General features: G+C 45.6%; 4 protein-coding genes and 2 long non-coding RNA genes across 8 annotated transcripts in view; 3 read left to right on the top strand and 3 right to left on the bottom strand.

Moving 5' to 3' along the window:
* The first annotated feature begins 2,876 nt into the window (after window positions 1–2,876).
* On the top strand, window positions 2,877–17,274 carry LOC309523671 (patatin-like phospholipase domain-containing protein 7). 2 transcript variants are annotated; one of them, XM_082207652.1, is made up of 9 exons: window positions 2,877–3,027; window positions 6,506–6,575; window positions 6,901–7,017; window positions 8,903–9,051; window positions 9,830–9,982; window positions 10,562–10,672; window positions 14,258–14,342; window positions 14,887–14,990; window positions 16,288–17,274. In XM_082207652.1, the coding sequence occupies exons 1-9, from the start codon at window positions 2,914–2,916 to the stop codon at window positions 16,369–16,371; spliced, it is 987 nt and encodes a 328-aa protein (XP_082063778.1). In that variant the 5' UTR covers window positions 2,877–2,913; the 3' UTR covers window positions 16,372–17,274. The 2 variants fall into 2 exon arrangements, with proteins under 2 accessions (XP_082063778.1, XP_082063779.1); XM_082207653.1 differs by having other exon boundaries at window positions 16,291–17,274.
* Window positions 17,275–17,739: 465 nt separating this feature from the next.
* LOC309523712 lies at window positions 17,740–30,548 on the bottom strand. The gene is made up of 3 exons (XR_014215554.1): window positions 30,277–30,548; window positions 19,943–20,107; window positions 17,740–17,836 (listed from the first exon to the last, which is right to left on the bottom strand). It is a non-coding gene; the product is annotated as an uncharacterized lncRNA (long non-coding RNA).
* On the top strand, window positions 29,126–84,346 carry NSMF (NMDA receptor synaptonuclear signaling and neuronal migration factor). 2 transcript variants are annotated; one of them, XM_082207712.1, is made up of 14 exons: window positions 29,127–29,372; window positions 49,432–49,493; window positions 50,310–50,843; window positions 52,169–52,244; window positions 62,971–63,023; window positions 63,478–63,567; window positions 66,544–66,665; window positions 67,121–67,204; window positions 68,533–68,566; window positions 70,330–70,400; window positions 72,402–72,481; window positions 74,762–74,864; window positions 75,670–75,745; window positions 76,080–84,346. In XM_082207712.1, the coding sequence occupies exons 1-14, from the start codon at window positions 29,302–29,304 to the stop codon at window positions 76,175–76,177; spliced, it is 1,554 nt and encodes a 517-aa protein (XP_082063838.1). In that variant the 5' UTR covers window positions 29,127–29,301; the 3' UTR covers window positions 76,178–84,346. The 2 variants fall into 2 exon arrangements, with proteins under 2 accessions (XP_082063839.1, XP_082063838.1); XM_082207713.1 differs by lacking the exon at window positions 63,478–63,567 and having other exon boundaries at window positions 29,126–29,372.
* On the bottom strand, window positions 83,059–89,470 carry LOC309523714. The gene is made up of 2 exons (XR_014215556.1): window positions 88,425–89,470; window positions 83,059–85,894 (listed from the first exon to the last, which is right to left on the bottom strand). It is a non-coding gene; the product is annotated as an uncharacterized lncRNA (long non-coding RNA).
* A 9,149-nt stretch (window positions 89,471–98,619) lies between these two features.
* ENTPD8 (ectonucleoside triphosphate diphosphohydrolase 8) lies at window positions 98,620–130,198 on the top strand. The gene is made up of 10 exons (XM_082207717.1): window positions 98,620–98,744; window positions 115,382–115,509; window positions 116,016–116,133; window positions 117,016–117,166; window positions 119,520–119,679; window positions 121,245–121,475; window positions 123,293–123,562; window positions 124,477–124,587; window positions 127,504–127,641; window positions 128,587–130,198. The coding sequence occupies exons 2-10, from the start codon at window positions 115,384–115,386 to the stop codon at window positions 128,767–128,769; spliced, it is 1,488 nt and encodes a 495-aa protein (XP_082063843.1). The 5' UTR covers window positions 98,620–98,744; window positions 115,382–115,383; the 3' UTR covers window positions 128,770–130,198.
* A 1,525-nt stretch (window positions 130,199–131,723) lies between these two features.
* Window positions 131,724–142,363, bottom strand: part of LOC309523708 (discoidin domain-containing receptor 2-like) — a 47,675-nt gene continuing 37,035 nt past the window's right edge. The window contains exons 17-27 of the mRNA XM_082207786.1: window positions 140,858–140,940; window positions 139,793–139,901; window positions 138,707–138,841; window positions 138,111–138,218; window positions 136,278–136,337; window positions 135,698–135,779; window positions 134,983–135,047; window positions 133,810–133,979; window positions 133,168–133,273; window positions 132,627–132,750; window positions 131,724–132,467 (exon numbers count right to left, since the gene is read on the bottom strand). Of these exons, the coding sequence (XP_082063912.1) occupies window positions 132,385–132,467; window positions 132,627–132,750; window positions 133,168–133,273; window positions 133,810–133,979; window positions 134,983–135,047; window positions 135,698–135,779; window positions 136,278–136,337; window positions 138,111–138,218; window positions 138,707–138,841; window positions 139,793–139,901; window positions 140,858–140,940 (1,125 nt within the window). The 3' untranslated portion in view covers window positions 131,724–132,384. The remainder of the gene's footprint in view (window positions 132,468–132,626; window positions 132,751–133,167; window positions 133,274–133,809; window positions 133,980–134,982; window positions 135,048–135,697; window positions 135,780–136,277; window positions 136,338–138,110; window positions 138,219–138,706; window positions 138,842–139,792; window positions 139,902–140,857; window positions 140,941–142,363) is intronic.

Here is a 142,363-nt window from a genome sequence, read left to right on the forward strand (position 1 = left end):
ATGGAAGGGCCATTTCTGACGCTTTTCCAGGCAACGTCTGTCATCTGGGTTTCATTTGTCAAGCCTTGAGTGCTCAGGGCTCAGGAACAAAAAAAAAAATGGTTGGATAAGCTGAGCTGAAGCACTCACTAAGCCCCCAGGGGACAGAAGCTCTGTACATGTGGATTTGTTCCAGTTGCAGAACTGGACTTAAAACTCAGCTGGTCCAGAGGAAAGAGGGCCCTCCTTTTCTGCCTCAGTGGGTTCACTCCAGGGAGTGACAACTCCAGTTTTCTTGAGGGGGTGCTGTGTTTTCCCAGCTACTAGTTAGAGGGCCAGAAAAGATCCAGTCCACCCCCTTGTGAATGACCCAGCATTATATAGTAAAGCTGGCATCCCCTGTCAGCATGGTATGAAACATAAGTGCTTAGGAGGAGCATTCTTCCCAAAAGATGCCCCTCAAGAGTTGCATCAGTAATAAGATTTTTTCCTTTCTAACTTGAAGCAGCAATGCGCGCGCGCGCACACACACACACACACACACACACACACACACACACAAAAACACACGTATGTGAAATGCACAGAGGGTTTTTTCCCTTACAAGTGAAACTGACTGTATGGGGAAGGGTTTTGTAATTCAGAGACTGAGCATCTGCTTTGCATGCAGGAATGCCTCAGCTTTTCCAGGTAGGGCTGCAAATGTCCCCTGCCATGAAACCCTGGAGAACTGCTACTGGTGGTCTGAAAATACTGATCTAGATGTACCCAATGGTCTGACTCGCTATAAGGCAGCTTCCTATGCAGCGGCGGAGCAAGCCGGTTGGGTGCCTGGGGTGGCGCGTGTGCCCTGTGCCCAGGGGTGGGGCCAGTTGACCACAGGGTGGGGCAAGCTGGGGCAGGATGCTCCATGGGGCCTCTGAGGAGTCTGCCTGCCTCCTCCCTGTCAGATGCCCTACAGCTGAGGGGGAGGCAGCGGGTGGACCGTTTGGGGCAGCGTAGAGCCTGCGGGCGCCCAAGCCACCGTGTCACTCCCAGGAGAGAGGCATGGCTCGGGCATGCTGCAGGCCCAGCATTTTTCACCCCCCTCAGTGGTGACACCCAGGGCGGACCACCCCCACCGCACCCCCTTCATCCGCTCCTAAATCTGCCATGCTAGCTGGGAGCCAGATTCCATGATCCTGGGGAACAAGGCCAGGATCTACCCTGCAAGCCATCATTTGTTGGAAGATTCAGGACAGATAAAATAAATTTCCTATTTCTTCATGCAACATATAGTTAAACTATAGAACTTGCTTTAAAAGAGGATTGGACAAATTCATGGAGGAAAAGGCTATCAATGGCTACTAGCATGATGGCATGTCTGGCCTCCCATCAGAAGCGTTACGTTGTTGAGAATCATAAGTGGGGAAAATTGCGGTTGTGCTCAGGTGCTGCTTGTGGGCTTCCCATTAAAGCATCTAGACCAGGGGTCAGCAACCTTTTTCAGCAGGGGCTGGACCACTGTCCCTCAGACCTTGTGGGGGGGGCGACTATATTTTTTTGGGGGGGATGAACAAATTTCTATGACCCACAAATAACCCAGAGATGCATTTTAAATAAAATCAGACATTCTACTCATGTGAAAACACCAGGCAGGCCCCACAAATAACTCAGAGATGCATTTTAAATAAAAGGATACATTCTACTCATGTAAAAACACGCTGATTCCCGGACCATCCGTGGGCCGGATTTAGAAGGCGACTGGGCCAAATCCGGTCCCCGTGCCTTAGTTTGCCTACCCCTGATCTAGACATCTATGGTTGGCCACTGTGAGAACAGGATGCTGAACTAGATGGGTTATTGGCCTGATCCACCAGGGCTCTTATGTTCTTATGTCCAGTGGCTCTCCAGAGTGGGGTCTCTCCCATCCTCTTAACTGCATGCATCACATATGCTCTCTACCTAGGAACTCTATATTAAATGTGTTTGGGAGTGGAGAGAGGGATTATTGGTTTGCTCTTGTTTTTATTATGTATTTTGTGTTTCCCTATTGTATTTTTTTTGCTATGAACCACCTTGAGATCTATAGATGAAGAGCAGAATACAAATAATAAAAAGTAAACAAACTATAACCCTTCCCTTAATATATCTGATGTGAGGAGATAGTGTTCCCCAAAGGGGTGTGTGGCTGTAGATGCTTCAATTTCACCTCTCAACTGCTCATACTATCCTTCTTGTAACAAACCTGAGATGAACCACTTAGCAAGCCCCTTTCCTCTTTCTCATATATCTGAGGGAAGGGCCATAGCTCAGTGGTAGAGCATCTGTCTTGCATGCAGAAAGTCCCAGGTTCAATCCCTGTTGGCATCGCCAGATATAGGGTAAACAGAGATGCATGCCTGAAATCCTGGAAAACCGCTGCCAGTCAGTGCAGACAGTAGTGAGCTAGATGGACCGTTAGGGTAACTCAGTATAATAGAGCTTCCTATGTTCCTTTCTCTCCCTTGACTACTACATTTGTTTTGTTTCATAGATTGCTTTTAATATTGCTTAAGACCTGGAGTTCTAAAACAGTCTGCCAGAGAAGCTGGGTTCTTTGGGGAAACTTTCACAGTGTCTCCGATGAAAAATATCTGTAACAGAGAGCAAATTTATCCAGATTGTATCAGCTTGCCAGGCATGCAAGGGATGATGGTGGTTGAGTGCATTCTGGGTGCACTAGGTTCACACACGGGGGTATTCAGATGTCATAGGCTGCCCCTCTAACAGCATGGATGCTCTGAAATATGTCCCAGAATCCTCTGTAGACTCATCAGTGCCTCGTGATTCTGTTAGGGTAGAAAGTTTCAAACTCTTTGCACCTCATTAGTTTAGGTGGAGGGGATTTTATCTCAGCTGGGTTTTTGGTGTTCTTTCTCAATATAAAAGGTAGCCTTGACTTCTCTTTAGAATATGAATTCAATGTTCCGGACAATCCTGGACTTGACATATCCAATCACCTCCATGTTCTCCGGAGCCTCCTTCAATAATGGCGTCTGTAACATCTTCAAAGACAAGCAGATCGAAGTAAGTGATGTGTGCTGCAAGCATGGCAAAGCGTGACACTCTGGTGGTGGCCAACCAGAGTGCGAACAGAAGACTACAACAGGCTTACGAGGTTGGGCTGGCATCTCCCAGTAAGCTATTGTACAAGGGAAGGAGCCAACGCTCGGTGGTAGTGCATCAGCTTTGCATCCAGCAGGTAGTGCATCAGCTTTGCATTCCAGGTTTAATCCCCGATGGCATCTCCAGGTAGGACTGAAAGAGACCCCCTCTCTGAAACCTCAGAGAGCTGCTGCTAGTCAGGGTAAATGAAACTGAGCTAGATGAACGAATAGACTGACTGATTAATCCAACTCACTTTCCAACCAGTCTTGGGAGTTGGGTTCTGTTCTGAACCCGCCTGTGTGGGTGGTGTGATGCAGGGATACCAAAGAAGGATGCCAAAATAGCCAGTTCTGGTGCTTTATTAAAGAAGGGTGGAAACTTACAAAGCAGCCTGTAAAGCCCCACTGCTGTTTCATACGCAGGTCGGTCACTGCAGCAGTGAAATGCCATCTTGACTTGTCTGCAAAGTGCTAATATGTTAAGCGTTACTTATACAAAAGACAGAATATGTCAGTTTAGCCAGAATCTTCCATCAGTCCACCTGCTGATGAAGGCAAAGGTGGCAAGCATCCAAGTCTCACAGCTAGCTCCCCTCCCTAGGCCACGAACCAAGCTTCCAAAGCCCACAGATAAGCATGGCATCAAAGCAAGCCAATTAGTGTTTATCAAAGCAAGTAATGTGAGCTAATCCTTGCAACAACTACCAGTTATTTTCAGGATTATCCTGACTACCAATATGGTGTTTGCAGGGCTTCTGGAACATTTTCACCTTTGATTCTACACAGATGACACTAGTGAAAAAGCCCACCACTGTGGCAATAACAATCCCGCCTGTGATGGAAGTTGTAGACCCAACAGCATCTATGGACCTGATGTTGGACAAGTTTGTTTTAGAACCACAGAACCAAGTGGCTGCTTTAGCCTCTTTCAACACCACAATATGATACCAACACATCTTTCAGCTGATCCCCTCTCTGAGCTACTCCCCCCCCCCCCAATATTTTATCATTTATTTGTTTGTTTGTTATTGCATTTATATCCCATCTTCTCCAAAGAGCTCAAGATGGCACACGTGTTTCTTCCCCTCCTCATTTAATCCCCAGAACAACCCTGAGGAGTGGGTTAGACTGAGAGGGAGTGACTGGGCCAAGGTCACTCAGTGTACTTCATGGCTGAGTGGGAATTTGGACCCTGGTTTCCCAGGCCCTGGTCCAGCACTCTAGCCAATATGCCACACTTGTCATCATCATCACCACCATCATCATCCATTCCCTCTTTTACTTTTTACCCAAGAAAGCCCTGTTTCACCCCTGCCTTTAGAAGCTTTCCCTACCAAACAAGCAACACTCATCAGTGTGTTACAGACCAGTCATTGTTTCCATGGGGGTGGGGGGTGGGGGGAAGAAATGAAACTTGAGCCCTTGTTAAACTTATGGGTTTAACCCACTTTATGTTGGAGTTGTTGCCTTTGCAGCAAGCTGGGTAGTAAGTAAACTACACTTTGTGTGGTTATCAGTGTAAGCACATGCAACTCAGATGTGTGTGCAGGGATGGGGAGGAGACACACCACTTCTGCCTTACGGTTGTTGTTACAGATGTGCCCTGCAGAAGCATCTCTGGTGTTTGAAACATGCCCACAGATAGTATCCTCCATTTCCGACTTTTTTTTTTTTTGCTGCTACAGATTATGTAGCCACTGCCAGTGCTTAATCAGCCCAGCTTTGAATTTCTTGATCCTCTCTATAGCTGTAAGGAAGAATCCTTATAATATATTGGTGTGTGGTCTTGGAAGGGGGCTAAAGTTCATCATGCAGGGATGGATTTAAGTTGTTCCAACCCAGATTGTGCCTCTGTGCGCGCACTAATCCAGCTCTGTACTGATGTTCCTTTATATATGTCCTCCCCCTCCCCCTGCCCCAATTGGCTCTTGCTTAAGGAGATTTTGAGCAGTCAGCATGCGCATTCCCAATGCTTCTCCATCCAAGTTTATTTCAGGATCACATTTTAAGTCCATCTCCTCTTGTCAAGGATGCTTTCCTGTGGCTTCCAGTTCTCAGTTGTTTATCTCTTGCAAAGATAAATGTTGCTTCTCCCATTCAGAAATGCCAGGAAATGTCAAGAGGATTGCTTTAATAATCCTCCCTCTATTTCTATTTCTATTGTTTATGTGTGAGTACCAAAGTGAACATAGCCGGAACTGCTCCACCCATGTGCAAGAGGGGAAGGCTCAGCAAGGGCTCAAGATTCACAGATACAACAAAATCTGGTGGGTGGGTTGGGGACAAAAAAACAACAACCCAATGAGGCCTAAGTGTGCTCAGCGGCTACAGAATGCTGACTGACAGAAGGGTGGTGGAAAACACGGGGGATGAAATAGTGTCAGCGGCGTAGCGTGAGTTGTCAGCACCCGGGGCAACGCAAGTAATTTGCGCCCCCTAACCCGGGGCAAGGCACGTAATTTGCGCCCCCCCTACTCCCTAACCTGCGAGTTGCCGCTGGCGCTGCTGCCCAAACGACGCCGCTTGCCCGGAGGAGGAGGGGAGCAGAGAGGCGAGGAAAATGCAACGGCCCAGCAGCTGCAGCAGCAGCGGAGGAGGCGGGGCTGTGAGGAGGGGCTGCCTGGCGCGTCCTCCGCTGCGAGCGCTGAGAGCCGCTGCCTGCCGGGCGCCTTCAGCCAGGCGCCGCGAGACATGCGGCTCTGCTACAGCCTGCGCCCGAGGCTCTTCGGCGACTCCGGAGGCAGCGAGCGCCCCCCCCAGATGTTGCGCCCGGTGCGGCCTGCCCCCCTTGCACCCCCCACGCTACGCCACTGAATAGAGTATCCTAGAGGAGATCATAATTGGCTGCTGGAGCCCTCGGCAAGAACGCTCCACACTGTTTTTTGGTAGACACACATTTCCCCAATAGAATTAAAACTGGAGGTGTGCTTTTTATACTTGGAAATAGTTTACAAGTGTAGAAGAAGCAACTACCAACACTCAAAGGGCATGCTATTTTTCTGCATGACTCTCTAACCTAGGTGTGCCTCCAGATTGGAAGGCATACACAGGCATTCTGAAGAGACCATGTCATGCTTGTCACTTTCATTAATGATGTTGATGCTTGGGGGGAATGATGAAATGAGTTTATTTGCTGGATCTCCCCACTGGAAGTGTTTAGTCAGTTGTACCCAGTCCCAAAAATATGTAGAAGCAATTTGACTTTGGCAAAAGCTGATTGGCCTGCCCTGCTTCCTGCGACTCATGCAGAGGTCTAACCAACAGATTCCTGTTTGGTTGGGTCTATCTGCCGCTTTGGGTTTTTAAATATTTTTTAATACTAATTTATTTCTCAGGGTGCGCTCACACACACAGTTTGGGAATTGGCGTTTTAAAACAAGTTGTTTTCTGTGCTGTAGGATCTTTGGATTCCTTACTTCATCATCACAACAGATATCACTGCCTCAGCAATGAGAGTCCACACAGATGGTAAGTATATCTGTGAAGGGCTCACAGTGCTTGTCTCATTTAAAGCAGCTGAAGCCTTTGGACCACTTTCCCACTGTACTTACAACATAGGTTTGAAGTTCCCACAGATGCATTCGAGGGCTGGGTCTCAGGCTATGTTGGCTATGTTCTCTCCCCACTATCAGAGGCAGTGCGTCTCTGAATGTCAGTTGCCAGGAATCACAAGTGGGGAAAGCTGCTGTTGCACTCAAGAAGTGGGGCTGGTTGGGTTAGAGAGGAGCAGTTTGGCTGCTGCTGCTTTTCCTTCAGAGAAGATGGATCCTTTCTCTGACTTCCCCCCTGGCAGGCTGCCTGTGGCGGTACATCCGGGCCAGCATGTCACTTTCCGGCTACTTGCCCCCCCTCTGCGATCCAAAAGACGGGCATCTCCTGATGGACGGAGGCTACATCAACAACCTCCCAGGTACTGATGTAACTGCAACCTATTTTCTGCTTATTTGCAGCCGGATCCTACTTCTAGCCCCAACCCCTGAATTTATTGGGGGGGGGGGTTGCAACTCGTGGAGACATAAATTCAAATTTTGAGACTTACATATGGTGGGAAGAGAAGATCAAACTGTACAGAGGCTCTAATTGCTTCCTTTTTTAAAGCTGCCTGGTTCAATGTGTGGGCTTTGTGTCCCTGCTGATCCCCAACACCCCAAATATTTGTGATAGGTGTCCCCTTTAACTTTCACCCACCCAGTCTTTTCAGAAACAAGTTTGCAGCCAGGGAAATGAGAGCAGGTTCCTGAATAAGATTGAAGACTCTGAGTAAGGAGCGCAGCTGCACACAAAACACACACACACACAAGTTGAGTGTGGTACCTGTTCCCCTCCAGCCCAGGGATGCTTCCTTGCCCAGTTCTCTGACTCAGAGGACTCCCATCACAGAAGCCTCAGTACAACCAGAGTTTCCCATGGGCACCAGCTTGGCCACTGTGAGAACAGGATGCTGGACTGAATGGGCCATTGGCTTGATCCAGGAGGGCTCTTTTTGTGTTCAGAGTCTTCCCCATGCCATCTTACTGGAGGAGGATAGGCCCCCTTTACCATCAAAAGGCACCTTTCAACGAAGGCAGGGTTTGCAGCTGGGACCGAACTGCTGCTCCTTTATAAGGCTCAGCCTAAAGTCGGCTATTGTTGATGTATTCAAAACCCTATGAAAGAAGGTTAGCCAAAGGAAAAACTGTGTGTTTATGTGAGAGATTGGCTCTAGATCATTTAGTGAACTTTATGATTGAGTGGGGATTCAAATGCAGGGTCCCCTTGTTCCTATTCCAACACTCTAACCCAGCCATCACCAACACACCAGTCATTGTTGGTCTGCAACTCCCTCCAATGCCCACTAGTACAGCCAATGGTCAGGGGTTGATGGGAGTTGTAGTCCAGTAACATATGGAGGGCTACTGAAGTTCCCAATCTCTCCCTATGGGCTCCCTCTCTTTCCCTGTTTTATCGTCACAACAAACCTTGTGGGGTGGATTAGGCAGAGTGATTGTCCCAATGGTTCATGCTATGAGCTTCATGTGTCCAAGTGATTATTTGAACCCAGGTCTCTGCATTACCAGTCTGACACTTTCATCACACCAGCCCTCAACTTTGTTGTGGTTAAGAGGAATAAATAGCAATGCTGAGTGCTCTTGAAACATGCCAGTATGGAAGCATCTAAAATTAATACTTTTTAAAGTGTTTCCTCCTTTTTATATAAAACTCAATTCCCACCCCACTCTGAAAAATGGAGCAGGGAAAGGGAGGGTACAAGTAGGCTTATCCAAATGTCTCCTGACCGCTCACAGTGATGTTCCAGGTACAACATACCCTGGTAGCCTTTAAACCCTGCTGAGCATCTTCTCCACCAAGTGGAATCGAAAATGACATACCTGTCACAATTTTGTGGGCCTCTTTCACTTCGCTGTTCCTCTTGTCTTCTCACCCTCGCCTCCCTGAGGGATACTGAGTCACTGTTCTCTGCAAAGGGCCTTTTCTTTCTCCCGTCAGGAGGAGAAATGCTTTTTCATGTTTGGGTTTAGAAGTGAATTACTGGAACAAAGAAGACCTATAAATTACCCTAATTCTGCTGAGAGGGAAAGAATCTTCTGAGAGCATTTTGGAAGGTAAAATTGCCCTCCTTGGAGCAGCGCCCACAAATGTCCAGCATGGATGATGTGTGGCAAAGACCCTGCCAGAAATAATGAACTCATGCCAAGCAGTAGGCTGCCCAGAAAGCAGAGTAGAAGGTGTTCTAGGAAGGGGGCAGGGTATGGTAGAGAGCAGGGGATGATTCTTTGTTTTTGTCACCTTGACAGCGGATGTTGCTAGGTCTATGGGGGCAAAGGTGGTCATTGCCATTGATGTGGGGAGCAGGGATGAGACAAACCTCACCAATTATGGCGATGCACTCTCTGGCTGGTGGCTGCTGTGGAAGCGGTGGAACCCCTTGGTGGAGAAAGTGAAGGTATGCCTAGGATAGAATTGCCCCTAAATAGCTGCTAGCCCAATCATCTGTGGCAACTTGTGGTTGATTCCAGGGGATCAGGTAAAGGTTTGGTGGTTTGGTGGGGGCTTTTTTAGTGTTATACCTGGAAAGGTTTTTAACAGCCTGAAAGAGAACTATGCCTTTTAATTTTCCCAACACAGATTTGGGCTGGTTGTTATAATTTCTTTCTGAGCTAGTGACCATTTGTGATAATATATTTGCAAGGCTGCATTAGAGTTCACAATGACCCTTCAAAGCTTTGATTGCACAGATGGAAAATAAGGCCATACATGCTGCTTTCCTCCACACCGTGCCATGATGAGGCCAGACAGACATGGTTGTAGCCTGTGTATGTTGTGCCATGGCACTAAATATCTGACAGAGTAGCCATGTCTTCACTACCCACCCACACAAGCCAGTTTCAAACCTGCTTTAAATGTCATGGCTCCATGCCTAGAGTTGCAGTCCTCTGAGAATTACTTTCATTAAAGGGATTAAGGCTCTACCATGACAATTCCTGTGTAGATAAACTGCAACACCCATCATCCACAGCAGGTATAGCCAGGAATGACTGGTTGTTGTTAGGCAACATCTGGAGGGCTGATGTTCTCTATGCCTGATTTATAGCACACTCACTAAACAAATTCCCAGGGTTTGGGGGGTGGGAGGTTATAGAAGTTAGAATTTTGGTCAGCCAAGATGGGTGGTGCTGCCCATTCTTTTGTGGGAGCTTAATGATACTTGACGATTTTGGCAGGTGCTGAACATGGCCGAGATCCAGACCCGGCTTGCCTACGTGTGCTGTGTCCGGCAGCTGGAGATGGTCAAGAGCAGCGAATACTGCGAATACATCCGGCCACCCATCGATCGCTATGGCACCTTGGACTTCGGGAAGTTTGATGAAATCTGTGTGCGTTGGGGTCAGAGGAAGCTAAGGCAGTGGGGGAGAGGGGTGCCTTCTTGGCTGGGGGGCCTCAAATTACTTACTTGTCACAAGATTCCCCCCCCCCGTATGTCATGCCTTTTTAGTTTATTAGCCTGATGAGAGGGAATGCCCCCGCTTTTTATTTTATCTTTAAAGTAACCCCAAGGATCAGGATTAAAATTCTTTAAATAGATTAATCCAATAAAACCAGTCTTAATAGCTGAAAAACATTCCAGTGAGAAACTTGCCAGCAACCAGTTATAAAAAATAGAGCTATTTTGAATTCATCAAAGAGCCATCAGCAAGCATTGGAGCCACCCCACATGTCCCAGTCCCATGCAAAAGGGGCTTATAGCAACAGGCTTGTGAGCAAGAGTCTTTGCAACAGAGACCTTTTTCTTCTTAACATAGTTCAGCAACACATTTCAGAAGAGCCATGAGGCAAATGGACTCCATTTCTGTCTTCTGGGGCTGCCACAGGAAACCAGCTTAGCTACAGTGGCTGATGGTTTCCTTCCTTCCTTCCTTCCTTCCTTCCTTCCTTCCTTCCTTCCTTCCTTCCAGGAGGTGGGCTATCAACACGGGAGAACAGTATTTAATGTCTGGTGCAGGAGTGGTGTCCTGGACAAGATGCTGAAGGACAGACAGGAACTCTGCAAATCCAAGCTTCCAGGAGTGAGTATCCCAGTGGCTCTTCCTAGCGTCCTTTTTCAAATTATTGCTCTCCTAACATGATTGCTTCACAAAGCTCATAGTGGTTTTATGGCAGAGGGTTTGTTTGTTTTTAAATATGCCTCTTGGGTCCTCTGGAGAGAAGATCCTGGATTGCAATGGCGACTGGCATCCCTTGAGAAGGCAGGGAGACCAACAGTAGGTGGAGCCAGCCACTGATTGGCTGTAAGTAAGAAGGCAGGCAGGTGAGGGCTGATTGTGGTTGGTGGGGCAATGCCCCATTCACTTTAACAGACCAGTTTCACCTGCTGGACCATGTCACTGATTGCCTTAAGAGCCTGTGTTGAACCAACGCACTAACACATCCCCGACTTACAAAGCCAGTGTGGTGCAGTAGTGTTAGAGTGTGAGGCTAGGACCTGGGAGACCCGGGTTCAAATCCCCACTCGTCCATAAAGGTCACTGTGTGACCTTGGGACTGTCATTGCCTCCCAGCCTAAGCCACCTCCCAGGGTTGTTGTGGGAATTAAATGAGGAAGGGGAGAACTCCTTGGAGAAAAAAGGTGGGATATAAAAGGAGTAAGTATGTATGTAAATAAATAAATATTATCACAGACATCTAATTGCAAGCTACCTTCTGACATGGTCTTGTTTTGAAAAGCAGGCAGAGATTCAGAGTAAACAAACAAATAAATTCTTCTTTGTGTATTCTGCACTATCTCTGGAGGCTTACAGCAAGTAGCAATAGATTGTGTTTAGAATGATGGGTGGGGTGGGGTGGAGATCTCATTTTAAAACTGAGTTTTTAAAATACAAAAGATAAACACCTCACCCTTCTCTTGATTTAGCTACAGGTCTTCCCTGCAGAACTCAGGGCTCTGAATCTCCATAGGGAGCTGCACGCTTGAGAGGCTGCTGTTGAGAGCATCTGGCTTTACGCACCTCCGTTAATTGAACATGGTGCACAGGAGGTGCTGTGAAGAGAGAGCTTTCATTCAATCTCTTTCAGTCATGGTAGGATAAAGTAGACAGGGAAAGAGGCTGATGCCCCAAGTGATCTAATTTTCTCTGTGGGTTAAAGTAGCCTAACCCATTGAAAGCACATGGCTTCCCCCCGAAGAATCATGAGCTGTAGTTTACTCCCCAGAGAACTACAGTTCCCAACACCCTTAACCTACAGTTTGCAGGATTCTTTGGGAAAAGCAATGTGCTTTCAATGTATGGTGCATATTTGCACCATATCTCAAAGAGGCTTGAATGTCTTGTGGATTCTCCACTCTTCCACCCCGTCTCTCCATAACTGCTTCTGGGTTTAGGGAACATAATTATTTAAGTGATTGCAGCATCTCCTGTGTGCTTCCCTCTTTGCCGGTTGTGACTCATCCGGTTGCCAGGGGTCTCCTGCAGGCTCAGCCTCCTGCCACCCCTTTGACTGTTAAGAGCAGGCCCCAGACAGAGTACCATGGAAATGAAATGGAGACCTGGAAAGTCACCCAATATACAACTAGCTAGACACACCAGCAGGGAAATGGGGGCTGCCTTGCACCGGAGCTGATCCAGTGGCAGCTGGTTCCACTGGCTGTGTGTTGTAGGGCATGGCATAATTAATGCTAAAAATAAGTTCCATGCCCAATCAGATTTTTATGCCAAGAAATGCTTAATTTTATAACACATTGTTCACATTGAGCAACTTTGTAAAATTTATCTTACCTTGCATCATTTATCCTGAATAGTTAAGGGAGGGAGGGGCAAAGCCTTAGAGCCCTAGTTGCTAGGGATCTCTTTGAGCTACCCTTTGGCTTCTGAAATGGCTTATCTTCACAGCCATGAGATCTAGAAAGTTGCTCCTTTTTTATAAAGGAGATGTTAGAACCTGCTGCGCTGGGTTCTCAGGAAGATGAGAATCTGCTTTCAATCTCCCATGTCTTCTACATCAAAGAAGTAAAAATGTCGTGACTTCTTCAGAATTGCTGAATAACACAGCCCTGTATGCAGTGCATGAATATTGACAATCCAATATAAATTTAGTGGCAACTCAAACCTAGATATGTAAAATATATTCTCCTCCCCCGCACCCTTCATGCTTGTTTTCAATTTTTTTATATGTGCAAGCGAATGCCGTTGACTGTCAGCATTCTCCGGCATCCCTCTGACAGTGAACAATGTGCCCTGGATTGGAGCGTTGAGTCACCACATTTTGAATGTCCGCTGTAATACGGAGATAACATATCTCATTAAAGGACCTGCCCTTTGTGGCAGGGGATTGATCTCACTGCCTCGTGGCTCAGTTCAATAGCTCTCAGCCAGCCAGCGGAGTGGCCTCTGTAACTATTTTTAAGATTTAGTGACTCTTGGGCTGGCAGCCTTTAATTAATGCTCCTACAACCAGATGTTCCCTTCCTCCGCTGCAGGGCATCTGACCCTGGCCCTCTGGCATTGCCATGGCTCTGTGTGGCTTGGCTCAAGCGCTCCCTCTTCCAGTCTCCTAGATAGGGGCAGAGGAGCAGCTGGGTCAGGAGTACAGCCTTCACCCAACCTGGTGCCCTCCAGATGTTTCAGCTCGCAACTCCTATCCCTTGTGCCATGCACCCGAAGCATCCTAGTGAGCTCGTAGCAGATGACATTTTTCACGTATCACTTTCAGTCTCCTAGTCCCTGCACTGCCCCAGCCCTCCCTGTTAGGCTTCATTTTCCAGCATGAGGTTGAGCATGCTATTATAATTGCTGGGGGGCGGGGAATATATTCATAAGAGGCCTTCCCCCAGGTGCCTCCTCTGAGGGAGGTTCAGAGGGTTTATCATCTTATTTTCATTTCTTGCCTTTATATCAAACCTTATTCTCCAAGGCACTCAAGGTGTCATCCAGCGTTCTCCGCTCTCTTCATTTAATCCCCACAACAACCCTGTGAGGTGGGTGCAGCTGAGAGGCGGTGACTGCCTCAAGGTCATAGTCGGTGAGCTTCATGACAGAGTGGGAACCCTGGTCTCCCAAGTCCTAGTCCAGCTGCACCATCACTGGCTCTCACACTGGGGTGCAACAAGGGGAAGGGCCTTTTCAGTTGTGGCTCCCCTGCCTGTAGAACACTCTCTCCAGGGAGGTCAGTGTGGCGCTATCACAAACACCTTTTTGGCTCCAGGTGAAACCTCTTGTCTCACAAGCACTTGACACATCATAATACTTTGCTGCCTGTTGATGCTGTTGTTTTTGCTGCTGCTTTATCAGCTTCAGGCTTTCTTTGGGATTTTTTTTTTGTTATTTCATTGTAATGCAGTGCTCTTTCCTTGCAATCTTATGTCATGCTTTCTGCTTTTAAAATTCTGAAAGCCGCTTGGAGGCTCTTCACGTGTGTCAAGCAACTAATAAATTGAATTAATAACAATAAAGAACGTAATGGATGAAGACACCCTTGGCGGTGGCAGCATGAACAAGTGTCAGCGGGCAGAGGGCAGCTGCACTCAGGTGCACTTTGGGAGCTTCCTCTTTGGGGCATCTGGTTGGCCACTGTGCGAACAGGATGCTTGATGAGACGGGCCACTGGCCTGACCCAGAAGCCAGGCTCTTCTTAAGCATCCATCTCTTCTTTTCCAGGTAGTGACCTGTCCCACAACTTCTTTCACAGACCTGGCGGAAATTGTCTCCCGAATTGAGCCAGTCAAGGCTGTCATTGTGGATGGTGAGTTGCGGGTGGGAATCATGGCTGCACCAAAAACCAAAACTTCAGTTCCTTTCTTTGTTGTGTTTGTTGCTCAAGGATCCCCAGGAAATCTGTTCATGTTTTTAGGGGGAGGGTTGAGGCAGGTGGGCGATGCCCATCCACGTAGCCCTTGGGTTCCTGCTTTTCCTGCTGTCCCCTCCCCCACAGGTGACCCAGCCATCTTGCCGCTTGAGATGAAACAGGAATTGCCACCTCCCAGCCCACTAAACTGCACCTGACTTCCACCACCAGCCCTTGCCAAGCTCAGTGGGAGCCAGGGTGCACCTCAAAGTGTTGCCATTCATTTGGCGGGGAAGACACACACTGGAACACCTTCCTCTTGGCACACACTGGAACACCTTCCTCTTGGTGGCAGTGGAAGCAGTTGGGCAGGCAGAGGGCTGCCTCTTGTGCTTCCTTCACCTGAGGCAGGTGCTTCACCCCACATCATGGGGAAACCATCTGTGCCTTCCCCCACCTCTGGGCTGAATGAGTCTCTCCCCCTTACCTGCCTTCTGTTCAGATGAGTCCGACTATCAGACGGAGTATGAGGAGGAAGTTCTCGGCAGCCACAAGGACGACTATGTCAATTTCCTGAGCAACCACACTGAAGACGACTCCGACTCCGTAAGAGCTCCCCTGGGCCCTACTGGTTTGGCCACTGTCTTCCCATAATGCAGTGGAGCCAATACAAAGGGAGGTGGAGCTTATCTTGCCAAAAGGGGTCTTAGACATCATTACTTGACTAGAAGGCTTCCACTGGCTCCTCAGTTGCAAGGGAAAAAATACTCTGTAAACATTCAGGGGTAATCTTTATTTTATATCTTATAACATGTTCTAGGAGTGGGATTCAGAGATGGAAAGGGTAGAATTCTGTTCCTGTTATGCTGCTTTGTGACCTTTAGAGCTGTGAAGACACACTTGCTACTGTGTGAGCTATATCTAGTGAAAAACTACACACACACACACACCGCTCTAAACCTATAAGGAGTAGAGGCAACAGTAGGGTAGCTCAGATGTGGCTGCATTTACCTTTGCAATTATGAGGACTAGAAACTAATGTGTACCTATGAGAGGTGTTATTTTTTTACAAAAATGAAATCTGCAATTGTGGGCTGCTTGAAGTACCTTCCCAGTGACTAGAGGCTGAAGCAAGTTTTTTGAACTTGGGAAAAGATATCTGACAGAGAAACATGATAGAGATGGTAGGTGTTATGTGTAGTACGTGGCGAGAGACAGAAGTTTTTTCCCCTTCTCCCTCTCTCCAAACAATTCTACCCTGCATCACCCACTGAACACAGGTTGATATAACAGCTAGAAAAATCAGGATGCTGACCTAGATTGGGGCCAGGGAGCTGCCTTGCGTTGAGAAATTTATTCTGTCAGGGGCAACATACCTGGGATGCTCATGGGCAGAGGCAAAAGTAGGCCACCTTTGTACCACCACCCTGCGCTTTCTCTTTCTCTCTCCCTCTCCCCGCCCCTCTCTGTGCTCTGCTCCCCTGTGCTGTGCTAGGAGAAAGAGGCTTCTCTTTCTCCCCACTCAGCAAAGAAACTCTCCCCCTTCTCCTCCTCTGGCAAGTTGCTTGGCTCTGGCAGGGTAAGACCAAGCAACAGGGCTTTGGCAGGGAGACCACTTCCCAGGTGAGAATGTCAAATGAGCCAGGTTCAGCAGCTCCTCACTCTTGGTGGGGGGGTGTGTGATCCAGCAGGGTTCTGCTTTTTACAGTCTTAACGATGCCAAATTGCACACAGCACACTCCCAAGAAGCTCAAGAGGCATGCAGCTCATGCTTCCTCCCCCCCCCCCTTACATCTGAGCTTTTGGCCCTGGACGGCAGAGCCCAGAGGGGAACCCATTGTCTGTGACCTCTGGGGCCTAACAGTGTGAGTGAAAACCTTTTGTCTTCTTTTCTTGCTCCTAGCAGGACCAAGAAGTCCGGCGCAGAAAACGTATCAGCATCATCAGCCAGGACAGCCAAGGAAGCAGTGGTACCGAGCTGAGCTGAGCTGCTTTGGGGGGCTCCCAAGTGGCTCAGGAAATCCTTTCCCATTCATTACAAAGCCTCCTCTCTTTGCCATTACAACGCTTCCTTCTTCTGAGATGAAAGTGGTGCCTTTTTTTTTTCTTTCTTTCTTGCCTAAACCCAGCATGGGTAGCAAGAGTGAAAGGGCTCCTGACCATGGCTAAACTCTCCCCTTCCACCATTTCCCAAATGCAGCTCTCCAGAAACCTTTCACCAGCAGCTTGGCCCAAACAGATCCCAGGGCAGCACTGAATTCCTGCAGGCTGGGCGTGTGGAGTGAACAGTGCATTTTGTATGCCTGTTTGTCCTGTGAACAAGATGGCGACAGCAGAGAGAAAGCGAGTGTGCATGTCTGTATTTTTAAAGGGTGGGTGGAGAAGTGGGTTTCAGCACTCTTAAATTATTGTTCACCCCCCCCCCATTTAGTTATTGAACCAGCATCTGCAATAGGAGGGAGGGCATGTGTGAAAGGTTTTGCCAGCAATTAGTAAGAAGCCTGAATGTTAGCATGCAGAATGAGTCTGGATGTTCCTTGCTTGACTCCGACACGGTGTGAAAACAAAACCATCTGTTGGGAGCTGTGTTGCCCAGCAGTGGTTGTGGCAAGCAGTCTCGCTAAGAAGACGCCACCGATTGAGACGCCTTAGCTGGTCCTGCTCTCCACAGCAGAGCAGGGAGAAAGACTTTTCTTGCCCTTCTGCCTTTCTCTGAAGCTCCGTCTGGGAGTCCTTGGCTCACTTGACACTTGCGGCATTTCCACACAGAGGGGGACACTCCTGCCTCTGGCCATCTGGACAACCTTGTTCCATCTTAGCAATGTTGGGCTGTCTTGTCGCTCTGTGTGTTCAGATGTTTTTTTAAAAAATAAAAATCCAACAACTTGAACCTCTTTTGTGCTGTTGGCCAAATTCACTCTCTGCCCTGAGCCTCGGCTGGCAAGGCATGTTGGTGGAGAGGGGGTGTCTCTGTGGGTTAAGGTGGTATAATATATTATGGGGGTTGCTGTTAAGGGCTCTTGCACAGCTCCTGTTCATTGGGCTTCCGCAATCTTAAAGGAAATGAAGAGGAGAAGGACTTATTCCCTCTTGCCTCAGGCACCAACTTACTCTGAGCCAGCCCCTTTGTGGGTAGATATAGCTTGCCTCATTTATTCACTCCCCCACCCCACCCCGGTTCACTCCGCATCCCTATCACTATTCTGTGAGGTTGGCCAGTTCTGAGCAAGGGTGACCAGCCCCAAACTTAAACAGCAAGCATTGTAGCCAAGCAGAAATTTGAATTCTCATCTTCTCAATTTAATTCCTGTATTCATGCTTCCACATCACACTGGCCCTCATTGCTTTTGGAGACTGTGGAGCAGGGGTGGGGGTGGGGAGTTCTTGGAGCATCAGAGGGAGAAACTGTGGTCACCTGCTCTTCCAAGAGACACTGAATGCTGCTCTACCTGCTGGTTATAAGAGTCTACCTGCCAGCAGGCTATCTTGCCAGAGTGGTGCATGCTCTGGTTATCTCCCGCTTGGACTACTGCAATGCGCTCTATGTGGGGCTACCTTTGAAGGTGACCCGGAAACTACAACTAATCCAGAATGCGGCAGCTAGACTGGTGACTGGGAGCGGCCGCCGAGACCATATAACACCGGTCTTGAAAGACATACATTGGCTCCCAGTACGTTTCTGAGCACAATTCAAAGTGTTGGTGCTGACCTTTAAAGCCCTAAACGGCCTCGGTCCAGTATACCTGAAGGAGCATCTCTACCCCCATCGTTCTGTCCGGACACTGAGGTCCAGCACCAAGGGCCTTCTGGTGGTTCCCTCACTGCAAGAAGCTAAGCTACGGGGAACCAGGCAGAGGGCCTTCTCGGTAGCGACACCAGCCCTGTGGAACGCCCTCCCATCAGATGTCAAAGAGATAAACAACTACCTGACATTTAGAAGACAAATGAAGGCAGCCCTGGTCAGGGAAGTTTTTAATGTGTAACATTTTTATGTATTTTTAATCTTTGTTGGAAGCCACCCAGAATGGCTGGGGAAACCCAGCCAGATGGGCGGGGTACAATTAATAAATTACTATTACTATTAAAGGTACAAATAGAAGCATGTAATATGGGCGTAGCCAGGGGGTGCAGTTGCCCCTACCTATATCAAGTAAATAAATAAAAATACTTAACTAACTGACCAATTGCATTGTAGATAACTGAGTTCCACACACCCCAACATAAAAACTGCCCGCTCCCAATAAATCCTGGCTATGCCCATGGCATGTAAAGAGGAACTGCAAAAGCAACTTAAGGCAAATTAATCCTGGAGAATAAAAATTCCTCTTTTCCCAAAGCATGCAGTTGTCATGCTGCCCAGTGGGAAAGGGTGCTCTCTCTTTGTAGCTGACAACCTGCCTCACCTGAGAAAGAAGCTCCAGAGGGTGGGGAGAGAACCAAATTATGCAGTGGTGGAAATAATATCCCAGCTTCTACCTTTCTTTTCCCCTCTCCAGTTTGCTACACGGATGGCACAATCTGCCTCCACCTTTAGGTGCGCTAAACACATTAGTAAAATGCTATTTCCATACACTGCTTTGTTGGGGGCCTTCAGCATGAGAAGCTGTGTCAGGCTGCAAAGTCATCTGTCTGTCACCTTTTCAAGACTGCAACACCCTGCCCTCAACACAGAAAAAGGTAACTGAAATGATCAAGGCGATGGAGCGACTCCCCGTCTCCCATGAGAAAACGTTGCAGTGTTTTGAGGCAACATGATATAAGTTTATAAAATGATGTGTGGTGTAGAAAGAGTGGAGAGAGAAAAGTTTAGGTTCCTCTCCCTTAACACTGGAACTTGTGAGCACCCAGTGAAGCTGGATGTTGGAAGATTCAGAACAGATAAAAGAAAACACCTGCCTTACTTCTCCATGCAACGTATAGTTAAAACTATGGAACGTGTTCCAGCAGGAGGCCGTGATGCCCACCAACTTTGGAGGGCTTTAAAACAAATCGGGACACCTCCATGGAGGGTAATAAGATTGTCAGTTGCTACTAGCCATAATGGTTATGCTCTGACTCTTGGGAAGCGGTAATACTTCAGAAGATCAGTTGCTGGAAGCCACAGGAGGAGATAGTTGCTCTTCTTTGCATGTCCATTGTGGGCTTCCCATTGTTGCATCTCGCTGGCTCCTGTGAGAACAGGATGCTGCACTAGATGGACCACTGGCCTGATCCAGCAGAGCTCTTCTTATGTTCTTGTCATTGGCTTTGACTCCTGCTCTTCAGGCTCCCTTCCTTCTGTGCTACCAGACTCAAGGTGCACCGGTCACTACTGCAGCCATCCCTACGTGGCACCAGCCAGCTTGACTTAGGGGAAGGTTATGTTCTGCCCTCTGATGCATTTAATCAGGACGTGAGTGAAATCTATCCATATTCAGAGACTGTGCCAGTGTCCCAACTCATCCATCTGTTTCTTTATGGTGGGAAGAAATGTCACATTTGAATTCCATCTCCCCATTGCCTACACACTGATAATCTCTGAAGTACCATATTCTTTGTGAAAACACACACATACTCACATACACAATGTTCCCCTGCTGTTCAGCATTTGAAGACTTCCGGTTTCGTCAAGCTGCACCATAGAAGCGTTTCATCCCACGCAAGACACCACACAACCTTGCTATGCTGCCTATGAGCATGTAACATGATGCACCTGTAAGCATATCTTCATGAGGACCAGAAACCTGTTTAAATTTAAATACACATGCACATAAACACATTTCAGAAAACTGATCTCTTCCTCCATCCACCATTGCCTTATATAGTCTAAAGCCGGGGTAGACCAAGGTGGTGCCCTCTATATGTTGCTGGACTGTAGTTCTCATCATCCTTCATGCCAGCTGGGACTGTTGAGATCTGTAGTCCAGCAACACCTGGGGGGCACCCCTCCCCTAAACTAATAAATTCACTGCAGGTGTGGGGAGCCTGTGGCCTTCCAGATGTTGCTGAACTACAATGCCCATCATCGTGGGCCATTGGCCATGCTTGCTAGGGCTTATGGGAGTTGTGGTTCAGCAACATCTGGAGGCACCTCTTCATTTTAACATATTTGGCTTTCCTCTTCTACTATTTCTAATAATCAAAGATGTCAACATGAGAGATTCCTGGTGGTTGTTTTTTTTTTAAAAAAACAAACACACATTCCAGTTTGTTGGTATCTTTTTGTTGCCTCCAGCACTCTGCAATTAATAATTTTGCTGCAGTCATTACATTTTAAAATGATTCCCATGTCCTCTTGTCTTAATATATCCTCAAGGAGATCCATCAAAACAATGTTGACATCCAGTGCCCATTATCCTTTTAATTTCATTGGGAGGTTTATTAATGTTGCTGGCAATGAAAAGCCAGCTATGTCAGGGCTCAGTGACCTCTTTCCTTGTCTTTCAAGCTGATTGAACCCAATATGAGCAGCCAAAGCAGGGGTGGGGAACCTTATCCATCCCGAGGGGCCACATTCCCTTCTGGGGGCCGCATGCCAGGGGTGGGTGGGACTAGAGGCAAAAGTGGGCAGAGCAACAAATACAGATTTTACTTCGTACAATAGGCTGCTTTAACAAACACACACACACACACACACACACACACACAAAAGACCTCTGTCCTGGCAAATGAAGGACAAGTCCCAGCCAGGCCGGAAACACTAAACGAAAGTGCGAAGCAAGACTGGTGAGAGGTGTGGTCTGGGGAGGGGCCTGAGAACCAGACAGAGAGACCCGAAGGGCTGCATTTGGCTTCTAGGCCTGAGGTATTCCCCATCCCTGTGACCACAGCAGGACGCCTCTTTAAATTTTTAAGAAAATAAAATGGAATTTGCTAATCCTGAGCTGATCACTTTCTATGCAGAGGCTTCTATTAGGGAAGAAAGGGGCAATACCATCTACATTGCAAATCAATTTGTTGTTGTTCTGTTGTTAGGCAGAAGCAGGTGGAACAAAGAATGCGAAGTTTCCCTTTTGTACAGTAGGCTAGTTTCTACAGACACGCACATGTCTCTGTCCTTTGTCCAGGCAGCGAGAAGCATTATCAGAGCTCAGGGACAAACTCCAGCTATGCGAAACCTCTCAGTGCATGGCAAGGCTTATATAAAACCACTGTGATATGGCGACAATTTTGACGAAAACATAACTTTGCTTGTCTGTCACGACCACCGTTTGCAAACGGTTTCTCTTACCCTCCTCCTCCTCTTCCTCCTCCCCTCCACCCTCTCATCCTCTGAAGGACTGAGATCAAGTTAATTGCTCCGTTGGCCGTTCTCCCCTGGAGAGCCGAAGCGGAGCTTGGAAACCGTAAAAGAGGGTAAGTGAAAAGAAATATAAGGAACGCCAGACAGGAGGAGGGGCTGGTACTCTTCCAGGCCATCCTGCCAATTTTAGAGGGCGAGAGATGTTTACGTTCTTGTCCAGAAGAGGCATAAAACAGTAGGGTTGCCAACTGACCAGAAAAACCATGTGGTTCGAGGTGCTCTGCCTTCGACACCAGCTCAATGGGCAAAAAAGTCAGTGCCCGGAGCCTGGAGCTCCAACATTTGGTTTGAGGTTCAAGCTCTATCACGTAGGACTTGTGTGGGCACATTACTGTCTGCCAGACGTTGGTCCCCAATCTGCAAAATGGGTGTATAATGGAGTCCTGTTTCGTGTGGGCTGAGAACAACAGAGACTCCCGCGTGCGATAAATTGGGTGAGCAAGGTTCCTTTGGTTTTTAAAAACAGAGACTTCAAAGCTTGTGCAAAGGGCAGAAATTCATTAGGGAAAGCTTTTGCAGATAGAAGCCTTTGCCCTTTGAATTTCTGCCGAACATGCCATGGTAAAGTTTAAGGCACAGGGGCCTTTGTGAAAATGATGGCAGCAATTAGAGCTTACCTTTCATTATCATAGCATAGAAGATCAAAATGGCTTTGAGTGGAGAACGGGATGTCCAGGTGGCAGAATTCACAAGGTGAATTCACCCACCCGATTTTTGAAATCGGCAACCCGAGCTTGTGAGACCACTCGCTCCCCTTGACCCATCTCTCTGTATCATCGCTGTTCTCTTTCCCCAACGCCGAAACAACCCAGAAAATCACAACATGCAGAGTAAACAGACGCACATTTCCCTGATTGGCATAATTCCCTCCCAATTATGATATTTGGGTGTCTGCTAATGAGCGGGTTTGGAGCACAGCCGCGTCTCAGCCCTTGATTGATCGATCGTGCCGCCTCGCTGGGAACGAGAGGGGGGGTCGTCTTGGGGGAACATCTGCTCAGGGGGCGTGAAGCCTGATCAGCGGGCGGGGATCTATTTGTCTGAAAACTTCGGCTGTGACTGGCAGGTAGCAATGCGGATGCTCTGGTGCTTGTCGTCGTCCCGAATAAGCGATTCAAAGAAACAAAAGTCCCTCTTGCAGCCACTTTGCTGAAGTTTAATTGGGCCGAATCTGGTCCATAGGAACCAACTCCTAGGGGCCGAAGGGGTCTCGCCGGGACCCCCCCAAAGTTGATGAGCATTGCCGTTCAAATTACCTCCCCTCCCCTCCCCCTTTATTCAAGGCACCCCTGATCTGGTCAGTGCTGAAGACAGCCTGAAAAGGTCTATGCAATGCCATATCGTATTATCAGGTTGGCACAGGTTTCCTCAGGCAGCTCCCTTCTTCTGTTGGTGGGGTCCTGGCTAGGCCAGGTGCCAGCGGTCAGCTAGGTCAGACACTGGCTGAGAGTCCAAGGGCTTGGAAGTCCCACGACCACCAGCCCAGGCTAGCCACACCACCGTTCACTGACCTCTGTGCCACCATAGATCAGACCAGCAGCCTGTTTAGCACAGTCTAATTTATTTGTTGTTGGAAGATTCAGGACAGATAAAATGAAGTAGTAGTAATAGTAGTAGTAGTAGTAGTAGTAGTAGTAGTAGTAGTAATAATAATAATAATAAATTATTTATACCCTGCCCATGTGGCTGAGTTTCCCCAGCCACTCTGGGCAGCTTCCAATCAAGTGCTAAAAACAATACAGCATTAAATATTAAAAACTTCCCTAAACAGGGCTGCCTTCTGATGTCTCTTAAAGAGAAGATAGCTGCTTACTTCCTTCACATCTGAAGGGAGGGCGTTCCACAGGGTGGGTGCCACTACCAAGAAGGCCCTCTGCCTGGTTCCCTGTAACCTCACTTCTCGCAATGAGGGAACCGCCAGAAGGCCCTTGGCACTGAATCTCACACAGTGCATAGTGAAACCGCATTGGTGGCGGTAATGGACCACCAACGTGGATGGCTTTAAAAGAGGATTACTGTAGACCAGTTTTTGGAGAAGAGGGCTGTTGATGGCTACTAGCCATGATGGCGAAGCTCTCCCTCCACAGTCCTGGGCAGCAGTGCTTCCGAATGCCAGCTGCTGGAGACTGCAAGAGAGGAGGCTGCTCTTGTGCTCAGGTCCTGCTTGCTGGTTTCCCGTAAGGAGCATCTGGCTGGCCACTGTGAGAACAGGATGCTAGATGGGCCATTGGCCTCACCCAGCAGGCTCTCCTTATGTTATTATTTTCTATTCTGACCGGTACTCTGTCACCAAGACTAGGCTTGCCATACAGAAACAGCAAGAGAGAGAGAGAGAGAGAGAGAGAGAGAGCAAATACTTTTGTAAACCAAGAAAATCTTTAATAAAAATACATTTTTTTAAAAAAAGCTAGCTTTGGCATTTGTTACAAGACTAGAAGCTTTATTGCTAGGCATTGCACATTGCAGGTCAAAAAAAGTGGGAAAAAACTATTTATGCTAGAACAGCGGCTTTCCAAAAATGGAAAGATGACAAGATACCAACAAAAGAAGAATGGCAAGTAAAACTAATGGAATATGCTGAAATGGCAAAGCTCACTGGAAAACTTAAAGACAAGGACAACAGAGACTATAAAAAAAGACTGGGAACCATTTATGATGTACTTACAGAAACTGTGACAGCGCGGGTGGCGCTGTGGGTAAAACCTCAGCGCCTAGGACTTGCCAATTGCATGGTTGGCGGTTCGAATCCCTGCGGCGGGGTGCGCTCCCGTCGTTCGGTCCCAGCGCCTGCCAACCTAGCAGTTTGAAAGCACCCCCGGGTGCAAGTAGATAAATAGGGACCGCTTACCAGTGGGAAGGTAAACGGCATTCCGTGTGCTGCGCTGGCTCGCCAGATGCAGCTTGTCACGCTGGCCACGTGACCCGGAAGTATCTGTGGACAGCGCTGGCTCCCGGCCTATAGAGTGAGATGAGCGCACAACCCTAGAGTCTGTCAAGACTGGCCCATACGGGCAGGGGTACCTTTACCTTTACCTACAGAAACTGTAAAGAAGTGAACTCACTAGCAGGGTTTGACTAAGCACTTACAATTCAGAAAACAAGCATAAAAACTAAGAGGCAATAAGTGGGAAAATAATCAAACGTAAGATGTAATTCTGGAAAATATGGTATAAAAATGACAATAATGCAATAACATTTAGCTAAAAGAATACAAAATTAAGGCAGAACAAAAAAAGCAGGAGAAACTGATATTTAAAGAACCAGAAGAGGAAGTTGAGGGAAGTCAGGGGAGGAGTGGGGGGGGGGGAGAGAGAGATTGGGACTTGTATATGTTTCCCCCCCCCTGTGATAATGATGATTGTGTTGAAGTCAAAATGTAAAACTTAATAAAAATTATATAATAATTTATAATTATATTATAATTATCTAATAAAAATAAAAAACCAGCTTTGGGTTAGGTCCCTCCCCCCCAAAAAAAATTTGGGGTTCTTTCCCCCCAAAAGCTATGGGTTCACCATGTTTAAACAATAATTTATTTAAAGTTTATATATAGGGACACGGGTGGTGCTGTGGACTTGCTAGGCAAGAGCCTAGGACTTGCTGATCAGAAGATTGGCGGTTCGAATCCCTGTGATGGGGTGAGCTCCCGTTGCTTGCCAACCTAGGTCCCTGCTCCTGCCAACCTAGCAGTTCGAAAGCATGTCAAAGTGCAAGTAGATAAATAGGTACTGCTCTGGCGGGAAGGCAAACAGCGTTTCTGTGTGCTGCTCTGGTTTGCCAGAAGTGGCTTAGTCATGCTGGCCACATGACCCGGAAGCTGTACGCCAGCCCCCTCCGCCAATAAAGCGAGATGAGCGCCGCAACCCCAGAGTCAGCCACGACTGGAACTAATGGTCAGGGGTCCCTTTACCTTTATATATATGTGTGTGTGTGTGTGTGTGTGTGTGTGTGTGTGTGTAGTCTGAATGAACGTCAAAAGATTAATTAAAAATGTGGTATCAGACTGGGAAATTTTTATAGAAATATATTCTTATTTTTTCATTTTATGTGCAATTGCTGAACCAGATATAATTTGTAATATGAGGACAATACTGCATCAAGGTTGCTGACAGGACTGAGTCCATCAGCACGTAACACCTCAGCTCAGAGGCCTGTACTGGTTGCTGATTTGCTACTGGGCCAAGTTCAAGGTGTTGCTATTAGAATATAAAGCCCTTAACAACCTGGGACTAGTTAGCTGGAGAGGTTGCCTTTCCCCACATGTGCCCACTCAACTGCTTTGACCTGCAGAATTGGCCCTACTACGGGTGCCGCCACATAATACCTGTTCCACATTTGTAAGAAATCGATAGGTGGCAGCACCTATTGACAATCAGGCAGGTGCCTCACTGTTACTCGTTTTGGAGCCTGCATAAAACGTTATTGCTTAGACAAGCCTACCCAGATATGTAGAATGTTTTAATTTTTGTTTAGCTTATCACTGATTTTAATTATTATTTGACTGTTTTAAACTGCTTTTAAAAAAAATGTTTTTACAGATAGTCTCTCTTTTCATAAACTGCTTTAACGGTTTGTTTTTTATTTACAATCAAGCAGTATGAAATAAATAATATGATTAGTAAATAACATGAATTAACTTTAAAAATATTTTATCTATTTCTGCATCTATCTATATACAGTATTAGCAAATGCCCTTCCTGTTAGAACCTAAAAATAAAATAATTTTTTGATCCATTAATGGAGCTCTTAGTTTTTCTGTGCAACAACTCAGAAACCAATTGTTTTATGTTTGTTTGTTGGGAAACTAAAATATCCTGCACTGATCATTCTGTATGAAAGCAAAGGCAGGTGTGTTTGGTTTTCTTTGGGGCTCTCCCTCTTTGCACAAAGGGGAGGATCCAAATCACATCTCCTCTGGCTGTCTTGGACACTTCCCATGGGATCTTTTGTTTAGCTCTGATGTGCACCCAAGATGTTTTAGCTGGGAAAATGTGAAGACTGTGAAAATGTGGCATGCAAAAGGGACAACTGTGTGTGCTGCACACAATTGATTGGGTGATGTGCTGCTGCTCCCTTGATTCATCAACCTATTGGCCTGCTTAGAGATATGTTGATTTCTATTTATGACAGTGATCATAGAATTGTAGAGTTGGAAGGGATATCAAGGGTTCTCTAGTCCAACCCCCTGTAATGCAGGAATCTCAAGTAAAGCATCTAGAACAGATGGCCATCCAACCTCTGCTTAAAAACTTCCAAGGTCCATTCCACTGCTAAACAACTCTTACTGCCAGAAAGTTCTTCCTGATGTTTAGTCGAAATCTTATTTGTTGAAACTTAAAGCCATTGGTTTGAGTCCTACTCTCCCGAGCAGGAGAAGACAAGCTTGCTCCATCTTCCATGGGACAGCTCTTGAGGTATATTCGAAGATGGCTATCACATCTCTTTCCCAGGCTAAACATACCGAACTCCCCCAACCTTTCTTCTCAAGGTGTGGTTTCCAGACCCTTGGGCATCTTGGCTGTTCTCCTCTGCACATGTTCCAGCTTATCTAGTTGCAAGTTTGGGGAAGGAGTGGACAGGAACCAAAAGTTCATGGGGTCAAAGTTACCGTGGAAGAAGAGTCTGTCATGGTGGGCACAGGGAGATTACAGATAAACAGCCCACAATGAGTGAAACAGGGAGCCCTTATCCCTCCAGACTGTGCCCCTTGGGACTAGTTGGGTGGAAGGCAGATAAAGTGGTGACACTGAGACTGAGGAGGAAGAAGAAGGAGACAGCCAGGGCTATCTACCTGGACCAGTTTAACGTAAGAAGGCAGGTGGGTGGGAGCTGGCTGAGAACATTCTGAGGTTGGTGGGGCAGTGCCCCACTTGCCCAGATGGACCACCCTCCACTGTGTCTAACCTCATCAGCTTTGAGCAAATCAGGACAAGTGCTCCACAGTGCCAAATTACCTGCAACTGGGGTGTGGTGGTGGATATGGGTGAGCATATGGCTTTGAGACAAATAAGACTCTCTGGAGGAGAAGTGTGTGTGTTTGAATAAGAGAGCAGGCTGCTTCGTTCCGTGAGGAAACGTAGCACATGAGAAGCTGATCAGAGGGTGAATAATTTATTTTTGCGTGAGAATACAGTGGAGAGACCTGACCCTCACACCCTTCTATTTCTATCCAGTGGTTTAATCCTTTTACGGAGGTCATGAAACTGTACTGGGGCTGCTGCACTTCAGGCTGTGAATGGGGGCTCTCTTGAGGGATACATCCACTTCTCCAAATACAAACGCTCCCTGCACATAGAAAAGCAGCAGAATGCAGTACTGTACAGTTAAAGAGACTTGCTAATCTGCACTAACAGCCATACTTCACATTTTCATATAATGTTTTGAGAGTATTCAAACCACATACTTGGTGATGCAACCAATAAGATTATAAGCAAGTCTTTGTATGTGCAATCCATTGAGGGGGGGTTGTCTATGTTACTGTGGTAAGAGAATTCTTTGTCCCCCATAAATCCTACAAATTGGATGACTTTGCAGAATGTCAATGCTTTCTCTTAATTGCATAACTTAGACTGGTTTTGCTAGCATAATTGGGAAGGGAGAAGGAGCCAGGAGTCTTATTCAGCCATATTGCTTTCAGATATATATTTGCAGCCTTAAGGACTGGAACTTTGTCCCTGGTTTTGAAAAAAGCTGAGATTTTTCAGGCGGAAGAAGTAGTCCCATATCCTGTGACTTTTTTCTCCCGCAGCGGTGAAGAACCAAGGCTTTATCCCACCCCCGTGTGTATGATTTGTGGTAGCCCACAGTTTAATGAAGTGGAGCAGATAGTGTTAAAGCCAGTTTCTGTTGCTGGCAGTGCTGAAGAAAGAACTGAAAGAATGACCCTTTGCATGTTCACAGGGGTGCTCTTCCCTGTATAAAGACTTTTCGTGCAGCCTAGGGTGATGAGCCTAGGACCTTCTGCATGCAAAGCAGATGTTCCACCACAGAGCTACGATGCTAGTTCAGTGCTTGGATGTAGTCAGTGAGGGCGCCTATCTAAGAGACGGCATTGTCCTTTGCACAGGACCAGAGTCGGTCTAGCTTTATTTAATTCAAGCATGCATCTCCTCAGGGGCACCGCGACTGCCTTGCCGCCAACGCACCCAGCCGGCTCGGAACTTCCGCGTTGAGCCAGGATCCTCGGATTCCAAGATCACTCGGCCGTCTCCTGTCAAGGTGGTGCCAGGGCACTCTGCACAACCTCAGAAACACTCCACCGATCCCACTGCCGGCGCTTTCCCTCCCTGCTCCAGAGCCTCCCCAAATATAGGCATGACAGAGCCTGGGCTTCCTGCACCCCGCCCCGTCAGGTCTCTCCTGTAGCGCCCGAGCCGCAGTCAATGAGCAGCCGCGATGCGCGCCGAGGGGCGGCTAGTCGTGGCGGCGGCTCCTCCTCCGGCTCCTCCTCCTCCAGCGACACTCGCAGGGGTCTGCCTGGGAGGAGGCGGACTCCGCTCGGCCCGCCAAGGCAGCAGCAGCAGCCGAGATCGCAGCCTATCCCCAGAGTTGGGGGTGGGGGTCGGCATGGGCGGTGGTGGCAGCGGCAGTGGCGGATCCGCGCGGCGGTGGCGGCGATGAGCTTCGAGGAGGACGATGGGCACGGCCGTCTCCAAACGCCGCTCGCTCCGCAACGAGGCCGTGGCGTCGGTGGCGGCCAAAGTCAGGTGAATCCGAGCTCGGGTTCTTATTTGGGGAAAGGAGGGGGCGAGATCGGGATGCAAAGCGAAGGAGCAAGCTAGCCCTAAAGAAAGAAACCTAGCGGGGCGCTCTGAGGCCGTGCGTAAAAAGGAGGCGCGTAAAAAGGAGAGCTGCGGGCGCAATGATGGTGATGGTCGAGGGATGGGGGGGGGACGAGGGGGTCATCTCTTTCTCTCCGACCCTCGTTACTCTAGCGAGAGATTGAATCCTGCACAGGGTGGAGTTGGGGTCGTGGGTGCAAAAAGCAAGGAGTGTGCAAAAGAGTGAGCGTGGAGGAATTTGATATAGTCTCCGCGTCGTGCATGGATGAACATTTATGGCAAGGGAGGTTTGGGGTGAGGGGGCAAAAAGAAACACACCGGGCGCGTGTCTGTGCAAGTACCAAGAGACCAGGTTGGAAGGGGCGCGCGCATGGGATCGTGCAAGGGCTGGGAAAGAAGAGCGAGCGTGCAAGGGAGACGTGCGTGTTTCCAGAGGAGCACGTCGGTGTCTTGTTCCGCGCTCGGAGGAGCTCGCCCGCCTCTGCTTGACGTCAGAGGCTGGGGAGGGGGAGGGTGCACAGTGGGAAGGGGTCTGCCACAAACCCGGATTCTGTATTTCCTTTCTGACTGCTGGATCGTATCGGGGCTTTGGAGTATGCTGGATCGGAACGATGCGCTCCTTCGATGCTCCTACCCATCGCTGTACGGATTTTGTCAGAAAGCGGCAGGCCTGGTGTTCTGTGCCCTGCTACACCTAGGGGAGAGGGGTCTGGAACATTTCAGCTGTTCTCTCCAACAAAACTCCCCACCACCACCAAATTGTGTGGTCTGAGATGAAGTAAAAACATCACCATGTGCCAAGTTTTTACACAGAGAGAAACACACATACCTCTAGCACTTTTCCTTCCGGCAGTGCAGACAGCCTATCCCTGGTGTGCTGCATCTTCTCAGCCTGCCAAAAGTGTCTGCTGTTGAGCGTGGAGGGTAGGAGGACAGCGCTGCTGCTGCTGCTGCTGAACCCCCGCCTTTAGTCTCCCACCATGCCAGTGAGCCAGAAGTGCTAACTCTGTATTTTTAGTCCGGCTGGCGCTGGGTTGAAATAGCAGATGACGTGAGGTGCGAAGTGTTTTGGCATGCTGCCCAGCCGTGGACCACTTTTTCTTTTTATTTTGGCAAAGGCTCAAAGAGCCCACGGCTGCCCTGGTGAACTTCCAAGCTCTGGGAATGCAGCAATTATGTTGTGGGGGGACGGGGGGGGGGACGGGACCGGCAAGCTGCCTGCCTGCGCAGTGGTGACTTTGCCTCCGCAGCTGTTTAACTTCTTAGCCTTGGAAGATGCTCTCTGCTTGTCTTGGACGATCCCTCTCTGGTAGCCGCGTGCTGACCAAGAAAAGTGAGCCTTTGGGGAGGGGCCTCGTCACTGTGTTGTGTTTTGCACCTAACGTGCTCCTGTTCCTTAGCGCCAGATGAAGGAGCATATGCGGCTTTTGTTTTCTACTGGCGACACAAAACCAAGGAGAATTGCAAGCATCACAGAGGATGTTTAAAATGTAGTGACGCCTTCAGACTGCCGGTATTTGTGGGAGGGATCCCAGCACGTATACCGGAAGTTTAGGTTTGTGCCTTTAAAATGAAAATAAGCGGTCTTCTACCCTAGTGCAACAAATCCACTTAAAAGAAATCGCAGACTTTGGTTGTTTGGAAAGTGAATGGGAAGTGCATTGAAAAGTGTGAAGTGAACAAATGATTGATGGGAAGACATCCCGTGTGCAAAGTGGGACAAATGCCCAATAAACAGGTTCCCCGGAGATGCCAAAACTCCCTACTGTTAATTTAACCTTACTGAAAAATTGAAATTATTTTCCCTTTAAACAAAAAACCCAAACCACACACTTTTGCAAGAGACATTTAGTGTGGTTAATTTTGATTGGTGTCATTTTACAGAGTGAGGTGACAGTGAAAGGATAAGCAGCAGGTTCTGATTGTGGGGAAAGGACCTCTTTGGGAACAGAAGGAAGAGCCCGTGAGACAGACTTTCCAGAAGAACGGGCAGAACTCTTGTTCATGAGCAGGGTTCGCAAACAGGGGTGCATGGACCACTGGTGATCTACAATCACTGTGTCCCCGTTAAATATTCATGTTGATTTCTTAATGTATTTGTATTGCTTCATTTATTTCTTAGATTGTAGGACAAGAGAATACAATTTGAATTCTGTAGAATGTGAATTGTATTTTGCCAATAATAATAATAATGAATTTATACACTGCCCTTCAACTGAAGATCACAAATGAAACAAAATATACGAAAGAAAAGGAGCAATAATTTTAAAAAGAAATCATGCAGCATCTAGCACCAGCAAGCACGACAGAAATTGTAGTAAGTGGTCTTCGGATTTTCAAGTTGTCCATGGGGGAAAAGAAGATTGGGAACCACTGGTCCAGAGGGTGGGTTGGATCCTGTGGGAGCCTTTTTCCGATAGACTCCAGGGTGCTGATCAAGGTGACCCTTGAGTTTCTGCCCATCTTCAAAATTCTAGGCTATGCTTTCTACATTAAGCTGTGAGATATGATGCTGGTCATGAACAGGAATAACCTGACTCCAACCCACCAAGAGCAGGGATACTTTATTCATTTTACTTTGAGCACAGGATTTGGTACAGGGGTGTAAAATTTTCAAACTACATAGAACCTTTGTTTGTATTCAGACCCAGTTCCCAGCCTTTGTTATTTTGGCAACAGTCTTTCAAATATCTTAGGAGTGTTTACTTGAAATCTCAGGAGCTGAGGCAAAGGGATAGTGTGTGTGTGTATGTGGATCTCAGAGGTTTCCCCTCTTCTCTTTTAACAAGCAGAAGAAATGGTTCCAAATTAGCAAATGTGCTAGATATTACAGATTCTCCCATTTCTGAATGACTCCTTTTTCTCAGTGCGGATTTGACCCGACCCTGCTCCTGAGACAGTGGCGTAGCGTGGGGGGTGCAGGGGGGGCCGGCCGCACCGGGCGCAACATCTGGGGGTTAGGGGGCGCAAATCCACGGGTTAGGGGGTGCAAATCCACGGGTTAGGGGGCGCAAATCCACGGGTTAGGGGGCACAAATTACTTGCCTTGCCCCGGGTGCTGACAACCCACGCTACGCCACTGTCCTGAGATTAAGTGCTGCAAGCCTGCCCTCAGAACAATGAGGACTAGAATGCTTGTTTGCTTAAGCATTGACACTTTGCACTGTGTTTCCAAAAAGCACTGGTCCAGATTGCATAGCTGCAGACACAACTGCAAAGCATTTTACTGAATCACTAAAATAAGGTAATTTTAAAGAACAACTGTGGGAGGCTTAGTTTGACTCAGGGAGAGAATGCACAGTTGCTGTTATTACCAGTATTAAGCATTCATTAGGAATAAAGTTAAGACAAGACTATTTCGTAAAACAAACATGCCAAAATGATTTTTTTCCCTGTGCCTTGGGAGGTGTCACAAATCCATGTGGTCTAGACCCATAGGTGATCAGGGGGTGCATGTATTAACAAGTGGATCTTTGTATTTGGCTCCCCTGCATGCTCTTATTAGATTCCGTAAGTCTTTCAGCCAGCTCTATGTCCCAGAGCTCTGTGGGAGATTTGCTGGCTTTATGAAGCACTGCCTAATCTATAGATCTCAGCAGAGCTTTCCTGCTGACAAATGGACAATAATTTTCTCACTTAGAGGCTGGTGATGCTGAAATTGTGAGAGGTGTGTGTGTGTGAAGCTTTTGGGCTGCTGGAATAGCTCAATTGGTAGAGCACGAGACTCTTAATCTCAGGGTTGTGGGTTTACTAAAGACTCTGTTTTGTGTTGATGTCAAATAAGCCCCACCAACTTAGTGGACAACAGCAGTCCTTCAGCGATGGAGCTGGGACATAAGGGTTTGGGTAGTCCCTGGGACCTTCCAAACCAGGACCAAGGGCAGCTCCACATAGAGCCCATTGCAGTAATCCAGCCTCAAGGTTACCAACTCATGGACTGTAGTGGTCAGGTTATTCCTGTCTGGGAATGGCCACAGCTTCACTTCTCTACCATTTCCTCAGCAGTTTGCAATTAAGCACACACACACACACACACACACTGTGAAGACATGGCAGCCGATTTTTCCTGACAGACCTGTTTGCATCCCATTTTGCCTTATGCGCATTTTTGCAAAGCAATTTCCTCTAATATAATGTAGTATTGTACATGTTATTTTGACTATTTTTTGCTGTTTCATGTGCATATTATTCTGGCATCTGTGTTTTTGTACACATGACTTGGCCAGAGAATTGCATTGCAAAATTCGGATAAGGGGTGAATTCTGAAGGGTGGCGTCTGTTTCAGTTTGCAAGCTGTTTCAGAAAGTGTTAATTAGGTAGGTTTGTCTTTGAAGGCAAACTGAATCAAATCTTTCTTATCTGATATACAGGGTTCTGGACCAGATGGGCCGCTGGCCTGATCCAGCAGGCTCTTATTAATACCCCCCCCATCCCTACCAGAGATAAATACATCTCTGTAGGCTGCTGGTATCTGAGATGCTCAAAACCACAGCTCAAAGTCTCTGGGTTTCTTCCGAGAAGCTCTTAATTTCAGTCCCAGAGCACCTGACCCAGCTCTTCCCAAGATGGTTAATTAAGCTCTCTGCAACTTTCATTCTTGGCCTGGATCCTTGTAAACAACTGCAACACCCGTTTCAACAGGGGATGTCTCTGAACGCCACCCGTTAGTATAGCTTTCCTGCTGTTCTGTTTTGGCTGGAACGGTTTAACATTCGCAACTGTTCTATCTGTCTTTAGAACTGCGATATACCAGTAACTGTGTGACCTGTCCTGGAACCTTAATGGGTGAAGGATGGTGGGAGGAAATCTTACAAATACAACAAATGAAATAAATACCCAATTGGTACAATGTGCTGTGCTGAACATAGTGGTGGTGGAGATACTTCTCCGATTTATTTCCTGCAGACCTAAAATGAGGAGAGTCCAATGGGGCAAGACCATAGCTCATTGGTAGAGCATCTGCTTTGCATGCAGAAGGTCCCAGGTTCAATCCCTAGCATCTCCAGGTAGGGCTGGAAAAATACACCCTGAATGAAAGAAACCCTGGAGCTGCCAGTCAGTGTAGACAATACAGAGCTGGATGGACCAAGGGTCTGACTCAGCATGAGGCAGCTTCCGATGTCTGTCTCTTCCTAGATTTACAAACTGCATATCTGAAGCATGTGAATAGGTGTAAGTAAACCTTGGCTCTGATTTGAATGGATCAAATCAGGGAGGGATGAAAGTATTTGGATCATTTTCAGACATGTCTCCTGCCCCTCATTGAAGGAATAGGTATGTAAGGTGGCAGAGAGAGCAGAGGATGGAAATATTTGGGAGTTGCTGCTTTGGTCAGCTTTTCAAAGTTCTCAGATTTTTATTGAGGACAACAAAGAAAATTGATGTTTGGAGCTTTCTGCTCCAAGACAGATTTATCTCTTCTCTCCCCAGCTCCCACTCGAATCTGGAGCTACTGGAATTTTGAAAGTGTCTTCTAAAAAGTTCAATTTCCTTTCTATGAGCCACCAAAGACTGTGGCAACTAGTTAAGTGTTCGTGGTGATTGGTGTAAGTGCATGAGTTGTGACCGACTCTGGGGTTGTGGTGCTCATCTCGCTTTACTGGCCATGGGAGCCAGCGTACAGCTTCCAGGTCCTGTGGCCAGCGTGACTAAGCTGCTTCTGGCGAACCAGAGCAGCGCACGGAAATGCTGTTCACCTTCCTGCTAGAGCGGTACCTATTTATCTACTTGCACTTTGACGTGCTTTCGGACTGCTAGGTTGGCAGGAGCAAGGACCGAGCAACGGGAGCTCACCCCGTCGCGGGGATTCGAATCGCCGACCTTCTGATCAGTAAGCCCAAGAGGCTCAGTGGTTTAACCCATAGCGCCACCCGCGTCCCCATGTATGTAGTATGTATGTATTAAAAAAATAAAAAATAGATAAATATTATATGATAAATATTATACTTTGTTTGTGGGGTTGAACTGGATGACTTTTAGGGTTTCCTTCCAACTCTTTCTAAACGTGCATACACAGAAGTGATGTCATCAGTGTGGCATGGGAAAAATGAGTGCTAAGGCTGCATAGATACTATACACCTAAAGCACACCAGTTCCCCCAAAGAATCCTGGGAGCTGGGATGGTAGGGGTAAACAGCTGTTCCGAGGATCCTATTTCCAGCGGGGCTTATGAATCATCTAGAAGTCTTCCTTGAGAACCAGGGTCCCTCTGGAGGTATTTGCTGGCTCTCTTCCAAAGACGGTGTGGGTGGAATCTTGGTCATCTTTATATTAAGTGCAGTGCATATTTCATTCCATATTAATTAACATAGTAATTTGATTTCACCCGATTTGGGTGATGGGTGAGAAGAGATGGTCCAAAGCTCTGATATATTCTGGCTGCGTCGAATAGGGTTTTGTGTGTGTATGTCCACAGATACCTTTGGGGTTTCAAATTGCTCCTGCATAGGTTTGGGTGACTTCCACGTCAAAAGAATAGAAAAGGAATGTATAAGATGCTGTAATTGGGCAGAGTACTGATTTTAATGTCAAAATGCAGTACTTGTCAACCTGACGCCCTCCTGATGCTTTGGGCAACGATTCCCATCAGCCCCAGGCAGCACACCTGGCACTCTTCAGATGTTATGAACTACAGTTCCCAGGCTGGAGATTGATGGGGTAGAGGTTGACAAAGTCTGTTCTAATATTACTGCTGCTGCTTAATTATTTTTATTATTTTAAATTGTGATAGTTTTATTTAGTTTTTAACTGTGGTATTTGTATGTTGTTACAAATGTGTTTAATTTATAATTGTTGCAGCATTGCAATAAAGTATTTCCCTTCCCTGAAATGTGTTTAAACAAATGGTAAATACGCCCACAAAAATAAGTTGCCTGCAATGTATTTATTAACCACTTGCCTGCTGTGAGCTGGAGCACGAACGGATGGAGAGATGCATTTGAATATTGGGTACCAAGGAAGGGGTGATGTGACTCATCCTTCCTCTGCCAGTGTCTTCACTCACTTGCATGTACCTTTCTGGCAGCGGATGGCTACCAGGCCAGTGCTTAAATGCAAGGCTGCTGTTATAGAAAAATAGGCTCCTATGTTCTTGGCATTCAGGGTGCAGCAGGAGAAAGGACAGGTGTGTTTAAGCAGGAGAAGAGATGGAGGATAAGGCTATGTTCCACCTTCACTGTCAGAGGCAGTATGCTGCTGACTGCCAGTTGCTGGGAATTATGTTTGGGGAGAGTTGCAGTTGTCCTCAGGTGTTGCTTGTGGACTTCCTTTTGGGGCATTGGGTTGGTCATTGTGAGTACAGGATGCAAGGCTAGGTGGGCCTCTTGCCGGATCCAGCAGGCCCTTCTTATATTCTTCTTCTTATATTCTGATTCCTCTGTCCTTCATCTATCCATCCAGATGCAGGGATGAGCACTAACTTTAAAAGGGGATTTGATAAATTCATGAAGAGTAAGGCTATCAGTTGTTAGCAACCCTGATGGCTGTGCTCTCCCTTGGAGGCAGTGACGCTTCTGAATACCAGCTGCTGGAAACTGCAGGAGGGGAGAGGGCTCTTGCACTCATCACCTGCTCGAGAACTTTCTGGAGAAACCCAGCTGGCCACAGTGAGAGCAGGCTGATGGGTGATGCTGGGCCTTCGGCCTGATTCAGCAGGGCTCTTCCTGTATTCCTGGGAGAGCTTTGAGGGTGGCAGAGTTGGAGGAGTAAAGGTCACCAACCAAAGAGTTGGAAGAGATCATGGTGGAGAATTCCCCCTTCCCTCCAGTTAGGTTGAATTGGCAGGTAACCCCCTCCCCGCAATGCCCACCCTGTGCATTTGCTTTCCTTGCTCTTCTAGCATGCAGCATGGCTCACTTGCTTGAGCCATTGAGAAGGATTTTCTCTCCATGAACTTGCTTCTGAGATGAGCCTGGGGTGTGTTTTATATCCCACCTTGCTTTCAAATTGCTTGTGGTGCTTCCAGAGTGGCTTCTGTGGCCCTCCCTCTCCTTCTCCCATCCCCACAACAAAACTGTGAAGTAGCTTAGGGTCTGGGATGTGGGTTAAACCACTGAGCCTAGGACTTGCAGATCAGAAGGTCGACGATTTGAATCCCCGCGATGGGGTGAGCTGCCGTTGCTCAGTCCCTGCTCCTGCCAACCTAGCAGTTCGAAAGCACGTCAAAGTGCAAGTAGATAAATAGGTACCACTCTGGCAGGAAGGTAAACGGTGTTTCCGTGCGCTGCTCTGGTTCGCCAGAGGAGGCTTAGTCATGCTGGCCACATGACCCGGAAGCTGTACGCCAGCTCCCTTGGCCAATAAAGTGAGATGAGCGCCGCAACCCCAGAGCCGTCCACGACTGGACCTAATGGTCAGGGGTCCCTTTACCTTTACCTAGCTTAGGGTCAGAGAGACCACGACTGGCCCAAAGGTCGTCTTTCATGACCAAGTGGGGATTTGAATCCTGGTCCTCTATCCCAACAACTCCGCTCTGACTCTCTCCCTGGGCAGTGAGTGCCTTGTGTGAGGATTTCTCAGATGCAGAAGCTTACGTTTTCCTATTTGTTTGCCGCGGTAGTAGCAAACAATTCCTTCTCACGGCTTATTCGCTGGTCTACGGGCAGCATCAGACTCTCACACCCATTTTCAGGTTCCTATATGTTTGGGGTTTTTACTTGCTTGTAACAGGGAATGCCACATGCAGGCAAACTCTGGATTCCAGAAGGTTAACCGCATGTCTGAAATCCACCCCACCCGCGTAATTACATGCCCTCTGTGGCTTCTGGTCTTTGCTTTGAGCTGCTGTGCTTTCAGGCGTGCAGCGCCAGCGCTCAGTAACGAACCTGCCTCCCGCTTGCTGCGTTATAACTGCATCGGTTGCATCGGAATCTCGGCGCTTTGGGTGCCTCTTTGGTCGCCTTTTGCACACCTGCTCCATCCAAATGGTTCTTTCCTTAACTTCACTGCCTTAGCTGCTTCCTTCAAGTGCGGCAGTGAGGAACCTCGGAGCTGAGGGGCGGGCGTCGCTGGAGTGTTCCCCCCTCTGCTGCAGAGACGGGGCTGCTGTGTAGTCTTTTTGGAAGTCTGGATAGAGAGATGCTCCGCAAAGCAGAAGCCACTTTTGCCCAAGTCACGGCTCTGGCGTAATAAAGAGCTGGGAAGGAAGCCCTGTCTTCTGCATGATTTCCACCCACATTGCTTTAGAGACGCAACCGCGGTCGGTACTGACACCACCAGCAGCCCCGGAGGTCAATGGGACAAATTGCAGAGGGCGAATAAAGAACACAAGAGGTCGAACGGGTGTCAAAAAGGGCTGGGGGCGGGAGAAAAGTGCACAAAATTTAATCAGGCTAATTAATTTAATTGAATTAGCCACCTTTGTCACTATTGTTAATTTCTGTGAACAGAAGTTGGATTACCACGGTTGCATCATTGCCTTACTTACCTGCATTGGAGATGAGTGGCTTACCTGTACACAGCATATGGAAAATAAATAAAAAAGCTGAAAGGAAGCTAAGTGCATGAGCATGTACAGAGTGCACATCCCTTGTCCAATACAGCAGTGTTCTCATATCCTGCTGCTTTCTTGCTTTAAAAAAAGTGTGTAGCTGCAGAGTTGTTTTGCTTCCTTATTTTTATTTTTAAATTAATGCATCCTAGTAATGTGGTTGACAATTAATAAATGCATTTATTTATGTATTGATATATCTGGACTTTATTTCATTTGCATTCCTGAGTTTGGGGTTGATACACAATTTTATAAGCTCTTTAAGAGATCAGTTAAAATCAGATGTCATCAAAGTCCTGCTTTAGAATACTTCAGTCTATCTACCAAGCTCTAATAAGTTTCTGACTATTCTTAATGTTTATGGCTATTTATTTATTTATTATTTTTATTGCATTTATATCCCACCTTTTCCTCCAAGATGTTCAAGGTGGTGTACATGATTCTCCCCCTCCGAATTCCCACAACTACCCTGTGAGGTAGGTTAGGAAATTCCCAGCCTCCCTGCCATGTGACTTTCAGCTTATTCATGTTTTACTGTATTTGATTTATCCTGCTCTCAGAATGGGTTCCAGCACTGGATTTGTGTGTTCTTGTGTTAAAATGTCACACGGGCAACAGTCACTCTCTACATATCCTAGAAACTTTGATGACATATCAAAAATGATCTGGATGGCACTTTTAATTTTTTTATCTGTTTTTTTAAAAAATTGCATTTATATTACACTTTCCCCCCAAGGAAAGGCAGTGCATGTGGTTCTCCCCATCCTTTTTATCTTCATGACAATACTGTTAGGCTGAGAGAGACAGTAACAGTCCCAAGTTCATCCATTGATTTGAAACCCTGGGCTGGGTCTAGACACATCATAGAAGCGTTTCAGTTACGCATTGTACCGTATTTTTCGCTCTATAACACGCAGATTTTTTCTCCTAAAAAGGAAGGGGAAATGTCTGTGCGTGTTATGCAGCGAATGTGTGGTCTCTGGAGCCGAAAAATAAGGCAAAAATCAAACCGCGCTTCAGGGAGAAGGGAGCTCCGTGAGATAGGAAGCTGTTGCTTTCCTGCATTCTGCCTCAAGGTCTTACTGCCCGCCCTCTCTGTTTCGTTGCTGTGTTTGCTCAAACGGAACAAAGAGCAGGGAAAGCCCCTCCCCTCCAGGCAAGTAGAGGGGAAAAGCAGAGCGTCGCTCTATCCTCTCCCTGCTCCGGAGGAACAATGTTTGTGAAGGGAAGAGAGATTACAGGTTCGGCTTAAAATTCTGATTTGACTTCCTGCTTTTTGTTTTTGGAGACACACAGCATTCAAATATGCTTTCTTCCATTTAAAAGGATGAAATCCTTAAACAGTGGCTGGCTTGTGTGGGTGGGTGGGGGGAAACTTTTGCCTTCCTTTCCTCACGTTATAGCCCTCTCCTGCATTCTTAGCCTTCTGTGTTTTTCCTTCCCTCCCCACTTAAAATGTGGTTACAAAGCATGGATCCACATGGATCCTCAGGATCTTTGCATTGGGTCACCCCAAATTCACCATCAGAGCACACAGCATGTCCATGGCTACAGCCTGCCCCCCCAAAATCACACACCCATTGTTGCCTGGGGCTGCAATGGTGCAAAAACGTGGTTACAAAGCATGGATCCACATGGATCCTCAGGATCTTTGCATTGGGTCAGCCAAAATTCACCATCTGAGCACATAGCATGTCCATGGCTACAGCCTGTCCCCCCCCCCAAAAAAAAATCACGCACCCACTGTTGCCTGGGGCTGCAATGGTGCAAAAACGTGGTTACAAAGCATGGATCCACAGGGATTCTCAGGATTTTTGCATTGGGTCACCCCAAATTCACCATCAGAGCACACAGCATGTCCATGGCTACAGCCTGCCCCCCCAAAATCACACACCCATTGTTGCCTGGGGCTGCAATGGTGCAAAAACGTGGTTACAAAGCATGGATCCACATGGATCCTCAGGATCTTTGCATTGGGTCAGCCAAAATTCACCATCTGAGCACATAGCATGTCCATGGCTACAGCCTTTCCCCCCCCAAAAAAATCACGCACCCACTGTTGCCTGGGGCTGCAATGGTGCAAAAACGTGGTTACAAAGCATGGATCCACAGGGATTCTCAGGATTTTTGCATTGGGTCACCCCAAATTCACCATCAGAGCACATGTCTGTAGCCACAGCATGAAGCACAAAAATGATACGTCCACTGTTTCATTCAGAATATTTTTTCCCTTGTTTTCCTCCTCTAAAAACGATGTGCGTGTTATGGTCAGGTGCGTGTTATAGAGCGAAAAATACGGTAAATTTAAACAGGGAAAAACGAGACTCCACAGCGCCACCTGGTGTCACAGTGTTATATCGCATATACTGTACAACACATATAAATTGCTTTTTCTTTCCCAATTTAGCAGAGTCCCTGGTTTCCTGGGTTCTAGTCCCTGTGTGCTATCACTGTATAAAAAGGGTTTGTGCAGAGAGCATGTGCCAGTACTTCCAGGTAGAAGTTGAGTGAATCACTGCTGGCTACGTCACAAGTTTTTGTTTTTATTTTGCAACATGTACGTGATGTTGCCATCCTGCACTTCTAAAAATGTTTTCATCCAGATTTCTCCTTGCTGCAGAAAATCCAATATGCAAAAATAACCGATTATCATGACCACAGCTGCTGCGGGTGTGGAAGCACATTAGTGCATTTTTGCAAGCTGGAAGGGAGTGTTGTCACATGCGTGGTGACATTTCAGTGGTGGTCACGATTGCTATCATGGTTGCCAGAGAATTCCAACAAAAACAGAAAAGGAAGTGGGAATCACTATAAGTCTACTGGTTCATCTATGGTTAGGAACAGAAATCAGTTAAAAAATGCAATCAGTAGACACAGATCTCACTATCCGAACACAATGCATGATCACGAAAACGTTTGTTAAGGGAGCATTCGCATAGCAAGTCAACAATTCTCATTGATTCCTATGGCAAAATTCCTAATGTGTTTTGGGCCATGTTGGCTGGCAACTAACAATTCCTTTATTTCTACATTGTTTTTCCAGTCAGAGCAGTCAGCATTGATCTAGATGGGCTCTAGTGAACTGAGTCTGCATAAGCAGCTTCACACATTTAAGTCTAGGACCTGCTGATCAGAAGGTCAGTGGTTCGAATCCTCATGATGGGGTGAGCTCCCGTTGCTTGGTCTTAGCTCCTGCCAGCCTAGCAGTTCGAAAGCACGTCAAAGTGCAAGTAGATAAATAGGTACCGCTCTGGCGGGAAGGTAAACGGCATTTCCGTGCGCTGCTCTGGTTCGCCACATGACCCGGAAGCTGTATGCCAGCTCCCTTGGCCAATAAAGCGAGATGAGCGCCGCAACCCCAGAGTCAGCCACGACTGGACCTAATGGTCAGGGGTCCCTTTACCTAATGCTCTTCCCAGTGCAGTCTGCCAGGGGTCTTCCCTGACATCTTTTCAGCACCAGTTGACCTCCCCACCCCTGGCTTTCGATTAGACTGAAAAGATGTTGCTTTTGTCATTAGTGTGCTGCGAAAGGTTTCTGTGGCTGTTATAGGGGGTTGCTTTGGTTTGTGTGTGGCTGTACAAGCACACATTGACAGTACATTTAACCCCCCCCCAAAAAAAAGAATACCAGGAACTGTATTCCACAGTTAGTAAAGGTAAAGGTAAAGGTAAAGGAACCCCTGACTACTAGGTCCAGTTGTGGCCGACTCTGGGGTTGCGGTGCTCATCTCGCTTTATTGGCTGAGGGAGCCGGCGTACAGCTTCCAGGTCATGTGGCTAGCATGACACAGTTAAAGGTAAAGGTACCCCTGCCCGAACGGGCCAGTCTTGACAGACTCTGGGGTTTGTGCGCCCATCTCACATCTATTGGCCGGGGGCCAGCGCTGTCCGAAGACACTTCCGGGTCACGTGGCCAGCGTGACAACGCACACGGAACGCCGTTTACCTTCCCGCTGGTAAGCGGTACCTATTTATCTACTTGCCCCCGGGGGTGCTTTCGAACTGCTAGGTTGGCAGGCGCTGGGACCGAGCAGCGGGAGCGCACCCCGCCGCCGCGGGGATTCGAACCGCCGACCTCTCGATCGGCAAGCCCTAGGCGCTGAGGCTTTAGCCCACAGCGCCACCCGCGTCCCCAACAGCATGACACAGTTACAGGGCTACAATTCCCAGAGCCCATAAACTACACTTCCCAATATTCTTCTTTTGAGGAAGGGATAATATGCTTTAAACGTGATTTAAATGTACACAGCCTTGGTTTTCTATTGTGTTGTCAGTCACTTGTAGACCTTCGGGGAACTCACCACTAACAAGCCTAATAAGTAAGAAGAAGGACATAAGAAGAGCCTGCAGGATCAGGCCAGTGCCCCATTTAGTCCAGCATCCTGTTCTCACTTGCAGTATGTGTGTTCGTGTGTGCTAGGTTCCATCCCTTAGCCCTGGCTGAGCCAGTTGTTGTTTAATGTTGCTAGAGAGAGGCATTATCGCTTATGTATGAAAGGTCAGGATGCAACCCTGTGACATGGACAAAGGAGGACCATTTGCATTTTTTAATTTTTATTTTTGCAAAGCTCTGGGTTTGCAAATTGCCAGTTAATGTTTTGAAATCGTTGTATTTCCAAAGAACGTCATCCAGACAAAAGCCTCGTCTCTGAGCACAGCCTGGTTGATGATGGTGAAGGACTTTGTTGGGCTGGACGCCAAGTTCTCAGGCTGTCTCTGTTTTTCTCCCTCTCTTGCTTTACTTTGTCTGTTAATGGAGCTGCTGGCCAGTGTGCCTACCTGCAGGGACCAAGCACGTTTAGCAAGGGAGTCAAAACAAATCTGAGTGAGAGCTCGAGAGGTCAGGCATATGACCAGAAAGCCGTTTCATCAGTTAGGGTGGACGAACCATCAATTTCACTTTCCGTTTCTCACTTTCCTAATTGTTAGCATCACATTTCAGTATCAACTAGCAATTAATTTTTGTTTTTAATTCTCATGGGACTCTTTCTCTCCCCAGCAACATTATTTGGAGCAAAATTCTAACACGGTGGTACCTTGGTTTTAGAACAGCTTAGTTTATGAACAACTTGTATTAAGAACGCTGCAAACCCAGAAGTAGGTGTTCTGGTTTGTGAACTTTGCCTTGGAATAAGAACATGTTTCGCTTACTGTTGAGTGTGTTCCATTTGTAAATTGAGTCCTCCACTGCTCCCTGTTGAGTCTGTCGGCTGCTGATTCCTGAGCACCCACACAACACAGAGGTGATATTTGGAGCTTTTGTTTTTGCTATTTTTTTGCATTTTTGTTTGTGTGTCTTTTTTCAGTTTTTTGACTGTGACTTGTTCTTCGTTTTGTGGGACCGACTTGTGACTGTGGCTTTTGACTTTGTTTTCGTGACTGTGTGGAACCCAGTTCAGCTACTGATTGATTGATTGTGTGACTGCAGAAATGGAACCCAGCTCTGAAAAACAAATAACGTGCACATAAGAAAAATAATAATTTTATTTTTTATCATCTACAATACTGTCTTATTTATTTTATAGTACAGTTCACTGATTATTGCTTTCATTTTATGGATCAATGATCTCGTTAGATAGTAAAATTCATGTTAAATTGCTGTTTTAGGGTTTTTTAAAGTCTGGACTTGATCAATCCATTTTGCAATACTTTCTAAGGGGAATGCACGCCTTGCTTTTGGAACGATTTGGTCTTGGAATAGATTTCCGGAACGGTTTAAGTTTGGGAACCAAGGTACCACTATAGATCTGTACAAAACTGGACCAACAAATGCAAAACTCTTACCATCAAATATGTAATGGTCACTGATGTCTTTAATGATGCTGTCTCCATAGTTTACAAAAAAATGTACTAAGAATAAGGAGTCAAAATTCTCACTATTTTATTATTCTGTGATATCTGATTATGGCCTTCCAGGTTATTATTTTTAATTTATCAGTTGATAAGTTGTGGAAGGCATATACCCATTTCTATATGCAGTTTTGCCTAATATACCCATTTTTTGCACGCATTTCACTAATACAATGCATTTTGGGGTATATTATTTTTGCATACAGAATCCATTTTTATCCATATTCTCACCTAACGTGCCTTTTTGTACCCCAATATGGCTGGAGAACTGTATTCCTAAATTCAGAGAAGTGTTGGTTTGCATATTGTTTTGAGCAGTACAGTCTTAGAACAGTTTGCAAATGCAAACCAGCTTTCTTTCACCATGCTTGCCTTCTGGCTACCTTAGGCCGAAACCCATTTTGCTGCAACATTTTGGAGCAAGCCCATACTTTCGTTGCAAAGGTCCTCAAACCTTCTTGGTTTAAGAAAAACAACAACTGAGGAGCCCAGTTCTGAAAAACAAGGGTAGCAGAACTGGGTGTTCTCACACTATTTGCAAAAGAAAACCTGCCAAGAAAACCACACTCCGGAAAGCTAAGTAGAGCAACCAAGCAAATAGGAAGGAGGAGTTAAGTGACCCAGTCAGTCCTCCTTTCATCTCCATGGCAGTTGAAATTGACCATTCTCTAGTTAATGTCAACTGCTTAACCGCTTGGCTGCAAAATGTCCCAGGTTCAGTTCCTGGAATCTCCAGATATGGCTGAGGACATGGGTGTAGCCAGGATTTTTGTTAAGGGGGGTAGGCCTTTTGTTTAGGGGGACAGAACCTCAGTTTGCTATGTATTTTTATGTATCTTATGATTTTAATCATTGGTTTTAAAATATTGATTTATTCAAATCATCAATTTCAAAAACCATCATTCAAATCATCGATTTCAAAAAATCATAATCCTCAAATTCAAAATATAGTGGGACCTCGGGCTACCTACGCTTCAGTTTACAGATGCTTCAGGTTACAGACTCCGCTAACCCAGAAATAGTACCTCGGGTTAAGAACTTTGCTTCAGGATGAAAACAGAAATTGGGCGGCAGCGGTGTGGTGGCAGTGGGAGGCCCCATTAGCTAAAGTGGTACCTCAGGTTAAGAACAGTTTCAGGTTAAGAACGGACCTCCAGAACGAATTAAGTTCTGAACCCGAGGTACCTCTGTAATCATGATGAAAACCACTGATTTCAAAACAATCATGATTCAAAAACATTGATTCTAGAATCAGCATGATTTAGATCACTGATTTAAAAAATAACAGTGATTAAAATCATTTATTTCAAAATAACGATGATTTAAAATGATTGATTTTTTTAAAAATATTGATTTAAAAATCCCCTTGGCTATGCTCATGACTAGGAGAGATACCCTAGGGAGCTGCTACCAAGGCATATGGGTCAGTTGTCTTACACAGTAAAAGGCATCCACCTAGGGGCCCTTGAGCCTTCGGCAAATAGCTGTATTGCCGTCCTCCCCACCTTACCCCCCCCAAATCTGCGACACAGTCGAGGTTGCTTGTACAGGAAGATGCCTCCTCATGGCTGGGCAGGATGCCTGCACTGGTCTCTGCCTGGAAGCTGCTCCAAGGACCACTTTGTTCCCACTCTTGCAGCAGGTCTCAGCAGAGTCCTTCCAAGGGCAAAGCAGCTGGGGGATGACGATGCTCCAGGTGTTGTGGGAGGGTACCAATGCCTGATAGGTGAATTTTGCATGCCTGGCGAACTCCTAGGTACACCTCTGCAGCCACCTGTGTTCATAAAAAGCATCTATAGCTCAGTGGTTAGAATATCTGCCTCACATGTGGAAGGCCCAGGTGCGTTGGACGAGTGGTCTGACTCTGTACAGGGAAGCTTCCTGTAGTCCTGTCTAATCCATCCCATTATTCAGAACAATGAGGACTAGAATCTTTCTTCATTTTCATAGCTTCCTGGTAGAGCACATGCTTTACATACAAAAAGTCCTCAGCGTGACTGGGAAAGACTCCTGGGGAGCTGCTGCCAGCCAGTGTAGGCAGTAATGAGCTGGGTGGACGAATTTTCTGTATGCTGCTTCCTAATGCAACTGCAGAAGGTCCGAGATAAAAATGCATCACTAGTTTAAAATGTTGTGGGCAGGAAAGAGTGTGAAAAATCAGCTGCTAGTCAGAGGAGACACTACAGGGCTACCTGAAAGAATGGCCTGACCTGGTGCAAGACATGTTTCCTATTCTTTATCACCAGTGGTGGACCAGTCCATCTGATTCATCTACATGTTGTCTGTAGAGACTGTGGAAGCATTTTGAAATCCTAAGTGCTGACATTCACATTGTTTTGCGCACATTACTTGCCTGGAGACCCACAGTGCAAAATGAAGAGAAGGACAAAATTCCGAAGCATGGTTTTGCTTCAGTATGCTTATGGTTTTGGAAAGCGTACTTTAAGTAAGTTCTCCTTCAAATGCAAACTGAATCAGATTTCTCCTTTAAATCTTAGTTCAGCAAGAGCCCTAAATCCGCTTTATTTGCAGCACTTGGGTTTTCCAGTATGTGATTGAATCCCACCTGCAAAATAGTGACACCCTGGATGTGCCCTCCAACTGCCTCAGCTGGATTTCCATCTCTGTCACCGTCCTTTGGGTTATGACTGGAAAAGGTGCAAGCTTTTAGCTGGTGGAATTTTCCAGTGGGAAACGACTCTCTTTTTCTTCCCCTGGGCTGTGAAAGAGCCTCTACATAGTCCTTCGAGAGATGGCGCAGCACACTCCTGCAGTCAAGCATGCTTGAAAAGGACAGAACAAAAGGTGCCCTTGAGCATAGATGGTTCAGCGCAGTGCTGTGGCAAAGAGGTAGCATCTTCTCCTTGATGCATTCAGTGATGGTGGCAGGGAAGGATCGAGTTGGTTCTCTGGATTGCCCTTACCAGATCTATCTGTTTTGGTTTGAAGCCTGGAAGTGACATCCCTCTGATCCACATCCACACCCTGCACCTAACCTAACTCACAGGGTTGTTGCAGCGGCGTAGCGTGAGTTGTCAGCACCCGGGGCAACGCAAGTAATTTGCGCCCCCTTACCCGGGGCAAGGCAAATAATTTGCGCCCCCCGCTAACTGCTAACCTGCGAGTTGCCACTGGCGCTGCCACCCAAACGACGCCGCTTGCCCAGAGGAGGAGGGGGGCAGAGAGGCGAGGAAAATGCAACATGGCCCAGCAGCTGCAGCAGCGGCGGCGGAGGCGGGGCTGTGAGGAGGGGCTGCCTGGCGTGTCCTCCGCGGCGAGCGCTGAGAGCCGCTGCCTGCTGGGCGCCTTCAGCCCGGATGCGCGCACAGCTCGTCGGTTCTGCGAGACATGCGGCTCTGCTACAGCCTGCGCCCGAGGCTCTTCGGCGACTCCGGAGGCAGTGAGCGCCCCCCCAGATGTTGCGCCCGGTGCGGCCGGCACCCCTGGCACCCCCCACGCTACGCCACTGGGTTGTTGTGAGGATAAAATCAGGAGGAGGAGAACTATGTAGCCAACTTCAGCTCCTTGAGGTGGGATGTAAATATAATAAATAGCATTTTTGTACCACGCTAAGAGTCATGGAGAATCCTGAAAACTGTACTGGTGACCTCTACAGTTGCAAGCCCAACTTAACAAACCACAGTTCCCAGGACTCTCTGTATGTTAAAGTGATATAAGAATGCTTGATCTCTGTATATCACTGGACTACAACTCCCATCATTCCTGACCATGGACCATTCTGGCTGGGGCCAATAGTATTCATAGCCCAGCAATTTCCAGAGGGCACTCTGTTGCCTTCCCCTCCTTATGATTTTCTTGTTACAGGTTTTGGGGTACTGTCCTGGATGACAGAATTGTGATTGTGCGGCAGAGTGGATGACTCATTTTTCTAAGAGGCTGCAGTTTTGGAATAGCTAGGGACTAGTCTCTCAGTTTCTCTGTCATTTCCCACCACCCCTCTCTCTTACACTTTGGGTGATCCGCAGCCAATTGACAGAAGTGCTTTGCCCATCACATCAATGAACCTCATCTTGCACTTAACCCCCCCCCCATTAATACAGAATGCAAGAGTCCCCCAATGTTGGACTACAACTCCCACAATCCCTAGCTAGCAGGACCAGTGGGTCAGGGATGATGGGATGTTGTAGTCCAACAACATCTAGAGACCCAAGGTTGAGAAAGGCATTCTTGGATCCAAATGAAAGCAGGCAAGTCTGATTTCCTGACATTGCTGTTTGTTCTTTTTTATCTAAAAGCAGCTGTGAGTTGTGACAGAGAGAGCAGTCTCTCACTGGAACATAGGTACTGGGAGGAGAATAACTTAACCTTTCTGCCTGTGTGGTTTCCACAGTCTGCCTTCTAAGTTGCTTTTTTGCCACCCAACATACAGGTATATTCCTCCACTATTAGGATAATGGCAGCTTTGAGGTGTGTGAGTCAAAGAGTGAGTGGCTTCTCTTTGTGGGTTATGGGTGGGGATTTCCCTCATTTTTATGAGGGTGACAAAACACTTTGGAGCTGGATTTTGCTAGTTTGCTTTGCTAACTCTCTCTCTCTCTCTCTCTCTCTCTCTCTCTCTCTCTCTCCCCCTTTTTTCCTCTTTCTCTCCACCATTTTGTGCTTCTGCACACCTGACAATTTGAAGAGCGGCGAGGGCTTTTGGAGATTATCTCTCTCAGAACCATCCGGAAGGCCAGAATGGTTCAGGTAGGAGGATGTGTTGATTTTTATGTTATACTCATGTTTAAAATTATTTATAGGCTACGTGAGGCACATTTTCCAAAAGAGCCCTGTCAAGGTTGTTTGTGTGGGTGTGGTATTGTTCAAAATATTTAATTTAATTTATTTATTTCATGCAATTTATAAGCTGCTTGATTGTAAACAAAAACAAAACCTCAAAGCAATTTACAAAAAGGATAAAACAATAAAATGATCAGTAAATAAAAGGTGGTTTTTGTTTTTTGCATGACTTGCTGCAAAACTTTGTGGTGTCCGGTTATAGAAGGATATGCAAAAAGAAACCTGCATTTTTAAAATTTATACAATGTGATATACAGTGCTGGTGTGTGTGTGCTGCCATTATGCAGGAGTGTAGAAAGGGTTGGTGTGGTGTTGGATTAAGAATTCAGCTGCCTGAGAATCTTGGCTTTAATTTCATTTATTAAAGGTTTTAGTCCTCGTGAGTTTCTGCACTGCATTTATGAAAATGTAAATTCCCAAACTAGAGGGAAAATTCCCAAACTAAATTTAATAATGGTGATAATGATCATATGTTTGAAAGTGGGCAGGTAATATGATCTGAAATTTCAGAAGGAAGATTCAGAAGGCTGAATATGTTTCCATTGTCAGGACATGGGGCTTTACTATCTTATGAACATCAGAAATGCCCTGCTGGAAATGTCTGAACTCAAAGTCAGAACAGCTGTCCATCTTCAGATCCTGGACTCCAAATTTCTTTTCACACTGGAGAAAAATAAAGCTGGCATCTTTAACTCAGGTTCTCATATGCTCCTTTCCTTCCAGATCACCTGCTTGCTGAATCCTACGTTGGGCAGGAGGACTCCCCAGATATGCACCAGGGAGCCCAGAACAAGCGCCGCCTTTCCCTCATTTCTGACGGCAAATTCGAACGCAGCTTCTCAGAGGAGCGTGGCGAGAAGCTGGCAGGCGAGGGGCCCAAACCACGGGTCTACACTATCTCCGGAGAGAGGCCTATGCTCTCCCAGCACCAGAGTGAGAGCATGGAGCTGGTGGTCATCAAAGGGGCTGAGGCTGAGGAGGAAGAGGAGGAAGACTGCTCCCAGGGCCAGCCTCTCCAGAATGCGGTCAGCTCCCACAACATTGGGAGGCACTGCAAAGGGAGCTGGGCAAGCAGCCGCCAGATCTCCAAGGAGTGCCCCGGTTGCACCCACCTGGCTGCTCCTTCCCAGCACGCCTTCGACATAGAGCATCCTCACCCCCACCACCCCCATCACCACCACCACCACCACCAGGCCGGCGAGACTGGCTGGCGCCGGAAAAAGCTGGAGAGAATGTATAGCATTGACCGTGTGTCAGGTTAGTAACGGAATAAAAGAAACCAATATAGCTTGATTGAAAGGCCTGTGCTCTTGTCTTCAACAGTGGGTAGTCTGATTTCCCTGGAAAAAATGTGGGTGGGGTGACACCCAGCTCCTGTAGCCAGTGTGGTGTAGTGGTTAAGAGCAGTGGACTCGTAATCTGGTGAACCGGGTTCGCTTCCCCGCTCCTCCACATGCAGCTGTGGGGTGACCTTGGGCTAGTCACACTTCTCTGAAGTCTCTCAGCCCCACTCACCTCACAGAGTGTTTGTTGTGGGGGAGGAAGGGAAAGGAGAATGTTAGCCACTTTGAGACTCCTTAGGGTAGTGATAAAGCAGGATATCAAATCCAAACTCTTCTTATTCCTTGCAGCTAGCAATTGGAGGGTGAGACAGTTTCTGAAAGTGGAGGTTCCACTTATCATTTACACTGCTGCTCCACTTACTTTTGGCTCTTGCTCCACCCACCGCAGGCATGTGCCCCCCAGAAGGTTTGCTAGGAAAGGAAATGTGGCCCTCGATCTGAAAAAGGTTCCCCAGCCCTGCCATCTAGGATTTAGCTCCACGCCCAGTTAGATGTTGTGATCTGCATTATGGTTGGATGGCTGACAACTCTCTGGTTTTGTTTATTGAATGATAAAGTAATGTACAAGTCATGAAAATTCTGTGGCGGGTAACTTAGTAAAGGAAGGGTACTGGTGGAACAAATAGCAAAGTGCCCGTTACAGAGTTTTAATTAATTTTGGATTTTGAAGCTCTGTAGTCAAAGGATAAGAACATAAGGAAAGACTGCCTGCTAGAATAGGTTAGTGGGGCATCTAACATCCTGTTCTCACAGTAGCCAGATGCCCATTATGGATAGCCCCAAACAGGAGCTGAGTCCAATAGCACTCTCCCACTTGCGAACCCAAGGAACTGGTATTCAGAGGAATACCGGCTCCCTTGGTGTAAGGAGAACAAAGCCATTGTGGCTAGTATCAGGTTCTTTCAGGTATCCCGGGCTCAAGCTACAGAGCCAGCATTGCTAATAACCATTGATAGATCTGTCTTTCTCCATGAAGCTCTCTAATCAGCTTTGAAAGCTTAATGAGGCTGAAGTCCATCACCATCTTTTCGTTCTCCTGCTGTCTGAAGTGTTTTCTTTTGTCTGTCCTACTTAATTTCATCAGATGATCTGCTCTTCCTTTCATTCCATGATAACTCTGGTGAGGGGAAAACATATCTCTTTATGCTTTGTCCACACCATGCGTAGTGAACTTCAATCGTGTTCCCTCTTTTCCCAGGACTGAATGCTCATTGCTGTGACTGCTTTCCTCTCTTGCAGATGATGTCCCCATCAGAACTTGGTTTCCCAAAGAGAACCTCTTCACTTTTCAAACAGCTACAACAACTATGCAAGCGTAAGTTAGAAAACTGGTTGGCTGGGCATGGAGGAGAGCATGTAAAATGTCTGCATGCTCATTCACTTAACCAGCCATTCTTCTGGGTTCACCTAGCATTGTTATAACAGAGACATCAAGCTGCCTTATCTGAGCCAAGCCACTGATCCATCACATTCAGTATTGTCTACAATAACCCACAGCGGCTCCCTAGGCTTTCGGAAGCAGAGCCTCTCTCCTAGCCTTACCAGGGGATTGAACCTGGGAATCTTCTGCATGCAAAGTATATGCTCTGCTGCTGCAATTCATTTAAGAGAAAGAGCAAGGTTCTAGTCCTCATGGTTCTGAATGCAGGGCTGAATTAAACAGGAACACTGGAAGCCTTCCCTTCATGCTTGCTCAACACAGCTTCTTTTGCATGAAATATATTGCCCTTCTTTCTCTCAGTGGCTTCATCTCCACATACATGTTTATATGTGTACATTTTCGCACTCTTTGGAAATGGCCACAGCTACAGCTTTAGTAGAGTCCCATGAGCATGACTTTGTGCTAAATTCACACTTTTAAACTGCCTCATCTTACTAACTTATGAAGGCATGGTAGGGACCTGAGCCTTTGCCTCAGTGTTGGTGGAGCCACAGCTTTGGAAGGTCACACTTCGAAAATGTTTTGTTTTATTTATTTATAATCATTTGGTGTCAGGTTAAAAACACATGCACACACATGGAGCTGCCGTCTATCTGCAGACACTACATTACATTTTTATGTATATAGGAATATATGTATACACCCACCCACCAACCAACCAACCCCACCTTGCTATTGCAGAAAAGTTCAGCTTGTATTTCTTCACTAATATATATTTTCTCTCACTCTTTCTCTCTGCCTCCCCTCTGCTTTTCGTGGGACCATCAGCATCTCGTAAGTACAGCTGCTACCACCCCACAAATTTGTAGCCCCATTTTGACCCATGTTTGTTGGCATCTTTGGGTAAAATCCCCACATTTCCCCGGTATCTTGTCCATATTTGGATGCACAAAAAGGTGACAAGGGCCTTCCAGCCTTCCACCTATTTTTCTTTGAATATGATGTCGTTCCCAGGGTCTCAGCAGTGGAAGACTCAATCATCAAAGATTTAAACCCAGCCAGCAAGCATCTAGCAGCTTGCGTATTCATCCAACCCTCCTCTCTGTTTTCTCCTTTGTTCTTTTTATGATTTTGTTTTTATACCTGTGATCCGTTCTAGGAGACTGGGGGTGGAGAGAATCCCTGACCATGCATCCTTGTAACCTCTTGGTTAGGGAGATGGGGAACCTTTGGCCCAGCTCCCATCAAGCCACACCTGGAGGGTCACAGGTTCCTCTTCCCTGTTCTAGGTTATTTGAAATGCAGATGGGAAGAATGGGCAGCGGGCGTGCAGGGTGTTGAGGCATGGCAAATGACAAGAGAGAAGTCGCCTTACTTAAAATACTCAGCAAACTGAATTTTTGTGGGCCCCCCTCCCCAAGAAAGGCCTCTGCCTCAGACATTTCATTGTTAAGGTCCAATTTTCCAGTGTCATTTCTGAAGCTTTCTTCTCTTTTATCCTCTAGGGGTTAGGAGGTAACCATTAAATTATTGCTCGTTCCTTCTCTGAATGCTGTTCTCACAGTAGGCAGTGCAAAACCTTCCTTTACTGATATTGTGAGTTCCATGGTAGGGGGAACATAACTAGAGGGAGTTAGCCCATGATAGGGGAGTGCAGAATGTAAGGCTGCTGCCAATTTATCCGTTCTGGACATAGTCCTTTTTCTCCAGGCTCTTACGATATGCCACCTCCTGATCTATTCTCCTCCCCCTCCCCAAAAAAACTCAGTGTGTGACATACACTCAACATTCCTCCTGATCTATTTTGCCCCTCCCAAAAAAACACCAGTGCATGGTATACACTCAACATCTCTTCCTAATCTATCTCCCAGTGCAAAACAGGGTATGATACATTCAACATCCCTATTTGCTCCTTCAGCCTCTCTCCCAACTTGTTTGTAGTTCATTTTGTGGCTTGCGTCTCCTTCCTCTTCCTCAAGAGGTTTGCCTCTTGATTGGGAGTCTGCGCTCTCCCTTGTCCTGTGTTGCTGTCCCCCCTCAATGTCGTCTCCCAGTTTCGAAGCTGTTGTAGTTTGGTTTTAATGCCTTAAAACTGGTTTCCCAGGGCATTCAGGGGCTACGCGGAGAGGAAGAGGCGGAAGCGGGAGAATGATTCTGCGGCTCTGATCCAGAGGTACGAGGGCGACTCCTCCTCGCACGAGTTCAATCCTTGCCTTGTTGCATGGGCCACCTGCAAGGGGCATCGGCATTGCTTTTGAAAAAAATAAATGCTGGCAGCGAGATGTTTCAGATGCTGGTACAGAGAACCGAAGAAGCTGATGGCAGTCAATTGGGCAGGTTCTTTGTTCTTAACAGGGCACAGTCCCTCTGAAAGCAAACTTGGCAAGAGCTTGAAGGCCAAATATTTACTAATGTGGTTCGGTTCCATCGTGCAGGACTCGTCACTGATTTTCTGTCCTCCCAGCAAATTGAGATAACTAAACACGGGGTGGGGACCTTTTTCAGCCCAAGGGCCACATTACCTTTGGGGAAAACCTCCTAAGGATCACATTCCACTGGTGAGCAGGTCCAAGGCAAAAGTAGGCAAGACAACAAATGCAAATTTTACTTTGTACAAGAGCCTAGTTTCTACTCACACCACCTCTCTATCATCCATCCAGGCAAGCAAGAAGCAAGATCAGAATTCAAGGCAGGGTCAGCCCACCCACGAAGCAAGATGAGATGACTGCCTCTTGTGGCAGGTTCCACAGGAGCAGCAGAACTGGCCCCCAAGGAATCATTGCCTGTTGCCACAATGGTGGCAACAATAGCTGTAGTGCACTCCTTTGAGGCCAGGTCAGCCTCCTCTTTGGCAATCTCCCTCACACACACCCCATAGCAGCCTCTTGGCAAATTGGAGGCCTTGCTAGTCTCCTTCCACCCTTGTTCCTGATGTAGATCTTCACCCACCTCTTCTTCACTGGCTGTGGGGAGGCACCATGTTGTAGTTCGCATCAGGTGCCAAAGTGTCTTGGTCCAGCCCTGATTCAAGGACACATTCCATCCACACATAAACACACAAGGAGGGCACAGAGCAGGGTCAGTGAGGGGTGTTGTCTAGGGAGAGTCCCAAGGCTTGGAAGGCCACGTTTCGCTCTTAGTCCTGAGGTTAGAATCAGAACTTTGCACTGAAAGAGGGAAGGCAACCCCTCCTAAATAGGCCCACACAAAGAGGGCTAAATGTTTTGTGTTAGGGTAGTGTTCAAAGTCCTTTGCATACATTAACTCCACAATTGTTACAATAATCTACTAAGGCAGATAGTTATTTTACCTCCCAGTCCTGCAGACTGGAAGACTGAGGCTGAGTGAGCATGAGACTTACTGTGGCTGAGGTAAGATTTGGAGAGGGGGATGTTCCAGTTCACACTTGTGATCTCCAGCCCTTTTCTAAAAGGAGGGGAACCACATATACTCCTAGGCTTTGCCAAGTTTGCTTTTGCTGGGTGAAGTGGGGAAATGGTGAAGAAGAAGGAAAAGTTGGAGGGAGTCAACCTTTGCAAGAGATGTCCTGTTAAGAAGGCTGTTGTGTTTTACAGTTCCATCTTGGAAAAGTTGGGACGCCTCCCAGCGAAGTGGTTGTACTCTGGACTTGAGCCAACCCGAGATGCGAATCTCCCTGCTTTGTTTTTCTGGTTGCGGGAGAAGGTGGCTGAGTGCATGTTGCTGCAAGGGGCTTTTTTCCAGCAGGTTCGTCTGCCGTCTGGCACCCTCTCCTGGAGCTTCGCAAGGGCAGACCTTGCAGGCGGTTGAATGTGGTTCCCATCTTGGGTTGATGCCGCCAGTTTCCCAGGCTGGCCTGGTCTTTCCTGCTGCCTCGTCTTGGCAAGATCCTGCGCTGCAGTCCTAAGCAACCCCCCTCTCCTCCATCCCTGATCCTTTTGCTTAGAAATTGTTGCATGTTCGAGGGGAATAAATGCTTTTCTCCCACCCCCTTTGGTGCTAGGCTGGCCTGCTCACTCTCCTTGGCTCAGAAGGAGAAGCTTGGTGCCAGCAAATTTTGGTCTCTTGATGTGGTGCCCAGTCTGGCAGGGCGAGGGACTCATTTCAAGCTGCTTTCTTTGGTAATCAAACAGTGGCTTTTTGCTGCAGCAAGATTAGGGGGGGCCTTGCTTGAGGCTGGCTGAGGAACTGGGTGTGGTGGTGGCTTATTCTCTTGAGAACTTGTGGGGCAGGGGAGGAAAGCTCTTCATGCTACTACTCCACATGAGGACAGGATCCTATGCCAAAAGACACCATTGTCACAGGAAGGGAAACAAGCTACTAGTGAAGTGGGGGGGGGTGTAGCTTTCATTTTTTCATTCTTTGGGGCATTTTGAGAGGCCAAGGGTAGTGCTTTGATTGCAGTGATGCCCCGTTGCCCAGTTTCTGTAGTCTCTGTGGCAGAAATGGCTTCCCGTATGGCTGCCTTACACTACAGTGTTAAAGAACACTGGGGGTGGGGGTGGGGAGAGAGATTAAATGTTTGTGGCTCTGTCAATGGAGGGGAGATTTTTAGGGGGAAGGTGCAACACCCTCCTCTCTATGGAGGGTGGATGAGTGGAGAGGAAAAGAGACATAGAAAGCCTCCCCCCGCACCATGTTCTCTAGGTCCTTGCGTCGTGCCCTGTTTTTGTCCATGGCGGGACATTGCCTTGCCTTGAGGGCTTTGGTGGCAGCTCATAGCTCCCCATTGGTCTGAGGGCCTCACCCCTGGCCTAACGTGTGTGTGTTCCGTGCCTCCTGCTGGGTCCAGCAATGGGCCTGTGAGTGTCTCCATGGCAACCAGGCCTAGTGTGGATGGAGTCAGTGGTTGGGCTTTGTGTGATCTTGGAAGATGAGGTTCTGTTCTCTTTCATACAAACGCACATGGAATCCTTTCTGTGACTGAAATCCGTTCTTTGTGCTTGGGTTGCTAAATACTCCCACCCACTCACCCCTTGTATATAGTGAAAGAATTTCTGCACTATTATAGAGTGATTAATTGACTGGAGGAACTTTTATCCAACTTCATGGGAGGGCAGAATGGAGCCTGGGCTGTGTTTGTGGCTGGCTGGCTGGTTGACTGGTCAGCTGGGGTGAATTCAATGCCACCCCTACCCCCCTCCTTACTCACTCTGTTCAGTTTGTTTTAGAGCCAAAATGCAGCTTTTTCACATAGCTGCACCATTCAATGATTTGCTTTGCCATTTGGCGTTGTACATACAGTCTCTTTTTAAATCTAAATTCGTTTTAAAAACTCCTGTCTCACCCATCTGCCTTAAAGGCCAGGGTGTGGGTTACAGCAATAAATACATTTTAAAAAATAATAATAATAAAGATTATCAAAGAGCAGAATTTGCCAAGGCCAAAGAAGTGCTAGACTAGGTTTCTTTTTACGCTCTTGGTTTTAAAATAAAATTTGTGGGGGAATGGAAAAAGAAATAAAAATATTTAAAATCAACAATACATCAAAATAGGGCCATCTGTAAGTCTACCACAATCCATTTTGAAAAACCTGATGGAAAAGGCAGGTTTTCAGCTGGTGCCTAAAAACAACACTGGTCTAAATCAGATGTTACACAATAAATCAGATGTTACACAATTACATTTAATTATCCTTAACTAATAATTCTTTTCGTAGTATTTCTTGTAATATTTCAAGTAAACCACCTAGTGTAATCTGTTCATCACAATTACTTTTCAAATATTTCATATATTTACTCCATCCCCAGAATTCTTTTAGGGGAAGTCATGACTATTTAAATTGGTATCATACCGGTATAAAATATATGTTGTGAATGTAGATTTTCATGGCTGCAATTTACATTAGCTACAATTTCTGGACTGTTGCTCTTCCATCTTCCTCATTCAGCTCTATGTACTTTTGAAGGAAGAAAATGCTAACCAGCCCCACTACCACATCACCAAGAGTCCAATTAATATGTGTGTACGACACTCAGAGACTTAGTGGGTGTCAAGAGAAGACATCCAGGGTGCTATGGGCACCGTATTGTTGGCCCCCTGCATTTTAGATTCTGGTTTGAGCAATGGATTTGTATTTGGATTACGTGGCCTTCAAGATGTCCTTCCGAGTTCTATGAAAATGAAAGAAATTCTAAGCATGGTTTGTCCAAGAATATTTGCCCACTTTAATTTTAGCTCTAAGCTGTTGGGCCCGTTCTGAGTTTGGAGATCTGTGGTTGTTTGCTAACAAGCAAAGGCAAAATTATTGTTTCTCCTTCCAGAAGGAAAACCAGCTCTTAATTATACATGCCTTGCTGGATCAAACAGAAGGTCCACCTGTTTGCAATGGTGGGGTGTGAAAGCACCAGTTGGCCCCCTGTTGGAGCCCCTGGATCTGGGGCTCGAAGATATGGATCTGCCTCTACTACCTTTGGAGAAATGCCTGTTAATTCTGTTCAGCATTCCGTAGAAAATAACTTCATAGATGTTTCCTATTTTGGTTTTTCAGAAGCTCTTTGAAAATAAACTGGCCATGAATAGATTTTTGCCCTACATTTATACAGATTTACTTGGTAGCAGTGGAGGCTGGTTCATTTGGGCAAAGGGGACACTGCACCACCAACGTCAGTCTATCTCCAACCAACTCCCTCCTGCCTGCCTTCTTACTTCCAACCAGTCCTGGTTGTAAGCTCTGCCTCTCAGTGTCCTCCTCTGTAGTCCCGGTGTTGACCTTGTAGGGAGTAAAATGTGGGAGGATTGGGGGGACATCAGAAGTAATGGCTCGGCCTGCCATTGGTCTGGCGCCATCTACTGTTAGACTTCCTGCCTTCCACCCTTCTGGTCCCAGTGGGCACTAGCCTCCTCTGTCTGGTAGAGTTCCACATTTCTAATGCCTGATAACAGGTAACTTTTGTGCCTGATTTGTTTTGCTTTTGTTTATTTCATGAACAATTTATATTTATGTGTCTTGTTTTCTGAGGATTCTGGGATGCCATGCCCACTGTAGCAATGTGCTATTGGGTACAGTCCAAGGCACTATGGGCGTAGCCAAGGGGAAGTTGGGGGAAGTTGCTCCCACGAAATCAAGTAAATCAATAAAAATACTTAACTGAGGTTCAGCACACACCCCGCCTCAACATAAATCCTGGCTACACCCATGCAAACTACTTTGATGACCAAAGTAGAAAATTCAAAATAGTGCTTTACCCTTAGTGTTTTTAAAAATGTTGTTGGGGGCAAGTGCCTGGCAGTGCGTGACAAACAGGGCTAACTCTGATTGGGGTGCCAAAAATATATTCTTTCTCCCCCTACCCACAATCCATAGTGTGTTCATTTCAGTCTCAATTACAGTGCAGGCTATGAAAATTCTTCCTTCTCTCCCTGGACTTTGAAGAAGACCCTGCATTTTTGAAGCTGTGGTAAATGGCACAGGAGATGTACTCCCATGACGGACTTCAAATTTCTTTTTCTAGGTCATATCCCTTATGGGCATTTTAGTCCCTGAGAGAGTAAATCCAAATCCTCTTCTCTTTCTTCCCAAGGTGGTAACAACCTAATAATTACTCCCTGTAATAGCAAACTTTGTGGTAAGGGCCGGCAGAAATTTGAATCGGGGCCCACTGAGAAACAAGGAGTTACGTATCAGCATTCTCGAGAGAATGCGTTTACCCCTCCGCAATTACAAGAAACTTTTTTTAAAAACCCAAGAGGGTAAAAAAAGAGGGGGTTCTCTTGGGAGGAAGGATGAGATATAAATCTAAAAAATAAATCGACAAACAAAACACATGATTGGCATCCGTTGAAAGTTGTGTGTTGGGAGTGAGGTGGGTGTGCATAAAATGGGGATGGGGTGGGGGGAGAACGACCTTCTTCAGCTGCTTATAGCTGTGTTCCCAAACTTTTCCCCTCACAGACCACTTGAAGATTGCTTAGGGTTTCAGGAAATCCATTAGGTTGCATACACACCGTACATTTAAAGCATATGCCTTTCCCCCAAAGAATTCTGGGACCTGGAGTTTGTTAAGGGTGCTGGGGGGCTTGTCGCTCTGTGAGGGTTGAACTACAGCACCCAGGATTCTTTGGGAGAAGCCATGTGCTTTAAGTGCATGGCATGTATGCTATATGATTTTTAAAATTTTATTTTTACAGACGTGCCGCTGACCACCTGAATGAAGCTCATGGACCACTCTTGGTCCATAAATCACAGTTTGGAAACTCTGGTTTATAGTATTGGAGAAGGGTATGTCTGACTGGCTGGAACCTAAACAAGAGCACACCTCTGTTTGGCTGTAAGGGCAAACTGCAAGCTTTTTTGCTGCAGACCCGACTTGTACATTCAAATAATTTACAGTTGGCTGCCCTTCAGTGGTACTCCCAAATCTCCTGCCTGAGGTGAGCATCCTCTCCCTGCAAGCTAAAATTGCTTCTCTGGGCTTCTTTATGCCATTACTGAGCCAGAATCACAACACTCATTTAAAGTAGTATTGTCATAACACTCATGGCTTCCCCAAATAACCTTAAGAACTGTCATTTGTGAAAAGCTGCTGAGACTTGTTAGGAGAGGACTACAATACCCAGAGTCGCCTGGGAAGAGGGATTGAATCATAGATCATAGAACTGTAGTTGGAAGGGACCCCGAGAGTCATCGTCCAACCCACTGCATTGCAGGAATCTCAGCTAAAGCATTCATGACAGATGGCCATCCAATGTCTGCTTAGAAACCTCCAAGGAAGGAGAGTCCATACCACTTTCCAAGGGAGTCTGTTTCACTGTTAAAGTGCATTCAGTTTTGTGGAAAACGATCCAAAGAGTAACCATGATGGTTTTGGGAGGGCATTTCAGAGCCACATGAAAGGCCATGCACTCTACTTTCTTTGGACAAGAGCTCCAAATCCTTCCGCCAGTAAGGCATAAAGCATATTACAGGGAATAATTTTCAGTAGAAAAGCCCCACTTGGGTTAAGGGCTCAGAAACCCTTCTCTCCTTCATTATTGTTATTCCTTTTCAAATTTCAACATTGGCATTTGCATGGAATAAGCATTAAGAATCATCCCAAAAATTATAATTGTGGAACAGTGTTCTGCCAGCAATGGAATTCAGAGCAGGTTTTCCCTTACTTAGCAAACACTTCTGCACTGGATTCCTAAAGACAGATGTAGCAATGGCAACCCCCAAGTGGCAACTGTGAATGTAAGCATGCTGGAGCAAGTTGTGGCCAAATGGTGCACTTTCAACTTACCACCACTTGACATCCCTGGAAGATACATGCAGATTTTGCTCCCAAGATGTTAGCTCACATGTTCTCATGAACAGTTGCTGCTCCAGATGTTATTTGTTTGTGTTTCGATGAGCATTTGTTCAGGATCCTGAGCAGCTCCAAAAGTGGTGTAGACATACTTTTATTTTATTTTTAAAATAATGGTTCTGTTTTGCAAATTGCGGCCCCCTAAAAAACAGCAATAACAAAATGGCTACCAATTCCTTCTGTGTCATTGCTACAGTATATACTTGGAAAGAAGGTGATAAATGTTGAAATCAGATAAACAATGAGTAAAACAGCTATTTGATATCACCCCTTCCAAACTCTGCATGGGTCACTGAGAACATGAATTCTCAAGAGAAGTATTTACAAAAGTTAGGAACAGAAACTGTATTGTGTCAAATTGATTAGGGCCACATTCACACCACACATTTAAAAGCTACTATGACTTCTCCCGGGATGCGGGTGGCGCTGTGGGTTAAACCACAGAGCCTAGGACTTGCTGATCAGAAGGTCGGCGGTTCGAATCCCTGCGACGGGGTGAGCTCCCATTGCTCGGTCCCTGCTCCTGCCAACCTAGCAGTTCGAAAGCGCGTCAAAGTGCAAGTAGATAAATAGGTACTGCTCCAGCAGGAAGGTAAACGGAGTTTCTGTGCGCTGCTCTGGTTTCTCCAGAAGCGGCTTAGTCATGCTGGCCACATGAACCGGAAGCTGTACTCCGGCTCCCTTAGCCAATAAAGCGGGATGAGCGCCGCAACCCCAGAGTCGGTCATGACTGGACCTAATGGTCAGGGGTCCCTTATGACTTCTCTCAATGAATTCTGGGAGCTGTAGTTTGCTATGGGTGCTGAGAGTTGTTAGGAAATCTCTCTTCCCCCCTCATGGAGCTCACTAGAAAGAGGGATTGACTGTTAAACCACTGTGGGAATTGTAGCTCTGGAAGGGAAACTGGGATCTTCTAACAACTCTCAGCACCCTTAACAAAGTACAGCTGCCAGAATTGTTTCGAGGGAAACCATGACTGTTTAAAGTGGTATCTTAGTACTTAAGATGTGTGGTGTGAACATGGCCTCGATGTAGTTTGCTCTCTTGCATTCCGTTTATCATGCATCAATCTTTCCATGAGCGCATAACACCAAACATGCTTCTGCCAATATGCAATTAAAACACTAGAAGATGTATTCCAGCCTCCAGCTATGGTTGATCTAGCTACGTCAATAGGAAGTTAATAAGATATTCATGGAGCTGTTTGGTGCAAAGATTCCTTGCTTTTTTTCTGTGGCTGATCTCCACTCCACACAAAAAAACACACCTCCAAATCTCTTTCTATATACAGCTTGATGTATTTACCACCATGGTACCTTCTGGGAAATGCCCCACATCACAGTCTTCTTGGCTCCTCAGTATTGACCACCTTCTCTTTGTTCTGCTTCTTCCAGAAACTTCAGGAAGCATCTGCGGATGGTGGGGAGCCGCCGCATGAAGGCGCAGAGTGAGTGAGGGGATGGAGGTGGTTCAGGGTATGCTGTGTTGAATCACGTCCTGGAACCCTAGATCTCCTAGACTGGGGAAGCAGAGGGGAATCTGTGGCCTTCCAAATGCTGTTGGACTCACAACTCCCTGCAAGGCAGCAGGGCTCAACAGTCAAGGGTGTTGGGAGTTGCTAGCTTAGCAAAACCTGGAGGGCCATAGAAGTTCCCTGCCCCTGCCCCAGAGAGCTGCTCTTGCCTTGCTTCACTTCCCCCCCCTGTGCCTCGCTTTCTCATCCAGACCGATCCATGAATGTAGCCTTCCTTTTTTTCTCGTTCACCTGCACTAGCTGTTACAGAGTGTGCCTAAAGAGCATGAGATTGTGAGCCAGGGCGGTGTGGTGGTTTTTCTTTTGGCTGGTCGTATAGAAAGCTGTGATAATTTAGTCCCTTATTGCCATTATTTAATTTTTTTAGCCTTTGCCGAGCGCCGAGAGAGGAGCTTCAGCCGGTCCTGGAGCGACCCCACTCCCATTAAGCCCGAAAACCTCAATGATTCCCGAGAAAGTACGTTCCTTTGTTGTGTCCTCGATGAACCTCCCCTCTACCTTCCAAAACCCAAAGTCAAACTGGTTTGGCATGGGCTTAGTCACTGGGCCATCCATGTGAACAATTCCAACTAACCCTTAGGTTTCCCCAGAATCCTGTTCTGTCTGATTTGCTGTGGGGATTAAGCTGTGATGCTGCTGTCTTAGGGTGTTTAAATTTGCTGGTCTGTGTGTGAGTTGCAGAGGGCGGCCTCTCACAACAGCTAGAATGGAGGTGAGAGAGTGTCTGTCTCTCTGAGCTTCCTTGTAAGCGGGTTCTGCTTGGGGACAGGTCAAGGGTCCCAGGTTCAGGCCCCAGCTCCTCCTATTCAGAATCATGAGAACTGAAGAATAATGATTCAGTGACAGTGTGTCTACTTTGCATTCAGAAGGTCCAAAGGCCCTCAGCAACTCTAGGTTGGGTTGATACACACATTCTTCCTCTAATCCTGGATAGCCACTGCCAATCAGTGTAGAGAATATTGAGCTACGTAGGCAGACCAATGGTCTGATGTGTTGTAAGGCAGGCAGCTATGCTCTTATTTGGTAAGGGCTGTAGCTCAGGGGCTGAGGTACCTGGTTCAATCTCTGGCATCTCCAGGTAGGGAACCCGGCAGATGGCCTTCTCAGTAGTGGCGCCCGCCCTGTGGAATGCCCTCCCATTAGATGTCAAGGAAATAAACACCTATCTGACTTTTAGAAGACATCTGAAGGCAGCCCTGTTTAGGGAAGTTTTTTAATAGTTGATGTTTTGTTGTGCTTTTAATATTCTGTTGGGAACTGCCCAGAGTGGCTGGGGAAACGCAGCCAGATGGGCAAGGTATAAATAATAAAATTATTATGATTGTTGTTGTTATTGTTACTGTTATTATTAGGACTTGTAGTGTCCCCTGAAAGGAAATTCTGGAAAGCAGCTGCCAGTTGGTGTAAACAGTAATGAGCTAGACGGCCCAATGGAACAGACTGTTTCTATGAGGCCAAGGTTACCTGCACAGCCTGCTTGCATTTTCTTCCCACCTGAGAGCTGAAAAGAGGCTGGAGCTAGATAGGACGCCAAAAACATGCAGCCTTGCCTCTTGTTATTTGTTCTTTATTTATTAACCCATCCTCCATCTGGGGAACCTTTGATTGTACAGTTGTACAGACAATCCTCATTTTGCGCTGGGGCTACAGAGCGCACATCAACCCATTCTGACTCCACTCCACCCCTTTTCATGACATCTTTATGGTGCTTTGGGGCTACTTCCAGGTTTGGTGCCATGATGTGCAATCACACATCATTCAGATGCGCCTAAGCCGGGAATTGGTAGTTCATCAACAACTCCCATCATCCTCACATTCAGTGTTGGCCATAATGACGGGAGCTGATGGCACGCAGAGGTTGTTGGGCTTTGCGTGCCATCAGCTCCCATCATCATGGCCAACATGGTCCTCCAAAGGCTCCCCAGCCCTGGTATATAGAGATAGCAAGAGGTATCACACATAATATAAGCAAACCACACAATAAAATTATAATACCGCAAAACTTTGCATCAGAGTAAATAGAGACAGCTAAGTACAGTATCAATGGCAGTAGAGTAAAACCTTTTTAGATGCTCAAGTGGTTCTTCCACTCCTCAATTAATTTCCACAAGTACCCTACAAGGTAGGTGAGCTGGCCCAGGGTCACCTAGTGAGCTTCATACTTGAGTGTGGGATTTGAACCCTGGTCTCCCAGGTCTTAGTCTGAAACTCTAACCACTACATCACACTACCTATCATTGTGATGATAGCAGTGCCAGTCAGAGTGACAAGGGGAGACCATTCCACCAATGAACCTCTGTGGTATCACCACTTTATTCATTTATAAGATTTCTTACCTGCCTTTCATCCTATGCTCCTAGAGTGGCTTGCAATTTTAATATATAGGTATAAAAACAGATCAAAAGAGTTAAAGATTTTAAAGAACTTTGAAACATTCCAACTGGAACAGAACAGTATGAATTCAACTCAAGATTATGGGTTCCTCAAAGCAAAGGAATCTTAGTTGTCAAAGACCAGAACAAAGAGTTTCATCTTCAGCAAATGGTGAAAGCTCTGTGACAAAGGTTATAATACTTTTATTACTTAATAAATTTATATCCTGCCCAGAAGCCCAGGGCAGCAAACAGATTTAAAGATGCAAACAAAGCAAAACAAAACACATTCTGATTAAAGCATTCTAAAGACAATTACACCTAAAACATTCTAGAAGCAAATAGAATTAAAAACATACTTCCATCCAGTGATCTTGAAGATACCAGAAACAGTATTCTTCAGCCACCAAACACCTGTGTAGACAGGAATGTTTCAAATCATTCCTAGAAGTTAATAATGCTGGAGAGAGATGCCCCTCTCTAAGGGAGGACATTCCACAAAGGGGAAACCACCACTGAAAAGGTCTATTCATGTGTCGGTGTCAACCGGTCAAGTCCAAGATGATGGACACCTCTGTATGGGGAGGGAGTTCCACCACAAGGGAGCTTCCACAGAGAAAGCTCTCACCCATGCAGTCATTCCACATGCTTCTGAGGAGTCCTCTCTAAAGATTAACCCTGCTGTAAGCCCCCTAGGAAGTCCTTGGTATTAGGCAATGTGGCAAAGACGCAAACTAAGTAAGACAGGAAGATAAGCATCCTTGAATTGGGTTCAAAGGGGAATGCTCAGCCAACATAACTCTTTCAGAATCTGCATCCTAAAGGCAGCAACCAGCCTCTGATGTTTTGGTTTCCCCTTTTTACAGTTTCGACGGCAGGCATCTTCCGGGCTTCATCTCTGATCATCTGTTGGGGCCTCTTAATTGCTGGTCTGATCATGTGAGGAAGGAGGCCAATGTGCATGTGGGCCCCTTCTTAACCAGGACACTTTAGAACATTGTATGTGTGTGTTCATGTGCATAAGGACCCCTCTGCAATGCTTCTCCCTCTGTATCTCACAGGCCATGAGCTCCAGGATTCTTGCTGTGCACTTGACAAGGGCGTTGACTTGAACTGGGAGGCAGAGAAAGAGCTTGAGGCTGCAGCCTGCAGCGGGGAAGACTTCATCCCACCCAAGATCATGGTGAGCAATACCCAAAAAGCAGTACGGGCAGCTGCCAAGGGCAGAAGTAGGGAACGCTTATCAGTACAAGGGCCACATCCCATCACAGGAAAACTTTGGGGGTACGCATGCCAGCACTCCAAGAGGCAAAAGTGGGCAGAGCAATGGAGAAAAAAAATCATTTTTGCTAGACACACTCAGAGATGCTCACCCCTCTGTGTCTTCCAGGCAGGCAGGAGGCATGATCTCAGCTAGGCAAAAGCCTTATTCAAGGAAACAGTGAAGCAGGGCCAATGAGGGGTATGAGCTGAGGAGACAAGTGGTTGTGGGGTTGTCCTGTAGAATAAAGAATTAACCAGTTCAGGCCTCCATATATGGGATGTGGCCCTTGTCCACTTGCCCCTGCCACTCCCCACCTCCCTTCTGTGCCCATTTTAATTGTCTCTCCTTCTTTCTTTCTCCTTCAATTTTTCCAGCTCATTTCCTCCAAGGTGCCCAAAGCTGAGTATGTTCCGACGATCATCCGCCGGGATGACCAGTCCATTATCCCCATCCTCTATGTAAGTCATAGCACAAGACCTCAATGGTCCATTCCATCTTCGTAATTTTCTGAAGTGGCATCACTTCACCAAGTGCCAGAAAGCGTATATTGAGGAATTCCCTCCCAAGGGAGGTTAGTCTGGTCAGAAAGGTCTTTGGAACCTAAGGAGCAGGCAGTGCTGATCACTGGGCTGCTGTCAGGGCAAACCATGACAAATTGCTGGTTCCAAATGTGTTCTGGTGTATTTTAACATTGTTTTCAATTAGTTTGGTTGTGTCGCTTTGCATTTTATAATGTTGTGTTTAAATGTTGTAAGCTGCGTTGAATTCCAACTTGGGAGAAAGGCAGGTTATAAATCCATCAAATAATAATAATAATAATAATAATAATAATAATAATAATAATAAAAAATATATCTCTTTTAGGGAGATTCCCGGTAAAGCTAAACCAATCATCTGCACTCTATGCTGATTCTATTATTATAACATTTTATCACGCTGTTCTATGTTATTTGAATCTCCATGCTGTTGGCTGTTTCTGAGTTCTATTTTGGTTGGAGAGTGGGATAGAAGTATCTCAAATCCATAAATAAATTGTAGGCAGAAGATTGGTGGAAGATCACATTAAACGTGGGCATTGACTGATAGTTTATGGGAGAACTTGGCCAGTACAGTGGTTGTTTTCCTTCTCTTCCTGGATTATTCCCATGTGACAGAGGTTGGAAACGTTAGCTGTAAAGAAGAGTCTGTGCTGTTATTAATAAATAAATAATATTCCATCAGTGGCATGTTACAGCATAGCACGAGCAAATATAATAATAATAATAATAATAATAATAGTAATAATAATAATAATAATAATAATAATAATAATAATAATAATAGCAGGGCATGCTCAAAATTCAACTCTTTTTTGGCTCTATACCAGAGGTAGCTTAAATAATAGTAGTAGTAGTAGTAGTAGTAGTAGTAATTTTATTATTTGTATCCCACTCATCTGACTAGCCACTTGGATGGTTTTAAAAGAGGATTGGATAAATTCATGGAAGAAAATGCCATCAATGGCTGCTAACTACAATACTAGTTGCTGGAAATCAGAGGACGGGAGAGCGCTCCTGTGCTCAGGTCCTACTTATGGGTTTCTGGTTAGCCACTGTGGGATCAGAATGCTGCACCAGACGGGCCATTGGCCTGATCCAGCAGGCCCCTTCTTATGTTCCAACTCATTAAAAAAGTTAGTATCACTTTTTTCTGCCTAGCACAATGCGCTTTGTGCCTTTCTGATGGATTGAAATGTGGTGTGTTTTTAAAATAAAAAAGCAATGCCTCTCTGTTTGTTTGCTTCCAGGATCACGAGCATGCCACCTTTGATGATATTTTGGGTACGTGAGTGTTTGGTAATTAAGCTGAATTGAACGGGACTGGGACTGGTGGGTGGGTGGGTGACATTGTGCCCTGAGACAAATGGCTAGAACCTTTGCTTCACTGTTAGTTCTGAATGCAAGACAAAGGTTTCTTCACACCGCACTGGCTCCAAAGGAAGCTCATCTCTAGAGAAAAGGGGAAGGAAGGGCTGGGGTGCCTTTTGCTGGCCTCCTTCTAATCTTCTTAGGCCTGATGGACTGCAATCCCCTTCAGCCTCAGTCAGCACAGAGGGTTTTAAAAGAGGAGTAGACAATCAACCAACTTCTCTGTTGTGGCCAATGACCAATACAGTGGTACCTCTGGTTACGAATGCTTCTGGTTACAAATGCTTCAGGATATGAGCTCCACTAACCCGGAAGTAGCTGTTCCTGGTTGCGAACTTTGCCTCAGGATGTGAATGGAAATCGCACGCCAGAGGCGCATGCACGACGGGAAGCCCCATTAGCAAAAGCACGCCTCAGGATAAGAATGGTTGCAGCTTAAGAACAGACCTCCGGAACGAATTAAGTTTGTAACCAGAGGTACCACTGTATTCAGAAAGAAACTTTTTACATGCATATATAAAGTAATGCAAAGCAAAATAGAAAACCATAGCAATCAAATTACTAGTAAATGCATTGTGTTATAAAATGCTGGGTGCAAAAAAATATGAAATTATAAGTTTGTTAAAATTAATTCCTGGCAAATTTTACATGCAGGAGAACATTAGCCACCCTCGAAGAGGTGAATGGATATGTTCTGATCTGGAAGCATAAGATGCATCTGATCATCCTGGCAATTTCTGTAAAAAGAGTTCGGTAAAAAATCTTAGGTACCGTATTTTTCGTCCTATAGGGTGCACCTCCGGAGGGCTCCCCGTGCTTTGGGCTGCAGGCTGCCACCCCAAGCCTCGCGCGCCCGGCGGGACCTCCCGCCAGGCACGCGAGGCTTGCGGACACTCACCCGAAGCACGGGGAGCCCTCCGGAGGGGGGCGAGAGGGGTCGGTGCGCACCGATGCCTCTTGCTCTCCAGGCTTCAGCGAAAGCCTGCATTCGCCCCATAGGACGCACACACATTTCCCCTTCATTTTTGGAGGGGGAAAAGTGCGCCCTATGGGGTGAAAAATACGGTATATCATGATAAAAAGAACTCTGCATAAGAACTCAAGTTATCAATTTTACCTCTACAGATTTGCAGGGGTATTTATGCTGACATTTCTTTAACCTCCCCTCCAGACCTGCTGACGGAAAAACATTTAAATGCACCACAGCAAATGCTTTACTTCACACAGCACATAGTTAAACTATGGAACTCACTCCCACCGAAAGCAGTGATGTATTTAAAAGAGAACTGGACAGATTCATGGAGAAGAAGGCTATCAGTGGCCATTAGCCATGATGGCTTTGCTTTGCCTCCATTTGCCAGAGGCAGCAATTTTTCAGAATACCTGTTGCTGGAACTCACAGGAGGTTAGAATTCTGCTCTTGTGCTCAGGTCCTGCTTTTGGGCTTCCCAATGGGGAATCTGGTTGGTCGCTGTGGGAACAGGATGCTGGATTAGATGGGTCATTGGCCTGATCCAGTAGGACTGCCATTAAGTTCTTATGGACCAGCCCTTTGATTCCACCATGATGGTGATATCTGCACCTTGGTCAAAGCCTTTTCCTGCATGCTGTACATGTCTTATATACCCTTCTCTTCCCTCCCTGCCCCCCACCTGCCCCTTCCCTTTCTTCCATAGAGGAAATTGAGAAGAAGCTGAACATCTACCGGAAGGGCTGCAAAATCTGGAAGATGCTGATTTTTTGTCAGGTATATAAATGCCCCCTGGTCGTTCCTTTCCTTCCCAAATTTTGGATTCACTTACCACTGCCTTGTTCACAACTTTCCCCCAGCCCTTCCCCCTATTGGCTTGTTCTCAAGAAGCTGGACTGAAGAAGTCCTTTCAGCCTGAGGGCCAGATTTCCTTCTGGGCAGCCTTCTGAGGGCCACATGACAGTGGTAGGCAGGGCCAGTGGCAAATGTGGGCGGAGGCAATGAATCACAATTTTGCCTTTGTACAGTAGGCTAGTTTTCTACAGAGATTGACATACACACACTCCTTTCTGCCCTCCATCAGGGCAGGCAAAAGGCGTGAACAGGGTTCAAGGACACATTGCAGCCAGGCAAACACACTCAGGGGAGGGGACAGTGAGGGGTGTGGCCTGGAGTGAGTTCTGAGGGCCATGCATTCATCCCCCTGGGTTTGAGGTCCCCCATCCCATCATAAACTCCCCTCTCTGCTTCACCCTCCCAATTTTTGAGAGATGCTAGACTGCACAGCACCATCTTCCAGGTCTGTTCCCTCCCCTTGGCAACCACCAACAGCAGATTTTTTTCCTGGAGCCTCCATTTTTGTTGGTGCTGATTCATGAAGGAGGTTGGAAAGTCTATACTTAACCCCCACCAGACTGCCACCTCCAAAGGCCTAGAAAATGTGTCATGTTTCTTAAGCACTCTGGCTTAATCAGGACTGGCTATTCTCATTATTATCTTCTAAATGTCAAAGCCCTTGTTTGTGTGTTGCCTGGTCCACCTCCTTATCCTTTTTCAATTGTACGTTGTTGAAATTTCCAAAACAAAGCAGAGTACACAAAAGGCCTGGAGTTTTCACATTTCCACCCCATCAGACACACGCCCAATACCTGTGGGCGTTCTCTTGTTCAGCAATACCTTCTTCTCTGGGCATATTTGGAGTTTTATTGGTCCGCATTCACACTGTACATTTAAAGCACAATGATACCACTTTGAACAGTCATGGCTTTCCACAAAGGATTCTGGGAGCTAGAGTTAATTAAGTGTGCTGAGTGTTGTTAGGAGACCCCTTGCTTCCCTCACAGAGCTCCTGTTCCTGAAGTGGTTTTACAATCAGCCCCACTTCCTGGGGAATGTCAACTTTTCCTCTGAAATTTTTTGCAATATAGAGATCTGTTAAAATGTAATCAGTGAAGTCTGTAACATGGGGTGGACTTTCAAGTAAGTGAACCCTGCTGAACTCAAGCGGGGCTTGTTTCTGCATAAACATTAGCAGAATTTCAGTGTTAAATCACTGGAAAGCAAGGCTTTTAAGAATGATAGTTGACTGATTGTATGGTTTTTTTAATTGATTAATTTGCATGTTCAAACAAAAGTTCTAAAGCAACAGACACACTTCCTTTGCCTTTTGAGGATGCAAGCAGCAGCTTAGTAGAGGTGTTTTCTCTTTTGTGAGAGAGCAGGGGGAAGCCTCTTCTAAGACTGCATTTGCACCATGCCGTTAAAGCTCTATGATACCACTTTCAACTGTCATCACTCCCCCCCCCCAAAGAATTTTGGGACCTCTAGTTTGTCCAGGATGCTCGGAGTTGTTAGGAAACTCCAATTTCCCTCACAGCTACAATTCCCAGAGTGGTTTAATAATCAGTGCTTCCCAGAGAACTCTGGGAATTGCAGCTCTGTGAAGAGAACAGGGGGTCTCCTATTCAGCTTTTAGTAGGGTGTGGGGGGGGTAGGATTTGTCCTTTGTAATCCACTGAAAGATGAATACTTTTAATAATTAATGGTTCTTTTATTTATTTGTTTGATGCATGTTAAGTTTTGCATTACGTATGTTTTTTATAATGGTAAGTCACTTTGAGATGTTTTTGTTGCAAGCAGCAAATAAATGTAATGAATAATAAGTGCCTCCCGTTAGGTGAAGCTGGCCAAATAATAAAGGAAAAGCAGTAACTGCAACAGCTCTACTGCAGCACATGCAGGCTGTTTCTCCAGACTCTGCCTCTTTTCCCCCTGCAGGGCGGTCCAGGCCACTTGTACCTTCTGAAGAATAAAGTTGCAACCTTTGCAAAAGTGGAGAAGGAGGAAGACATGATCTAGTGAGTGAGAGGATCCTGGGCTTTTTGCTTGTTTCTCATTTGGGAGCCACAGCTATGTGTATCCTGCATGTGTGGAACTTTGGACTAAAGTTTCAACATCTCAGCATTCACTGTGAACTATACTGAGACCAGCTGGTATAGGGCAGTGTATTAATTCTAATAATATCAACAATATAGTTTCCAGTTCTTAGGACTGCAGAAAATTGCCCGTCCATTTTGGCTGTCTGAAATCTCTACATGTGCACAGCAATTGTGCAGGGTTTTGCATAGAATTTGGAATCTGGAGAAGCTTCCAGATTGTTGTTGATTGGGAGAAAGCAAGCTTTCATGACTTCCAATAGAACTCTCCCCTCCTGAGTAGCAAAATAGAATCGTAGAACTGGAAGGGAATCCAAGGATCACCTAGACCAACCTCCTGCAGCGCATTAAACAGCATAAAATAAATAAGCAAATACATTCATGTTTGTGGGATTTATGTATGGATCGCTGCATTCAGATCTCTCTGGTGCAGAATCTGGGATGTGTTGGCCCAGAACCAATCAACCTTGGCTGACTGTCTTACATGGTTTTTGTCCTACCCTTCAAACACATTTATTTATTTAAAATCTTTCTACCCCACTCTTCTCCATAGAAGATGATCCCAGAGCGAGCTACAGATTGATTGCCCATAAAAAAACTCATTGCCAATAAAAATACATAGCCAACAAAAACACACACCAAGTAACACATCAATACTAAAATCATAACAGCACAACTGAGCAAACCTCAAAGCAGCAAGCATAGAGGCCAGTGAATCACTCACAGGCTCAAGTGAATAATTAAGCCTTTATTTATTGGTGCTGAAAGAGCAGGCACCAATCAGTTCTGGGATGGAGCACTTGGGAGACAACAGTAGCTCAGTGAGCTTTGTAGAGGTTTGAACCCAGATGCTTAGCCAGTGGTGGAGCTTCATGCTCCAGCACCAGGGGCAGAGAGCAGGTGGGGGCGTGGCTGGCGCATGTCCCGGGGTGTGTGGTGCGCGTCCTGGGGGTGTGGCACCCAGTGGGGGGGCAGCCATGATGGCACCCCACCAGGATCGTGATGCCGGGGGCGGTACGCTCCCCCCTCTTCCTCCGCCAATGGGCTTAGCCTGACGATCTAATCACTGCACCACACTACCTCTCTGTTATATGCCAAAGCTTGACGTTACCTGGGGGTTGAGGTAGGGGAAGGTTAGCATCAATCTGTGCTGTTTGGGGCTGTTGGGAGTTGTAGTCCAAAGTGCCTGGAGGATGCCAGCTGGCCAAAGGCTGGTGCAACTAGTGGGTAAAGACTTAAGCAGACCAGGCACCAGTGAATGATCTGCAAAAGTGGACATGAGAAGGAAACAACTATTTGCATTCAGAGGTGAAACAGTGGGTTTAAACAGGGGTTCCCAAATTCCACTGGGTGGTCAGTGGAATTACTAAGAGGCAAGGGGTTGGAAGGGCAATGCTGATGGCATAATGACTATCAAACTTTGAAAAACTGGTGTCACTGGATCAAGTTCATCAATTTTGTTGAATTAATTAAACTAGATAGTTTTCATTGGATTTTGAATAAATGTGCAATTAATTGCTGCTGTTTAGGATTTTTGTTTGTTTGTTATTATCTTCCTGAGTGGGTTGTGAATCACTGGGTTAAGGCATGGGTGGGAAAACCTTTTTGATCCAGTGAGCCAAATATTGATATCCTGCCACCCCAGCAGACCAGCTTTGACCACTCAGCTGTTGACCATCTGACATCACTCTGGTGCCAGGTGGGTGGTCCTTTGCACCTGTCAATAGAGTTGACCCACTGGGGGAGGCAGGGGAAATACCACACAAAGTGGGACTGAACTCCCCACCAATCATGTTTTGCATGAACATTATTGAAAGTGGGAGCACGTATAACTGCCCCAATACCAACATAAGCACAAATCATTGTGAACACACCACAAAAAGGAGGGTTCCCAAAACGGACTGCCCACACATGTTTTTGGTCATAGAATTGTCCAACCCTCTGCAATGCAGGAATCTCAGCTAAAGCTTAAAAACCTCCAAGGAAGGAAAGTTCACAACCTCCCAAGGAAGGTTTCAGTGTGTTTTGTGTTGGTGGTGGGTGTCTCTGAGCCCAGGCATGGTGGGGGCAAGTTCCATTCGCCTGCACTTCACACATTAGGCAACCAGCCAGCCAGGAAAGGTCATGTGGCAATTGACAGGACCCCTCTGTGACTGACTAACGGGTTCTTCCATCTTCTCTCCCCCCTCACCCCCCCCCCAGTTTCTGGAAGCGGCTGGGCCACCTGATGAGCAAGCTGAACCCGGAGCCAAACGTCATTCACATAATGGGGTGCTACGTGCTTGGGAACCACAATGGAGAGAAGGTGAGGCCTGCTACCTTGTTCCCCAGAGAGGCTCCAGGTGGCTCCAGCACAGTGTTGGGGAACCTGTTTCAACCTCTGAGGGCCACATTTCACTGAGAAACCCACAGGCCAGTGGTGGGTGGAACCAAAGGAAAAAATTGGGTGGGGCAATAGATGTGATTTGTACCTCTGCACAGTAAGCCACATCCCAGCTATGCAAATCAGTTGCTACATGTGCACACACATGCACACCCCCTATTCCATCCTCCCTTCAAAGCAAGCAAGAAGCATGACAACAGTTTACAACAGTTTACATCCCAGATAGGCAAAAGTTTCCATGGAGCATGCAGGCCAGGCCTGGTGGGGAGTGGGCATGTCCAGGGAGAGTTCCAAGAGCCGGATAGAGAGCTCTAGAGGGCCGCTCTAGCAGTTCTGATCCAGCTCTGTCCTCTGTGCTGTTCTTTTCTGGAAATAACTTCTCAAAGTTTTCCTGTCTGATATCACAGTAGTGAAACATACTGGGTAGTGGGGAAGAGCCATGGCTCAATGGCAGAGCATCTGCTTTGCATGCAGAAGGTCCTAGGTTCAATCTCCAATGGCATCTTTTGGTAGTGCTAGGAAACGCCTTAAACCCTGCTGACAGTCAGTGTAGAGCATACTGGGCTAGATGGGCTGGTGGCCTGGCTTAGTATAAGGCAGATTCCTGTGCTCCAACAGCCGTGGGCCCTGGCAAGAAGCTGTGCAATTGGCAGCTGCCCAAGGCTGCCAACTGCAAACAGTGACCCTGGTCAGAAATCAGTGGTTGTGAAGCTCCTTTGCCTTTCAGCTGTTCCAGAATCTGAAGAATCTGATGAACCCCTGTCGGGTTACTTTTGAATCTCCTCTCGAACTCTCTGCTCAAGGTAGGTTGCTCTGTTGCTTGGTGTGGGGGCTGATTCCAGAGTCCTCTGGGAAGGGGGGCTTATTGTTGAACTTTTCTGGGAATTGTAGCTCATTGAAGACAAATGGGGAATCTCCCTAACAGTTCTCAGCACCTTTAACAAACTACAGTTCCCAGGATCCTTTGGGGGGAAACCATAACTGTTTAAAGTGGCATAGCAGAGCTACAAATGTTTAGTTTGCAGATAGGGCCATGAATTGTGGACTCCAAGGGGTTACACCAACATAGTTTCCATAGACGTTGACCTAACCTTGCTACGTGGTATTGACTCGGCCTTCTCTGTGTTGTGTTTCCAGGGAAGCAAATGATCGAGACTTACTTCGATTTCCGCCTTTACCGCCTCTGGAAGACCCGCCAGCACTCCAAGCTTTTGGATTACGATGACATCTTGTGAGCCAAGCGAGCAGTGGCTGAGAGTGGGTTGGTTTTATTGGAGTCCCAAGTGTCGTGCAGAGGGAAAGAGAGAGACCTTTTCGCAGGCACAGGGGAGGCCTTAGGCACCCCGTCTGGGGTGGTAGTTTGTGCTGCAGAGCAAAACAGGAGTGTTGTCAGAACGTCGGGAGACTTGGAGAGTGCAGCCTGCTTACCTGGAGTGCAGTGTCTGATGGAGGGAGCACTGTTGGAACAGGACAGGATAGGAATATCCTCATGGAACTGAGCTGATTTTTTGATCACAAAGGGCCAAACTCCATTGCAGGTCCTTTTTAAACAGACATTCCAAGCTCAGGTTTTCTTAACTACAAAAACTCAACTGATCATCTTTTATTCCCCCGCCCCCTTCTTCTTGTGCTACTAGAATGGGGGAAGCATCGCCTGTGTGCAATGCCTTGTGGTTTCATGTGCGGATGTTTCCTCTTCTTTCACAGGCAAAGGAACACCATGCTCAACCCTGCGTGCTTTTGAGATGTGAGGTCTGAAATGGTCCGAAATGGATTAAAGGAAGTTCAGGCTTTAAAATCTTGTCCATTTTAATAGGATATATATACATATATGTGTATATGTGTTTGTGCGTGTATGCATACACACACACGCACACACACACTTTTTTATATGAATAGAGGGAATATTTAATTAGCTAATGCTGTAAACACACATCAGTAACTAATAGATGAGATATTTTTGGTCTGCTTGAAAATATATTTGAAATAGGAATATATCTTCTGTAGACATATATATATATATGTAATCACCAGCAGGATGGTTTTCTCACACGCTTTTTTCCTGCAGACCTGCATGTCTGCTGTTACTTGGTTTCCAGGTTAGCTGTGGAGGGACACTTTTCAACTGTAGGCTCTCTTAAGAGGGTCAAGGTGTCCTTTCAAGCAAATTTCTGATTTGCAGCTTGGCGAAATGTTCTTTTGCCAGCCGTTTTTTCTCATTTAGATATACAACAACATGGCCAAGAAGGATCTTGGTCTGTTTCCGCAAGTAGATATATTGCAAACTAGAAATGAATAGCCATCTTTCGAAAGACTCTCTCTTGCTGCACTTAACCTAGTCGTTTGGGTTTTTTCTCTCTCTGAAAGATGGCTGCTGTATAAGGAATCAGGGAAATGTCTGCTGGAACAGCTTAGTTACAGAGGGAATGTCATCTGCTTGTGTATGGTTCAGAATTTCAACATAGGGATATGGTGTCCCTTTCTCTCTCCCCCCCCCCCTTCTTTTGCACAGAGAAGGGAATTTGCTGGTAGCAAACTGGCTCTTACCACATACTGGGCTTGTCTATTATCTGTGATTGATCGTAGTTTGGATGATCCAGACCTGTGCTTATTTACCTTTTGGAAGAAGTGCTGTGACATAGCCACGTTTTAGGTTTTTTGTGGTCCTCCTACCTGTTCAGGTGATATGAATACCTGAGGAACCTGCACTTTGTGACAAAGGTGTAGTCTCCCTGGTTATTTTGGGTGGAATTTCTTGGTCTTACTTCTTTCCATGAAGCGAAGTATTTTGGAAGCACTCAGTTGGCCTCCCCTATTTTTCTTAGTTTCTAAGAAGATTGTGAAGTGAAAACAAGTATATATGCACTATAAATCTTTCTTGTGGTAAAATGAAAACCCCACTTTAACAAGTCCACCACCCCATGTTCTCCATTGTTGTGATGGTCTCCATGCACCCTTGGTATCTGTACCATTGCCAGGGCAGATGATGGAACTGCAACCCTCACTGTCTGCCCATATTAATGCTACAAAAGCTGTTCTGAGAAGCGGCGTTAACGAGAGCATCCCAGGTAGCAAGAGAGTGCTGCTGTAAAATCCACACTGTTCAAATGGCAATGGGTGTTTTAGATTTTGGAATTTTCCTGTTTCAATCATAAAGAATTTTTTAAATATGTTTCTTTTTAAAAAAACAAACCCGAAGGGTTTTTCTTGTTTTTGTTTTTGTAAATCTGTACAGCAACTGTATTCTACAACCTGTCATTTTATCTGTCAGTGGCAATCCTTCATTGAGAACCGCACACAGGAGAACATAAATTTCAATATTGCGCTGGGGGGAAAGATCCATGTGAGGGAATTTGTGGATCTGTGTGTGTGTGTGTGTGTGTGTGTGCGCCCCCCCCCAAAAAAACCTAATCATCAAAAGATCTGAAGCTGAAGCGGGAAAGTAGTTGGAAATAACTATTCAAAAACAAAAGTTAGACAGTTTAGGAAAAACATAAACTCAAGACTGTTTAACCCACACAGTTGGCTCATTGCTGTTTGTTATGCAAAGCAGGGGACAAGGCTTTGATTCTATTTTTTGCTTTTCACAGACACTGTCGAGCAAATACTTAACTAAGCAAAGGACTATTTTTTCTTTAAAAGGGGTGAGGGGGTGGGGAGTAGGAAGTTTTAGCATCTTAGCTGTGCCACTAGGGGGCAACCAAACACTTCTTCCCTAGCACAAAGCCTCTGCGTAGAGGTGAGGGTAGTGGCAGCCGTTTGGTGGGATGGGGACCGCTTCATACATGATGCTCTTCACACACAGGAAATCTCAGCGTGAGAGAAAGCTGAGTGCAGAACCTGCGTTCTGCTGTATGTCGCAGATCAGGCAGCCAGCATGACATCTGCCTGGTCCATAAAAAAATTTTGGCACAAGGAAATCACACTTAAAGAACTGTATCACAGGGGAACAGAATAAAGGTCTGTCAGATCCAGCAGTCAATCTCCCAGCAACCACCCCTTGAATGACCCTGCAGAGAAGCTCGTAAGCAGGGTGTACAATGGAGGAGGCAGCCACTGCAACTTCACCTCTAGTATCCAAATATCTATGGTAGACTGCTTGCAAACATGGAGGCTCTCTTTTTAGTCCTCGTGGCTGATAACCACTGATAGACTTGGCCTCCATAAATCTGTCTAGGTCAGGATGGTCCAAGTAGGCTGCAAGGGCACTTTGACACAGAACTCACAGGCCACACACTGCCCTTGCCATACAGAGCGGTGAGGAGGCCAAAATTTGACACACACCCTTAGCATTTGCACTGCCTTCCCAAAGATGGCTAACTGGGGGTCCTAGAGCTGGGAAAGCACTTACTAGGCTTTGGGAAGGAGGCAGGAGAACTCTAGTACCCTGTCAGAGTAGTCATGCTTCCTACCCAAAGCCGGGTGGGCTTTGGGAAGGCAGCAGAGTACTGGCGGGGGGGGGGGAGCACCGAATGTTGCCATAGGCCACCCAGAAAGGCAGACCGCACATTGGACCATCCTGGTCCAGCAGTGGAGCAAGCTGATCAGGTGCCTGGGGCGGTGCCCCAGGGCCAGGGCGAGCTGGGGCAGGACGCTCCATGGGGCCTCAGAGAAGTCTGCCTGCCTCCTCCCACTCAGCTGCCCTACAGCTGGGGAGGAGGCAGTGGGCGGACTGTTTGGGGCAGAGTGGAGCCTGCGGGCACCCAAGCCACTGCGTCACTCCCAGGAGAGATGCGTGGCTTGGGCGTGCTGCAGGCCCCACTGTGAGCACCGCCCAGCATTTTGTCACCCCCCTCAGTGGTGACACCCGGGGCAGCCTGCCCCCACTGCAGCCCCGTTCCTTTGCCCCTGCCCTGGTCTAGTTCCTTTAAAAAAAAATTTAAGCCCTGCCTTCTAGCTGTTTCCAGCTTCATGTGACAGTTGTATGTTCTGATTTCCCAGATCTTAATGTAGGGGAGAGTTGTGAGTGTATAACAGTCCTTAGAGACGCCTGCGCGCGCTCTCTCTCTCTCTCTCTCTCTCTCTCTCTGTGTGTGTGTGTGTGTGCTGTAGAGTTATGCCATTGGAAGGGTCTCGTCAGAGCCAATGCTTTTCTTTGAGAACCACCCAGGAGAGGGATGCATTGATATCCCTCCCTGAGTACCTTGTTCTATCCATGAACCTCTACTCTTATTTGTGGTAAGAAAGTGTTTCCTTATGTTGTAACCAGATCTACCTCCCTGTAGTTCAAAGCCATTGGCTCGTCATTTTCTTGGAGGATGTGGTGAACAGACACTCGTCCTCATTTCTGCCAGTCTCTTACATAGCCCTACTTTTAACACTTTGTCCCTTCAAATGTGCTCACCCACTTCAAGCTTTCCTTGATCCAGTTTGCCTTCTGCAAAAGATCCCTTTGCAATCTATTGGTCAGCATATCCTTCCTGAAGTCTGTGAATCTGGGGCCAAATTCAGTATACCTCTCCCCAAAAATTCTTTCTACTGGCACTCTTTTTTTAGCCCTCCTTTTGGCCACTGCACACTGGAAGCGTTTTGTTAAAAAGGATGGGAGCAGGGTTCTAGCCCTCGAGGATGGGATGATAAGGTTGCAACTTCTCAGGCAGTGCTCAGTGATTAGAACTGAGGGAGAGGTGGTTTTTCAGGCCATGTGGCCTCCTTGCATAGCTTTTGTTCCCCTTTGTGTGCAGTGAAAACAGGATGCTGAAAATACAAACACTGAGAAACAGTACATCATCCATGTGGTTTGCAAAATCCAGCTTTCCTTGAGCAGAATACAATGTCACCTCTTTGCAGAACTGATTTTTATTTAATGAATGTAAAGTTCAAAAACAAGTCTATTGATTGATGGTGTGAGAAGCCACAACAGCACCATTTAAACACTCCCATGTTTACAGGACTATTTGCCAAGAACCCTGAATTAAAAATAGTAAACGGCCTTATGCTGTGTCAGACCATAGATCCATCCAGCTCAGTATTGTCTATGCCAGTCTTTCTCAACCTTGGGTCACCAGATGCTGTTGGACTACAACTTCCATCATCACTGGCCCTGTTAACTAGGGATGATGGGAGTTGTAGTCCAACAACTTCTGAGGACCTCAGGTTGAGAAAAGCTATACTGACTGGCAGTGGCTCTCTAGGGTTTCAGACAGAGTCTTTCCCAGCCCTGTCTTGGAGATGCTGGGGATTGAATTTGGAACCTTTAGCATGCAAGGCAGATGGTCTAGGACTGAGCTACCACCCTTTCCCAAAAGCATGGTCCTGCCCATGCATCTTTTTCAGATGCACCACTGCCTGATCTATGATCCCTTTCAGTACTTGTTACTCATTTAAATATAATCTTTACAGAACGTAAAATGCCTGCAAATCTTCAATCATTGATGCAAAGAACTAATTCTTTTTGCTTCAGAATAAATACTTAGAGCCCCACACTATGCATTTGAATATTTCATGAAAGACATACCCTTTAGTGAAAAGAGAAGCAAGGCAAATCAGAAGGTCTCTGAGAAGTCAGGTCTTTATCTGCCTCTTTCCACTCTGCACTATAAAGTGGCATTGGTGGACTTCCTTGTGCAGGGAATGCTATGGAAATATGGGAACTCATATAAGGAGATGCTGTTACTAGGTAGGGTACTTTCCTATTTTAAAAGTCATGCTTTCTCTTGTGATGCAGTTTCAGCACCACCACCCTGCATGACATGAATCTGGTACAACCACCATAATTCTTGTGGGTTTTTAGTACCAGCAGTGGTCAGTTTGGAGCACCATGTGGACATAGGGCTGATGGGGATACCTCCTGTCATCTTCTGGGAGGACTTTGGTAAATCTACAGTAGCCCCATTCACTGCAGTGCTCCTGGGCTTTCTCTGAAATTCCCTCTTAGCAAGGCAGAAGAAAAAATTATCTTGCACAACTGCCTCTTAATGCAAACCAAGCAAAATCAGAATGTTCTGGGAAAGAGATGGGTGTCCAACCATTGCTTCCCACTTCTTTGCTCCTGCAAAATATATACATGCCTTTGTGACATAAGTAACACCCCAGCTTAAGTCAGACCACTGGTCTGCCTAATTCTGAATGCCCTCAGTTTCCCAAGTTTCTCAAGCAGAGAAGTCTTTCCTAGTTCTACTTCTGAAAATGCCAGGAACTGAATTTGGAATCTTCGGCATGGGAAGATGTTTTCCTCACTGAGCTATAACAAATTACCATTCAATACAGTCAACTGCATTCTTCCCAATGCCCCATTGTGTTTCTGCGCTTCAGTTCTGGAAGTCCCCAAGCAGAAGGTGGCCTCAATGTGGACACAATTCTGTTTGGGCACCATGTACCTCAGTTTTTGAGCTTCTGGCATGGAAAAATTGTGTACGGCAAGGAGTGCACTGCATTCTAAAGCCATGAACCTCTGAATTTTGTCCCAAACCTAATCCTTTAAAAAATATATATAATAAAATGAAATAACTGATTAGCTGACATGGTGGCATTTTATCCTCACTTCATTGCTCATTACAATTGGCAATTTGTACTGTTCACTGAAGACCAGGACTGTACTGGGGTTGCATTAGAACTTACCTATTCCAGTATACAGCAATAACACATCAGGTGGGTCTCCTGTGACAATAACCCCATTCTTTCTGGCCCTTGGTCTTCTCCAAGGAAGTCCATTTTGTGAGGCCCATGCCATGTCTTACCATCTTGATCTCCAGGATCATTCTCTCTGTTGAGCATAAATAGCATCCTGGCTCCAATGTAGCTATGAGCCTCAAGCTTTGGACAGGGGAAATATTATATTTGGCCAGATTCCTAGACTTTTGGATGGGCATGTGCCAAATTCTGTGGTTACTGTTAGCTTGTTTTGCAGCCTTGCCATTTTTTTGGTGCAAAAAGGGATGATTGGGTTGGTCTGAGCATCTATAGTGCTCTCCACAGTGGGTTGTAGAGTGACACTGAGGCCTGGGATAGAAAAAAGATGCTATATGTCAAGGGCATTTCACCAATATGACAGTTAGCTAAATGTCTTCACAATGTCCCAATTTGGAGGGTAACTAGAAAGTTGGATTGATGCAAACTAGTGGCACTGATAGATTTCGTCTTATCACAAAGGATGCTGTGTTGGTGAATAGATTCAGTTTTTGTTTTTCACAAACAAGTGGATAGTATTACCTGTCCTGCATAATCTGAAGGAGATATTTGTTGACTGGGGGAGGCATACAGAAGACATTCAGTGTGGTGTAGTGCTCACCACTGCAGGTAATGACCAGGGAGTCCCTCATTCAAATTCTTACTTGGCTATGAAACTTATTGAATGACCTTGGGCCAGTGACTATATCTCAGCCTAACCTACCTCACAGGGTTGTTGTGAGGATAAAATTGTGTGCTTAAAGGCAGAAGAACCTTGGGTGCTGCTCTGAGTTTTGTTTTTAGAAAGGGCCATATAAAAATGTAACATAAATACAGAAGAGCAAAGCAAGCTCTAGCTTCTTGTGTCTAATTCCCCCAGTGAGAGAGATATTTGGAACATCACAGATGAAGCTCCTGAAACTGGAAAGCTTTTGAGTGTTGGAACTGGGCTGCTTTTTAGTTTTCTGTTATGCTTTTGGTAAAAGACACAGGCTGTGATACATTTAAAGGACAGAGAACGAACTCTGCATTTAGGAATTGCTACTTTCAACACAGCTGCTTCCATTGCAGAAGAAACTTGCCTCCTCTGCAGTGGGAGATGCTAAAACAGAAGTGCAAGGGTAGACAGCAGGGTGCCCTCCTTTTCTTGTTTGACCACAACACCCATCAGTCCCTTCCATCATGGCCTGTGGTCAGGATGGTGAGAGCTGCCTCCCATAGCATTATGTGCAGTTCTCTCTGTAGCAGCCGCCGACCTCAGGAGTATAGGGTGAGGTTTGTGAGCATAAGAATTATCTTGTTGGTTCCCACCAAGGCCAATGGGTTGTATCCAATGTAGCGCTGAATTAAAATCACTTAGCAGTATACTTGTCTCTGCTACTGAAATGTTTTGCACCAGTGTAACATAGTTGTGCAAGAGGCATAAGTAGGTTGCTCACCTCTCCACTACAGCCTTGGCGCTAGCAGGCAGCGAATGTTGGATACAACTGGAGCTTTGCTTTCAGTCCCTGGCTCCATCTGATTTACCACTGTTGGGAAGAAGAGGCTGGGACCCTGGTGTGATCCAGCAACACAGTTCTTAGTTCCTAAACCCCCTTCATTGTCCTTAAGCAGTTTTAAGGCTGGCCTTGTTGGTTCATCACCGTGCAGGTGGTCTTTCGCCTCCCGCCTCTTCAAGCTGGGCTTCTCATCTCCTGTCTCACTCACCTGTATTCAATTATCATTTCCGAAATAAATGAAAGTTTCTAGGTTTTCAGATGTGATTTAATAAAAAGAACCCTTGGGGATGACTGACATTTGGTGTCCTTTGTTCTTTTCACCACACATACCTTGTTTGCTATGCACCTTGTTTATCAACCACCCTCTGCATTGTTCCCATTATACAGGAATTTAGGAGACTCATGTTTTCATTATACGGAACACAATTTACTTATTTGGAACATACAGAGTCAGTGTAGTGGTAAGAATGTTAGACTGGGACCTGGAAGACCAGGGTTCAGATTCCCCACTGGGTGACCATGAGCCAATGCCTGTCTCCCAGCCTAACCTACCCCACAGGGTTGTTGTGAGGATAAAATGGGAAGGAGGAGAACCCTGGGTAACACCTTGAGCCCTCTGAAGAAAAAGTGGGCATAATCAGATTTTAATGAAAAAGCTATGTTGGTCAACTTTTCAATCTGTTAAAGCAACTCACAGGAGGATAGTATGATGATATAATTTGCAAGTGCGGACCTATGTTTTGGTTTTGTTGAGAGCAAAGCATCTTCAAGTCCATGCTGTAGCATCTTTCTGGGCATTATGTGTTTCCAGGATCCAAACTGGTTCTGCCTACCTGACCATGCTATTGGGTGTTTCTAGACAGGAGGGCTTCCTGTTTGGCCTGGGACTTTGCACGCACAGCAATAGTCTTCCTGGCAAGGGTAACCAACATGGTCCCTCCAAAATTGGTGGACTCCAGCTGCCATCAGTGCCAGCTGACCAATGGTGAGGAATGATGAGTCATTCAGCAACAGCAGGAGGCCATCATATTAGTGACCCCTTCTCTAGTGTATTTGTTTGCTTCTGACTTCATTGTTCCTGCCTTCTAGCATCCCTCAGTTGCCTACAGCTTAGCCCTCGTAGACCTGCACTTATTCACATGGCAGCCATTTATATATCAGTCTTAAACACACCATTCATGTGCACCTTTTTTCTGTGGCTTTCTCTCTCCTCACCCTAGGAAGACCCCACTGCCTTAGGACTTGTAGAGTATCTCTAAAAACAGCAACACAGGTGCAGCCGCAATGTTAGCGGATATTCCATTGTATTCCAATGTTTGAGTCAGTGACCCTGGAGCCCTAGAACTAGCAAGGCTCCAAACATGACCGCTGGTGTTTACTTCCACCCCACCCCCTTTATTTTATCAAGCTTCTCTTATCAGGAAGGGACTGTAAATTGGCAGAACTTCTCGTTTCCTGTAAAGTGACACATTTACATGTCTTTAAGCCAACATGCCTTAATCTGATACTTCATTTATTGTTATACTCGGTGCCTAAAATAGAATCCAAAGTTGGCTTTGCCTTAGTGATCTAGAAACAGACTAGATTCCAGCTTGTTGACAATGCAGAAAAGCTTACATGTGGCTTACTGAAACTGGGTTGACCTTAGCAAAGGTGTGGCTTCACTGACCCAGTGGTTGCTTCCATCTGTGAGCTTGGTTTCAGAGGGCAAAGCAGAAGAGGATGAAGGGAATCCCTTTTGCTGACCTGAATCTGGAATGCTAAGTGGCTTCGAGTTGAAGCGGACCTCCTGCTCTTCGCCCTACAGTAGGCTTAGCTGCCAGATGTTGTCTTCCAGTGGTGTCTCTTGATGAAGCATAAAGAACCATTGGAATACAACAACACAATATTAATTTGCAGATTTATCAAAGAAAGTGAAAACGGGGGTTATTAAGGAAATAAAATTGAACGTTATAAAATAGAGAAATAAAAAAAAGTGAATAATACTAATACTGTAGTATCAAAACACACACCATCAATTCACACTATGGATGCAGTAACCATTAGTACATTCTTCTTCTTTTTTAAAGATATTTATTAAAGTTTTTAAAGTATAACAGTAAAAATGAAAAATAAAAAGAAACATACAAAATAAAGACAGTTAAAAAACACATTGATTTTCCATAACATATCTTCCTTACACTTATTTCCCCGGACCTCCTCGTATCTCCCTTTTTTGTATTCCACTTCAGTTTGTTAGTTCAGCAAATCCTTACCATTAAGCTTTTAGCCTTTTGTAAACCTTTTTTCCTATCTCTTAAAGCATTACAGCTGGAAACCACTTAGTTTCTATCCAACATCCTTCTAGCATTCATTAATTTTACAATATTTCTGTAAATAGTCTTTAAATTTCTTCCAGTCTTACCTGGCAGGGGAGACACCTTGATCATTCAGTTTAAGAGAAACAGACACGTTAATATAAGCCCACATTCATACCACAATCATACCGTGATGCCGCTTTAAATAGTCCCAACAAATTCAGGGAGCTGCAGCTTGCTAGGTGTGCTGAGAGTTATTAGGACACACACCCACACCCACACCCTGTTCACCTCACAGAGCTGCAAATTCCCAGAATTCCCTGTGAGGAGGGATTGATTGTTAAACCACTCTGAGAATTGTAGCTCTGGAAGGGAAACTGGAGTCTTCTCACAACTCTCAGCACCCTTAACAAAGTACAGCTCCCAGGGTGCCTTGTGGGAAGCCATGAATGCTTAAAGTGGTATCATAGTGCTCAGTATGAGCAGTGTAAATATGGCCCAGATGTCCAAATAGGTGTCCACATGAAACTCAAGTTGATAAGAGATAAGTTCAAATGTGGCCAGGGCTGTGACAATTCTGACAATTCTGTAGCAGATGCTGGTTATTTATTTTTCCAGGCTCACAAGTGTGTATGAGTTTCTTAGCAACCATAAAGGCTAACAACGTCCTCTTTTTTTGTCCTGCCATTTAATCCCCATAGTACTGGGATATGATTTTTAATGTACATATGTGAGGATTAATAATTTTGCCAATAGCTACATAATGGATGTGGATAACCACATTGTCTGCCTCAACACATCAGCTGCTTCAGCGAGGCATTACAGCATAAAGAATCCAAGTTTACGCAGTGGTAGAGAGGAGTTTGTGGCCACACCAGATACTGTAAATTAAAACAGAAGTGCTCCCCGCCCCGCCACCCCAAATACTGCTAAGGGTGGAGTCTCACAGGAGGTAGATGATGTGAAATTGTCTCATTTGGGAGGTGGAATTGATAGAGGATTCAAAGGGCAGTAGATATTGGACACAATATCAAAATCTCAGCCTGGCAGAAACTATGGAACAGAATGACAATTTTTTTGGCTTGCTCCAGATGAAGGAGAATATAATAAAGATGGTGTATAAGTGGTACCTGACACCAACAAAAGAGCAATGGTTAGATAAACTGACCAGAGTTCACAGAGTTCACAGAATTAGTGAACATGACCACTAAAATAAGGGATTGTGATGAAGGGAGGACAAGGGCTGAGTGGGAATACTTCAGAGAATATTTAAAAAGAAATGATATTACAACTGATCTGCAAGAAGGAGCAACATTTTGAACAACAGTAAGATAAAATCAAGGAATTGGTAGAATTAAAATAAGGTGAAGAGAACAATGGAAATGCAGCAAACCAAGACTTTATTAGAATGCCACTGAAGGTTAGGTTGGGAAGCCTGAAAAAAATAGTGTAAGATAAAATGAGTAAGGCACACTGTAAAAACCAAAAAAGCATAAATAAAAATACACAGTGGGGGGGGGGGGGAATGAAAGGATACTCTGAGGTAGGGATGGAAGGACAAATTGGTTTCTGTTAAATGCAAACTGACCTAATTTGCACTTCCTGAAACTAAATGCTGACTGGAAAGGCAGCTATCCTTGAAATTTCTCACTTTGCCAGATTCTACAATGTGACTATCCAGCCCAAAAATGTGCACAGTAACACACGTTAGGGGCAGTGGGGCATATGAATGCACTGGTGGGTGAGAATCACATACATAAAATGTTTTATACCAGGAAAAGTCACTTGGAAAAATGCATATATATTAGGAGACAGGGTCATTAAGATGCCGATGAATTTTCATGAGGATTTGAAAAAGGCAGTGTGTGTGATGCAGAATTGTGGCAAACAAGACATATTCATCCACCTGTATTCTGAGGGTGCTCCATGAGGGGATAATGGTGCTTCCCCATGGGGCATCTGGTTAGCCACAGTAAGAACAAGATGCTGGACCAGATGGGCCCCTGGGTCCTCTTACATTGTTAGCAAGCACAGGTGAAATGTGGAAGGGTTGTAGCCCAGCGGTGGAGGATATGCACCTTGCCTGCAGAGGGTCCTGTGTTGAATCCCCAGCATCCCCTGGTAGGAGTGGGAGAGACTCCCTGTCTGAAACTCTGGAGAGCTGCTGCCAGTCAGTGAAGACAACACTGTGCTAGATGGTCTTATTCAGTATAAAGCCGTTCTTAAATTGTCAGTTCATAACCGCAGGACATGTGTTAATAACCCTCCACAAGCCAGTGTTACATGCACTCTTAAAAACAAATGCGTAACACAGACACCTTTTGAAGGCAAAAGCAGGAAGAGGAAACTGGTAAAAAAAATGCACAGAATGAATAGGAAGTATCAGGGAGGGGGAGTGCATTGGTTTCTGCTCCCTACCCTCTTATCATACATCTTTCAGCGTCTTTATGTAAATCCAGTGGAGCGATTTGAATTGCCAGGTGGCCAAGTTGAAAAAGAGGCATCCCAGAATGCTGTTGGCTGGGCCTACGTGTCATTGCTACCGTCTCAAGCTAAGCTCGCCTTACAGAAAAGGCTTTTGTGCCTGCTTAGAGGCATTGTTGTCCGGCCACACTCCAGACACTCCCAACTAAGAATTTATCATCATGCCACCTCACTGTACCTACAAATCTTGGTCTTTTGAAAAGGGTTGTCTTGTGGCTCAGATGATGAGTCTTGGACCTAGGCCGTGGGATGAGTCTTCTGAGAGCTGCCATATTTTATCAGGTTACACACACACAGAAACAAATTTTTGCTGAAAGCAGACCCATTGAAATTTGACCCATTGCAGCAGTTTTTGTTCTTTTAGTAAAAACAAAATGAAGCGCTGGTACTCATCTACTGATAAAAGTGCTGTGGGTGCCAGCACAAAATGGCTGCCATGGGCTGCATAGAAAGAGGTGGCAGTGAGTAGTGTCACAAAAAAGCCCTGCATCCAAGTTAGTCACATCAATTCCAGTGGGTTTACTCTAAGTAGGACTAACACTGGATACAGCCCTCCAGGTTGCCTCCAGCTAAATTCTACTCAGAGTGAACCACAGACTTGTTTAATCTAATGGACCTAGTCCTATTATTACAATTATTAGGGTTGTCTCCAGCTAAATTGTACTTAGAATTGACCTTGTTGAATTTAATAGATGTAGTCGTAGTAATAATAATAAAATTAATAATATAATTTAAATATTTCGTGTAAACTGCTTAGAGTTTTGTCACAATCAAGTAGCATATAAATGTTGTTAACTACGTAACTGTTGTTGTTAATTATTATTTTTATGATTTATAATCCGCCCATCTGGTTGGGTTTCCCCAGCCACTCTGGGTGGCTTCCAACAGAATATTAAAATACAATAGTCTATTAAACATTAAAATCTTCCCTAAACAGGGCTGCCTTCAGATGTCTTCTAAAAGTCTGGTAGTTGTTTTTCTCTTTGACATCCGGTGGATGCCTGGTTCCCTGTAACTTGGCTTCTTGCTGGGAGGGAACAGTCAGAAGGCCCTCGGCACTGGACCTCTGTTTTTGTTGTTGTTGTTGTTGTTGTTGTTGTTGTTGTTGTTGTTGTTGTTGTTGTTGAACACAGGGTAGCCACTTGACAGTGGAAAACATCAAAGCTTGCAGGACATCAGTTGAATTGACATGAAAGTACATACGTGGGGCTGGTGGATGATAAAACTAGCTTGCTGATATATCCTTGAAGAACATGGGTGCCTTTTGCTAAAAAAAACAACCCAAGCACCTTTTCTGTTTTAAGGCAAAATATATTTTTAAAATATTTTATTTTTCTTTATCCGCCAGACTAAGAAGGGTTGCTACAGTCCCTAACTAAAAAGAAAATGTGCCAAGCAATAGTTTGCTCACACCCCTGTACGTTATGGTTAATTAAGGGGTTAATTAATGCTGCCTCGGTGACTGTAAATGCAGGAACTCTGCCTTCATGAGCTAATGAGTGATAAATGAGGACACCCTGAACTAGTCTAGACCTAAATTACCTATGAGATGTCCTTCCCATTATTGAAGCTCTGTGGAGCGTGCCTTCTCAAGGATTCTACTTTGCACTTTAAGTCTGAACAGGAGTAATAAAACCCCTGGTGTCCTTGGTAGTCCCCCTCCAAGTCTGACCAAGAATGGGCATTCCTGCTAGTAACTCACCTATTTAAAACACGGTCTTGAAGTGTGAGCCTTTTCCTCCATCAGAGATTGAGTACATGTTGTTTTACCTGTGCTAACTGCTCACATTTTCCCTTTCATCTGATTCCTGTAGTGTAAAGGCTTGAACCCTCAATAGAACTAGGTTGTTGCAAAGGACAGATCAGGGCCATAAAATACATGCTGGCATGGATGAATGGGCACTAGATTTCCCTATTTAAGAAAACATTCTTTGTGGGGGCTGGCTTTTTCTGCTGTGTTGGTCAATAAAACAGATGGGCAATTCTATAATCGCTTGCATTATACAATCCTTGCATGCTGGTTTCTGTACCTTAACTGGCCCAACCTACTTCCAATACTGGGTAGAGTGAGAAGGCACTTAGGCATGGGGTGAATAACAAAGCCCCAGACAAAATTTCTCTAAAACAAGTTGTGTTTTTCTTAATAATCTAGTAAGGCAATGTTTAGCAATTTTTGAGAAATGTATATTAGAAATAATATAATTTTACCCAGAACAGCAATTTTTTTAAAAAAAAACCCAACTGAGATAAATTCATCCAGTTACATCAGTTCTATACTATTTTCAGTGTTCCAGTTCTCATACGGTTTGAAGTATTTTTTATTTATTGCAGCTATTCGGTTCCAGCTATGCAAGTTTTCATCTCTCTGACTTCATGACTTGCATAATAATAATTTATTATTTATACCTCACCCATCCGGCTGGGTTTCCCCATACTAACTACCCTGTATTCTACCTTTTATCTTCACATACAAAATATTTTCCTCCCCTCTAACCTTTTAGCCAAACAGGACAAACGTGGACTTCTGGTTAAATTTCTGTTTCTCCTTGATTGTCAGGTTGCTAAGATGGACTTTTGACCCTCCTGTGTAAAACTTCCTGAGCAAGGTATCCTCTTAAACTTAACCTTCCTGTGAATTTTTGACCGTCATATGCCCGAGAATATTTTAAGCCAAAAGGAACCATTTTATAAGCCACATTTTACAAACAAAAACTAACAGAAAATGGTCTATATACCTTCACAACACCCACAAATCTTCTCCCCCTCATTCATCTCTCTATTTTTGTGCAGGCACATTTTCACACACTTGTTTGGGAATTGTAGTGAAGGCGCAACGAAAGTCAGCATGTTGCCTAAGCAACCCTGGGATGCTCCTTTTCATTCTGTGTATGTAATGCCAAGAAGATTGGAACAGAAGTAACGAAGTCATGCATCTGGGGCTTGGATGCTCAACTTGGCCAGGAAGATCCAATCAACTAGAACCAGAGTATACCTAAACAAGTTCTAAACACAAACACAAAACAAAGAATCCACTCAATGAACAAGGAGAGTCTGAAGTGGCTTAGTAAGCAATCCCTTTATTAGGGAACTCTGAGAATTGTAGCTATGGAAGGGGAATAGAAGATATCTCTTAACAACTCTCAGCTCACATCACAAATTGCAGCTCCCAGAATTCTTTGGAAGAAATCATAACGCGTAATGGAAATATCTGCCAATTTCAATTCTCTGTTTTTTGTTTTTCCATTCTTCAGCTCTCTGGATTCAACAACATTTTAGTGTGATTTTCTCACAATAAACACATTTTTATATGCAGATTTGATGAATATACACATTATTTGCAACACAATGTTCACTAACAGTACATTTTTGTATGTTATTTTCTGTGCTTTTTTTCTAGTAAAATAGCACTAAACCAACACCATGTTGTTACCGTAAGTGACATACTTTTAACAACAACAAAAAGAGGTGCCAGTACTGCGTATCCTTGAGTAGCACTGGTTTAGGGAAATTTTTAATGTCTGAGGTTCTATTGTGTTTTTAATATTCTGTTGAGAGCTGCCCAGAGTGGCTAGGGGCCAAGCCAGATTAGTGGGGTATAAAGAATTTAATAATAATAATAATAATAATAATAATAATAATAATAATAATAATAATGTTATTTCTCTAACACCTTCATTTTTATGCACACTTACCGCTAATGTATGCATTTCTGTGAACATTGGTTGGAGAATTTCACTGCAAAGCTCAGGTAACTATGAGGTTTGAAGGATAGCTGTGTTTCAGAAAGTATGAATGTGATAGATTTGGCTTTAAGTGAGCACTGGATCAAATTTCTCATCCATGCCTAGCTACGACTGTCAAAGCAGAGTAAGAGTGCTTTAAATGTCTGATACAGAAGTGGCCATAGAGGGATGAGTTGGCTCAAGAAGCCTGGTGGTGATTGAGTGGTATATGATGGGGGTGGCAGCCCCTCCTCCAAATGCCCCCTGAGCCCTCTAACCTCACCTGTTGATTTCAAGTGTGGTGAGGATACATTCAGATCTGGGGAATATTGGGCTAGTTTCCCTGAATATAATGCTGGTGCTTCTGTCCTATTTTCTAACATTCCTTTCACGCTGCAGCACATTTTGTCTTACAGAACCATGGCTTTTCGACTGATATGCTGGCATTTTAAGCTAAATTTCATCCACACCTTTGTGACACATCAATGAGCATCACTGGAGAATGCTGCAACTCCCCACACATTTTCTGCACAGAGGTGATTCCATTCGCCCAGGATGTTCCCACTGAAGTGGGAGAAAAGAATTACATTACATGCTGGTATGCCACCCGAATTCCTGCAATTTTCTGGGTTGAGGCAGCTGCAACTGGATCCCCCCCCCAAGGAATCAAATGGCACAGAAAGGAGTGTTAAGCATGTACTGTATTCTGTTAACATGTTATTTATCTTATTATTTATTTATTAAATTTGTATAAAGTTCTCAGGGTGGTTCACAGCACAAAAATAAAAAATAAAAACACAGAATAAATCATAAAAACAAGAACGAAAACAAAACAATACCCCCCCACACACAAAAAACCCCATTTAAAAGGTCACACAATGATAGTCAGCCAAAGGCCTGGTTGAAGAATAATGCTTCCAGAAGTGATTTTTACATCATGGGAAAGCTCATATACAATCTATCCTACTAGATAGATGCTGAGGCTATTCTCGCCGAAGAGCAAGAAGGATTTAGGCAAGGCAGATCTACTCTAGATCATTGCTTTGTCCTAGCTCATCTCATTAAGAGGTTCTTTAATTCCTCCTCACTTTCTGCCATCAAAGTTGTGTCATCTGCATATCTGAGGTTGTTGATATTCTTACGGCAAACTTAATTCCGGCTTGGGATTCATCCATTCCAGCCTTTTGCATGATGAATTCTGCATATAATAAGCAGGGAGACAATATACAGCCTTGTCTTACTCCTTTCCCAATTTTCCTCTGAATGAGGGTGAAAGAGGAGAGCACAAAATATGGTCTGAAGCTCAACATCAAAAAAACGAAGATCATGGCCACTGGTCCCATTACTTCCTGGCAAATAGAAGGGGAAGAAATTGAGGCAGTGAGAGATTTTACTTTCTTGGGCTCCATGATCACTGCAGATGATGACAGCAGTCACGAAATTAAAAGATGCCTGCTTCTTGGGAGAAAAGCAATGGCAAACCTAGACAGCATCTTAAAAAGCAGAGACATCACCTTGCCAACAAAGGTCCGTATAGTTAAAGCCATGCTTTTCCCAGTAGTGATGTATGGAAGTGAGAGCTGGACCATAAGGAAGGCTGATCGCTGAAGAATTGATGCTTTTGAATTATGGTGCTGGAGGAGACTCTTCAGAGTCCCATGGACTGCAAGAAGATCAAACCTATCCATTCTTAAGGAAATCAGCCCTGAGTGCTCACTGGAAGGACAGATCCTGAAGCTGAGGCTCCAATACTTTGGCCACCTCATGAGAAGAGAGGACTCCCTGGAAAAGACCCTGATGTTGGCAAAGATGGAGGGCACAAGGAGAAGGGGACAACAGAGGACGAGATGGTTGGACAGTGTTCTTCAAGTTACCAACATGAGTTTGACCAAACTGCGGGAGGCAGTGGAAGACAGGAGTGCCTGGCGTGCTCTTGTCCATGGGGTCATGAAGAGTCGGACAAGACTAAATGACTAAACAACAACAACAAGCACATTTCATAGATAAGTATGCTAAGAAACCACACAATGTGATCTACGCAGCTTTCATTGACTTGAAAACTGCATTTGACTCAATCTCGCAAGTAAGACTATGGGTGAAGTTGAACTCAACCATAGGCAAAAGATTACTGTACCTGATTAAATGCTTATACAAAGATACTGTGCTGAAAGTGCGCCGCTCCACAAATGGTCAACTTACAGGATGTGTACCAGCTACAAAGGGAGTTAAGCAAGGGTGTATTCTAGCATTGTTCAACTTATATATAAATGACATTGTCCAGTGCCTAACATCTCCAGGGTATCATGCCCCACTGGTCAGAAAACCCATCTCAATTCTACTATATGCAGATGAAGCGATTCTCCTATCTCATACAAAAGTAGGCCTAAAAAGACTGATCAGAGCATATTTGGGGTATTGCCAGAGAGAACAGCTGGCCGTGAATTACAAGAAAACCAAAGTCATGGTCTTCTCAAGAAACTTTAGAGCCCATAGATGGCATATAGACAACCAGCCAATCAAACAGGTCAAAGTTTTCAAATATCTTGGCCTTATTTTCCAGTCCACAGGGTCATGGGGAGCACACCAGAAATGTGCAAAAGAAAAAGCGCCCCAAAGCACCAAAATTCTGACACACTTTTTCCACACAAAAGGTTGCAAACATATAACCTCAGTTCTGGAAGTGTTCCAAACTAAACCCCTAGCACAGCTATTATATGGGGCTCAGATTTGGACTGGCACTCAACTGGTCTAAACTCAAATCTCTCTGGTCTAATACCCCTAGTGCAACAAGACTGTCACAAGAGTGCCTGGTCTAAAACTGTCAATCAAAAACTTCTCTCTTGTGGTTTATCCCCACAGCCTAAATGATATTGAGCGTCAGAACAACTTGGCCACAATAAGGAAATTTTGCCCATGGTATGACCATTTTCCATCCTCCCACTTTGATTCTCTGGATCCCTATCTAGCAATTTAAAAAATACAGACGTGCCTTTACCCTCACAAGACTGAATGTACTGCCCTTGGCTGTGCTTGAGGGACGATTCCAACAGATTCCATACAAAAAACGCTTATGTCCCTGCGGAGATGGCAGCACCAAATCAGTGGCGCATGCCCTCCTAGCTTGCACTCTTTACAAAGACCTGAGGAATGAGATTATCGCCCCTCTTTTACTGTCCATCCCGGGTTGCCCAACCACTGCCACAGTGTCTTTACTCTTGGCAGATCAAGAGGCACAGATCACTGCAAAGGTTGCAAGGTTTCTAGCTGGGGCAATCAGAATAAGGTCCACTATTTATCTGCTCATTCAGGACTCTAAACTGTGTTTTATATAATCGACTTTTTATTTTGTTCTGTGTATATTGCAATGTTCTTTTGTTGCTATGGCTGATGCAAATAAAGTTTCATTCATTCATTCATTCAAAATGGAAATTAAGAGTTACAGAAACACTGGGGAAATGCAGTAAACTGCCGTGTGAGTGCAGCCTAAGATTCAACTGTAAATCTGTCTTCCTGACACTGACTGGCAGCAGTTCCTCTGGGTTAAATTATTATGAATATGGTTATGATTATGATTATAATTATAATTATAATTATAATTATACATTATTAATACAGCGCCCATCTGGCTGGGTTTCCTCAGACACACTGGGCGGATTCCAACAAAAGATTAAAAATACATTAAAACATCAGTCATTAAAAAGTTCCCTAAACAGGGCTGCCTTCAGATGTCTTCTAAACGTCAGATACTTGTTAATTTCTTTGACATCTGATGGGAGGGCATTCCACAGGGCGGGCACCATTACCAAGAAGACCCTCTGCCTGGTTCCCTGTAACTTCGTTTCTCACAGTGAGGGAACTGCCAGAAAGCCCAGTGTCCGGGCTGAACGTTGGGGTGGGGACGCTTCTTCAGGTATACTGGGCCGAGGCTGTTTAGGGCTTTCGAGGTGACCACCAACACTTTGAATTGTGCTCGGAAACGTACTAGGAGCCAATGTAGGTCTTTCAGGACCGGTGTTATATGGTCTTGGCAGCCACTCCCCGTCACCAGTCTAGCTACCGCATTCTGGATTAGTTGTAGTTTCCGGGTCACCTTCAAAGGTATCCCTACATACAGTGCATTGCAGTGGTCCAAGCGGGAGATAACCAGAGCATGCACCACTCTGGCGAGACAGTCCATGGGCAGGGAGGGTCTCAGCCTGCGTACCAGATGGAGCTGGTAGCTGCCCTGGACACAGAATTGACCTGTGCCTCCATGGACAACTGTGAGTCCAAAATGACTCCCAGACTGTGCACCTGCTCCTTCAGGACCAGGGAGTCCCCCACACCCGGCTGCCCTCTGTGCACCCAAACAGTACTTCTGTCTTGTCAGGATTCAACCTCAATCTGTTAGCCACCATCCATCCTCCAACCGCCTCCAGACACTCACACAGGACCTTCACTGCCATCACTGGTTCCAATTTAAAAGAGAGGTAGAGCTGGGCATCATCCGCATATTGATAAACACCCAGCCCAAAACTCCTGATGATCTCTCCCAGCGGCTTCATGCAGATGTTAAAAAGCATGGGGAAGAGGACGGAACCCTGAGGCACCCCACAAGTGAGAGCCCAGGGGTCTGAACACTCACCCCCCCCCCACTTTCTGGACACGGCCCAGGATGAAGGAACGGAACCACAGTATAACTGTGCCCCCAGCTCCTCTAGATGGTCCAGAAGGACGTTATGGTCGGTGGTATCAAAGGCTGCTGAGAGATCCAACAGAACTAGGAAACAGCTCTCACCTTTGTCCCTAGCCCACCAGAGATCATTGCCCAGCACAACCAAGGCACTTTCAGTCCCATGATGAGGTATGAATCCCAACTGGAAGGGATCCAAATGGTCTGCATCCTCCAGATGTGCTTGGAGTTGTTCAGCAACCACCTGCTCAATCACCTTGCCCAAGAATGGAAGATTTGAGACTGGGCGATAGTTGGCCATATTGGCTGGGTCTAAACATGTTTTTTTTTTTTAAGAAGCGGTTTAATGACCACCTTTTTCAGCGGGTCTGGGAAGGCTCCCTCACAGAGCCCATTGCCCCGCAGAACCCTGCAGAGTCCATCGCCCAGCCCTTCCCAGCTCGCTTTTATTAGCCAAGATGGGCAAGGATCAAGGAGACAGGTGGTTGGTTTCACTCGTCCAAGCAGCCTGTCCACATCCTTGGAGGTAACAGATTGGAATTGATTCCATGCAACTCAACTAGAGTTGATTCCATGCAACTCAACTCTCCTGCCCCGGCCCTGCTCCCACGGCAGAGTCTACCTCTTTCCAAATCTGAGTGACTTTATTTGCAAAAAACTTTGCAAAATTGTTGCAAGAGATCTTGGGGTCTTTACCAGGCCAGAATGCCAAAGATGGTTCCATTAAATTGCAAACCACCTGAAAGAGTCTCCTGCTGCTATTTTCTGCAGATGCAATAGAGGCAGTGAAGAAAGTCCTTTTCGCTGTCGCTATCGCCACTTGGTAGGCTCGACATTGAGCTCTAACCCGTGTCCAGTCCAATTCAAAATGAGTTTCCTGCCACTGGTGGAATTATTATTATAATTATTATTATAATTATTATTACAGACAGGGCTCCTTCCCACCCTACCTGATGATGCCTGGTATTTGAATCCAAATCTTCTGGCACGATAAGGCATGTGAGCTTAGCTATGGGCCTCCTTACCTAGGGAAAAAGGCTGACTTTGTCTGTCACTGGAGCCCTCCCTCCCTTCCCTCCCTCCCTCCCGGTTTGGCACAGGTGACTGCTCACCTGCCATACTTAGAAACAGGAAAAGAAAACACCATCTCCTTGACCCTCAATTGTGCATGCATCAAGGAAATTCTTGCTTGACATGCTCCACTAGGGAAATCGCCTTGCCAAGGCCCCGGCTTGTAAACAAAACCTGTGGGCAGGATGTGCCAAAGAGGTGTTGCTCAACTGGGCGTCCACGACACAGAAATGGGCAGGCAAAGCAGAGTCCCAGTTCCAATGACAGGGAGGGAGGGAGGCGGAGGCGGAGGAGGGCATGATTGGCTGCATCAATATCTACAAGAAGGCAACCTTTGTACAGTGGCACATCCACCTGAGTAAGCTTTGTTTGGTGGCGACGGGATCAGACGGTTCGCTAGCTGCATTCCTGCTCGGGGTCATCCAGCTTGCCTCTTCTGCCCCCTGGAGGTAAGTGGAGAGGGGTCCCCTCTTACCACACACACACCAAAGGCAGGTATGGAGAAATTGAGTAGCAAAATAAGTTTTCTCTTTCTCTCTCTTAATCATTACTGAAATCAGGAGCCCCATCCAGGAGGTTCAGAACAGCTGTAGGAAAGGACTGCCGCTCCCAATTATCTTGCGGAACATGCTGCCACAAGAGGCTTGTGCACACATCATACTGAGCTCAGCTACAAACTTGTCCCTAGACATTTGCAAGTGTTTGTGTGGAACGGTGTGTGCCCCCTTGATTTGTACAGCTCAGCTATTTGCATACAGATTATACACATGTTGGATGTTATTGGAACACCTCTAAGGTGTGGGCTGTGGCGACGGTAGCCCCCAGGTTTTAGTGATCTGAAAAAAAGTTTGGGTTAGGATCAGAGTTCTGTCCATGACTACTAGTCATGATGGGGAAATGGAACTTCCACGTTCAGGGGCAGTGTATCTCTGTGCATTCAAGGGTGCCAGTTGCTGTGCAGCAAAATTAAGATGTGGCTGTTGCTTCCATGTTTATTGGCCTCAGCAGCCAGCAATTGGTTGGCCGCTGTGTTGGGGAGCTCTTTTTATATATATATATATATGTATGTGTGTGTGTGTGTGTGTGTGTGTGTTTATGTGCGCATTAATGGAGGATTGACTATTGGCCAAGCATGCTGCCTGTCGGTTCCCTCATAATATCAACATGGCTTCTAGCCATGACAGTTATAGAGCATCTAGGTTCAGGAGCAGTCTATCTTCAAATGCCAATTAGATGGGAAGCAATGGTGGGAGCAGGCAGTTGCTTTCATGCCCTGCCTGTACGGTCCTTGCAGGTCGTTATGGGAAATGGGAAGCAGATATTTCATGGGATCTGGGTCTGATCCAGCATGGCTCTTTTATTTTCATTCATACAAAGTGGTGCTCTGTTTGTTTCTTTATTTTATTTTATTGATTTATTTAATTTATTTTATTAATTAAATGTTTATACGTAATCTGAACTTTTCATAAAAGTGTATAAAGTCAACAAAATCATAATCAGTAAAAAGCAAAATAAAACATAATAAAAAACCCAGTAAAACAACAGTAAATACCAGTAGGTTAAAAGAAAATTTCATCCTGCAGACACCTGTCTAAGTGGTATAGTTTTCAGAAGATGTCTGTTAAGAACTTTGCTTCAGGATGAGAACAGAAATCGTGCGGTGGCACACGGCGGCAGCGGGAGGCCCCATTAGCTAAAGTGGTACCTCAGGCTAAGAACAGTTTCAGGTTAAGAACGGACCTCCAGAACGAATTAAGTTCTTAACCTGAGGTACCACTGTACCTTGAACCTGGTATGGTAGCAAAATGGCAATCACTGTAGTTTTCTTTCTGCTCTGATTTGCAGAGAACGACTTGTGTCTTGGCTCCACTGTAGGCTGAGATAATGGCAGCATTCCTTGTCAAAATGATGGCACACCTGCCATGTGTCCCCAGGCAAAGCATTTATTTAGAGCATTTGCAGCCTGCTCTAGAGGAGAAAAGCAGACTCAGGCACCAATTCTTAAACTGAGTGCCACAGCCACCAATGGCAGTTTTGTTTATTTAACTACTACTACTACTACTACTACTACTACTACTTTATTATTTCTATCGTGCCCATCTGGCTGTGTTTCCCCAGCCACTCTGGGCGGCTTTCATCAGAACATTAAAAACAGAATAAAACTTCAAACATTAAAATATTCCCAAAACAGGCTGCCTTCAGATGTCTTCTAAAAGTCAGATAGTTGTTTATTTCCTTGACATTTGAAGGGAGGGCATTCCACAGGGCGGGTGCCACCATCGAGAAGGCCCTCTGCCTGGTTCCCTGTAACCTCGCTTCTTGCAGTGAGGGAACCGCCAGAAGGCCCTCAGAGATGGACTTCAGTGTCCAGGTAGAACGATGGGGATGGAAATGCTCCTTCAGGTATACTGGGCCAAAGCTGTTTAGGGCTTTCAAGGTGAAAATCGACACTTTGAATTGTGCTCGGAAATGTACTGGGAGCCAGTGCAGGTCTTTCAGGACCGGTGCTATATGGTCTCAGAGGCCGCTCCCAGTCACCAGTCTAGCTGCCGCATTCTGGATTAGTTGTAGTTTTACAACTATAAATTGCACAAATGTTTTGTGCATCCGTGCCTAATCTCGCCCTGAATGAATGAATCTTTATTTGCGTCAGCCAATGACCATAGCAATAAAACAACAATACGATATACAAAAAATAGAAATAAAAAGTTGATTATATAAAATACATTTTAGGGTTTTGAATTAAATAGTGAAATAGTGGATCTTATTTTGATTGCCCCAGCTAAAAACCTTGCAACCTTTGCTGTCACCTGCTCCTCTTGATCTGCCAAGATAAAGGACACTGTGGCAGTGGTTGGGCGACCCGGAATGGACAATAAAAGAGGGGTGATAATCTCGCCCTTTTCTACATTTTTTTTTATTAGTGTGTGTTTTTCTTTTTGTAAATCTACCAAAATATAAAATAAAATTGGGATTAAGGTTTTTTCTCAGGACGGTGGAAGGCGTGTGTGCTGTGTGCCGTTGGTGAAGTGGTGGTCGTCTTCTTCTTCTGATAGGACATGCTGGGGGTGTGTGGAATGGGGGTTTGAGGAGGGTTAGCTAAAAATGTCCCTATTTTCACCTGAGGAATGTTGGAGGGAATGTTAGACCGGCTTCGTCTTTGTTATCCTTCCACAGGTAGGCTAAAGCCTTCCTGTCCAGACAGACCTTTGGAAACTTAAGGAGCAGGCAACACTGATCACTGACTGGGCTGTGGTCCAGACAAGCAGGATTTTAGTAACTGGTTACAAATGTGTTCTGATGTATTTCAGGTATTATTTTTAACTACAGTGGTGCCTCGCAAGACGAAATTAATTCGTTCCGCGAGTTTTTTCGTCTAGCGAATTTTTCGTCTTGCGAAGCACGAAATCCCATAGGAATGCATTGAAATTCAATTAATGTGTTCCTATGGTCAAAAAAAGTCCAAACAAAGCCAAATTTGGTACAACAAGAGTTTATTAAGTGCTCTTTAAAGTCACACATACTGTAAAGAGCATTTCAAAAATTGAAGGAACAATAAATTAAGTTTCTAAACATGACAGAAAAACATTTAAAAATCAACAAAGTGTACAGTACATTTTCTAAGACTCTGGGGGACAACTCGAAGAAGGTTCCTCTTCCACTCTTTGCTTCTTGCTGAAGAACCCCCTCCTCAACTGTTCCCCCAGCCACCCACCACACAGAAATTCAAATCCAGATTTTTTTTTAAAAAAACAGCAGGGTGGCCCAATGGTCACAGAAAACCATAAAAATGCAGAAAAAAAACCACAAGCTTCCAGATTCTTGCAAACCCCTCCTCAACTGTTCCCCCAGCCACCCCCTCCCCAACACCAAGTCCTTGAATTCCAAACACCCCAAACCAAAATCCAACCCCCCCAAAAAAAAAGTTTTAAAAGTTTAAAAGAAGTTTTGGAAAAGCTTCAAAAATCACCAAAGTCTTCAAAAACCTCAAAAAAGGCTACCACACCGCGTTCTATGAGTTGCTCCTCGAAGTCAAGTCGCAACTGTATTAACGGTGTTAAGAAAAAGGAAACAAACTTGCAAGACGTTTTCGTTTTTCGTCTTGCAAAGCAAGCCCGTAGGGAAATTCGTCTTGCGAAGCAGCTCAAAAAACAGAAAACCCTTTCGTCTAGCGAGTTTTCCGTCTTGCGAGGCATTCATCTTGCAGGGCACCACTGTAGTCTGTTTTTATGACTCTATATTTTATAATTGAAGTTTTTAAATGCTGTGATCCACCTTGAATCCCAATTTGGGAGTAAGGTGGGATAGAAATGTAAGAAAGAAAGAAAGAAAGAAAGAAAGAAAGAAAGAAAGAAAGAAAGTCTGGGGAAATTTCCTGAGGGCCAGACAAAGAGGTATGGAGGGCCGTATTTGGTTCTCAGGTCTAAGGGATACAGCAAACATCCCACACACATAGCAGCAACACATTTGCCTCCCCAACGTAATGAGAGTATAGCAATGCTCTACCCATCTCTTAAAGCTCCATCATTTTAACACTCTCATAGAAAAGAGAATTCTGGCCAGGGCAGATTCTCTAGTTTCTGTAGAACTGAGAGGTGATAAACCCTATCTGTAAAGTTCCCTCATCCACAAACGGCGAATGGTACTGCACCTCATATTCCAGGCAACTATTTTGCTTATGTTTCCTCTCCTTGCTACTATTTCCCATGATCTTTTTTGTTTATATGATGTTTTATTCTGATTTGGTTTCATCAATTGTTTGTAGCTATAAAGAGAAAGCAAGATACGTGTTTATTATAATAATGATTTTAAAAGTGATTTCCAAATAAGTCATGTACAGAGGAAGTAAAAAATAGATGGGCTTAAGTGTGACTAACATCTGGATATGATTATGTTGATACAGTACAAATAAATCATTATTTGGATAAGATTATGTTAACATACAGTACAAATAAATCATATACAGAGCAGACCCATGGAAATCAAAGGGAAAGTATGACTCACATTGCCAATTACATAATTATTATCATCATTATAGGAGCTCTGTCCTCCTTCAGGTGTATTCCTGCCAATCATTTTCTCTACATAAAATAAAAATGGTGAGTGATACCATGGAATGAACCGGCTTAGGTCCAGGGTCTACTTAGGAAGCTGTCATGATGACAGCTAGGTAGACTATTGATCTACCTAGCTCAGTATTGTCTACTCTGATTGGCAGCGGCTCTCCAGTGTTTCAGGCGGGGAATTTTTCCCAGTAGTACATGGGTAGGAATTTAACTTGGGACTTCCTGCGTGCATGGCAAATGCTCTGCCACTGAGTAATGACGTTTCCCTACTTGTGTGGGACACCTACCAGTTGACTACCAATTACAGACCAGGCCCATAGCTCAGTTGAGCATGAGATTCTTAACCCCAGAGTTTCAGAATCGTGGGTTTGTGCCCCATGTTGGAGGAAAAGATCCCTGCATTGCAGGGAGTTGAAGCAGATGACCCCCGTGTTCCGTTCCAACTCTTAAGATTCTGTGACTTTCTATGACTGAGTGACTCTGTGGTTGATATAAGATTAATAATAATAATAATAATAATAATAATAATAATAATAATAATATTTTTTTTATTTATACTCCACCCTTCCTGGTTCAAAAACTGGGCTCAGGGTGGCTAACAACAAATTTAAAACACTTAATTGTAAAAGCAGCATAAAATACAGTATAAAAACATGAATAACAATAAGATTCAAAGTTCAGAAATCACTTTGGGGGAAATCCATATAATAAGCATTGGATAGTCACCAGGGCTAGCTGGCTGAATTAGTCTTACTTGGGCCGGCGAGGAGGCCAGGGGAGAATTAGCTGTGGGGTCTCAGAATGGGTGATCTTCATAAAAGGGGAGGGGGAGGGAAGAGAAGGGAAATAAAAGATCAGGCTAAGTACAAATTAAAGGCCAGGCGGAATAGCTCTGTCTTACAGGCCAGACGGAAGGAGATTAAATCCTGAAGGGCCCTAGTCTCCTGGGACAGAGCATTCCACCAGGTCGGAGCCATCACTGAGAAGGCCCTGGCCCTGGTGGAGGATAGTCTGACTTCCTTAGGGCCTGGGACCTCTAAACTATGGTTATTCATGGACCTTAAGGTCCTCTGCAGGGCATACCTGGAGAAGCGGGCTCGTAAACACGAGGGCCCTAAGCCACAAAGGGCTTTAAAGGTCCATAAATTTAGGCTGCAATCTTGTACACACTTACCCAGGAGCAATGGAGACTAGTCCATTAGTGCAAATATGGCGCAGTCTCACTGACTTCAGTCTGCCCTCAGCCACTTCCCCCCTCCCCCCCTCAAACACACACAAAGAGAGAGAGAGAGAGAGAGAGAGAGAGAGAGAGAGAGAGAGAGAGAGAGAGAATCATAGGAACTGTTGCTTGTCAAGGTCTCTCTCTCTTTCTTTGCCTCTCCAGCAGTGCAATGGCAGATTCAGAAATGCAGGGTCCCTTCATGGTAATCACCCAAGCCTTCTACAATTACCAGGAACAAGCTTAAAACTTTACTCTGCTTATATTAGAACCGGATGTTTAATCCAACTATTGCAGAAAACAAGCCAGCAGTCTCAATCAAAAACAGTGATAGGCTGATCAGAGAGGAGATAAGCATTCTTTCTAATAAAGTCCTTTACAAGGTTGGATATCAGTGCAAGTAAAAGAAAACGGGGTGGGGGGGTGGGGAGAGAGAGACAGTGCTTTTAAAAGTGAATTATTATACACAGCATGTATGGGTGCTGTTTTGCATATCGTTCCGGAAGCAATATTGTCCACCAAGGCCAGCCTCCTTTCAAAATGCAGAATATCACCTCTGTAGGAGGACAGATAATATTACATGTTATGCACAGGAGTCAGCAGCTTGATGAATATCACATGTTTTTTCTTGTCAGTCTGTTACTAAAAGCACACCGGCTTCTAAGGCCACGTTCATACATTTAAAGCACCACTATACCACTTGAAATAGTCGTAAGTTCCCTCAAAGAATTTAGGAGCTCTGGTTTGTTCCCTTTCCAGAGCTACAGTTCTCAGAGTTCCTGTCAAGAGATACTGACTGTTAAACCACTCTGTAAATTCTAGCTCTGGGAGGGTAATGGGATGTCTCCTGACATCTCTGAGCACCCTCAACAAACTACAAACTTCACCAAAATTTTTGGCAGGAAGCCATGACTGTGGTATCATAGCACTTTAAATGTATGGTGTGGATGTGGCCCAATAATGTATTGATTCTGCCTTCAGATTCCGATGATGATCCTTGAAGAAAGTTGAAGCAGAAGAGCTTGTAAGAGCAAGACTGGGGTTGATTTTGGGGAAACTTTCCTTAAGAGATTATTTTTTAAGGGTAGAAGCATCAGTGCAGCCCCAGGAACAGGCCTGTTTCCTCAGCACCCTCATACAGTCACTGTAGACACATTTACTCCATGGGTCTTCTCCATTGAGTGCAAATGGACTTCCTCCCTGGTACAGAAGCTGTTTTAGGGCAGCTCCACCGGTTCCCCCACACTGGGCACTGAGTGGAGAGTGTGCCCAGTAACCACTCACCTCCTTCCCAAAGCCCAGCACAGTGGCCTAGCTCAGGGGACCATAGTACCAAAGTCCAGCCCTACCAGGCAAATGTGATATGATGATTTAATGCGTCCATAAATACACTCACGCATCTCTTTATCGTCCAGGCTGCCTGCTTGTTGATGTTAAATGTCAGACAGGTGCCTAAGGTTGAGTTTTTACTCAGTAAGGACTGCAGGCTGCATTTTCTTTCATTTGTTTGGAAGATGAGTAGTTCAAGGGCACTACGTTTGGGGGTCAGCATTGTACAGGAGCAACAGGCCCCTTCGGAACAACACACACTCCAGTGGGGGGCTGGATGACTGCAATTCTGCCCTTCTTCCCATGGGCATAGTCAAGTGGGGGGGCAGCTGACCCCCCAATCAATAAAAATAAATAAAAATGCATAAGTAACTGAGGTCCTGCTCCCCCCTTTCCTACTTCCTCCCCACCCAGAGATCTGAACTGATTACTTGCAGAGGGATTTTGGGTAGGGGATATCTCCCAGCCCCACCTGGAGATTGTGAGAATTGGGAATTTCTGCATCCAAACTACTCCTCAGCTATGGCCCTTCCCCTAAATATAATTTTTTATAAAGCAAGATTCTCACCCTCAGAGTCCTGAACAATGAGCTGTTTCTTTAAAATAGGAACATAGAAAGCTGCCTAATCAGCATCAGTCAGACCCATTGGTCTTTCTAGCTCCATATAGTGGACACTGACTGACAGCAGCTCTCCAGGGTTTCAGGCAGGTGCCTGTCCCACCTGTTACTGGAGGTGCTGGGGGTTGAACCTGCAACCTTTTGCCTGCAAAGGAGAAACTCTACCACTGAAGATCCCCCCCCCTCGTGCCAAAGATCTGGATGGATGACAGTGCTTGCGGAATAAGGTTCCAGTCTTCATGGTTCTGAATAAAGGACTGGTATGAATAGAAAGCTGCCTTGTACCAAGAAAGACCATTGGTCCATCTAGCGCAGTATTGTCTACACTGACTGGCAGTGGCTCTCCTGGCTCTTTTCCCAGTCCTACCTGGAGATGCTACTGGGGATTGAGCCTGGGACCTTCTGCATACAAAGCAGATGCTCTACCATTGAGCTGTCCCTTCCTCAGCATTAGGCTATTACTCATATCACAGGTGATTTAAGTATATGCAGGTGTGGTTTCAGAGTAAATTTTTTTTTATCCTTACCACCCCATGTACCTTCAGCCTTCCTCCCTATACACACACACACACACAGAGAGAGAGAGAGAGAGAGAGAGAGAGAGAGAGAGTCCTATATTTTCTTGCTTTCCATGTCTGCCACTGAACCAACCAAACTTCCTGTATTTTTCCATATACCTTTGTTTCAAGTGAAATGACGCAAAAACGCACTGCACCTAACCTTTTGAAAGCGAGACTTGAGACTTATCGCACGATCCATCTTCATTAAATAATAATAATAATAAAAGTAGTGACAGACCTCAGCTGACAACGTGACTGTGTGCATTAGACATTTAAAGTGTTTTTTAAAATATCCTGCTCTCGCAGTAGAACAACCTGCCAGGCCGCTGTAAACTTGTTCAAACAGCAATGTTCTTGTGCTCTAAGAGATGTCAACGCCACTATTTTAAAGGGCATAGGAGGCTGTTGCAGCCCAGATGTTATCTTGCAAACTCCCCTGACTGAACCCTGAGCCCCAATTAAAGGGGATGTCATGCGTGCCATACCCTTAACTGGAAGGGCAGGATACCAAAGGATGACCAATTCATTTATCATAAATTTATTTACATTATTACATGTGGTATTACAGTATTTATGTTTACTTGTGGGATTAACTTACCCCATACATGCCAGCTTGATAACTTCACTCTCACGAATCAGCACTGTTATAAGTGCCATGCAATACTTGTTCCACACTTGAAAGAAATTGAAATTTTAGCTTGGGGGCACCTACACTTTGGAACTCCCAGCCTATTGACATCAGGCAGGCGCTTTCCACATCTATTTAAAACATTTTTGTTTAGTCAAGCCTATCCAGACATGTAAATGTGACTTGTTTTGTTTTGTTTTGTTTTGTTTTTAGCAAGGGTTGATTTTAATCATCTTTTGAATACCTGGTTTTTATCAATAATTTCAATGTTTTCTTTTCTATAATTGTAAATTGCGTAGGGGTTCTTGTTTTTCTGGACACCACAGTTTAAGAAAGATATTGACAAGCTGGAAGTTTAGACTCAGGGTTTTCCTTCCCCTATATGGGCTGCCTTCCCAGGTTGACAAGTTCCATCTGCCCCTCACTTCCCTCTACAGCACATGCAGAAACCACCTTCTTGACCATTGGACCCACTATTGGTCCCATCTGCTCAACCCGCCGGAGCCTGTCTTTGTATTCAGGGAAGTCCCTGACTCACCAAGGGTTTGAGACCCATCAGCTACCTTCACCGGGTTTAGCTGGCCAGTTGAAGCCATTCCCGGGTTGTGGCCGCTGTCACATACTGACAACTTCTAGGAGCCACACATGAGAGCTAGGTGCAGAGTCAGGGCCAAAGGAGGACAAACTACCCCAAAAGGAACATGATGTGTCTGTCACCCACCAGAGGTTCTACCTCTCCACTAACACCCCATACACCCCATTGTTAGATATAATATAATTAATAGAATACTGGGTCGGGTGGCGCTGTGGTCTAAACCACTGAGCCTCTTGGGCTTGCCGATCAGAAAGTCAGTGGTTCAAATCCCCACGACAGGGTGAGCTCCTGTTGCTTGGTCCCAGCTCCTGCCAACCTAGCAGTTCAAAAGCATGCCAGTATAAGTAGAAAAATAGGTACCACTCTGGCGGGAAAGTCAACGGCATTTCCGGGCGCTCTGGTTTCTGTGATGGTGTTCAGTTGTGCCAAAAGCAGTTTAGTCCTGCTGGCCACATGACCTGGAAAGCTGTCTATGGACAAACGCCGGCTCCCTCAGCCTGAAAACGAGATGAGTGCTGCAACCCCATAGTCGCCTTTGACTGGACTTAACCGTCCAGGGGTCCATTACCTTTTACTTTAATGAATAGAATAGAATAGAAATATATGATGTGGGGCTTCTCCAAATGGCCCATTCATTCAGAATTAATCCCAATTTCCTTACACAAAGTTTATGTGATAGTTAGACTAGGTCTGGCTTTTATTGAGTATTTGTCCTGCTTTGTTTGTGGGGAAGTTACATGACAATGAGCATTCATTCTGAGTTCTTGTTCTGCTTACAGATTATTTACTTGTCTTCCCATTAGTCATTTGTTCATCCCACACTTTCCAATGTGTTTTTCTGTCACTTTCTAAAACATAAAAAGTCATTGAAAAAAACTGAAAACATAGGAAGCTGCTTTATACTGAGTCAGACCCATTGGTGCTTCTATTTCAGTATTGTCTCCACTGGCTGGCAGTGGCTCTCCAGGGATTCAGGCAAGAGAACATTCCCTGCCTGAAGATGCCACTGGGGATTGAACCTGGGACCTTCCGTATGCAAAGCTGGTTCTCTGCCCCTTCCTCACAGGACTCCGTCATCAGGCTCCCTCAGCATTCTCTTTGCCAATCTTCCCAGGGCATGTTAGAATAGGTGTGCAGGGCCCCTGGTCTGCTGGCTTAATTAGTGTGCCTCCACCCTGGCCATTTCATATATTTTTTAAAAAGAATATTTATTGAGATTATACAAAAAATTACACATAAAGAAAAAACAAACAAAAACTAACAAACACAAGCTAACAAGAAAGTTGACAAAAAGGCAACCTAGAAAGAAGGGGAAAAGGAAATAGGAACAAGAAGGGCGGGGAAAAGATATTTTAAAAAAGGATAAATCCATTTTTCAGCATCTTTGATCTCATTTGCTTATTTCCTTGACCTCCTCACACCTCCCCTTTCGTATTCCCGTTTTCCAAGTCTTTTCAGCAAATCCTTACCCTCTTTCATTTGACTTTGCTCTATACTTAACCTATTATAACTATACATTTTCATCCGTATAACTATCTATATTTACCTATTCTTATTAACCTTATTACCAAAACCACTTCTTTTCAGTCCAACATCATTTTAACATTCATTAATTTTACAGTATTTCTGCAAATAGTCTTTAAATTTCTTCCAATCTTCTTCCACCGACTCTTCTCCCTGGTCTCGGATTTTGCCAGTCATTTCTGCCAATTCCATATAGCCCATCAGCTTCATCTGCCATTCTTCCAGAGTGGGTAAATCTTGTGTCTTCCAGTACTTTGCAATAAGTATTCTTGCTGCTGTTGTAGCATACATAAAGAAAGTTCCACCCTGGCTATTTCAACCAAGCCACATCAAGTGTTGGGCATGTAAGGATGCAGCCAACCCAAAAGGGGTTTTTCAGGAAGTATCAATCAGCTGACCAGTGGCACATGCAAAGCCCTGTGCACCCAGATACACAACTCCGAAAGACCCAGCAATCAGCTGATTTCAAACCCTGCAAGAGGGGATGATGTCATTGTGATACCAGGTGATTGACAAGTGGCCAGCACCACCCCCTGTCAGACTTCACCTGCCAAGGGTGGGGGAGGTAACAACCCGCTGGCTATCCAGATCTACCTCACCACACTTGGTTTACACAGACCAATGGGAAGGCAGCATATTTCATGATGGGCAGGTGTGGCTGGTATCAAATCCTTCAGGTGCTCCTCCATCCACATCCTGCCCCTCCTGCCCACGACTGGCTCTTTGGAATGTGCTGGTGCTGTTTGCCAAGGTTTTATTTCTGGGCAGAAGCCCAAGGCCTTGTTGAACATATGGGTGGATCCCTGTTTTTGTGAGCTTATTTATTGGCAGTGGATTTATCTAAGGCCTGTTATATATAGTTTCTTTGAAAGGGAATGTTAGACAAGCTATGACAGCTGTCAAATGGGTGACGGGCAAGGAAGCTGCTGAATCAGACCCATTAGGCCATGGGTCGGCAAACTAAGGTCCGCGGGACGGATCAGGCCCAATGGCCTTTTGGATCTGGCCCATGGACGGTCTGAGAATCCAGGCAACCAGCATAGCGCGCCCAATGGTTTTTGTAACTCAACCGGGCTTGGGGGTCAAAAGTGAGGCAGGCGGCTGCTTGAGGCAAGCCCCTTCTCCGTCTGTCATGCGCACACAGCAATCTTTTCTTCTGGGGTGGGGGGTAGGGAAGAGGGAAAAGGAGCCACAGTTTGAATTTCCAGAATGGAACTGCTGGTGACTGACCTCAGGAAGGGCAGTTGCGGGAGGTGCCTTGGGAACGACGCCCGCCAGTGTCTGTCGCGGGGGTACTTCCCGCCGGAGGAAGCAGGGTGGCTGCACTCCGAATCAGTTCTGCGCTCTGCTGGGAGGCCTCTCGCTTGTTAGCTACACTGTGCAAGCCATGGAAAGGTAAATAGCTGCTGCTGCCTCATCTTCCCTCACACAGGGAAAAGAACGTTTTTGTTTGAGTGGCGCTGGTCTGACTTAGCGTGGTCAACGGCTTTTCCCTGCGTGCACGCATGCGCACACGTTCTCCAGGGCTGACAGGAATGGTGTGCTTCCCTCAGCCCCCCACCCCGCCTTATGAGAGAAATAATAACTGTCAACGTGTAAAACGCAAAGGAAGCAGCATGGGTGTATGAGGGAACACCCCCCCCAAAAAAAGAATCACATTTGGGCAACATTGGGGTTGGTCCCAATAAGGGTTTTTGCCAAAAATGTGGGTCATAATCATGGCAACATATATTCCGGCCCCCTACAAAGTTTGAGGGACAGTGGACCGGCCCCCTGCTGAAAAAGTTTGCTGACCCCTGCATTAGGCAATCTAGCTCAGTACTGCCCAGACTAACTGGCAGCAGCTGTCCAAGGTTTCATGGAACTGTGTGAGAGTTGTTAGGGGTCCCTTATCCCCCTCACAGAAATATAATTCCCAAAGGTCCCTGGGAAGAGGGACCGTTAAACTACATCCATAATTGTAAAGGAACAAGGGCCTCCTTTTCACATCCTTAACAAACAGGACTCTTTGTGGAAAGCCATGTCTGTTTAAAGTGGCATGATACTGCTTTGATTGTACAGTGCACATGTGGCCTCAGTTGCTTCACTAACTTTAGGTGGCTTGGGAAGAAATGGATGGAGGAGAGAAGAGCCATCAGCTATAGTAGTTGAGAGGAACCTCCAGGCAAGGGACAGGCAATTCTCATACATGAGGTCCTTTGTGAGATTACAGTGTCTTAATCTTTTTTAAAAAAAGAAAAGAAAAGAAACACTTATGATATGTGAACTGCCAAAGGGTAAGCCAGGAAATAAATTGCAGGCAGAGAATACCTTTCAGAAATTGGCAAGGTCTGATTGGGGAGGTGGGTTAAGGTAAGGTTACCAGGTTTTTCCCCCCAGTGAATCCAGGAACACTTTTCAACTTCAATGGATTTTGTCAGGGGACTGATTTGTAAATCTGGGGACTGTCCCTGGGAAACGGGGACGTCTGGTAACCTTAGGTTAAGGTGCTCATTTGTTGCATGTTATGGAGGAATGTCCTCTATTTGACAGCGTCCTCTATTTCTCTATTTAACAAGCCATCCCATACAAGTCAACAACTCTAGGCGGGGATGCCAGTCATTCAGTTCCCAACTAGTTGAAATTCACAAGAGGGGCATAAAGCCAACATTCTGTCTATAGTTCTATGCTCCCACCACCCGATAGAATATAGAGGTAGAGGTAGATTGCATTTGAACATAGATGCTCCATTCTTAACTTTCATGACTAGTAGGAGTCCTGTTGGATCAGATCAATAGCTTATCTAGTGCAGCATCCTGGATCTCCCAGTGGCCAGCCAAATGCCCCAGGGAATTCCACAAAGAGGGCATGAAACCAAACAGTACTCAAAAAGTATTGATTGATTTTAATATTATCAACTTCTGTTCTGTTCCCTGCTGTTTAACGGAATTTGAAGGAAACCTGAAAAAGGCACGGCAGTTATTTCCTTGAAGAGAGGATTGGTGTAACCTGCCAAGCCCCCCCCCCCCCATATTTATCTTGCCACAACATATAGTAGACTTCAGGTTCGTTCTCAGCTAAGCCACACAGCAAACTCTGGTGTAGCCACCAAGACTAACACATTAACCTTCCTTTTCAAAGCCAAAAAGGCACCCACCATGTCTGTCTATGTTCTATCCTAGGGTCGCCATATTTCAAAAAGTGAAAATCTGGACACAAAGAAATTGTTTTTGACCCACTTTTAAGAAAATTCACCAAAATCTACATTTCCGACATGGGTTGCTATATGTCTGGGTTTTCCTGGACATTTGAGGGATTTCTGCCTGGACATGACTGCCAAATCCCAGGAATGACCAGGAAATTCCGAGCGTATGGCAACCTTATATCTACTGGCGAAGGCATTGCAACTCGGGATAACAGTTCCTGGGAATCACCAGTGGGGGAGAGTTGCTCTAGCGCTCACTTCCTGCTTACGGCCTCCCCATGGACATCTGTTTGACCACTGTGGGAACAGGACTGGATGGGCCTTTGTCCTAATCTTGCAGGGCTCTTATTATTTGCTTCTGAGGAAAAGTGCTGATTCACATGCTGCTTGGTAAACAAAGAGCTGGTGTGGTATGAGCTGAGTAATCACTTGTTCAAATGTCACTCCCACCATAGATGCATTAAATTACCTTTAGAAAGCACTTATATGGCCTCAGACAACTCACTCCATTCTCAGTCACAGCTACCCGCCAGTGAGAACTAAGAGCTTTCTAGGTTCCTGCTGCTGCTGCTGTTGCAGCAGCATCAACAGCACTTACAGAGTTAAAAGAAAAAGAAAAACCAATTGCACCTGTTTATCTACCGTGTGGCCTTGGGAGCTTTCCTTTCCATTCGGATATCTTTAGTGATCCATGTAATTGATTCTGGCACAAAGTCAAGCAGCAATCAGACGTGTCGGCCAGAGATTCACACACCCATACACACACACACATACCAGGGCTTTTTTCCCCCCGGTTTCAAAATGTTCAATAGTGAAAGAGTTGGGGGAATCGTCATTTAGAAGCAAAGTGCAAAAGCTGTCCAGATGTGGAAGTCATCAACATAAGTTACAACATAAGAATTTCCCCAAAATTTGCATTTGTTACTGATGCCCCAACTATACCTGCCGTTGGGCAAGTAACTCACTTGGGAGTGATCTGCAGAGAGTTGGATTAGCTGACCCTTTAGGTCCCTTCCAACGCTACAGTTTTATGTTTCTGTGATTCGTGTTTGCCTCCAGCCATACAGAAATGCATTGCCCTGGTATACAGTGGTACCTCAGGTTACAGACGCTTCAGGTTACAGACGCTTCAGGTTACAGATGCCGCTAACCCAGAAATAGTACGTCGGGTTAAGAACGTTGCTTTAGGATGAGAACAGAAATTGCACAGCAGTGGCGCGGCGGCAGCAGCGGGAGGCCCCATTAGCTAAAGTGGTGCTTCAGGTTAAGAACAGTTTCAGGTTAAGAACGGACCTCTGGATCGAATTAAGTTCTTAACCTGAGGTACCACTGTAATGCATTTACTGTATCAAGCTTTCAAAATATGTACGTCTCCACCCCCATCGTTCTGCCCGGATGCTGAGGTCCAGCGCTGAGGGCCTTCTGGCGGTTCCCCCACGAGAAGCAAAGCTACAGGGAACCAGGCAGAGGGCCTTCTCGCTAGTGGCGCTCGCCCTGTGGAACGCCCTCCCATCAGATGTCAAAGAGATAAAACAACTACCTCACATTCAGAAGACATCTTAAGGCAGCCCTATTCAGGGAGGTTTTTAATGTGTGACATCTTAGTGTATTTTTGGTCTTTGTGGAAGCCGCCCAGAGTGGCTGGGGAAACCCAGCCAGATGGGCAGGGTACAAATAATAAATTATTATTATATTATTATTATTATGTATGCGGAAATGGAAATAAATCCACAAAAGTTCCTATCTCCACCCACCTGCAAAAATAAAAACCCAGACTATTTCCCCATATGCCCTTTAGTCATTCATCCACTCATTTAATCTTGACTTAAAAGTGGCTATTCAGGACTGGTAATAAGCTTACATTCTAAAAGCCATAGAGGGGAGGGGGAAGGGGTAGCAAGCTCAGGGACCAGTTCACTTGCCCAGATATCCCTGTGACAGAAGGTGATTATGGTAGGATTGCCATATTCGCAAAAGTGAAAATCCGGACAAAGTTGTTGTTAAGTTGTTAAATCTTTGGGATTTTTACAGCATTTTTCTTAAGAAATTGCTCTAGTTGCCATATATCCAGGTTTTCCCAGACATCTTGCTAATTTGATGAAAATCTGCCCAGATGCCATTTTGACAGCCTGATTCCCAGACATGTCCAGGAAAACCCAGATGTATGGCAGCCCTAGATGATGGACTCTCCCTTTTGGAGTTTGGTTGGTTGATCTCTGTCAGGGATGATAAAATGTCAAGATCCCTGTACCAAGAAGGGAGCTGGATTAGAGGACTTCCCAGATCCCTCCCAACTCATGAGTCTATGATTCTATTATCTTGATGGATGGACAGGAAATTCTTCATGTTTTTATATATTTAGCTATGGGCAACAGATGGAGCAACTGGTACCTCCCAGCAGCCCTGGTGATTCTGAGCATGTTCTCCCTCACAGCCCTGCTCCTCATTGTGGTGGGAAACCACAATGTCACACTGCCTCCAGATAATAAGGTGAGTGTGCAGCCATACCTGATACCATGGACCTTTCTTTGAGGCAAATCCACTGAGTCAGTTGTTTAAGAAATAAATTTCTTCCTATTATATAGGTGTGGGGAACCTCAGGCTTCTCCATTTGGCCTCCAGGACTCTCCCCAGGCCATATACCCCTCTCCAGTTCACACCCCTCATTGGGCTCTTTGAACTTTTCTGCCTGGCCAGAACATGTCCCCTTGAACTCTGGTTATAACTCTTCTTTGTCTGGATGAAGGGTTTGTGGGGGGGGGGGTAAGCTAGCCCACTGTACAAAGTGAAGAGAAACACTCATTGCTCCACCTACTTGTTGCTGCTCACCCAGGGAGTTACCCAGAAATAAAATTTGTCCCTCTGGCCAAGGACGTTCCCCCACTTCTATCTTTAACCCTGATGAGAGTTCAGTGGTTTGTTTGTTTTGCATTCTAACTTAGCAGCTCAGGTTTTGCACCATCTGACTCTTTTATTCTAAATGTCTCCCCCTCCAGTACGGGCTGGTGTTTGATGCGGGCTCATCCCACACCTCGCTGTTCGTCTACCAGTGGCCAATGGACAAAGAGAACAACACAGGCGTGGTCAGCCAAACCTTCTCCTGTCATGTCAATGGTCAGCTTCTCCTAGTTACATAAAAACATGGCAGGGGCATCTGAGGAAGGTGGGAGAGGGATCCAACAGGTCTAAAATAGCAGCTGTATTCAACTCCCAGTGACCAATACCACATTGATTATGGAACATTGAATACAGTTGACTCTCAGCTTACATGGGGGTTATGTTCTGTACTGCATAAAGACAAAATTGCATAAAGACAAAATACTCCCTCTGCACCTCCGAATACCCTCCCAAGGTGAGTGTCATGGTGGCTGGGATTGCTGACCTTCCCCCTCCCATACAGGCACCTGCCCCCTTTTTATTTATTTGTAAAAAAAAAATCGGCCAAGCACGTAGAGCTGACTTTGCACAATTTAAATGTGCCTAAGTTGTGAGTCGACTGTATATGGGTCACAGAGAGAGAGAGGGGGAGAGAAAGAAGGCATGTCAGAGAGGGGGGAGAAGCGATGTCACTCAGAGAGGGGGCATCAGAAAGAGGGGGGTATGAGAAAGAGAGATGGGTGTCAGAGAACGCTGGGGTGTCACAGAAAATAGAGGGGGTGTCATGGGTGGGTGGGTGAAAGAGGGAGAGTAGGGATAATGGGGATTCAGTTCAGTTTGCAATTAAAAGGGAACTTAACCTAATTCGCATTTTCCAAAACAATAAAAAGCTGTTTAAAGTGCTGTCATAGTGCTTTTAATGTGTGGTGTGAATGTGGTCTAGGTTAAGCAAAATTACCTACAAGCACAGGGATATTAGGATAAATTTGCACTAAAAGCCTTGATAGTGACTTAAAAAAATAAGCTGAAGATCTGGATATATGGGGAACTGAAATTAAGACGGGAAAAAGTAATGTGTGGACAGATTTGCCCATCTCTATGCACTTTTTTGTGTTTCAGGGAGCGGGATATCAAGTTATGCCAAAAACCCTCCGCTGGCAGGTGCCTCCCTCAAGGAATGCCTGGATGCTGCTATGACTGTGATCCCCCCAGAAAGGCAGCAGGAGACGCCAGCTTACCTGGGAGCCACAGCTGGCATGAGACTGTTGAGGTACAAAGACAAAGAGCCAGGGTTTACAGAGTGAGGTGAAACCAGTCATGTTAGCAAGACAGCTATATAATAATAATAATAATAATAATAATAATAATAATAATAATAATAATGGATCTCAGATTAGGAGTCTCAATTTTGAGCTGCTTTTTTTTAAAGGAGCAAGTATCTAGTCTTTACAGATGCAAATACAGTATAGGCTTGAAAGAGCAGCAGTTCTAAGGGTATAAGGCATGGTTTAGGTCCAAGCTATCTGAAAAGCTCCATTCCATCATACGAACTTGGCTGAGAGCTCAGATATTTAGGGGAGGCCCCTCCCACAGTCTCACCACCCTCACAGGCATGCTTGTTAGGGACATGGGAGAGGGCCTACTTGGTGGCTGCTCCTGGACTCTGGAACTCCCCCCCAAAAAAACAACAACCTAGACTGGCCCCCTCTCTGGTGTCATTCTGCCAGCAGATGATGACCTTCTTGGTTCCAACAGGCTTGGGAGAACTGATTGCTTTTATGGAAAGGACTTACGCTGTGCTGTTTATATTGTAACTATCTACATGTTTTTAATCTCTCTCTCCCCACCTCGTCCCTAAGTTTTAATCCTAACATCATTTAATTGTTTTTAATTTAAAAAAAAATCTATGTTTATAGTAATTCTTATTTTTATATGTAAGCTCCCTTCAGTACTATCAGAGGGAAAAGGTGGGGTACAAATAAATATATTGTTGTGCATCACCCCAATACCTCAGCAGTGTGAGATTCCAGGGTTTCCGGTTGGCTTACTCAAGGTTAATGTTTCGTTTCTGGAAAATAAGGCACAGCACAGGCTGTGGTGTCTTGATGATATATGGTTTATTTACACACAAATACAAACTGGGCCTACAATGGAGGGATTCATCATATCAGCGCTGCCAGAGGTTCTTGCTTCTCCCACAGGTACAGCCATGATATCAGCCATTGTGCTCTGCCTCTGGCGTTCTATGTCACATAACTCCTAACTCTAAGCTCTGTGCTTTATTTGTAGGCAGAGGCCGAATCATTTGCCACCTTACACCTTTCCTTTGATCCTCTACTGTCCTAATGGTCCATTACCTCAGGCTATCATCTCATGGGAAGCACCAGCTTGGCTTAATGAGCTTTTTTAGCACATGCTGATTCCTGAGTCTATAGAAATATCTCATACACAGCTTAATAATACACAAGGTCAGGGACACTATAAGTTACTAGCGCACAGCCTAATACACATGGGTCTGACTATTTTGACACTCCAAGCATTGATTAAATTCTGCCACATGCTCAGTCCAGAGAACATAGTGGTCTAGCATCCACAAATTCATAACACTATAGTAGTAGTATCCAGAGTCCTACACAGAGTAGACCTATTCACATTAAAGTGTCTATGTTAGGCCCCATCTACACTATTCATTCAAAGCCATATCATACCATGTTAAACAGTCATAGGGACTGTATTTTGTTCAGGGAGCTGAACAGTCTATTCAAAGGTAGAGTGTTCCTAGCTCTGGATGTTCCTTTCAGCCACTGTGGATAGCTCTTCTGTCCTCCATCAATTTCTTCCAATGTTGTCCTCAATCCATCTAAAGTTAGTAGAGCAACTCAGGACCCAGCTTCACTGCACAGTTAAAGCATACCACTCTAAACAGTCATGTGTCTCCAAAAGAAGTGTAGTTTGTTCAGGGTGCTGAGAGTTGCTAGGAGACCCCCCCCCCCTCAGAGCTACAATTCGCCATGTGGTTTTTTACAATCAACCCCTCTTCCCAGGGAACTCTGGGACATGACTAATTTCAATGGTCCTACATTACATTGCCTGCAACCTTTCATTTTCAATCTTCTACTTTCTACACTACTCAGTTTTATTTGGATATACAGTTGGACTTTTAAAAAAAATCTAGCTTTAAGTAAATTCTGTTGAATGTTGTTTGCATTTTTTATAAAACACATTGAGATTGATTGATTGATTGATTGATTACTATATTAAGCAGTATATTTTTTAAAAGTACACACACACACACACACACACACTACTTAATTTGAAAAGTTGTTTGCTTGTCGGTACTCTGTGCATTTGGACAACTCTTAAGATAGTGTAACCAAATTTTGGACGATGGTTCCTGAGATCAATGAATGAGCACTTCTGCATTTGATTACAGTTGGACACCATTTTGCTTCAAGATGGCAGACTGAACCTTTCAAAACCACACCAGTATTTGGGTTTCTTAGAATACCTGAGCAATGCTGGGTACAAAGCTGCCAGTAAATAAATAAATCAAAAGAACCCCAAACTCCAAATTAGCCTCATGGTTCCAAATTCACAGTTCTTCTTGGCAAATTACCCTACAGAATGGAGAATGAGTCTGCATCAAAACAAGTTCTGGAAGAAGTTGGCAAGACTATCAAGCAGTATCCTGTGAGTTTCCGAGGCGCTCAAATCATCAGTGGAGAGGACGAAGGTGCTTACGGCTGGATCACCATCAACTATCTGTTGGACTCCTTCACCAAGGTGGGGCTGATTCTACAAGACTATGAACAGGTTTAGGATGCATAGATCAGGCATATTGTTCCAGGGCTAGAACAAGAATAAGCTAGATATTTCTGGAGTACAGCTGCCATCTTCCCTGGCCATGCTGGTTGGTTCTGATAGGAACCCAATAAGGATAAGCTATGTTGTGAACTCCAAATACTGTTGTGCTCTCCAATCATTCCTGACCATTGGCTATGTTGGCTGGGGCTGGTGGAAATCCAACAACATCTGGAGGTCACTATTTTGGCTACTTGTGGGCTAGAGCATCTTATTAGAACTAGGAAGAGCTGGGTTTGAACCCTTCCTCAGCTCATGAAGCTGATCTTGGGCCAGTCACACACTCTCACGTAAGCCTACAGGGTTATATTAAGGATAAAAGGATTTGCACTAGCTCAAGCTCCCTTTAGCTAGGGTGGGACACAAATATAATTCTTTATCATCATGATGCTGGCTGAGGCTTGAGAGATCCTATTCCACCATGAGCTACTACATTCTCTGTGCCTGCCACGGCTACTGTTGCTTAAATATTGCTTCTGGCCCTCCCCATTTCTCTTAAGTCAGTGGTTTCCAACCAGTGTGCCGTGGCACCCTGGGTGCCTTGAATGATGATCAGGGGTGGCGTGGGCAACCCTAGCCTCTGTCCCTCTTTCTTTCCCTCTCGTGTCTCTGCCTCCCAGAGGCTTGCACAGCTGCTTATTGCAGCAGCCCTGTCTATAAGCTCCGCAAGCAAGGGTGCGTGACAGAACAGAGACTAGGGATGGCAGCAGCTGCTGCCCAGAGGACTCCCAAGGAGATGGGAGAGGAGGCTAAGGGAACACTCTACAAGGGAGGGTGTTCGAAAAGGGGTGAGAGGTTGCCAGCTCTACAGGCAAGGGGTGACATAACTGGGCTCTTGAGCCCCACAGGGGTGTTGCAGAAAGAATGTGGTTGGTCAAGGGAGCCGTGGGCTCAAAAAGGTTGAAAACCTCTGCTCTAATGAGCCAATAACAGTTGAGTAGTGGGACATTGTCAAGATGGCAGGTATCCACCAGCTGATTAAAGGGGAACATCGAGCCATTTGATGTGGGCCAATTTAAGAATGCAAGCCCTGGTGGATCAGATCAAAGGCCTGCCTCTGGTATGGGGACTCTGTAGGCCCTCCAGATGTTGCTGGAGTTCCAATCCCATCAACCCCAGAGTTTTGTGCTGAGGGTTTCTGGGGTATAGTAAACCAATCACGTATGTTTGTTTTGAAAGGTCTTTAAGAGCTTACCCTTGTCTAGTCAAAAGACCATAGTTAATAAACTCCAGTTAAACCACTGGACCGGATTCTCACGTAATGCTAAGCCATGGTTTATCAAACTATGGTTGTTAAATCATGGTTCAACATTGTGTCTGAACAAGGCCATAGAGCATTAGGAAATGCTAACCAGAATAAATGCAAAGGTGGGAAAATTGTTTTTTCAAAAGTGGAAAGGAGCTCAGTCCTAAAATCAGGTAGATCTCTAAATGATCTGCCCCTTGCCAGGCCCCACAAGTGCTAACCTGTTGTGGTATCTCTGCAGTATTCTGCTAAAGACAGAGAATGGATTCACCCCACTTCAACCAATATATTGGGCGCATTGGATCTCGGAGGGGCATCGACCCAGATTAGTTTTGTTCCAGCTGGCAAGATCACTGATCCAAACGAAGCCGCTCACTTCCGACTCTATGGGTTTGATTACACCATCTATACCCACAGCTACCTGTGCTATGGTCAGAACCAAGCCCTCCAGCACCTGACCCGGATTATAATCGTAAGTCACCCATTGCCATTCAGAAGCTAGCCCTGGGCAGAGAGACTTGGCCGGTGGTGAGAGGTGTTAACTGAAAGGGACAGGAATATCATCTAGGAATATCATCTACAAACCCCTTGAAATCTCCTGAGATTCTTGGCAGACCACTTAATGATTTTTCTACCTGTTGTACCCATTGAAATGTGCTGTGCTAGATGCTGTATGACTTTTAACGGTACTTTTATTGCTACTTTTATTTCTTACATATTTTATTTTATTGTATTACAGTTTGTTGCATTGGATTAAAATCGAACTAAAATAAGCAATAAAAATACACATTAAATCAGTATGAATATTTAACATGAACGTGCAATAGACCACCTGAACAATGCTCACAGACCACAATTTGCAAATCCCTGATCTGGGCTACAATAAAACAAAAATAGGGATCAAACCTTAAAGAATTTCATGCACAGTGTGGTTTTTAGATGTTCTTAAAGAAACTTAAAAAGCAGGCACCTTCGTTGTATGTACTCTTTTCAGTGCCATAAAACCATACTTATTTAGGCAAGCCTATCCAGACTTTTCTGGGACGCGGGTGGCGCTATGGGTTAAACCACAGAGCCTAGGACTTGTCGATCAGAAGGTCAGCGGTTCGAATCTCCGTGATGGGGTGAACTCCTGTTGCTTGGTCCCTGCTCCTGCCAACCTAGCAGTTCGAAAGCACGCCAAAGTGCAAGTAGATAAATAGGTACCGCTCTGGCGGGAAGGTAAACAGTGTTTCTGTGCGCTGCTCTGGTTTGCCAGAAGCGGCTTAGTGTGCTGGTCACATGACCCAGAAGCTGTATGCCGGCTCCTGTCCAGTAAAGCAAGATGAACGCCGCAACCCCAGAGTTGGTCACAACTGGACCTAATGGTCAGGGGTCCCTTTACCTTTGCCCAGATTTTTAGAATGTTGGCTTGTGTCTAATCTGGTTTTTAATTTATCATTGATTCATTGATTTTATTCTGTTTACGTTTTAAGCTGGGGGGAGGGGTAATAGTAAAGATTTATTATTATTATTATTATTATTATTATTATTATTATTATTATTAAATCAAAAGAAGATAAATCATTTTTAAATTGCCCCCCCAATAATTTTATTCTTTGATTTGCTTTGTAAGGTTTTATGAAGCTATTAAAAATAATTTTGGATAACAAATGCAAATGAAAAGGTATAATTAACAGGTTGTAGGTAAACTTAAGGTTTACCCCAGCTCTAATTGTCTTTTTTGCTGGAGTAGAATTGATTTGTTTTCAATCGCATTAGCCTCATCTGTGCTACATACTTAAAACAGTATCATACCACTTTAAACACTCATGGTTTCCCCAGAACATCCTGGGATGTGTACTTTACTAAGGGTCTGAGAGATGTTAGGAAATCCCCTATTCCCCTCTTAGATATACCATTCCCAGAGTTCCCTCTTCGATTGCTAAACCACTCTAGGAAATGTAACTCTATGAATGGGAAATAGGGATCATTCCACTCCTCTAGGAAGTAATGATGGCGACTAACTTCAATGACTTCCAAAGAGGATTAGACCAATCCATAGAGGAGGATACGGCTATATGTTCCACTTCCACTGTATGCCTCTGAATGTCAGTTGCTAGGAATTGCAGATGAGGACAGCATTATTGAGCTCAGGTCTTGGGGCGTCCCATTGGCGCATCTGGTTGTCCATTGTGTGAACAGGATGCTGGACACGTTGTGCCATTGGCCCAATCCTGCAGGGCTCTCCTTATGTTCTTATGAAGGTACATCTGGACTATGGTTTCACTCTGTGGTTCTTGTCTCCAGAATTCAAGCTCATCGGATCGGGTCGATCATCCTTGCTACCCAGAAGGCTACATTTCATCCTTTACAACTGCGTCTGTCTATAGCAGTCCGTGTGCCAAGCAATCAATGCCACCCCCAGCCTCGAAGAACTTTACTCTGGTGGGCACAGGCAATGCCACCCTATGCCGGGAAACCTTCAAGAGTATTTTCAACTTCTCAAAAAACTGCAAATATAATGGCTCCTGTGGTTTCAACGGGGTCTACCAGCCTAAGGTCAACGGGAAATTTCTGGTATGAGAGCATGCCAATTCATGCTAAAAAGTTGGGAATAGGGATGTTCCTCTGTGTGTCTGTGTTTATCATGCCCTTGGGTTCACACAGAAGTAATGAATAGTCCAAATGCACATAGGCGTAGCTGGGGGGGCAGCTGCCCCCCCAATAAAATAAATAAATAAAAATACTTAAGTTAAAGTAGAAATTGTGACAGATTTTTCTGAGTGCTTTGGGTCAAAAGAAAGTAATTTAAAACAGCTGATGTTGAGGCATTTCATTCCAATTCTGCTAGAAAGAGGCAGATAGAGGATGATGACAAATCCTGGCTACACCCATGCAAATGCAATGTCTCAGTTGAATAATACTGGAGTGTTTATTACTCTTGTTTATTGATTGCTTATTCCACTGAAACATAGTTTTGATTTTTTTTTTTGTTATCTCTTTTTCTGCTTTGTAAATGGATTTCACTACTGATTTATCATCTGATTTTATTTTGTTGCAAGCTTCATTCAAGGACCTCATCCTTCGGTTTATTAGCTAAAGTGAAAAATAAAGTAGAAAACTGCTTTATATTGAGAGGAACTCCAGGGTTTCAAGCAGGGTTCTCTCCAGCGCTATCTGGAGATGCCATCAGAGATTGAACCGGGGACCTTCTGCATGCAAAGCAGAGGCTCTACCATTGAGTGATGGCCTTTCTGCTAAAAATAAACTAAGATCCTAGTTCTCATGGTTCTGAATAATGGTTCTGAATTAAATAAGAACATAGGTCCATCTAGTTCTCTCCCAGCCCTACCTGGAGATGCTGAGGAATGAATCTGGAACCTTTTGCATGCAAAGCATCTGCTCTACCACTGGTCCACACCCTTCCCCAGGCTTCTATAGCCATTGCTGGTTTGATGTCTCACCTGTTCATGTTTTATTTTAAATTTCAGGCTTTTTCTGCCTATTACTATACCTTCAATTTCCTGAACTTGACTGAAACTCAGCCACTGGCCACTGTTGAAGATACTATCAAGACGTTCTGTGCCAGGAAATGGGATGAAGTAGGTATCCTATCATCCTGGTGTGGTTTGGAAGGAGGTCACAAGAGACTTGTTGACCAATCTGTAAAATGAACATATATTTACAAATATATCGCTTGAGGCACTCCAGTTCGGTAGCCCAAATTCTGCTGCTCGCACACCAGATCTCTTGGGCAGAGTTGTTGAAGGACCTTTTTCTGCCTGGGCAACCAGACAGGGGGCCACATATCATTGATGGGTGGGGCCAGAAGTACAAGTGGGTATGGTTAGAGAGGCAAAGATGGGCAGAACAGCCCATTAGAATTTTCCTTTTCGTACAATAGCCTCTTTCTGTACACATCCCTATCTATCCTCCATCAAGCAAGAGGCATGATCAGAGTTCAAATGACACAGCCCAGCCAAAACACTCAAGGAGGGCGCAGAGCAGAGTTGCTGAGATGTGTGGCCTGGGGAAGCAAGTGTGGCTGGAGAGGAGCCAGTGTGGTGTAGTGGTTAAGAGCGGTAGACTCGTAATCTGGTGAACCGGGTTCACTTCCCCGCTCCTCCACATGCAGCTGCTGGGTGACCTTGGGCTAGTCACACTTCTTTGAAGTCTCTCAACCCCACTCACCTCACAGAGTGTTTGTTGTGGGGGAGGAAGGGAAAGGAGAATGTTGGCCGCTTTGAGACTCCTTCAGGTAGTGATAAAGCGGGATATCAAATCCAAACTCCTCCTCTTCTTCTTCTTCACCTGGCAAGAGGCCTGAGGGCCAAATACAGAGATTTGAAGGTCTGGATTTAGCCCCTGTACCTGAGGTTCTCCACCTTTTCTCTAGGACAGGGGTCTGCAACCTTTAAGACAAAAAGAGCCACTTGGACTCGTTTCCGAAGGGGGGGGGGGAAACTGGGAGCCGCAAAACAAGCCAAATGTAAATAACCACACATTCTTCCCCTTCCCCCATTCTCTCTCTTTTCCCTGAGTCTATTTCAGATAGCAAAGAGGGGTATGGTACCTCTCATATCCATTTTTTGCAAAGCACCATGTGCATAGAGGGCATTATACAAATTAATACATAGAAAAGTGTCTGTCCCTCCCTGCAGTTCAACTCCCTCTCTTTTTACTAACAGTACATATCCATTCCTTCTGCTGGTGCAACTTTCTCATCATTTCTACATAGCAGCATTTACAGTGGTGCCTCGCAAGACGAAATTACTTCGTTCCGCAAGTTTTTTCTTCTTGCGAGTTTTTCGTCTTGCGAAGCACGGTTTCCCATAGGAATGCATTGAAAATCAATCAATGTGTTCCTATGGAAACCGCCTTCAGACCAGGTCCGGGGACAGTCTGTCCCCCGACCTCTTCTGAAGGCTGGGGGGGGGACAAGGGCTTTTCTTCCCACCCCCAGCATTTTAAAAAACCCCGGGACAGCGGAGGACTTCTCCGCTGTCCGGGGCGATCTTAAAATGCTGGCGGGTGGCATTTTAAAATCGCCCCGGGACAGCGGAGGACTTCTCTGGGGCGATTTAAAAGCCCCTGGGAAGGCAGGCAGGGGGGACAAAGACTTTCGCCCCCCGCCAGCCTTCAGAAGAGGTCCTGGACCTTTTCTGAAGGCGGGCGGGGGGCGAAGGTCTTTGCTCTCCCCCCCCCCCCCGCCTTCAAAAGCCGTCCGGGACAGCGGAGAAACGCAGCGCGTTTCTCCGCTCTCCCGGGAAGGCAGGCAGGGGGGAGCAAAGACTTTTACCCCCCGCCGGCCTTCAGAAGAGGTCCAGGACCTCTTCTGAAGGCCGGCGGGGGGCAAAAGTCTTTGCTCCCCCCCCCTGCCCTCACACACACACACACACACACTGCCCTGCCCTGCCATCTCGAGCGCGCGCTCTCTCTCCCCCTCGCCTCAGGTGCCTCGCGCGCGGGGCTGAGGAGAGCGTGGCCTGGGTGGGCGGGGGAAGCTATGAGCCATGAAGCCGCCTGGCAGAACTTCCCTCCGGCGGCAGAAGCAGCAGCAGCAGCCCTTCTCTGGCCGCCGCCGCCTCCTCCTCCATCCCAGCAGCCGCCGCCTCTCGAGCTCCGCTGCCGCCGCTGCCTTGCTTTGCCCGGCTCGGCTGCCCAGCTCCACCCCCTCCTCTTTCTGGCGCTTCTGCTTTTCTGCTCAGGGTCCCCGAGGATCTGCGGAGCCGCGGCAAAGGTGCAAAAGAGCCGCATGCGGCTCCGGAGCCACGGGTTGCCGACCTCTGCTCTAGGAAGACAGCCAACAGCCTTCAGCTGCTACCAAAGCCCCAGATTCAGTTCCCTGGGTCTGTTCTCAGCCTGCTCCAAAGTCGTCGACAATGCTTTTTTACCTACACAGAAAGGTGTTTTAGCAGGAATACAGTTCGACACTGTGATATGAACTACACCTGCCAAAACCTTTTGTACTATGCAACCATGAAGAACAAACTGTAGCCCATGGTTCCTTATCCCAGATGAGGCCTTGTTTGAGGTACTGCCACTGGGGGCTGCCCAGTTGGCATTGACCTATGCTCATCCTTAAAGGTGTCACAAGACCCAAAGCTGTCTTTGCTGAAACACAGCTGCCCTTCTGGAAAGTCCTGAAGGTTCACACAACAGCACCCTTCAGTCACCTTAATCCAGGCATGGGAAACCCTGTCACCCTCCAGATGTTGCTGAACTAGAATTCTCACCAGCCTCTAGACAGCACAGCTCATGGTCAAGGGTGGTGGAAGTTATAGTCCAATGACATCTGGAGGGCCACAGGTTCCCCATCCTTGCCCTCAAATGATTTCAGGTAGTTGCGCTGAGTTGCTGCTGGTCAGAGTAGCCAATGGGGTGCCCTCTAGATATGGTCAGACTCCAACTTGCATCAAATCAGGCAGTATATCCAATGGTCAGGAAATGAACACTCTCCTACCTCAGCTGCTCTTGAAATGCTGTCTCTCTCTCTCTCTCCCCCTATCTTTCCTCAGTTGAAATCCAGTTACTTCAACGAGAAGGAGGACCATCTGAAAAACTACTGTGCTAGTGCCAACTACATCCTTACTATCTTGCTGGACGGTTATGGCTTTCGAACGGACACCTGGAACAACATTGCCTTCCGGATGCGGGTGAGGGAAGAGCTGGAGGTCATGTCACTATATATGGTTTAGGTCCAAGGTATCTGAACCAGCCCAGGTTTTGAAGGGACTGATTGTTTGCAGAGAGTTTGTCCTTATCCCTTCTGTCTCTGCCCATTTCACTTCCCCACCCCCACATAAGCCATTCCTTTCTCCTCATTGCCAATGGTCTGAAAAAAAATCACTTACACAAGGGCTTCTGGAGGTGAAAATAGATATAGATCACCTGTGTGGGATAATTAACAAAATACTTAGCTGGAACTCTAGATCCAAAGCGCAGGACTAAACACTTTCTCCAGCAAGAGAGAGCCCCAAGCAACAGAGTTTAATTCCCCCCCCAAATTTTTTTATTGATTTTCCAAAAATTTTAAACAAACAAACATACATACATCTTAACTGTACTTAATCCAATCTTAGTAACATTGTTAAGTGACTTCCTCAAATCCCCGACTGAATTTCAGTATATATCATTGTAACAGTTTTCCAAGCAAGCAGCAGTGTAGTGTGAAGATAGAGGCTGTTGAAACCATTTTAATATCCCATTTAGTCCACTTTCAGAACTTCCCTGTTTCTGCTGCTCTTAGCCACAGACCACACACCTTAGTGAGTTTTGAAATGGTTTGCTTACAAAGTTCAAAAAGCCAGGTTCATGCATTTATCTATATAGTAGCAAGTAAACACGGGTAGAAATCTTGGGATACAAAATATAGTGAAATAGCCCTAAGTACTGGAGCCCCAGGTTCTTTCCCAGCCCAGGAGATGCTGGGGACTGAACCTGGGACCTTCTACATGCCAAGCAAACACTGTTCCTATGACAAGGAAGCTCACCTCTGCCTGAAATGCCAGCTTTGTCTTGGCTCATGGAAAGGCTATTAGCATTAAGTGGTAGGCACTGTGTTTGCCTTTCTTTGTGACTCTACTCTCTCTCTCTTGCAGGCTGCCAACTCGGAAATTGGCTGGACTCTGGGCTACATGCTGAACCTCACCAATATGATCCCCGCAGAGGCCCCCCGACAGCTGAGAGGGCACGAGGAAGGGGTGTGGGCAGCCAGCATTGTCTTCATTGCCGCTGTGCTGGCAATCTGTATTGCCCTGCTGGTCATGTATTTACTGCGCTGAGAGAAAGGGGCTGCATTTTGGACTGTTCACCTCCCCGCAGCCTTTGTGTGGGTTAGGGTGGGGCAGTCAGCACCAGCCCCTCAGTGGACCCACAAGCAAGCAAACACTAAACAGATTGGCAGGCGCCACCAAGCCAGACCAGCTTCAACTCTCTAAGACCCAATGGGACAAACATACACTATTTGCCCAACTAGCACTGATTATGCCTTTTCTTTTCAGAAGTACATGCAGTATATAATTTATTGTACCGCAATCCCCCCTCCCCAGCAGTATATTAGCTATGTAAACCATAAAGCCCCTGGTTTGAAACTTATCTCTTCCATGAGCTGTTGCAAAGGCCAGAGGCAAGCTGCTTTCTTTCTCATCAAACCCTCCCCCCCCAAAAAAAAATATATATATGGGGTGATGATAAAACTGTTCTGTGTTGCAGGAATCTCCTAAGACTCACTGGGCATAATGGAGATAGGGTTTTGACCCCCCTCAAAAACACTCTAGCAATATTATTATTAATGAAAATTAATTGTAATAGGAATGAATTTACAAGTACTATTAATATTGTTTCTCATCCGCTGTTTACTGGACCAGCAGTTCACTGGTGCCAACCTGTGGGGCCCATGCAAGCAACTGGCAAATGCAGGCGCCTGCCTTGGTGGGCAAGAGAGCGGGACTTCAAGGCTGCTTATCAGGTCTTAAGATTGATCTTGGCACCAAGGTGAGAGACCAGTTTAAAGCAGATGATAGATTCTCAGGCAAAGGAATTGCAGGGTGCCAGGAGTCAGTCGTACAGGAGCTACAGTGGTCTGATTCAGGCCTGGAAGAGGAACTGCCTGGGATGGGATCCCCAAAGATGCAGCCACGGACAAAAAAAGCGTACTAGAAACACCATGCAAATACTGTAAATACTTGGGGGAGTTGATTCTATGGGGCTGGTTCTCATCTCCCTGTTGTGGACAACTAGTTACATTCTTTCTTTCTTTTTTTCACCAAAATATTTTTGTGGGTGAAAGGATCTCTCTCAACCCCATCAGGAACAAACTTTCCACAAGACTTAAAGCATGTGCAGGCTGTCTTCATTTTCCAGTTGGGATTCCATCACATACCAGCAAAATTCAAATTTGAAATGAAATTGAATATGAAGTACTTGGGCAACAAAAAGAGACCTGGACCTTTTGTAGCAAGAAATGCGATGGGGAAATGCGTGGAATAGCACTTACATGACCCAACACCATAGAAGTTCCCTGCAAACAAATTGGAATGAGTGTGCAATAAACAGCTGGACACTGTATGACCTCCCTGCGAACTCTGCACAAACAAATCAGGACAAATGTTCAATAAACAGGTCATCAGGAACTGGCCTCACAGTGCTCGCTAGAAAACTTTATAATTCTTTTTATTGCACATTTCTCAAATAAAAACTTTGCTAAGTGTTTACTGTGGACTTATGAAACGAGGAATTATCTGCAGTGCTCTGCTTTTATTGAAGGATTTGGTAATGAAGACCAAATTTGGCTTTCAAAGAAACTTAGCTTTCTTGAAGGAAGCTTTGCACTAGTCCTCATGGGTTTATGAAACCAAGGATTAACTAGCAGCACTTTTCCTTTTAGTGCAGGATTTGGTATTGGAGGCAGGGTTTGGCTTCCATGATTGGCTGAGGATGATGGGAGTTGTAGTCCAAAAGAGCTGAGGGCGCCAGGTTGGGGAAAGCCTGCCTTACAGGCTTAGATGGATGTAAAAAAGGGGAGGAGACAAGTTCAGGGAACTAGATCCACAGCATACATTTGAAGCACGCCTAATGCATATTTAAAGGTTGTAACTTCTCACAAAGAATCCTGGGAACTATAGTTAGTTAAAGATGCTGTGAATTGTAGCTTTGTAAGGGGGAAACCATGGGACGCGGGTGGCGCTGTGGGCTAAAGCCTCAGCGCCTAGGGCTTGCCGATCGAAAGGTCGGCGGTTCGAATCCCCGCGGCGGGGTGCGCTCCCGCTGCTCGGTCCCAGCGCCTGCCCACCTAGCAGTTCGAAAGCACCCCCGGGTGCAAGTAGATAAATAGGTACCGCTTACCAGCAGGAAGGTAAACGGCGTTCCGTGTGCGGCTCTGGCTCGCCAGAGCAGCGTTGTCACGCTGGCCACGTGACCCGGAAGTGTCTGCGGACAGCGCTGGCCCCCGGCCAATAGATGTGAGATGGGCGCACAAACCCCAGAGTCTGTCAAGACTGGCCCGTTCGGGCAGGGGTACCTTTACCTTTACCTTTACCTAAGGGGGAAACCATAGCTTCCAGGATTCTTGTGGGGTGTATGGGGGTCATTACTTCAATCGTGCATTGGATGTGCTTTAAATGTATGTTGTGAACCTGACCTTAGTCATGAGGTAGGGACACTGGTGGCGCTGTGCTCTAAACCACTGAGCCTCTTGGGCTTGCCAATCGGAAGGTTGGCGGTTCAAATCCCCATGACGGGGTGAGCTCCCATTGCTCTGTCCCAGCTCCTGCCCACCTAGCAGTTCAAAAGCATGTCAAAGTGCAAATAGATAAATAGGAACCACTGTGATGGGAAGGTAAACAGCGTTTCCGTGCGCTCTGGCACTTGTCACGGTTCTCCGTGCGCCAGTAGCAGTTTAGTCATGCTGGCCACATGACCCAGAAAACTGTCTGTGGACAAACGCTGGCTCCCTTGGCCTGAAAGCGAGATGAGCGCCACAACTCCATAGCTTCCTTTGACTGGACTTAACCATCCAGGGGTCCTTTACCTTACGTTTACCTTTTAGTCATGAGGTTTAAATTCACATTCAGCAGATCACTGAATCACAGTTGCTGGGGAAAGCTGTCCTTGGGGAATGGTTGTTGCCTTCCAGCCCTCCACATATAGCTTTGGTCTGATCCTGCAGGGCTCTTCTCATGTTTTTACTGTTAGCAGACCTTGCAGCTTGAAATTAGAGTGGAACAATCGCTTCCAATTTCTGGAATTCAAAGGCTTTATTCATGCAGAAACTGTTTACAGAATGAGTGGAGATAGAAGGAGAGAAATAGCATATATCTTGTCTCAAAAAGTTAGGACAGAGCAACAAACAAAATAGCTCAGCTTTTAAGGGTGGCATTAAGGATGACAAAGCAAAGACGATAAGCAAGTGCTGGCAAGATTGCTAGACCAACAGTGCCCTCTGGTGGTTTAAAGTAATTCATGCATTAACTACAAACTCAAGAGAAGGAAATATATTTGCTTTTCAGCGACACTCCAATCCAATTAACTTTATTGTACTAGCCATTGGCCATGACAAATGTGAATCAAAAATAAATATAAGCAAAAGGGATGTTGCGCCACAAATAATAGTCTCTATTTAGATCTCTGAGTTTTCCTTACATTTCACTGCTATATTGTCCAGGGTATTCTTTCTGATCTTTTCAGCCACCAAAGCAAAAAGGGTGACTTTATGAGTCACTAAAACGTTCCCATTACTAAGAAGCCAACACTTCACCAACACTTAGATGCATTTTCAGCATGTCTGAAGGGCAACACAGCACCTAATGGCAAGGGAAAGGTCGATTGTAGCATCTGTGATTGAATGGGTGGGTGAGTTAAGGGACATGCCCCCTTTTTTTCTGCTCTAGGAGCAGGTGTCAACAGCACTCTCGCACAGCAAAGCATTTTGGGAAAATGCCAGTGGTTCCATTGCAGCGTCCTTCCAGCCACTCCTCGTTCACTGTGAAAACACAACCAAGATGAAGGCAGGTGGGTTTATGGCCAAAGGCACAGATCAAGAGAAGGGGATGAGGAAGGTGCCTCTGGTGCCTTTTAATCTGGGAGGGGGGAACATTTTTCCCTTCAAGGACCATCAAACATCCATCTCTACCCTGCCTACCTTCAGAGAGGATCTCCAGCTTGTCACCTTCTTTGAAAGACAGATCCTCCTGGCCCTGAGCAGTGTAGGGGTGACACGCAGTCATGTGGTAGAGTACTGGCCTGCTCGTGGTATCCCTTTGGGCCTTCAGAACACACACAAATGGGACTGGATCAACACATGCACTGGAATCAGAGGGTTGGTAAGGAATCTCAAGAGTCATCTAGTCAAACCCCCTACCAATGCAGGGAATCCACTAGTGCAGCACCCGTAATAGGTGGCCAGCCAGCTTCTAACAAAGAACAGCCTACCCACTTCCACCATCCAACAGCTTTTACTGTCAGAATGAGGTCATAGAGGGAGCTTGAGCAAAACAATTAACTCTACCGCTTCAGGTTGGAGGATACCATTTCTGAATATTAATATTATTAATAAAAATAATATCTCACTAAAAATTGAAAACAGCAAGGCAGGAGTGGTGTGCTAGCCTCCTGCTTGCAGGGAAAGTTGTTGTTGTTGTCCAGTCTTTAAGCCCGATAACACAACACCAATCAACGCGTACCTGGCACCAGAGGGTCAGTTGACCACCTTCCATGCTTTGCCAGATGTTCCTCAGTTCTTCATCATTGCTAACAGGGATCAGCTCATCACTACCTGAAATCTTGTACCTGAAAAGGATCAGTGATGCAATCATCCACAGGTACATAGGAAGCTGTTAAGGCAAGAGTGGCATGGACACACCATACATTTAAAGCTCATGGCTTTTCCCAAAGAACCCTAATACATATGCATTTTTGTAAACATTGTTGGGTTGGAGAACTGCACCACAAAATTAGGAGAAGTGCAAATTTCAAAGGATAGCTGTGTACAGTGGTACCTCGGGTTACATACGCTTCAGGTTACATATGCTTCAGGTTACAGACTCCGCTAACCCAGAAATAGTGCTTCAGGTTAAGAACTTTGCTTCAGGATAAGAACAGAAATTGTGCTCCGGCGGCGCGGTGGCAGCAGGAGGCCCCATTAACTAAAGTCGTGCTTCAGGTTAAGAACAGTTTCAAGTTAAGAACAGACCTCCAGAACGAATTAAGTACTTAACCTGAGGTACCACTGTATAGGTTTGAAGATTGTGTTGGAAAGCCACAGATCAGACAGATTCGGATTTCATCCCTACCTGGTGCCAGTTCATGTGTATCTCAGAACCTACCTCACTGACATCCGTGTAGCCTGCTGGCAGCATTCTTCCTGTAGCAGGTTCCTAAAGTCAGCCAGGGATGGGGCAGGACTCATTTTCACCTTGATGGAGTAGGAAGTGTGAATCTTCAGCAGGATGAACTCATTGGTGATGTCACCAGCCTCCCCAGAAGAGGATAAGTCCTGCTCAAGAGATGGAAAGGTATGGCTGAGCAAAGGGAAATTCTGAAACAGTGTGTGTGTATGTATGTGTGTGTGTGTGTGTGTGTGTGTGTGTGTGTAATATAAATAAAAATATAACAACTCCCCTTCCTGACACCCCAAACAGCATTTTCGGGTACAGATTGCATTTCATGGAAGCACAATATATAATCCTACAAATAGGATTAAGAAGCTTCTATTTTAACTTGGTATTCAGTCTCCTGTAACAGTATTTTTCCCTTCACAGTGCTCATTGTTTATTTCCTTCACAGTGCTCACTGTTTATTTATCACCTACAATCAAAATAAATGACTCTGTTATTTAGATCCACATCTCATTTTTCTTAATTTATCTAACTTTTCTCCAGTTAATCCTATTTCCCCTTGCAAAGACCATACCATCTGAAATGTAGTTGGCAGGGGTGGCCCATCCCATTTCACCACCTGAAGTGAAACAGGAATTGCTGCCCCACCACCACCATGTACCCTACTTCCACCACTGCTGCACCCCAGTTTTTGCCAAACTCCTCAAAGCATTGCAGTTCAGCTTCTCCGCCTTGGGGCAGTGAGGATGAGTAGCAACACTGTGCATCCAAACACCTCCCTCTTGATGATGGCAGTGGTGGGAAGAGGACCGCCTCTTGCGCTGAGGTGAGCGTTTCACCCCTCCTCATGGATGGGCCAGCTCAGTTAATTGGAACCATTCTGCCAGATTCCTGACTATTTATAAAACCAATAAACAAACACCAGTCTGCCAAAAACATGTCCGCCTTTCTTTGACCTCTCATTGCTTGGATTTTGTGAGACAATCTTTCCAGGACAGCTGGCTGGCAAACTTTACAATGCCAATATTATAGATTCATACAACTTACAGTTCTTCTGAAGCAGATTTTAGGGCTGTTCATGATGCAATAGCTAAAGCCCTTTTGCAACTACATTATATTACGTTACATCACATTATTGCCATGGCAAATGCAGAGTCTCACCTCTAGGGATATATTTTGACCAGTGATGTTCATGTCTGCCCTGTCGTCATCTTCCTTGGCTGGTGCTGCAAAACAAGCTCCACCCACTTACTAATAAAGCTGCATATGCTTTTATATTTTATTTTTATTTTAGTTAATATTTATTTAATGTTTAGATTTTAAAATTTATACCCCACTCTTCACCATATGGCTCTCTTAAAGTGGCTTACAATAACAAAATGCACAATATGCAATTTAAAGAATCTCCCCTCAAGAAAAAAATATTAGGAACTGTAGTTTATTAAGGGTCTGTGAGCTCTAGCTCTGGGAGGTGTAAACTATAGTTCCCAGGAATCTTTGAGGAGAAGATGTGTTTCAAATTCTGGGTGTGTACACAGCCTAATTCCATTAGTTAAACCCTGCCTTTATCACATTACTTTTATACCCCACGCCATGGTTCTTCCCCCTCCCCATTTTGCCCTCACAACCCTGCTGGATAGATTGGGCTGAAAGAAAGGGTGAACTCTGTGGCTGAGTGGGGATTTGAACCCTGAGCTCCCAAGTCCTAGTCAGACACTCTAACCAATATGCAACAATGGAGAAAGGAAGCAGACTGGTTCCTTCTCCCTCTATCTCCTTTGCTGTAGGCTCTGTAGCTCTGCGCACCCACTGGGAGAAACAGGAGGATATAAAGGGTCCCTCCAGACATCTGACAAATCCCCTTCTTGTGGCTGACCTGATTTCTGAATATTTTGCCTCTCGCAGGGCAGGGTGGGGGGTTCTTTTCCAGGTGGTGGGGGAATCCCACTGCTGCCTTTCTGCAAGAAGTGAGAAGTTTCGAGATATGCCAAATCCCTTGTATGCACACACACACAAAAGGTTGCTACTCTCTTTAGCTTGGGGTGGGAACAAAAGTAGATGGTAACCAGAGGAGCAAAGCAAGGGGTGCTAAAGTTCAGGAATACCTAATACAGGGTTGCCAACTTTTCCAGCCAGCCTCTGTAGCTGTGCCTTTTAAGAGCAGCTTCCTTTGCATCTCTGAGGTGGTTAATATGCTGATCTACGCACTGCAATAAGTTTCTGCACATCAGCAAATATTGTATTGAACAGCGCAGGCACTGGCTACTTTCAGGTCAGCTGGCCACCTTTATGGCTGTGAGAGAGAGGCAGGCTGATGTGGCAATCAGGGAGGTATAGGTGGTTTAGGGCAGGCAGTGCTTCTAGAGAGAAGGCAGGGGAAAGAAATTGGCAGCTGCTGTCTCTGCGCCAGGAGCCTGTGAGCATCCCACATACTTCCCTTGCTTCCCCCCCTTCACCTGGGGCTGGGGCTCATGAAAGCGGATGCCACAATCTTCCTCAAAAGCAGAAGAGATGACCTGTGAATGGAAGGAGGGTGGTATAAAATGAGCATTACTTTATTTATCATTTTCAATTTTATACATTTCACTGATTTCACTATCATTTTGACATTTCAAAACATGACTTCCTTCCCCCTCTTTCTGCTGTTCCTTAAATTTATTTTTAATATTTTCTGCATATCCAAATTAACTTCATTTGCTCATTTATTCCTCTATTTTAAATATATACTGCAGGTTATTACAAGAATCCTGCCAATGTTCTTATCTGTTTACAATTTATCTGTAAATAGTCAATGAAACATTTCTATTCTTTTATAAAAAGTTTGCTATCTTGATTTCTTATTTTTCCGGTAAGTTTTGCCATTTCTGCATATTCCATGAGTTTTTGTATTCATTCTTCTTTTGCTAGGTCTTCTTCTTCTTTCCATTTTGGGTCAAGTAACATTCTTGCCGCTGTAGTTGCCTGCATGAATAAATTTTCTTATAGCTTGGGTAGTTCTGACCCTAAAATGAGCATTACAAGCCAGAGGAGTGCAGTGTCAACTACTGGCTGTTATTTGGGATCCTGAGAACAAATACGTGTTAATGGGCCTTGTCTTGGAAGCCTCTCATTTATGGAATACTCTTGCTGTGGGAGGAGTTCCTGGCTCCAACCTTGTCATTGATTTGGAACTATTTTTGATTTCCCAGGCACTGGGGCAATGCCTATTATTTGCTATTGTACTGTTAACTTTGTGTTTCACAATGCTTACGTGACTTTATTGTATGTTATTGGTTGTAAAGCAAAGTATTCATTTAACAAACCTTAACAACAACAACAACAATTTTCTCTCTCCTGGCTTGGCTCATCCATCTATCTCTCTATCTCTGTCTGTCTGTCTGTCTATCATCAGCATAAGGGGCACCAGCTGAATGCAAGAATGGTTTGGAGTAAGGCAGACCTGGCTGTGGGTTGTGAAGGCCGCTCCCTACAAGGCCCTTTCCACCTGGCCTAGGGGGCGGGGCCCACACTCACTAGCCCTACTGAAGAGGCTCCTCATGAGGCCGGAGGAACATCACCCGGCTATTGTTTTATTGTTTTATTGATTTAATATGCTGTAAACCGCTTTGAGATTTGTTATTAAAAATGTAAAGCGGTATAGAAATTTAAAAATAAAAATAAATAATTACTCTGCAGTTTGTTGAGCCATAGGTGGCCATGCCAATTCTAGCATGAGGAATGGCAGGCACAGGCACAGGCAAGCTATTTAACAGAGGGGAAAGCAAGCCACTGTATGAAGTGACTACCCCCTCCCTTCTTTAAAAGGGCATAGAGCAAGAGAGGAGGGGCTTGGGACAAGTAGGATGAGCACGGGTGGGAGCCCCTAGCAAATCCCTCTACAAAAAGTGCCAAAACGATTTACAACCAGAGTAAAAATGCAATCAAAAACATAGACAAGCGTGTTTAAAAAAAAATACTCAAAATGCAAACATCCAATAACTGATGATGGCCAAAAGTCCAAAAAAGAAAGAAAAAAAGAAAGGGTGCTTTTAACTTGTAATACAATGGCAAAATTGGTGCCAGATGGGACAATTTTGTAAACAGGGAACCTCCCCGACAAGCTTTATTTCTACATGCAAGATTGTTGGGGAAGGGGAGTTGTACAGAAGAACATTCCAGAATGAGAGCCCCACCCCTCTCCTTTACCAAAGTAGTTCAGCCCAGAAGCATGCTGACTCCCTTTGGGGAAAACTAGCCGCATCGCACCAGAAGAACATCACCCCTTGTATCTGTGGAGTCAGAGGTTCTACCTTGGCCTGGCCCAGGAAGTCTTTTTCTTCTAGCTCTTCCACGTCCTTCTTTGGGGGCTTGAAGATCTCCCCCTGAGGGACACTCCGGGGTTCCAAGAAGAGATGTTCCTAGGACAGGGCAGGTTTAGGGTAGACTATTCACAACAGGGTTATCTTGTCTTGGATATACATATTTACCTGAAGCTGCAGAAAGGAAGTTCATCTTGTCTAGGCTCCTGCCTTGCAGAGGAAAATCTTCTGTGTAAAGAGTTGCCAGAGGGCAGTTCTCTCTTTCAGGGGTGGGGAACCTGAGGCCCAGGGGCCATATGTGGCCCTCCAGGTATCTCCACCTGGCCCTTGCAACTCCCCAAATGCCACACCCCTTGCTGGCCTCTCTTTGCACCTCCCTTGAGTGTTTTTCCTTGGCTGGAATGTGTCCTTGAACTCCAGCAGTGCCTCTTACTTGTCTGGATGGAGAGGTGTGAGTGGGCAATAAAAAGGGCACCTGGAGACGCCCTGTGTGTGTGTCAGCCTCTGCTAAGCAACCTCTTCCTTGGAAGGTGGATCTACACTTCCAGGAAAAACCGAATTCCTCAGGTTAATGCAGCAAATCATACCTGCACTTGCTTCAGAGCACTATCAAGGTGGTGGATTTGACCCTTTGGGGTCTCTCTAGCAGCCTCCTTCAGTGTTTGCTGAGCATCCTGCCACTGTCCAAGATGGCAGTGAGCCGCAGCAGTGTTGTACACCACCTGCAGACCACACAAGAAATAACATTTCTGCTGGATGCAAGCCTCAGACCTTACACTGGGTTCTTCAGCAGGAAGGAAAGTCCTCAATTACCAACTTTGTAAGACCTCTAAATAGTAAACTCTTATCATTACACAGGTTTCATGGCAGAGAATCGTAGGGTTGCATCCAGTGCTAATCTTACTCAGAGCAGACCAGTCAGATACCTCTTGTTGGAAGACCACAAGAAAGATCTAATTGCAACCACACTTTCCCTATACATGATCCCGATACATGAGTTCAGCGGCACCCTGTCTCTGACAGTGGAAGTGGAACATAGCCATTGTGGCTAGTAGCCACCGGTAGCCTTATCCTCTTCTTTTAATTTGTCTAATCCTCTTTTAAAGCCTTCCAAGCTGGCCACCATCACTACTTCCTGTGGGAGTTCCCCCTCACAGAGTTACAATTTCCAGAGTGGTTTAGAAATCAATCGCACTTCATGGGGATCTCTGAGAATTGTAGCTCTGTGTGGGGAATGTGTATTGGGGGGGGGGTGTTGTTAGACGTCTCGGCATCCTGAACAAACTACACTTCCCAGGATCCTTTTGGCTAATCCCTGACAGTTCAAAGTGGTATGCTACTGCTTTCCAGAATGGGAAGTCCATGTCCCATGGGATTCTGGGAGTACATGTGCACATGTTTATTTGTACCATTCAGCTTCTGTGTACACAGGTACACAGACTGTTTGGGCAAGCTGTGAAGGGAAGAGTAGAGGAAGTATGAGAGGATAGGCTATGAAAGGGGAGGTGTGAGGTGAAGGAAGTGTAAAGGGAGGGGGGGTTGGCCAGGTGTAGAGGAAGGGGGGTTGGCAAAGGGGTTGGTGAGCAGAGCAAACAAACAGGGGCAGCAGTCCCTAGTTATGTCTCTTATGGATTGCTTTGCATCATCGTATGATTCTCTTAATATCACCTTACCTCCCAGGCACACAATACAAACTTCAGACCCAGCTGCTTATAATCAATGCAGGGGTTCTTCCTGAGGTGCAGCAGGGCAAGCCTGAAATCATTCAGGGCTTCTTCATATCTGGCAGGGGGAGAAAACAACAATGTCTGTGTTTAGGAAAGTAAAAATACGGTACTGAGATCAGGAAAATAATTGCACTGTTATTGCTGTTAGATATATCCTAGGTGTAAGGAGCCCCCGTGGGGTCTGAGGACCCTCCAGACCTCCCCCTTTGGCCAACATCCCCTTAACCATGCCCACCTACCCCACCCCTGATGACATATGTGCACAGAACAGGATTGCAGAGACAGAGCCGGATATACAGAAGCCGTCCTGGTTTCTGATTTGATTCTGGAATGTCCCACTTTTCCTTAGGACGTCCCAACATTTCATCAGAGAAATGTTGGAGCATATGGTGTGCAACCCTCAAGCCAAGGAGATAAGTAACTATACATCCTTTAGAAGACATCTGAAGGCAGCTCTGTATAGGGAAGTTATTTTAATATTTTATTATGATTTTTATATATGTTGTAAGCCGCCCAGAGTGGCTGGATGGAGCAACCCAGTCCAATGGGTGGAGCATAAATCATAAAGGTAGTAGTAGGAGTAGGAGTAGGAGTAGGAGTAGTAGTAGTATGGAATCAGACATTCCTATTTTCATTGGAGAAACGTTGGAGGGCATGGGATTGAACTCCACTTTCCGGTTTACAGAACCCACAGGATTTCTGTTTCTCCTCTCTACATTTAACAAATCCCCTATTTATCAGAAATTCAACAGATGAACATCTTTCTGGCATGGAGCGAAGCTGGAGGTAGCTGAATTCTCTCCACCATTCCACGGCTGTTAAAGGATGGAGGGGCTCCAGTAAGAAAAAGGTGGCAACTTGACATCAGTTTCTGCCCCACATACGCTGCATAGCTTGGCTAGTTGTTTGCCTTCCTTTTCCCTGCTTGTGCGCTGGATTCATTCTGGCTCCTATAATATTTGTGTGAGCTCAATTATTGTACCCTTTGACAGTGAAACAGCAGACACTCACCTCTCCAGCAACAGGTAAGCATATCCTCTCTGGAAGAAACCCACAGCTAAGCAATTGTCTTTGGAAATGGATCGGTCAAATGCCTGGAGGCAGAAAAATAACATTAAGGTTGCCAGATTTCTTTTTTTACTCCTGTGCGTTTTAACAGCAGGAGAAATTCAGCAAGAAATGCTTTTTTCCTGGCACAGAGATGAAACAATGAGAAAAGGCATCACTTGTTTGCTTTTACTGGGTGTCAGGCTGTTTAGAGGCAGAGAAATAGAGCCAGCCATAAAAAGTTGACAGCTTTTTCTCAGCAGGGCAAAATGCATTTTGAGCATGTTGTTTGATTTGGTTTGATATAAGGAGAATTCCCTGGATGTCTAGATCCAGATTTGGGGCAAGTGTTCTTTGGTGAGAGAGCGCATGCAGTGATTTAAAATCTCAAAACATGCAGCAAAGCCAAGTGTGGAAATGCAGGATGTTAGACGTTTAAAATAATCCCCTTCTAAGTTGCTACAAAAGCTCCCGACTTTCCTTAGCATATACAATATGTTTGGTAAGATAAATATGATTTACTTACAAAACCATTCAAAGATCAGATTCATGTGCTTTTCCATAAAGCAGCAAGAAAAGCCAGGCAGCAAAACTTAGGTTAGTTCTAAAAAGGTAAATGTTTCTAAAATTCAGCCTAGGCACCCTTACTGGAAGAGTTAACATGGTAGGGGAAAATGGTGGAATGTAGGAAAACAAAGAGTTTGGTAACCTTTCCTCCCAGCCTGAGGGGGTGTGACCTAGTTAAGTCAGGTAGGACAGCTCACTCTATGTTTTTAACTCCTTCATGCATTAATTATAGTTAAGCATGTTGGTTATATTAGGTGAGATATTTCCCACAGAGAAAGGGACTGCAGCTCAATGACTTTGAACCCACTTGCTTTGCACATGGATGGGCCTGAGTTCAAAACTGACCCCTGACATCTCCAGTGAAAAAGCGGGGGGTGGGGAGATCCCAAGTAGCAATAGCGAGGGGAAAGTCATATTTTTGACCAAGACGCCAGAATGCTGCTGCCAATCAGAGTAGGCGACACTGGTCTAGATGGGCAGATATTCTGACCTGCTGGCATAACAGAGCTTCCTATGCAGGAACCAGGTATGAACTAACTCAGCCCACCTTCCCAAGCTTGGTGATTCTGAGACAGAAATGCAATGTCTCTTCCGCAATTTGTTACCTTAAGCCAGGGGTCTGCAACCTGCGGCTCCGGAGCCGCATGTGGCTCTTTTACACCTTTGCCGCGGCTCCGGGGCAGGTACTAGCAAGGGGAGGAGGCGCATTGTGCGCCCCGACACTCCCCACTGTGGCGGGCGCTGTACTGGCTGTGACGTCGCATGGGGGCGGTGCGTGCGTTAGTCACGCACCGTCCCGACATCACCTTCCCGCCCACCCACCCGCTACATTGTAAGGGGCATGTACGCTGGTCACTGCATTGAAAGGAGGCATGTACGCTGGTCACTGTTTTGAAGGGGAGT

Source organism: Podarcis vaucheri (genome assembly GCF_965113315.1).
Source record: "Podarcis vaucheri genome assembly, chromosome: Z".
Lineage (NCBI taxonomy): Eukaryota > Metazoa > Chordata > Lepidosauria > Squamata > Lacertidae > Podarcis > Podarcis vaucheri.

Excerpts from the sequence above, each read along its gene's own strand:
- ENTPD8 (XM_082207717.1), top strand. The coding sequence starts at position 115,384 with ATGGGCAACAGATGGAGCAACTGGTACCTCCCAGCAGCCCTGGTGATT. Across the intron at positions 116,134-117,015 it reads CTTCTCCTGTCATGTCAATG|GGAGCGGGATATCAAGTTAT; the intron begins GTCAGCTTCTCC and ends TTTGTGTTTCAG. Across the intron at positions 121,476-123,292 it reads ACCTGACCCGGATTATAATC|AATTCAAGCTCATCGGATCG; the intron begins GTAAGTCACCCA and ends TCTTGTCTCCAG.
- LOC309523671 (XM_082207652.1), top strand. The coding sequence starts at position 2,914 with ATGAATTCAATGTTCCGGACAATCCTGGACTTGACATATCCAATCACC. Across the intron at positions 6,576-6,900 it reads AATGAGAGTCCACACAGATG|GCTGCCTGTGGCGGTACATC; the intron begins GTAAGTATATCT and ends CCCCCCTGGCAG. Across the intron at positions 14,343-14,886 it reads CAAGGCTGTCATTGTGGATG|ATGAGTCCGACTATCAGACG; the intron begins GTGAGTTGCGGG and ends CCTTCTGTTCAG.
- NSMF (XM_082207712.1), top strand. The coding sequence starts at position 29,302 with ATGGGCACGGCCGTCTCCAAACGCCGCTCGCTCCGCAACGAGGCCGTG. Across the intron at positions 49,494-50,309 it reads GGAAGGCCAGAATGGTTCAG|ATCACCTGCTTGCTGAATCC; the intron begins GTAGGAGGATGT and ends CTTTCCTTCCAG. Across the intron at positions 63,568-66,543 it reads CCTCAATGATTCCCGAGAAA|GCCATGAGCTCCAGGATTCT; the intron begins GTACGTTCCTTT and ends TGTATCTCACAG.